The following is a 144,179-nucleotide window of genomic DNA, read 5'->3' on the forward strand; positions in this document are numbered from 1 at the left end:
ACGCTGTCAACAACTGTCGCCGTTTGAGAGGGCTCGGAGAATTGGGCTGTGTGAGGCTGGATTATCGCTAAGGACTGTCGCTGCACGTGTTGGCCGACAGGCATCTACGGCACAACGTGTATCGCAGCAGTGGTCAAATGAAGGTCCCCCACACTCGTAGACCTGGCACAGGCCCAGCGCGACAGACAACTGTGAGAGAGGATCGCCGCATCATTCGGATTCACGGATGGAACCCCATGCAACAGCAGCGCAAATTCGAGCAGCTGTGGCACCCCACGTTACTCAACAAACAGTTGGTAATCGCCTGCGTGCAGCTGGCTTACCAGCTCGTGTCCCTGCAGAAGGTGTTCCATTGACCCCACAACAGCGACGTGTAAGGCTGGCCTGGTGTCGAGAAAGATCGACGTGGGTCGACGAATGGCTTAGGGTCGTCTTTAGTGATGAATCGCGCTTCTGTCTTGCCCGCAGTGATCGCCGGAACACCAAGCATTATGGTCTGGGGAGCTATTGGCTTTAATGTGAAATCACAATTAGTGCTTGTTGAGGGCACTGACTGCTCGACAGTACGTTGATAGGGTACTCAATCCAGTGGTTGTCCCTATGGCGGCGAACATTCCTAATGGGATGTTTCAGCAGGACAATGCCCGCGTTTACACTGAACGCATCTCCAGAGAAGCTCTCCACATCACAACCTTAGAATGGCCCGCCAGACCCCCGACCTCAGTCCTTTGAACATGTGTGGGACATGATGGGTCGACAACTGGCCAACCGTCCTCAGCCACCCACAACTCTGGAACAACTGACCCGTGCAGTGCAGCAAGCATGGGCCACAATTCCTCAGGAAGCGATCCAGGGCCTTATTGACTCCATACCTCGACGAATTCATCAAAGTATTGCAGCTCGTGGTAGGCACATCCTGTATTAATTGTTGTCCAAACTTGCAGTCAGAGGGACCTGAAAGTGTAATCATCGAATCACAACCGACCATTCGTCCTGCATGTTCAATTGCAGCAATGTAGCACCACTCCTTCTGGGTGTTGTAATTTCCATTTTCTTTACTGTAGAACAAGTCAAGCCTTTCACTTAGTTGCTTACGTACTCCAGAAGATTACAGAGGACGGAAGGTGCATCACTGAAGCTGAATGCCGTTTTGCTCAGGAGAAAATGGCTTTTATGCAGAAGAGGACATTACCAGTCAACTTAGTTTTCACCTCCGAAAGAGATTGCCGCAAGCGTTTGCATGGACAGTTGCACTGTATTTATGTGAAACGTGGACACATTGAAATAAAACGAACCATCTTGAAGCCTTGCGATGTGGTGCTATAGTAAGATTATAAATGGGATGTGGAGAGATACGATGTCAAACACCAGCGTTCTAGACACTGTGAACCGACGGAGATCAATCCTTCGCACCATCCTTAACCGTCGTCTTGCATGGTGGGGTCACACAATGCGCCATTCCAATTTAATGGAAACTGTGCCAGAAGGCTTCATTGAAGGGAATCATCCACGAGAGGAATACCTAGAAATATATTCCTCTTCTTCTTTCCTCTCCCGTTCTTCAGCTGATATTTTCAGTGTCCTCTTTTCTTGTCCCCGCACTGGTGCTTCTCTATCCTATTCTTGTACCTGTCTGTCATTGAGCTCTGGCATATTGGTTGGTGTATATTTATTTTCCCAGTTCTCTGTCCTACGTTGATCCCCATCACAGTCCAGTCCTTCCGGAGATCAACAACCCACTTAATTCCAGTCTTTTCTCTCGTCTACCAGTTTTCTCCCATACTCTTCTAGACATTCTCTCCATATCCATCCTGATCACATGTCCAGTAAATCTTGCTCTTTTAAGTCTTATTTCTTCCGAGATCGTCCTCATGTTCCGGTACATTTCGTTCTTTGATCTTCGTTCCCATCTTTCGCCTCTTTTCTGTCCCAGTATCTTTCTCAGATTTTTTTCTTTTTTCAGTTTCTCTGCCCCATCCCTTTCTAGTGTCATCGTCTTGGCCGCGTACAGTACCGCTTTCCTCACTGTTCCATTGTAGTGCCTGGGCTTTGTCTGTTGATATGTTTCTTTTATTGTACACTTCTCTGGTCGCAAGATAGGTAGTCCTAATCTTTTTCACCCTCTCTTTTATCCCATCGCTGCTCCTGTTCATTTCTGTTACATATTCTCCAAGGTACTTAAACTTTTCTACCTTCTACACGGTGCGTTCTGATGTTCTCCAATAATAAAATTTTGTTGCAGCCAATGACCATTAAAATATGTTTACATGACTACTTACGTGAAACAGAATTTGGTTAGTCCCAACTGTCTTTTAATACACGTCACAACATGATATATGACGCAAGTCTTCTCGCACAGTACACATATACATTCCTTTCTCGGGGTGTGAAAAGTTTTGTTAGCAAACACGCGGTGATGAAAACCGTGTGTTTCTAATCTAGTCGCTATGTGCCTGAGCTCATAGTTTGCCTTCACCCGATCCGTACTCGTCATAACCTCTTTGGTGTAAAATGTTTCCCATATATCTCCCTTCTTAGTTCGCAGCTCTGGTTGAATGCATCTGTACATGGCAATGTTATTAGTTTGTGATTTAGTTCTTCTGTATAGAAGAGTTTTCTTATCATCTCGAAACATAGTCTTGAAGGAGTAAATTTGGACAAACATGCATTTTACACTTTCAATGTCTCGAATATTTCTTTTAGTGAGATGTTCCCATATCAATTCTAGTCCGTACGTCATTATCGGGGATATTTTTGCATGGAGCAAATTCATAGCGACTTCAGCCAAAAGTTTGCGTAAGATCAAGATGTCATTCATTCCTGATACGGCCGCAGCCACTCTAACCTTGATGTGTCTGGTATAAGTAGTTCCTGATGACTGTAATGTATTGCCCAAATATTTAAAGTTGGTTACGATTGGCATAGTTTCTCCTCCGTTCTGATAGTAAATTCTCTCTGTTTTTTTAAATGCTAATTGTTCGCGGCGTCGTTGCCCCTACTTGCACCATATGTGAGGAACCTGCGTGTATTATGTACATGGCGGAAATGTAAAGTGTTGAATGTGAGGAAAGGAACGTTAAGGACGACAAAAACACCCAGTCCCCAGGCCAGGGATATTAATCACGACCCGGCCGGGAATCGAACCTGGGGCCGCCGGGTGACAGGCAGACACGTTGCCCCCTACACCGCGGGGCCGGACAATTCTCTCTGTTAATGTTGTTCTGCCTCCCTTGCGTAAGATAATCTGTACCGTCTTCTGTCGATTAACTCTGAATTTATTGTCCTCTGCCCAAATGTTCAGCTTCTTGAAAGCAGCCTGTAGTTTTTCGTTCTTTTTTGATACGAGTACCATGTCATCTGCATACATGTATATGTGTACCTCGTCGCGTTCGACCTTTATATAGGGTATTAGGTCTGAGACCGCTATATTGAAGACTACGGGGTTTATTGGATTGCCCTGCAGTACTCAGTTCATCTGCGTTATGGGGTTCGAGAGAGACGTTATCCTTTACAGTGATGTAATTATAAGCAAGACTGGTCCTAAAGATGTTCGTTAAAGGATTCATATATCCTATTATGTTTCCCAGTTTCTTCAGTAGCTTTTCCCTGTCCACTAGGTCGAACGCTTTGTTGTAGTCTACAAAGATCGCGTAAAGTTTCCCTTTTGGATGTCTGAGGGCATCCGCTCTGTCGTCAATCAGATTTATCGCATTCATTGTAGATCTCCCTCGTCGAAAGCCTAATTGCTCTTCCGGTAAGGCGTGGTCTACCTCTTCTATCAGTCTCGTTGTTAGTAACCTGGTAACCGTTAGCTCAGTGGTTAGAGCGTCGTGCTGATGTTTTCCAACCACCGAGTCTTAGTATTTTGGTAGGCGATCCGAAGTCCTACCCTTCTGGCTATCTTGTTCATGTTGAGTTGTTTCTTTGCATTTTCTTCCGTCTCGCTTACTATGTCGTCCGCAAAGGCTAGGCAGTCCACCTGTGCTCTGTTATCCTTCTTGTCCCCTGCATGTGTCTTTGGTATTGCCATCTTTTAATTTGTTGTCCTCCATTGTCTGATGACTTCATCCAGTGCTACGCTAAATAACATCGGTGACAGCCCGTCTCCCTGTTTGACCCCGGTCTTGATCTCAAACTCTTCTGATGGTGCACTCTTGAATCTCGCCCTTGCCTTTATGTCTCTCAGTATTTATCATTCTCGTGTGGTGCCATCTAGTCCTCAGTTCTCCAGAATCCTCCCAGTGTCTGTTTATGGAGTCGTATGCCTTCTTGAAGTCTACGAAGGTTACTACCGTCTTCTTATTCTTCAAGGTCCTGTGCTCTATCAGTTGTTTCAGAGTAAATATCTGTTCTATGCACCCTCGTCCTTTCCTAAAACCCGCTTGGTTATCTCCTATTGTGATGTCTAGCTGTTGTTCTACTCTTTTCAGGAGGAGTCTGGACACCACCTTACAGCCCACTTCTAGTAGCGATATCCCTTTGTAGTTGTTTGCGACCTCTTGTCCCCCTTTTTTGTGTATCGATACTATGATTGTATTCTTCCATCCTTCCGGTAATTTCTTGGTCCTCCAGATCTGCGTAATGTTGTCTATTGTCTCCCCATTTTATCACCTCCGTCGGCATTCCGTCGCCTTGTTATTCTTCAGGACCCTTATGGCTTCTGCAACCTCATCTCTCGTCGTAGGTCGTGGCCTTTCTCTTCTGAGTCCGGTCCGAGTTCCAGTCCCTCTCCAGCTGGCTCGCAATTCAGTAGGTCGTGAAAGTACTCGGCAAATATTCTACTGTTCTCCTTCACACTTATGGCCAACTTACCTTTCTTGTCTCTTATGAACAGCTCTCAGCCCTTGTATCTTACCAGTCTTTTTTTAACTTTTCAAAAAAGTCTCTGGTGTTATTTTCAATCTCGTCCAGTTCCTGTTTCATCCTCTGTCTTCTGGTCCAACTTCTTGTTCCGGCTACTGCCTTCCTTCAAAGATCTCCCATTTTCCAAGGTTTTTCTTGCTGTTCCAGTCTCTCCAGACATTTCTTCTGTTCTCTACTGCTTTCTTACAATCCTCGAGTTTCACCATCAGTGCTTCTTCTTCTTCTTTGCTTCTTTCCCCTTCAACCCAGACATTTTCCCCCATGTTCGCCTTTATGTCTTCCCATTCAGACTGTGTTTTGATCCCCTCCTCGTACTTCTCCTTGTTGCGTCTTAGTTTGTCTCGGTCGATCTTGTTATTCCCCGTTCCTCTATCCGTCTGTGGCTGTCTACCCCTGTTCGGTAACCATCGGCACTTTATTTCTGTAAGGTGGTGACCTGACTCCACCCATGTGTTTTTCCTGACCTTGGTGTTCATGATCTCTTTAGTGTTCGTCCGACTTATCGCAATATGATCAATCTGGAATTCCCCTAAACTTTTCCACGGGCTTGCCAAAGTCTTTTTCTTGTTTGGTTTGGCCCTGCAGTATGTTGTCATCGGTTTCAATTTGTGTTCACGACACAGTTCGATTAATCTTTCCCCATTTTTATTTGTCCTCCTCTGAGCTGAATACTCTCCTAATACTCCCTTATGTTAGTTCTCTCTTCCGACCTGCGCATTATGATCACCTGTGACTATCATTACCTGTTTGGTATCCTTCTCAGGGTATAGTTCCTCCCAGAAGTTGTTCACTGCTTTCGGATCCTCCCTGTTCTTGCCATTGGTCGGTGCCTGGCCGTTCACTATCCTGTACTTTTTGTTCGCTGCTCGGAAAGTCAGCGTTGATATCCTTTCCGACCTGTTCTTTACCTCAACTATGTCATCCTCGTATCTCTTGTCAAATATGAACCCTGTACCGAAGCATGTAGGTGCGTGCCTCTCTCTTCCCATTCTGATCCCTGGTTTTCCTCTCAGCACTATGAAGCCTTCTGACTCCACTGTTATATTATTGTCATTCTTTAGCAAATTATCAGTGCCCATTTTATACAAGCTAAATAACAGCTGTATTTTAGGCAGCTAAAATTACACTTTTTCCAGCCTAAGCAGTGAAAAAAGACGAAATAATTATCTTCGCTGCATTTAATATTTTTCAAATACATACATCTGATTGGTCTTTGTCTTCACCAACGCACTGCAATAATAGGCTGATGAACATCGGTCTGAAGTGTGCATAATTGACATGGTTTACTTGCATTCGCTTGTCACCCCTGATTAAATACTTCGGTTAGGGATATTCCCAGAAAACAGAATGGTGGAACTTCACTTAGTTAAAACTTCATTGTTAACACATGCTCGATGTCTGGGGAACACATGAACTGCATCTCATCTACCGAAAGAAAGTACACTTGACAGAACTTTTAAAAGAAATGGATAATATAATCTGTACTTCCTTGGAGTTACTGTATTTACAAGGTTCTGAAAAAAATGTTCGCTCCAGTCTGACGTTGGTATAACTAGTTCTGGTATGACACGATACATTACTAATTTCTATTTGAACGAATTAGTTCATTATTTCTAGCTTTGCTTGTCCCTTAAGTAGGCTGGACACAAGGAGTGATTGGAAGTGATCTTCCCCCACTAACGTTTAAAGCGTAGAGAAGGGAGAGTAGGCAGTGAGGTAGTGGACCATAGACCCGCAGCCAGGGTGACAAGATGTCCCCCCCCCCACTTTTTTTTTTCGGACAGGTCTTTCATTTTAATCTTCTGTCCCGGGTCCGGGAAGAATTTTCAATAATTCCAAGATCTACATTTTGAGAAATTAGGCTCGATTTTATTATCATTTTGCCTTTGCTGGCAGAACCTAGTGTTTACAGTGCACAATGTCTTCTGGTATGGGCTAGAGTAATTTTGTTACTTTCATTGACCAGTCTCATTCTCATCCTTGGCTTTGACAATATGAAAGTGACTGAGGTATGAGCGATGCTAGTAATGGCATCCTTATGCAGCTAGTCCCTGTTATGAATGGTGTGAAGATATCACTCATAGGGTTAGTTGGTGCATGCAATTCAGTGAGCTTGGCAGACTGATATGTAATAGCAACTTCTGGCTCGGTAAGGAAAGCAGCGGGAAACTACCTCACACCTCATTTCCCTAGTACGCCTCTTCAGTGACGCCTAGGCCATCTATGACAGCTGATGGCGGAGCTGTTGAGGATCCAGCCAGCTTTAGGGCTGAAGACTTAACATACATTATTATCATTTCCATATTTCTGTCATATCTACTGCAAGTCTTCTTAAGATAACCTTGGATTCACATAGGTCCTACTACCGTAAGATGAAATAGCATTAATATTTTTGCCGGAAAATTCGGAGTTACTGTATTTACAAGGTTCTGAAATAAAATGTTCGCATCCGTCTGACGTTGATATAACTGGTTCTGGTATCACGCGATAAACATTGATAATTTCTATTCGTACAAATTAGTTCATTATTTTTAGTTTTGCTTGGTCTGCAAGAAGGCTTAATTATAATATTTAAGTTTATCTTGAATATTCATTGATTGATTATAGTCAATACGGGATTAGTATTACTTGAAATGAGGCTGTTAAAGCTTACATTGCCTGTGAGTAGTACCATAATGTGTGGAATCCCGCGAGTCTACGCTACTCTTGATTTGTACCGCAACATGACAAATACCATGTTCTACTTTCCTAGCGGTAAGTACCATTGTGAGGGGCGGCTGACTTGGATTTTGGACTTCTTTCGTATCATCGATTCAGTATTGTGCTAGAAAAGCAGTCCCTTGGTCAGTAATACTAATGTTCTACACCAGCTTCTGTGCATGTGAGGCACTGTGGGTCCCGTCCGTCCGTCCGTCCATCCATCCATCCTCCTCACGTTTTGAATCGTGGTCAGTGGATGTTTTTGGACTTTTAATTTGTCATTTCATTTCGTACCATTAGGGGCCGATGACCTAGATGTTAGGCCCCTTTAAACAAGCATCATCATCTATTCTGCGTTAAAAGCAATCAATACCTGTATATTTTTCTTCGAATCGGGTCTACATGTTCACAAAAATAAACAAGTGTTTCAATAATTTACCTTTATTGGTTATAGAAACGTGTTTTATCGCCGGACAGATGAAGCACTAAATTTCTTGCGGATTTCTTCCATATTTTATGATTTGTGCTTATTTACCTAAGTTTCGCCTTATTGGCTTCTACGTTTCAGCATTCTTCAAGTTATCACACATACACGAGATGCACACTTACCTCAGTAGAAGTGAGTCCTTCTCCGCACATTGGGGCCAATAATAAGGAATAAAATTATATCCATTACCACACAGAACTTTACCATCACGGCCCCGATCTGACTTTAAATTCTGAAGCATTTACATTTTATTATACTATCTAAGGAATGCTTATTAAGTTTCAACAAATCTTTCACCAAGAGATACAAATCAAGTGTGCTATTTACAACAAATATTTTAAGATTTTATAAGCAAAACTGGTATTTTCCAAAAACATCAACAAGAGAAATATGGACAATTTAACTGTTTTATCTGTCTTATGACTTACAATTTTAACAAAATTTCGAAAATCTTATTTTAAATGTCAAAAATTTTAAGTTGTCTTTCCAATTTTAATATTTATTTCTGATATATTTACGTTAACTTATTATAAGCTGATGATGTCCCTTAGGGGACGAAACATGTACTAGATATAATAAATTATATATTGTATTGAATAGGCGGACCGCTTAATTATAATATTTAAGTTTATCTTGAATATTCATTGATTGATTAGCACATGTATTACAGACCTATGCTGTTTCGCACATTGCGGCGCCATTTATAGGCAACGCAAACCTATGGTGTTCATCACATAAGGGTACTAACCACAGGGACTCTTACTATTCTGCGGTGTTCCTCATAAAGTGGGTACTAATCATAGGCAAGCCAGAACCATGGGTTCCCTCATCCCATGGTGTCGCTCATATAGTGCTACTAATCACAGGTAATGTAAAAACCGTCGCGCTCTCGTTTGCTACTAATCACAAACCTATTTGGTACCCAACATAGTGGTACTACGCGCAAGTAAAAGCGACCCATGGTGTTCCCCGCGTGGTGGTACTAATCACAAGTAGTTTCATGGTTCTAATTTGATCATCCCTTGGTCGCCCCTTACGACAGGCAGGGGATACCGTGAGTGAATTCTTCGTCTGCGTCCCCCACCCACATGGGTTGTGTGTTTGGTCCGCGAGAGGTATTTTTCCCCCTCAAGTCCGCCGGCAAGCCGGTTAGGACCCCCCCCTATCCACCACCTGGGACGCGCCACGTGGGAGTACCACCTCTCCCCCTGCTTACGCCAGCATAGTAGGTTCGTGGTACGCTGAATAATTAATTTCTTTATTAAAATCCAATTTCAAGTACTGGTTTTGTCCTCCTTATCAGAACAATATTGTTGATTGCATCATGCAATATTATATGCCATACTTTTAAGAACGAGTGAAAGTATAAGTTTTCAGCTCATTTTACACACACACGACCGCGGTAGCGCATCTACCGGTTTGGCGTTTTGAAACAATTCTATCGTGAGCTTAAAATGTAGGCTATTTACAACTGGATTATCGACGGTTGCTATCAGGAACTGCAAGGTCCGACTCCTTGGCTGAATGTTCAACTGTGCTTTCTATCCACCCTGCCCACCGACTTAGACCTGGCAGATTTTTCCATTCCCAAAATTGAAATTCTGTCTGAAAGGACGACGATTTTCAGTCAACTGAATAAATCAAACTGAAATTGCAGGCGGTTTTTAACATTTTTCTGCTGACAACTAATCAGATATAAAAGAAATGTCAATGCAGTTTTTTAAAAGAATAAATTGCAGTCAAAATCAAATCCACAGCATGTTTCCAGTCGTTTAACCGGGTCAGGAATGGAACGAATGAATGAAGCTCCCGTCCAGCGACGAGGATAGGAATTGTGCCGACTGCCGAAGCCTGTCGCACTCCTCTGGGGCAATGATTAATGAGAGATGGAATGATATTGAAGAGTATTTCTGGAATGAAAGATGACAGGGAAAACCGCAGTACCCGGAGAAAAACCTGTCCCGCCTCGCTCTGTCCAGCACAAATCTCACATAGAGTGACCGGGATTTGAACCACGGAACCCAGTGGTGAGAGGCTGACGCGCTGCCGCCTGAGCCACGGAGGCTCACAAACTACAGTATATTAAACAATTTCGGGGATATTGGCACTATCAAAAAGTAGTGGGATGGTTTAAGTAACGAGATGCCATCCCGCCCCATCTCAAGCATTGTAATGGTGGATGTCGGTTTGGCTAAGGTACATTGTTATATTTTTGCAGTTCAACCGTAGCGTGTACATTATTCAAGAAACATAAGTCTCAAGATGGAAGAGCTGAGGAGTGAAATAGTGTTAGAGTAGAAGTGTTTGAACAAAGATAAGAGGAACATGGACTTGATCTTCTATACCGTGTAATATCCCACGTTACTCAATGTTAAGTGTGGGTGTGTATGACCGATATCAGCCTTATCTTGCAGCTATTCACTTTTCGCATGTTGTATTGCCAAAGAATATCTACCTGTCAGTCTTAGGTTAATGGCACCATTTCCAATGAAATGAGTCTTGATTAGAAAATTGAGAGGAGAGGGCATAATGCAAGGATTCTATTCCAGAATATATTTTCTAATGCAAGATAATCCGCTCTCATGTGAAAGAACAGTGGAATGGCGATGGTCTCTCCATGACGTGTCTTATCTGTCATTGCCCTTCATAAGGCAAATGAGAACTGTAATATTCTCGAGGACAGAGCGACCTTCGGTACACATAATTCAGATTAGGATTAAAAGAGGTGCTAGGGTTGACGGCGATTGTTGTTTTTAGAGACAAAGGAACTCAATTAACAGGTCCTCACAATGTTAACTGAACACGGAAAAGGAGGAAGAGCTCCGACCACTCAAAGAATGAGTTCTTGTGAAAGAACAGAACGTACTATGGAACCAGGAAAGGCTTGATCAAGGGAGGTTAGACAGAAAGAAGAGGACTGGGCGACAAACAATTTCACTTTTTTTATTTTACAAGTTGTTTTACGTTGCACGGGCGACACAGATAGGTCTTCTGGTGACGATGGGGTAGGAAAGGGCTAGGAATGGGAAGGGAACGGCCGTGGCCTAAATTAAGATACAGCCTCAGCATTTGCCTGCTGTAAAATGAGGAAACCACGGAAAACCATCTTCAGGGCAGCCGACAGGGGGTTCGAACCCACTAACTCCCGAATACCGGATACTGGCCGCACTTAAGCGACTGCAGCTACCGAGCTCGGTAACCATTTCACTAGGTGCTGTGTAGGCCTCCCAATTGTTGACGGGTTATTTATTGGTAACTGCAGCAATAATGCAGGACTGCAGACGAGAAACAATTTGTCAGTCAGTGTAATATTGTTGTTGTAAGTCGCCACACCATTAAAAAAGGATTAGTTCGTTACCATGACGACTGAACATCATTTCCACGTCAGTCTATCTATCGCATGGCTTTTAGTGCCGGGTGCGTCCAAGGACATGTTCGGCTCGCCTGGTGCAGGTCTATGCGACATCCATAGGCGACCTGCACGTCTGGATGTTTGATGATGATGATGATGTAGGGAGAGGGTGGAACCCGGAGCCGGCACACAGCCTACTGCTGTCGAATAGTACCAAAGGGTCTGCTCAAAGCTTTACGTCTCCATCCGACGAACGAATCACCATCAACAGCGTCATATTCTCTCACTCCATTGAACACTGCGGAGAGGTTTGGAATTTAATCCACGCTTTTGGCACACAATCTAGTTATTAGAATTTGTATACCACCTCCTCCCCTACCCTGCTGGCCAACATTCTGATGATGTACGGGACTCGAACCGGCTAACCACGGTGTCAGATAATTTAGACTTCAACGCCTTAACGATCATGGCCACCGGGCTTACACGTCAGTGACGTTCGTCGTTGACAGACTTTGCAATACAAATCTACATATCCCCATTATTGTAGTTCGCACCGTAAAAATGTATAGGACATAATTGATTAGACATGAGATTTTCAATAATTTTTGCTATGCATACTTTTTGATGATGATATTTGCTTTACGTCCCACTAACTACTCTTTTACGGTTTTCGGAGACGCCGAGGTGCCGGAATTTTGTCCCGCAGGAGTTCTTTTACGTGCCAGTAAATCTACCGACACGAGGCTGACGTATTTGAGCACCTTCAAATACCACCGGACTGAGCCAGGATCGAACCTGCCAAGTTGGGGTCAGAAGCCCAGCGCCTCAACCGCCTGAGCCACTCAGCCCGGCATGCATACTTTTTAGTACCGTACTCTAGATTTAAATGGTTCAATGATGGATTAGCGATTCTCCAGCACTTATCAGTCCGCCGACCCAGTTTCCCGCTGGGATTGGGTACCCGAACCTTTCACTGAGACCAAGAGGAAGGCCACCGGAGTCCCAGGAAGATTGCTAGAGTTCACTGACAGGCAACTGCAGGAAACTGCTTATAAATAAGTATTTGCACTTAAGACTTCAAGAACCCTCACCACTGTGGTGGAATTGGCTGATGATCATACTTTTTGGACGGTTCTATACATAATAATCATCAAAAAATAATACACATATTTTTTAAAAATAGCTGTCTCAAGTAGGATAAACATATTGAGGTAATTATGGTCTTGAAATGGAGGAAAGAAGGGTGTAAAAAAAACCCACTACTAGTAGTCACTGCCTAACCTTGAGCAGCTGATGTAACCATTACTATGAATAGTGCATGTGCACTGTGTAACCACGCCAGTATGATGTGGACCGCTCAGCAGAAAGCTCATGGGGGACATTTATCTGGATATGCTGAAGATGGTTGTTCTCTCTCAGATGCAACAATTTGAACAAGCAATCGGTATCCATATTATTATAATACACGATGGAGTGCCACCGCTTTTCAAAGCAAATATGCTCAACGCACTGAATACTTAAGTTTCCGAAAGGCTGGATTGATAGAGGTGTCCCTACTCCCCCGCCGTCTAGAAGCCTCAACCTAACTCCAATGAACTACTACTTCTTATTCTTCCTCTCCTTCTGGGGATACATTAAGAACATTGTTTATGGTGATAAACTGATAATACATGTGACTTAGTCATCTCAAACAAAGGATCATTGCTAGCATCACATCTGTCACTCCAGACATGCTCCAGCATATGAGGTAAGAAGATGAATATCAATTCAATGTCAGCCATGGCACTAATGGGGCAAATATAGAAATTTTTAAGGTATGTAAAAAATCTCCCATATTTCCTCATCAGTTTAAAACCATAATTGTCTCAATATATTTATCATGCTTGAAACATAATTGTTTAAAATATGGGTATTCTTTCTCAATGGTACTGTTATAATAATTGTGAATATCTCTTTTATTATTCATCACATGGCAAAAACATCAGAAAGTATATTTTATATACTAACTTTTATTATGTACGTTTTTTCCAGCAATTTGACATTTCTTGTTTGGACAAACCACCGCATACTAATCACATAATGTACAGCCTAGTGCACACCCTGGCTACACCTGAACCTATATACAGAGTTTTGAGAAATATTCTTCAACCATTTTCCTGTTATGTAGGCCAAACAAACAAAAATTGAAATGGACTTGCTTTCTACTTTTGTAAGTCATCCGAGAGAAATACGAAGTTTGAGACAAAATTTTAAAGTGTACAGACAAAATAATAATACTTTTACAGGGTATGTCTAAACTCTGGGATTGGATAGCTAACCTTCTTTTAAAACTTTTTGTTAAGGAACCCATTGGCTGAAATGCTTCGTTTCAGAGCAACAGAGATTTATGTCATTACATGGTTTGATTTTGCAAGAAGAGATTATAGTAATTATTTGCATGTACATTGAATAAATCACTGTTACAGCTATATACTGACCTAAACTTACAGAAAAAAAAAAAATTAAGGAAACAGGAAAATTATGTGCTCGCTTCACTGTTAAACTAGTAATATGGATCCATTACTTAAGTCTCATAACTATAAGTGCTGGAACACACAGACAAGCAGTACACCGACATACTCTGTTGTACCCTTTTAAACATGTTAAGCATATCCCTGATTTCAGCTGCTGCAAAATCTTCAGAGTCAACAGGTGTTTCACAAATCACAGACTTCATGAGGGCCCATGAAAAGAAATCAAGTGCGGTTAGGTCAGGTGAGCACACGAGCCAGACAACGGGCCCACTAAGACCTACCTACCTACCTTCCTACCTACCTACCTACCTACCTACCTACCTACCTTCCTACCTACCTACCTACCGATCGCTGAATTGAACTGTCAGATGCACTTCATTCCAAAAATAAGCTATCATTCCGTCGTACTGAAACCACATTCCTTGTCTGATATTAAGAGGAAGCAGGTGCAGCAGCTGAAGCAGAAGTTCTTGAAAAAGTAACAAGTATTGAAGATGAGCTGTTGTGACAAAAGGTGTGGCCTCACAAGGAAGTCATTCACAATCCCTGCTGACATACCGACACCAAAACTCATTTCATATGATCGCTCAAGCCTGGCATACAGTTTTCTAAAACACAAATATGTAAATTATGGGAATTTAAATAAGCAAACCCTCACATCTGAAGCATTTTTCACACCTTAAACAACAATAAATTAGAGTACAGTTCCAATGTATGGGACTCTAACCAGGATTACTTGATTCAAGAACTGGAAAAGATAGAAAGGAAACCAGCACAATTTGTTCTGGGCGATTTCTGACAAAAGAGTAGTGTTACAAAAATTACAAACTTCAGGTTGGGAAGACTAGAGAGTAAAGAGATGAGCTGGTTGACTAAGTGGGATGTTCTGAGCCATCAGTGGAGAGATGGCCTGGAATGACGTACATAGACAAATAAGCTTGAGTGGAGTTTTTAGTAAAGTAGGAAAGATCATAATATCAAGTTTGAATTCAAGAGGACAAATTGGGACAAACAATTTATAAGAGTGGGGACTGGAGTAGTTTACCAAGGGAGATGTTCGATAAATACCAAACTTCTTTGAAATTATTTAAGAAAAGAATAGGTAAATAACTGATACGGAGCAATTGGAAATTAGAAATGGGAAGGGGGGAGGGCACACAAATTTATAGACAGCAAAAGGTAAAGTGTGGGTTGGCTCATCTGGGGGACGGTAAGTTTTTGATGCATTCTGAGCAAATTTTGACAAAGAAGTAATGCTTGACAGTCTACCAACAGTGTGGTAATAGGTTTTTGAGATTTTTTTGCTATTGTCTTTACGTCGCACCGACACAGGTAGATCTTATGGCGACGATGGGACAGGAAAGGGCTAGGACTGGGAAGGAAGCGGCCGTGGCCTTAATTAAGGTACAGCCCCAGCATTTGCCTGGTGTGAAAATGGGAAACCACGGAAAACCATCTTCAGGGTTGCCGACAGTGGGATTCGAACCTACTATCTCCCGAATACTGGATACTGCCCGCAGTTAAGCGACTGCAGCTATCGAGCTCGGTTTTTGAGATTTTGATTCAATATTATACAATCAAACTTTCACCAAAGGAACAATTACACATGTATTAGAATTAAATACAAGTTCAGTCTGATTATACAATAAATCATCATTTCGTGTCTGACTACGCAGTAACAAAGTAAGACACTAGATAGAACTACACAAGCACATTAACTTAGCGGGACTGCCGGACTGACGAATGCGTGCAGCAAGCGGGTGAACCCTGACTCGGTGTCCCCTGCTACCCCTCCTCATGGCACAGGCTAAGTCTCCAGTACTTGCTGTGGCGCTGTACAAATCGATTAGCTGTGATTAATAACATTTTGGGCATATTTCTGCTAAGTATTTTTGTTTATAATTCAAGAAATTAAAGGAAAGAATTAGCTAATTAGACAACAGGGCTGATGTAAATCACATTTTTTACATTTCTATAATTATTTGGTTCAAACACAAAATACAAAACTGGTGTCACAATGGATAGTCACCTGATTTAGTATTAACACTATTAACAAAGATTGGAGGGTCCACCTATTCAGTACCATAAATTATGTGTCATAATTATTTATTACATTACGTATTAGGGACTATTCAAGTAGAACGCAGCCCAGAAGGCGGTTTCGTTGCGCAGAGAGAGACAGAAGTATGAGGTGCGGTGATGCCAATGTGGCTACTCATAACAGCATGTATGTGTAAACATTTTTTCATCCAGTTATATCTTTAATTCCGAAGCGATGACCTATAATTTTTTCGGGCTTAAAAGTTTCGTGAAAGTCCAAATTAATTTTTAACATCAAACCCCGCGAAAGTGTTGAGGAAAATTTTCGAGATATTAAGGAAGGGAAATATAAGGTGAGAGAAATTAAAGGTGAAGGGCAGAGAGCATAACAACATGAATGTGTGAACATTTCTTCATCCAATTATATCTTGAATTCCAAAGCGATGACCTATATGTTTTGTGGGTTTAAACGTTTTCTAAAAGTCCAAATTAATTTTAAATATCAAACCCCGCGAAGGTGTTGAGGAAAATTTTCGAGATATTAAGGAAAGTAAAAATAAGGTGAGGGAAATTAAAGGCGAAGGGCAGACAGAATAACAGCACGAATGTGTAAACATTTTTTCATCCAGTTATATCTTGAATTCCAAAGCGATGACCTATATGTTTTGTGGGCTTAAAAGTTTCGTGAAAGTCCAAATTAATTTTTAACATCAAACCCCGCGAAAGTGTCGAGGAAAATTTTCAAGATATTAACGAAGGTAAATGGATGGTCCAGTTTCAATGCCGTAGGATATTCGCCATTTTTATACATATCAAATATTGTTGTACGCAGAACATTTTTATTGAAATCATCGAGGACCGTCACTGGCTTCTTCCTCTAAGGGTTCTTCTCTGGCGACCTGAACACCGCATTATTTTTATATCCGAAGCTTGTTTTATCCTCTGTACTGTTTGCAGGCCGATACCACACGCGAGTGATGTCTTCTTTTGAAGCGTGGCAACATGGCGTTCCTCGCCTTCTCCGCCTATGAACGCCTGCTGCTGCATGCTTACCAAATGCAAATACATTTTAATACTATTTCCCTCGCCTGTCGACGGAATACTTGTCTTTTTGCTCTTCCTGGATCTATCGTACACATGCAAATAGTTCCCTAAATTCGTTGATTATGATATTTACAAATAAAACTCTAAACATTCACTCGTGACCCACACAAACAGGCACATCTTACTGAAATGATTCTATTGGCTCAGCGGAAAACACGTCATACTATAAAGCGTGCGAATGTTACTGCGCAACCCTCTTCAAACCGACTTCCGGGCTGCGTTCTACTCTAGTCGCGGCCACCAAATTAGGCGGGTCAGAGGAATTACGCTGTTGCCAAGGTTATGTAGCAACTGGCGAAGAAATGTCTAACTGAACACATCATTTCGGAGCGCGAGGCAAGTTGTTCTCTCTCAAGCTCCTGATGTTACTTCATATAATGTTTCAAAACAAATTATACGACAAGCTTCAGAAAGGAATGCTGATTTCAGTGGTATAACTATTTTCCATATAAACCACTTCAAATAACTATTAAAAATTAAATCTTGAACGAGTAAATTTAAATCCGTTGAATCATGTATTGAAAATTTCAGTAAGCGGCCAAGTTTTTATTTCTTCAGCCAATACAATTTTGTCTGCGGGAAAAATGTAAAAAACTGCCTGACTTATATTTTTTATCTGAAACATATTTCCGTGAGTTTTGTAGTTTTCCTGAAAAATGGCCTGGAAAGCGATCATGTAAATGTCGCTGGCTGAGGCAGTTCGGGGCGCGCGCGCCAGCACAGGCTGCAGGACGCCGTAAATACTTTCGGAGTACATATTAATCCGTATCAGTTTTATTACATTATAACTTTAAATATTTGAATACTATATATGGTACTGAGTAATATGGAAAAAGAACTACTTTAAAGAATAGGTTAACATTAATTTACAATGAATTAAGAATCGGTTTCTGTCTTCATGGCAGTCTAAGATTTCTTAGTCACCTTCATCACTCATCTCACTATCTGTCGAGTCGTCATTTACACTGATGATGAATGGCTCCATTCTTTCATCCCTTACTATTTCCTTGGCCCAATCGTCTGTTTGAAGATTTTCCGCGCGATTGATGCACTTTTCCCAATCTGCAGAAGTCACACGGTCGATGGCTTCTGACGTGAATTTTTCTACGTCCTTTATTTTGAATATCTTGGTCCTCTCTGCCACTTCTCTCTTGACTTGAGCCCAAATCAATTCACATTCACTATCCATTTTAACTGCACTTACGATGCGAGCTCAACAGCTGCATGACTCGGGTAAGGTGGCCTGGAGCGGATAGGCTTCAACTAGACAGCACTGCATGATCAGCGTTGCCAATCCGTGCTCGGAGGTAAGCGACTCTCGACCATCTGTCGCTTTGCCGTTCCCATATCTGACAACAGCGCAGTTTTCCTCACCCACCTAATTTGGTGGCCGCGACAATAGTTTCAACCCTTCCACTGAGTCATCATCAGCTTCAATCACAATTGGAAAAGACCTGGTATGCAACTTAGAGTCATTAATATTTGATATATCATATTGGCATGTCTTGATTCACTGATATAACATGTTATGATCATACACCCTTGGTTGTGGCATCATACACAACCATTAATCCCACTCAAGGGAGATAGGGCCATCTTTCCTATCCTTCACTTGAGTAATTCTTGTCTGGCGCATCCATGTTGTGGGGGTGGGTGTCTTCCACATCAGTAGGCCGGTGTGAAGGAGAGCTAAGTCCAGGCAGGGGTCCAGTTTCACAGGGTATAACGTGGAACCCATGCCCAGGGTTACGGGTGAAGACCTTAACAGCGTCTTAGGCAGAGAAAGAGACCTTCTGCATGGCGAAGATAGTGGATAAGGCAACCCATCCTCTCTGGGGAAAATTAGAAGAGGAAACCATTGCCTTGTGGAGAAGAGGAATCTTCAAAGGCTAAGGGAGTAAACCCCGAAAGAAAATCCTCAGATGCGTTAGGCTTAGTAGGTCAGCAGATTAGTAAATTTGTACTTGTTTTCAAATACAATACAAGCCTCCGATGGAAGTTTAAAAATGGAAATGGAATTGACAAGTCTCTGACTACAGTTGCACAGCATGATGGTAATGCTGATGTTCGTGCAAGTGTTAGATCAGAGAACAAAACCCGATTTGGAACAATAAACATTTTAACATTGAATGGGAAGGAAAATGAATTGATTGACCTAATGGAGAGACAAAAACTCTATATTCTGGGTTTAAGTGAAGTAAAATGGAAAGGAAAATGAAGAAACTAAGAAAGAGGTACACCTTGTACTGAATGGGTAACAATAAAGAGAAAAGAAATGGAGTGGGATTTGTAGTGAATCAGAATGTTGAACCAATAGCTGAAGTTGAGTATGTAAATGAAAGAATTATTAATAATGCACATACATGTAAACAAGGAACTACTGAAGATAGTACAGGTGTATGCTCCACAGACAGGACGTAACGTGGAAGAAAAAGAAGAGTTCCTCAATGAACTGGAAACACACATTGTTGGAGAAGGGATCATGATAATGGGAGGTCTGAATGCTCATGTAGGAACTGATAGAATGGGGTATGAGAATGTTCTTGGTCTGCATGGGTATGGTGACAGAACTGAAGATGGAGAGAAACTGTTGGACTTTTGTATCAGAAATAACCTGATAATAAAGAACACATGGTTTATGAAGAGGAATAGCCATAAGATCAGCCAATATAGTTGGGTTGGACAGCATGGAACACCCGTCGATTTTATAATAACAGACCGAGAATGCAGAAGATACGTCATGAATACGAAGATATGAAAGTACGGAAGGTGATCATAGATTATTAATTGTGGAATTAAAACAAGTAAAAATCCCTAAAATTATATTCAAGAAATCAAAGAATAAAAGAATGGCATTCCAAGATTGTATAAAAAGGAAGTTGCCTAACATGGAAATACAAAGTGTAGAAGAAGTGTGGGACAATTTAAGACAGATATTTGTGGAAGCAGCAATTGAGGTATGCAGGAAAATAAAAGCAAAGGGTAAGGGAAAGGAGACACGCTGGTGAACAGACAAAATAAAAAGAGAAATAAAAGAAAGGAACAAGGTGAAGAAAGAAATGGATAAGGAAAAGCAAAAAACGTATCAGAGGGATGAGAATAAGATAGAAAGGTTACATGTGGAATACAAAAGATTGAAACTACAAGTAAAGAGGAGTATCAAGAAAGAAAAGAAGAAATGTTGGGGAGAGTTTAGCAGCAAAATTGAGCAAGATAGTCAAGGAAATCAGAAACTATTATACAGAGTAATAAAATCGAAAAGAATAAATCAAGAAAAAATCAAGGCATTAGAAAGAGAAGATGGATCCATAGTACATGATGAAAAGGGTCTTCAGAAGGTGATGGCAAAATATTTTGAAAAACTTCATGAGGATGACTGCTCAGAGGAAGAAGGAGATAAAAAAAAGGAAATAATACACGGAGAAAAAGAAGAGAACCTGATAACATGGTTGGAAATTGAAAGGGCAGTGGAAGCAATGACCACAGGTAAAGCAAGTGGAAAAGACGAATTCAATGCAGATATGATTGAGACAGCAGGAAGCATTGGACTACAGTGGCTATACAGAGCCCTCAATGCCATATGGAAAGATGAAAGGATATCTGAAGATTGGCAACAAGGAAGCATTGTACCACTGTTCAAAAAAAGAAATAGGAAGAAATGTGACAATAATAGAGGTATAAACCTATTATCACATGGGCTAAAAATAATGGAGAAAGTCATAGACAAAAGACTGAGGGGTATAATACGAGGTGTGTTCAAAAAAAAAGACCGAACTTTGTAAATTGCGCGCAAACCGCAACATTGAGCGAGGTGTGACTGTGGCGGCGCCTAGCGGCAACTTCTGACAACAGACCGCTGCTTTCCGCATTCCATTGCCTGCATTATCAGTTGAGTTAGAGCCTCTGAAGTGATTGCGTGTGTCACATGTTCGTCGAATTCTATAATGAAACAGCTTGAGGAACAACGCGTGTGCGTGAAGTTCTGCTTCAAAGTTGGGAAAACGTTTGTGGAAACACTGGAGATGAGACGTGGGTGTACGGTTACGGTGTCGAAACCAAAAGGCAATCATCACAGTGGGTGGGGAAAGGTTCTCCTCGACTGAAAAAAGCACGAATGAGTCGTTCAAACATCAAGGTGATGCTGATTGTGTTTTTTGATTGGAAAGGTATTGTCCATCACGAGTTTGTACCCCGAGGCCAGACAGTGAACAAAGAACTGTACCAGAATGTTTTAACGCATTTGAGAGATGCTGTGCGCAGGAAGAGGCCTGAACTGTGGGAAAACAAATCCTGGATGTTGCACCATGACAATGCGCCAGCAAATTCCTGTTGTGCCCCATCCACCCTATTCTCCCGACTTGGCTCCAGCAGACTTTTTCTTATTCCCCAAATTGAAAACCACCTTGAAAGGACATCGTTTCCAAGACATTGAAGAGATCAAGGAGAATGCGACGAGGCAACTTCGCGCCATCAAAAAAAGTGAATTCCAGGAAGCATTCCAAAAGTGGAAGAAACGTTGGCAACACGCTGTTGATAGTGCAGGGGACTATTTTGAAGGGGACAGTCTGTGAAATGACGTAAGCTACATAATAAAGTTTTTCTAGCCACAGTTCGGTCTTTTTTTGAACACACCTCGTACAAACACAGTTAGAGGAAGAACAATATGGCTTTAGACCAAATAGATCAACAACAGACTTGGTATTTACAGTGCGAACGATAATGGAAAAACATCTGGAAAGGAGCAAGGAAATCATCTTAGTATTTTTGGATTTGGAAAAAGCTTATGATACAATTAAGAGAAAACATGTATGGGAATGCCTACTGGAAAGGAATGTACCAAACTCATTAACAAGATAAAAATGTTGTATCATGAGAGTACAAGCCAGGTACAAGTGGGGAGTGGTGACAAACATTTTATACAAAAAAAAAAGTCTCAAGCAAGGAAGTGCACTGTCACCATTATTGTTTGTTGTATTGATGGATGAAATCGTAAAACATGTAAAACAGAATAACAGTAGTGATGAAGTGAATGTTTTGGTATTTGCAGATGATGTGGTGATTTGGGGAAAGGGAGAAAAGGATGAACAAAGGAGACTGGACATTTGGAATGAAAATCTGAAGGAGTTTGGAATGGTAATTAGTAAAAAGAAAACTGTAGTCATGCACTGTGGAAAAGAGAAAAAGAGAAGCCAAGTGAACACAGACAAAACAGTTAGAGAATGTAGAACAGTTTACTTATCTGGGTAGCATTATTAATGGAAGTAACGAAATTAGCACTGAAATTAATAATAGACTAAGTAAGGGTACAACATTTTATCAAGTCAGAGAGCTTTTATGGGATGAAAAAGTACCCAAGAGAACAAAATTAACATTATATAAACAGTATTTCATACCAATTGTGACATACAGACTAGAAACACTGATAACAAATAAGAGACAAGATAGTAAGATCCAAGCAGTAATGAAATTTTTAATAACAGTTGACAAGAAGAGATAGAATTCAAAATATTAAAATCAGAGAAGAGCTAAATATAGAACCATTAGTAAAGAAGATACAGAGAGCAAGACTGAGATGATTCAGACATGTAAAAAGAATGGGAAAGGAACGGGTAGCAAGAAGGAAATTGGAAAGAGAAGTTAAGGGAAAGAGACCAGTTGGAAGACTGAGAAGAAGGTGGATGGATCAGATCTGGAAGGACATTAGAGAAGCTGGATTGGATGCGGCAGAAGTAACGGAGCATGAGAAGTGGAAGGACAGAAAGGAGTGGAGGAGGCTTGTTAACGATACCCGGGTGACTGGAGTGGGACATTGATGATGATCATACACCAGCCCATTTAAACTAATATCACTTGCACGTATGAATCACTTATATCAATGTTCGAGGTGGGCTTGTGCTAACATTTTCATTTCAACATAACTACTACATCCTGTATCTGCTCTAATCTGCTTGTCATATTCATACCTTGGTTCACCCCTACTATTCTTACCACCTACACTTCCCTAAAAAAGCAACTGTATAAGACCTGGGTGTCTTAAGATGTGCCCTATCATTCTATCTCTTATTTTGGTCAAATATAGCCAAATCAATCTCCTCTCACCAATTCTATTCAGTATCTCTTCATTCGTGATTCTATCTACCCATCTCACCTTCGGCATTTTTCTGTAACACGCTTCTATTCTCCTTCTTTCTGAGCTCGTTATCATCCATGTTTCACTTTAATACAATGCCACGCTCCAGATGAAAGTCTTAAAAAACATCTTTCTAATTATTATATAAATGTTCGAGGTGGGCTTGTGCTAGTCTGCATTTTATGTCCTGCTTACTTCTGTCATCATTAGTTATTTTACTACCCAAGTAACAATAGTCATATACAGTACTTCCTTTAAGACTTAATTTCCTAATCTAATATTTCCTGCATCACCTGACTTTGTTCGACCGCACTACATTACTTTTGTTTTGGACTTACTTATTTTCATCTTGTAATCCTTCCCCAAGACTCTGTCCATACCATTCAGCAATTTCTCCAGATCTTTTGCAGAGTCAGATAAGATAACAGTATCATCAGCAAATCTCAGGGTTTTGATTTCCTCTCCTTGAACTTGGATACCCTTTCCAAATTCCTCTTTGATTTCCTTTATTGGCTGTTCTATGTAAACACTGAAAAGGAGAGGGGACAAACTGCAGCCTTGCCTCACTCCTTTCTGAATTGCTGCCTCTTTTTCAAAGCCCTTGATTCTTATCACTGCAGACTGATTTGTGTATGGATTGTAGATAATTCTCCTTTCTCGGTATCGGATCCCTATCACCTTCAGAATCTCAAACAGCTTGGTCCAATCAACATTATCGAATGTCTTTTCTAGATCTATGAACGCTATTGTACGGGGTCTTGTCTTTCTTAATTTGGTTCTCTAAGATCAGACGTAAAGTCAGGATTGCTTCACATGTTCCCACATTTCCTCTGAAGCCAAAGTGATCTTCTCCCAACTCAGCTTCAACTTGTCTTTCCATTCTTCTGTAAATAATATGTGTTAAAATCTTACAGGCGTGAGATACTAAACTAATGGTGCGGTAGTTTTCACGCTTGTCAGCACCGGCCTTCTTGGGAATAGGTACAACAACATTCTGCTGAAAATCAGATGGCACCTTTCCTGTATCATACATCTTACACACTAAACGGAACAACCTCTCCATGCTGGCTTCTCCTGAGGGTATGTCAATTCCTGGTACCTTCTTCCTACTTAGGTCTCTCAAAGCTCTGACGAATTCAGACCTCAAAATTGGGTCTCTCATGTCATCAGCATCAACAGCCTCTTCTTTGTTCCAGAACACTATCATCTACTTGATATATGATTTAAATATTACACATTTAAGACAACACAATAACATTAAAAATATAATCTTTCAATATATGACTTTTATAATGTCCTTTGGTGTGGCTCAACCTTCCTCCAGGATAGGTGTAGTTGGAAAATATGAGAAATATATAATAAGATTCAAGCATGGTTTTGATATATATGTATTTTAGCCAATAATGCATTTAAAACATACTATATATGAACTTGTTATCCCTTGGTGTAGTTCAATTTTCTTTTTGAAAGGTCTATTTTTAATGCATTATTGAGTTATATTATCCCCTGTAATACTTATATATGAAAACTATGTTTGAACCTTATTATATATTTCTCATATTGTGTAACTAGTGCACCTATTCAGGAGGAAGGTTGAGCCACACCAAAGGACATTATAAAAGCCATATACTGAAATACTTTTTTAAAATATGCTATTGTGTTGTCTTAAATGTGTAATATTTAAATCATATATTAAGAACATAGTATTTTTTCACAACAACAAGGGATTCATATGAGTAAGTGACAGTAGTTTAAATGGACTTGTGTATGATCATAACATGTTTTATCAATAAAATAAAGACATGCCAATGTGATATATCAAATATTGAAGACTGTAAGTTGTATATGATGTATTTTCAAATTGTGATTGAGGCTGATGATGGACCAGTGGAAGGGTCGAAACTAATCCCTAATACATAATGATTAAATAATTATAAAAAACAATTAACGGGATTGAATAAGTGGACCTCAATGAAATTAATTTCACATGATCACCTGACTTAGTAGCATGGAACTTTTCAAGATAAGGTGATAACTATTCCTACAGAATTCTCCAACAACTAATGTTGAATTTGTGAGCATTAGCTCCAGTACTCACCCAAGGATTGTTCTCTACATACACACCATGGTTTCCTCAACGTCAGGAGTTCGCACAGACTGCCACCGTCTTTGACGCTCTGCTTGTCTATCTAATGAGGCTAATTCACGTAGTCTGCAATAAATGCTGGCAAATGTACTGTAGTGAGGAACCCTTCTGTTCAGAAATCGTTGCTGGTAAAGCCTGTGATTTATCTCATCCTGTAAGCATACCTGCCCACTTTACAAAACCAAAAATCAGGAGATTTTGATATGAAAATCTGGAGAAATCAAATTGGTCAAAACTGCTTATTTCACACGTCTTGCAAAATACAGGAGTACTATGGCATATATTGTAACACTTATTGTCTCAAAACCTGACTGTTGCTATACAAGACTACAAGGCTAAAAATTACACATCTCTATTCTCTCACAGGAAGAATGTGAGTGAGATGATCGGTCTCTGATAACCTTTCGAAAACTCATGCTACACATGTGAATCAGTCAAGCACTTAAATGCATTACTTAGCAAATGCATAGATTAGTATATTGCATGACGCGCCCGCATGATTATGCGAAGTACAATGCAATTTTTATCAAGTAATAAATTAAAATTTGTCAGAATTGTCTCCAACCGGCTCCTAAAATCTCTAGAAAAGTAATTAGTCACTATCTGTGAAATTCTGTCACTAAATTACTAAAAAAGACTCCAAATCTAGTGACCAGTCTCTAGAATCGACTAGAATGCATGTGAATGAAAACAAACATAGCATGCGATATACAGGTTTCGATAAACAGCACATTTGCACGCATTTTTCATATTAATAAACGTCGATATTTCACTTTAAAGCGGCTAATGAGCGAAGGACTTCCAGCCACTGACGTACAAAGCTGAAATGGCGGGATTTGAAAACAAATGTTTGAAGTTCGCCAAACAAATAAGCTAAAATCTGGAGAAATAATAGAATAATCGGGAGTCTCCCGCCTAAATGGGGAAAGTTGGCAGGTATGCTGCTGTAAGGCATTATTACTGGACCTTTATGTTTTCTTATGTACAGGGTGATTAGAAATGATTCAGCGGGTTTTGGATGAATGTATTTCAGAAAGTATTACATACAAAATAGCGTTGTATGAAAAAGCACATTTTCAAGTTTCTTTCAAATCATTACAAATGTTGTATGTATCCTCCTCTAGTTACTCAACACACATCTATCTCATAGTCACGTTCGAGCATGTCCCTGTCAATATTCATCAGCGCAGCAGTGATATGATCCTAGAGTTCAGCCAATGTTGTCGGCAAAGGTGGTACGTAAACAATGTCCTTCACATATCCTCAAAGAAAAAGTCACAAATTGTAAGGTTAGAAGACACTGGGGGACACCTGAAGAGTGCCAAATCATCTGGAGCACATCGCCCAATCCACTGATTTGGAAGTTCCACATTCAGATGGCGATGCACTTTTCTATGCCAAAGAGTCGGAGCTCTGTCTTATTGGAATATGAAGTTTGGGTTTGTCATTTACCAGTTTTGGAAACTACCAGTCTTGCAACATGTGTAGGTATGTTGAACCCATCAGTGTTCCCAGGGAAAAAGTAGGGCCTGTAAACATCGCTCTGTGAAACAGCACAGAAGACCTTTGGAGAATCTCTTTCATTCTCCACTGTAACATGGGGATTTACCGTGCCCCATACGTGGACATTGTGATGATTCATTTTTCCATTTAAGTGGAACGTCACCTCATCACTGAACACGAGTCAGGAGGCAAATTTGTCATCTTCCATTACCTCCTGGAAGCGTTTACAAAATTATTGTCTGATGGTGTGGTCGTTTGGCTGTAAACATTGCAGCACCTGTAGGCAATACGGTTTCTGATGTAATCACTCACGCACAATCTTCCACACAGATGACTGAGGAATGCCCAGTTCGCGACTTGAACGACAAGTTGATTTATTTGGGCTAAGAAGGAATGCCTCTCGGACACTCTTCACTCTTTCAACTGAAACATCTGGTTGTCTGGAGTTTTTTCCTTTACAGAGGCAACCTGTGTCTTTGAACTGTCAATATCACCGCAGAATGCTTTGGTGCATTAGTGGCTGCATGCTGTGCTGTCTTTGGAATGCATGCTGCACAGTACTGACAGATTCAGTCTTCTCATATTGCAACACACAAAATGCTTTTTGTTGATTAGTCACCATTTTGAAAATTGGTATCACTCTGCTATCTGGTGAATCAGAATGAAACCTGCAATGATATAAACAAAACTTTAAAATAAGCTCTTTCGATTGGTTATTAGTACAAACGGGTGGACAGTATATATTTGAAGCCATAAGACTCAAAACCCGATGAACCACATTTAATCACCCTGTATATAAATTATATGAGTAAAAAACCGGAATCACAGATAAGGCTTTTTTGCGGATGAGATTATAGTGTACAGCATAGTAAGTAAGTAATAGGATTGTGAGCAACTACAAAAAAGACCTTAACTATAGTGCGAGGTGGACAGCAGACAATGGTATGTTGGTAAATGGGATGAAAAGTAATTTTGTAAGTTTCACCAAGATGAAAGGTCCTCTCAGTTTTAATTACTCTGCTGATGGAGTTGAAGTAGTTCGTGGGGATCACTCTAAGTACCTGGATGTTGAAATGAAATAGCGTACGACTTTTAGTGCCGGGGGGTATCCAAATACTTCGGCTCGCCAGGTGCAGGTCTTTTTATATGACGCCCGTAGGCGACCTGTGTGTCGTGAAGAGGATGAAATTACGATGAAGACGACACATACATCCAGCCCTCATGCCAGCGGAATTAACCAATTTACCAAAACTCTCAACCCTGCCAGGAATCAAACCCAGGACTCCTGTGACCAAAGGCCAGCATGCTAACCATTTAGCCATGGAGCCGGACTACCTAGGTAGGTGTTAATATAAGAAAGATCTTCTTTGGGGTAATCATATTAACCAGGTTATAAGTGGTTATGATGGCATTTAGTGGTTGTAGTATGGATTTAAAAGAGAAGGTGTACAAGTCACTGGTAACACCCAAGTTAGATTGTTAGATTAAGGTTCCAGTGTTTAGGACTCACATCAGGATTATGGGTGATTTCCAACAAAAGGGTAATGTTAAGAAAACGTCACAAATTTTAGGTGGTGCTGGAGGTGATAATTACTGTTTTAAGAGAAGTACAACTAGGAAACCATCCTCTGTATTACACTTATCAGAGAGAAAATGCGCAAAGGGGTCCGAAACTTTGAAAAATGAAGGTATCGGCCTGAGAAAGACAAGGGCCACGAAGGGCATGAAAATGAAAGACTCCCTAGGATTTGTAAACCTAATACTAATACCAATATAATGGTCCGTTATTGGACATTATAAATTTTCCAGCTAACTCATTCTTGGTTGCCTGCGTTTCGCCCTCGTGTGCTAAGTTGGGCTCATCAGTTGGTACTTAGCACACCTACCAAGACGCAAGGCTAGTGCATACCATGGAGGCCACTGCATAGACTACTTGAAGCCACCACCAGTGCCAATGAAGTATGAGAGACTATGTCTCACTTCCAAAAATTGATGCCTGCCTGGCCATCAGATGATATAGATGTTGAACCCCATACGGTAACAAAGGCTTTTCAGTCTGTCAAACACACAGCAAAGACTGAAAAGCGTTTGTTACATTTAACTAAGTCAACACTGGAAAACATGGCTTCATTCTTAACAAAAAATGATTCCCATAGGGAACCTGAAATATTTGTCCTGAATGAGTAAATAACGGACCATTATATTGGTATTATAAATTTACTCAATCAGGACAAATATTTCATGTTCCCTATGGGAATCAACATCTATATCATCTGATGGCCACACAAGCATCAATTTTTGGAAGTGAGACATAGTCTCTCACAGTGCATTGGCACTGCTGGTGGCTTCAAGTAGCCTATGCAGTGGCCTCCATGGTATGCACTAGTCTTGAGTCTTGGTAGGTGTGCTAAGTACCAACTGATGAGCCCAACTTAGCACATGAGGGCAAAACGCAGGCAACCAAGAATGAGTTAGCTGAAAAATTTATAATGTCCAATAACGGACTATTATATTGGTATTATAAATTTACTCATTCAGGACAAATATTTCATGTTTCCTATGGGAATCAACACCTAAACCTAATACTGTCGGGATCGGAAAATAACAAGAGTTGACCAAGGAAGGTCGGATAGGATAGATGAAAGCGAGGAGCCTGGCACAAATGGAAGCAATGTCAGGACTCGGCTCAAGGCCCTGTGGTCACCAATCCCCGCTCCAAAGTTCAGAGCCCCCAGGGTCCCTTTTAGTCGTCTCTTACGACATGCAGGGGATACCGTGGGTGTTATTCTACCGCTCCCACCCACAGGGGGGATGCAAATTTTGGGCTGGGAAGACTTGGGAGTAAGGAGACAAGCTGCTCAATTAAGAGATATGTTCTAAGCCGTCAGTGGATAGATGGCGTGGAATGAAATGCATAGACAAATAAGCTTGAATGGAGTTCCTAAAAGAAGGAAGGATCATGCATGTATGTTCAGTCCTCAGTCTGAAGGCTGGTTGGATCATCAACAGGTCCACCATTAGCTGTCATAGATGGATGGCCTAGGCATCACTGAAGAGGCATACTAAGGAAATGAGGAGTGAGGTAGTATCTCGTTGCTTTCCTCACTGAGCAAGTCGCTATTACATATCAGTCTGCCAAGCACACTGAAATACATGCACCAACTGACCCTATGAGCAACATTTTCACACCATTCGTGGCAGGGACTGGCTGCATAAGGAATGGCATTACTAGCATTGCTCATACCTCACTCACTTTCATATTGTTCAAGTCAAGGATAAGACTGAGATAGGTCAATGAAAATAACAAAACTACTCCAGCCCATACCAGAAGACATAGTGCACTATAAACATTAGTTTCGCCAGAATAATATGAAGATAAAGTTGAAATTCAAGAGGACAAATTGGGACAAATATTCACTTATATGAAGAGGAATTAGAGATTGAAATAACCTGTCAAGGTAAATAATTAATAACATTCCAAGTTCTTTGAAATCATTTAAAAAAGACTAGGTAAACAACTGATAGGGAATTTGCCACCTAATCAATTGGCCTATGTGCAGATCAATAATGACTGATGAAACAGATGACATTCCCCACTGCAAGTAGTTGTAGTGGTAGTGATTATTGTTTAAAGAGGAAGTACAACTGGGCAACCATCCTCTATATAACACTAATAAGAAAGAGAAAAGGGCCCTGGGAAGCGACCTAGGGAGAGTCTCTGTGATCATCTTTTTTTTTTTCTAGGGGCTTTACGTTGCACCGACACTGTGATCATCTTGAGACTCTGGCTAAATGGGGGTGCGATGCGATTATAAGAACTCACCAAGAGAGTTCTCTCAGCCTCTCACACCTCAATTCTTCCATTTCTACCTACACGCAGTGCCCCCGTTAAGCCGAGCAACCCAGTGGAAGGTTGGGTATCCAATCCCAGCGGGAAACTGGGTCGGTGAGCAGACAGGAATGGTGGGTCAGTGGAAGGCAATGGGAAACCACCACTGTTTATTTTCTCAAGACAACCTCATCGCTTTACTCAATCTCAAATTAGATTCCGGAGTACGTCCCCCAGTCGGATCTCTGGGAAGGACAAGGTTGAGAGGAGCTTCGGCATATGAAGATTTATCTAAACCATCCTTACGAGTCGTCAGAAGAATAGCAACCTGGAATGTACAAGGTCTCTTGCAGACGGGAAAACTTCACATCATTGAAAGAGAAATGAAACTTCATGATCTGGACATACTTGGACTTAGTGAGACACATTGGAGAGGCTGTGGCCATTTTATGACTCAAACAAATAATACAGTATATTTTTTGGAAGTGAGGATATGAGCCGTAATGGTGTCGCTGTAATAATTCCAAAGAATCTTAACAATGTTGTTATGGGTTATGAACCCATCTGTGATAGAATCATCTGTATTAAGATTAAAGCTTCTCCTTGGATTTCAACATCTACACTACTATTGATTGAAGAAAGAAGAACATTGAAGAAACGTGGTATACAAACTGCAGAAGATGAGGAAACATATAAAGAACTTAGCCGAAAAATACAGCGTAATTGTAGAATTGACAAAACACAGTATCTTACCAATATTTGTAATGAAATAGACCACCATCACAAGCTAAATGAAACACACGACCCTTACAAGAAGATAAATAGCATCACCCAAGAGTTCAAACCACGTACATGGGTGATTGAAGACGCACAGGGAAATGTAATTGGTGACAAGAAAGAAGCAATATCCAGGTGGAAACAACACTGCGAAACCTTATACTGCAAAGGTAATAGCATAAGAGAAGAGAACAAATGGATGGAATGTGACATAGAGCCTGCTATCCTATTTAGTGAAATTGAGAACGCCATCAAACATTTGAAAAACAGCCCCAGGCATAGACGGTATTACTGGAGAAATGCTGAAAGTAATGGGAGAAGAAGGCCTCCATGCTTTACATTCAATATGTAATAAAGTGTGGAAAACTGGAGAATGGCCTAATGACTGGACTACATCTGTTCTCATCCCCCTTCACAAAAAAGGGTCAGTTAGGGACTGTTCTAATTACTGCACCATAGCATTAATATCACATGCTAGCAAAATCCTGCTGTACATAATGAATCAACGACTAAAAACTTTCTTGCAATCTCAGATTTCTGCTGAACAAGCAGGTTTTGTGGCAGGTAAAGGTACACGAGAGTCAATAACAAACATGAGGCAGATAACTGAAAAATGCCACGAGTTCTGTGTCCCTGCCTATATTTGTTTCCTCGATTATAAAAAGGCCTTCGACTGTGTCAATTGGGACAAGTTGTGGGAAGTGCTCAATGAATGTGGAGTCCCAAAACACTTAACATCATTATTGAAAGGTCTTTATAATAGTCATAATGCAACCATAAGGGTGGATGGTGAATGCTCAGAATTTTTCAATGTGACAAATGGAGTCAGAGAAGGTTGCATATTGTCACCCCAACTCTACAATATCTATGCAGAGTATGTAATGAGAAGAGCACTGGACAGCTGGGATAATGGAATTTCAATCGGTGGTAGGAAACTAAACAATTTATGCTTCGCTGATGATACTACACTCATTGCAGGAAGTGGACAAGAGCTTGATGAATCGCTCTCTAGAGTGACAATCATTAGTTCGGATTTTGGTCTAGAAATTAACATTAAAAAGACCAAACTAATGGTTATCAACCGACAAAGTCAAATCCCAATCCAAATAACAGGATGCCTGAAAGATCTGGAGTTGGTGAATGATTGTGTATATCTGGGCTCCATAATCAGTAACACGGGAAATTGTGATAAAGAAACAAAACGACGGATTGTCCTAAGTTAAACTCACAAAGATCTGGCAGAACCGGGCATTATCCAAAACAGCGAAAATAAGATTGGTGGAATCACTGGTGTTCTCTGTTTTCCTGTATGGTTGTGAGACCTGGACTGTGAAGGCTAGTGACAAGAACCGAATGGATGCCTTTGAAATGTGGTGTTGGCGGAGCATGCTCCGTATACCATGGACAGAAAGTAGAACAAATGCCTCCATTATAGAAGAACTGAGCATCACCAAACGTTTATCTTCCCGCGTTAGTGAAAGTTACCTCCAGTTCCTGGGACACATTTTGAGGAGAGGAGACAATTTAGAAAAGACCATTCTGCAAGGCAAAATTGAAGGCACCAGACCAAAAGACAGAACAACAAGTAGATGGTTAGACCAAGCAAAGAAGATCACCGGTCTACCTCTTCACAATATCTTAAGAAGAACTGAAGACCACTCAGGATGGAAAAATCTCGTTAAGGATGCAGTTACTAATAAAGTGAAGAAATGAGGTCACGACGCTCAGCAATGAGTAAACCGATTGATGATGAATGATGATGAATGATGATGAGAGAGAAAAAAAATGGAAGGGATCCTACATTTCAAAAATGAAGATATCAGCCAAACAAAGACAAGGGCAGTGAAGGGCATGAAAATGAAACACTCCCTAGGCCTCAAATGCTCTAATACCTGACGCAACACTTCCACACGCCAATTCATTTCATTTCACTGTTTTATGAGGAAGTACAACTGGGCAACCATTCTCTATTGACACAGACTTCAAGGCAGTCTACAGTCCAGGGTAGTACACACACAGTACTCAATCCCAGTCCAACTCCTCAATTCCAACAGTGACTCACTGTTTTCAGCTAGCCTCCTTTCCATATCCTGATTGTGGAGGACTAGAATATTCGGGGGGGGTCAGCTAGAGACAGATCGACATTAATCAGAAATGACGGTAACAGCCAAGTAACAGAAAATCCCAAGACTTATGTAATATTATTTACTCGATATATTGTATTGAAAAGGTGGACCATTGTCAATTTATTTCTTAGACTGACAAATTTTACAGAAAATGAAGCAATTCTTACCTCATTGTTAATAGTTACTACACAACATACCTCTTCATGGCCCCAAGTACCATACCTAATAGTCTTTAGTTTTTTGTCGAGCAGAACGAGATTAACTGCTAGAAAAAATATTGACATTTTGCAAAGACCTAAGACCTACTGCACTTCATGAGAATAAACCATGCTAAACATCAAGATCCCTTAAAAGTTGTCTTGTTTCCCATGGCTTTAAATATAATTCTAACACAAATGATACATTTTAAGGAAGTACATTTTATTCAACATTTAAATTCACATCCAAAGAAGTTTTTAGTCCTTTAAATACATGAAATATTTAATGCAACATTATGTCAACTTACTGAAAAGAGAAATAATAATTAACTATCCTTAATTCTTATAGTGCCAGGCAGCCGACCTATCGGCGATGTGAGCAGCTGCTAAAAATGCCAGGGGGGGGGGGGGGGGGGGCGATCTGTCGCCCACGGTTTTATTTTGCCTGTATCTTAAATTCCTGCAGCATGATGGCAGCATAAGTAATATTGCCACAAAGATTGAAGTTTTTACTCTCTGGAAATATTGATAACATGTTATATCAATATCAGTGTTTATAAAAGCTTTCTTCTGACACAATGCAAGTTTCGCGCGTGGTAGCCCTGCACTCTGCTGCTTCACATCATTTGCTTGTTATCTCGTATGTTTATACATTTGTTCATTTACCTCCAATAGTGTAAAGATGGATAAGTATATGAAAGATGATAAAATATGCAAAGTTTTAACATTAAGTGATACATTAGAGAATAATTTATCGACTGACAAGTTTTCGAAGTAAAGAAGAAATTATTGTGTATTTAACCTGCGTGCGTAATTTTGTAAAAATTCGTCATTTTCAAAAAGTACTATCAAGAATTGTATAAAACTTTAGTTTCTTGTTCAAAATTAGCTGAATATTCTCACAATGGTATCATACTCAGGACGAAAATACACTATAAACATACAAATTAGGTCAAATTTGGAACTTAAGATTTTAAAAAAATAATCAAAACTTCATACACTTTTAAATGAAGAAAATTAAACTCTCTTGCAATTATAGTCACGCTCACATGTTCTCTATTCACCTGTGTGCAATGGAAAAAAGAACAGATTTACCTCCAAAAATATAGTAAGAAAATGTTTTTCCTTAGTGTATGCATTTTCATTAAAATTGTCTTGGCATTCTTAGAGCAACCACTATATTACAGCCAGGCATCATAAGGGTTAATAGTTCATGTTTGGACCAAAACTCGTTAAGGCACAAGATTATGGATTTACATTTCCAAATAAAACATTCTAAAATGTTAAGCCAAGAGGATTCCACAAATCTATAAAACAGAGCTGAAAATCAGTTGCAACAATATAAACACAACATACTTGTTATGAACTTTATCAAATAGACAGATTGAGTGATAGCCCACATCATCAAGAGAGTAAACAACTTTTTTTTATCACCAACAAAATGATATACAGTAAGTGTATTAACTATACGGTGGGTAATAAATAAAGCAATGATTGAAACCACATTACTGTTTAGAAGTCTTCCCTGTCTACATGATCACACAATTGTGAAACTTAATGTTCATCCAACAGAATGGCCAGATGCTGAGCCAAGGATACTGACATCAACAGGGGAGTCTCGGTCGTACGACACCTCCATGTCCAACTCCTCATCATCTTCATCATCGTGGCTGTCACTATCATCGTCATTATCATCTTCTTCTTCATCATCTTCTTCCTCCTCATCTAAATGCTGTAACACACAATGAAAATGAACTCTGAGTAATGTGTAACAAAAGATATACAAGTTTACTGATTAATGCAGTAAAAAACAATGTGTTTGGAAGACATACAGCCACCTTATTAGAAACAGCTATCCTCTGGTGAACCTCACATAGCCTTCAAAATAGTCTAAATTCATCTAGGAACTAGTAGTACCCATACACTTCCCTACAAGAAAAAATCTAAATGAATTAATAAAAAAAAAGAAGATTAACGTGAATTACCAATGGAATTCAATGCGTTACTTAATATTATTAATAAACGGGTGGACCAGATAGATCGTGTTCTCAAATTAAAGGGCCAGTACCAAGCGAGTGGCTGCGCTGGTTGGATCACATAACTGTCAACTTGCATTCGGGAGGTAGCGAGTTAGAACCACACTATCAGCAGCACTGAAGATGGTTTTCCGTGATTTCCCATTTTCATACCAGACAAATGCTGCAGTGTACCTTGATTTAGGTCACAGTTGCTTCCTTCCCGCTCCTAGCCCTTTCCTATCCCATCATTGCCATAAGACCTATGTGTCACTGCGACGTAAAGAAAATTATAATAAAGAGCCAGTATAATTTCTGCATGATATGTAGTATATGTAAATTATCTCTCAACTATGTATGTACGGCCAACACTTGTCCCGTTTGTCTGTGGGGTTGTGTATGAAGCGAGATGAATCTTTGTAGCGAGTGTTTACAACCGAATGTCCTTCCTGACGTCAACCTCCTCAGAGGAGTTAATTAGATGAGATGAATCATGTGATAGGTAATAGTAAAGAGGAAGAGGATGAAACTTGGTGCCGGCACATAGCATACTCCTGTTAATATAGATGTTGATTCCCATGGGGAACCTGAAATATTTGTCCCGAATAAGTAAATTTATAACACCAATATAATTGGTCCGTTATTGAACATTATAAATGTTCCAGCTAACTCATTACTGGTTGCCAGCATGGGAATCAACATCTATATCATCTAATGGCCAGGCAGGCATTAATTTTTGAAAATGGGACAAAGTCTCTCATAGTGCATTGGCACTGATGGTGGCTCCAAGTAGCCTACGCAGTGGCCTCCACAGTATGCACTAGCCATGCATCTTGGTAGGTGAGCTATTTACGAAGTGATGAGCCCAACTTAGCACACTGGGGTGAAACGCTGGCAACCAAGAATGAGTTAGCTGGAAAATTTATTATGTCCAATAACGGACCAATTATATTGGTATTAGCATACTCCTGTTGAATAGCAACAAGGGGTCTGCTCAAGGCTTAACGTCTCCATCTGATGGAGAAATCACCATCAACAGCGTCATATGCTCTCACTGCACATAAATACTATGGAGAGGTTTGGAATTTAATCTAGGCTTTTGGCACGGAATCTGGTGATTAAAAATTGTATGCCACCATCTCTCTTGCCCTGCCAGACAACAATCTGATTGTGAATATTTTTTCCGTCCACAGGACTCGAACTGGCAAACCAGTGTTAGACCATACAAACTTGATGCTGTACTGATCAAGGTCACCAGGTGGGCTATTTCTTAACTTAGATTATATATTTAATATTTAGGGCGCCCAGAAGCAAAACCCACCAAGTCCATCGAAAATTAAAAATGAGATGAAGTTGTTTTTATACAAACTTGCATGCGGGCAATTCAATGGCGCCAATATTTTCTTTCAAAAGTGGCTATATCCCTATGAAAATGGTGGACAAAAATTAGGATTCATTTCAAAATCCACTAGATCCAATTGAACTTCCGCCATTGTTAGTTTCAAAACCCACCAAGTCGCTTTCAGCCAGTCAGCACATAGAATTGCATTATCCAGGATTCCTTCATACAGCCATCAGCTCTGTTGTGTTTTGTACTATGTGGTTAAGTGTTCGTTAAACATCAATACGTTTAATTTCTACTTGCATAATATTCAGTGGAATAATGGATACAATGAGCAGTGATTTACAAAAGTGTTCTCCAAGCAAAGCTCTTGTGAAAACAGCAAATAAGGAGAAAAGGAAAAGAGAAATGGAACAAAAAGAAAGGTACTATGTGTGGTTGAGGTTATATTTACATGTAATATAACATTATGTACAGTACTACATTGTTGTGATAATTATACCACACACCTAATCCAATAAATTCTAAAATAAGTACATACATACATACATACTTACATACATACATTATAGATTGTTATGCCTTTCAGCGTTCAGTCTGCAAGCCTTTGTGAATTTACTAAACGTCGCCACAATCCTCGATTTGCAACTGGTGTTAGTTCTATACCTCTTATCTTTAAATCATTAGAAACTGAGTCTAACCATCGTCGTCTTTGTCTACCTCTCCTTCTCTTACCCTCTATAACAGAGCCCATTATTCTCCTAGGTAACCTATCCTCCTCCATTCGCCTCACATGACCCCACCACCGAAGCCGGTTTATGTGTACAGCTTCATCCATCGAGTTCATTTCTAAATTAGCCTTTATCACTTCATTCCAAGTACCCTCCTGTCATTGTTCCCATCTGTTTGTATCAGCAATAATTCTCGCTTCTTTCATGTCTGTTACTTCTAACTTATGAATAAGATATCCTGAGTCCACCCAGCTTTCGCTCCCGTAAAGCAAAGTTGATCTGAAAACAGACAAATGTAAAGATAGTTTCGTCCAGGAACTCACTTCCTTCTTACAAAACACTGTTGATCGCAACTGCGAGCTCACTGCATTAGCTTTACGACACCTTGATTCAATCCCACTTACTATATTACCATCCTGGGAGAACACACAACCTAAATACTAGAAATTATCGATGTGTTCTAGCTTTGCATCACCAATCTGACATTCAATTCTGTTGAATTTCTTACCTACTGACATCAATTTAGTCTTCGAGAGGCTAATTTTCATACCATACTCCTTGCACCTATTTTCAAGTTCCAAGATATTAGACTGCAGGCTTTTGGCACAATCTGCCATTAAGACCAAGTCGTCAGCATAGGCCAGACTGCTTACTACATTTCCACCTAACTGAATCCCTCCCTGCCATTTTATACCTTTGAGCAGATGATCCATGTAAACTACGAACAGCAAAGGCGAAAGATTACAATAGGTGGAAACAATTACCCTCACTTCTTAATTAACCTTGTCTAACCCCTGTAAGTACCCTGAACCAAGAACTCATTCTACCATCACTTCTCACTGAAACCCAATTGTCAACATAAATGCCTTTGATTGATTTTAATAATCTACCTTTAATTCCATCAGTATAGTGAACACCTTTTCCCTCGGTACCCTGTCATATGCTTTCTCTAGATCTACGAAACAAACACAACTGCCTATTCCTCTCGTAGCATTTTTCAATTACCTGGCACATACTGAAAATCTGATCCCAACACCTTCTCTGTGGTCTGAAACCACACTGGTTTTCAACCAACTTCCTCTGAACGACTGATCGCACCCTCCCTTCCAAGATGCCAGTGAATACTTTGCCTGGTATACTAATCAATGAGATACCTCGATAGTTGTTACAATCTTTCCTGTTCCCTTGCTTATAGATAGGTGCAATTACTGCTTTTGTCCAATCTGAAGGTACCTTACCAACACTGCATGCTAATCTTACTACTCTATGAAGCCATTTCATCCCTGCCTTCCCACTATACTTCACCATTTAAGGTCTAATTTCATCTATTCCTGCTTCTTTATGACAATGGAGTTTATTTACCATCCTTTCCACTTCCTCAAGTGTAATTTTACCAACATCATTTTCCTCCTCCCCATGGGCTTGGCTGTTCGCAACACCTCCAGGATGATTTCCTTTTACATTGAGAAGATGTTCAAAATATTACCTCCACCTTTCCAGTGATTCTCTGGGATCTATTATGAGTTCACCTGAATTACTCAAAACACTGTTCATTTCCTTTTTCCCTCCCTTCCTAAGATTCTTTATTACTGTCCAGAAAGGTTTCCCTGCTGCTTGACCTAGCCTTTTCAGGTTATTACCAAAATCTTCCCATGACTTCTTTTTGGATTCAACAACTATTTGTTTCGCTCTGTTTCTTTCATCTACGTACAAATCCCTGTCTCCCTCGTCCGTTGTTTGGAGCCATTTCTCATAAGCCTTCTTTTTACGTTTACAAGCTGCTCTCACTTCATCATTCCACCAAGATGTTCACCTTTTCCCATCTTTACACACAGTCGTTCCTAGGCATTCCGTTGCTGTTTCTACTACAGCATCCCTGTATGCCACCCATTCTCTTTCTATATCCTGAGCCTGCTTACTGTCCACTGTTCAAAACTTCTCACTAATCATATCCATGTACTTCTGTCTAATTTCCTCGTCCTGGAGATTTTCTACCCTTATTTATTTGCAGACAGATTTCACTTTCTCTACCCTAGGCCTAGAGATACTTAGTTCACTACAGATCAGATAGTGGTCTGTATCATCGAAAGATCCCTGGAGAACTCTTATATTCCTAACAGATTTCCTGAATTCGAAGTCAGTTAAGATATATCTATTATGGATCTGGTACCCCTAGCCTCCCATGTGTAGCAGTGAATAGCCTTATGCTTGAAGAATGTATTCATAACTGCTATTAAATGAAACCGAATACATCAATAAAACAGAAACTTTTTTCACTAACAACAAATTTAAGGTAATTGAGAAAGACCCCACCCTAAAAATTCAAAAGAATTTGAAAGGGATACTGAAGCAAAGCTCCTTCCTTTTTAACGACCAAGATATTCAAAAACTCATTAATATGAATCCAGGACTTCCTAAAGCAAGAGCTATGCCTAAATTACATAAAAAGGATGCACCTATGAGACCTATAATTAATTTTCGGAGAAGCCCCACATACAAAATATCCCAATTTATTCATAGGTTCTTAACTCATAACTACGTATTTTATACCAAATCTTCGATAAAAAACTCCAAAGAGTTCTGCATTGCTATTAAAGATTTCAAGTTAACTTCATCTCATGTAACAAGTTCCTTCGACATCAAGGACATGTACACGAACATTCCTATTAAGAACACCATTGAGATTATAAAGTCGAATTTATTAATTCACAAACGTATCAGTATACCTGAAATAGAAAACTTCATTACTATCTTGGAATTCGTTTTGAACCACAATTTCTTCTCTTTTAATAATAAAATATATCAGCAAGATGGACTTCCAATGGGAGCGCCGGCTTCTGGAATTTTAGCTAACATTTACCTCGACTTTTTGGAACACACTCAGATAGTAGGTCACATTAAAGGACTCGATCTCTGGCTTCGATATGTTGATGATACCTATGCCATAATTAACAAGGAAATAGTATCCTTAATACTTTGAATAATTTAGACCCAAACATAAAATTTACAGCTGAAGAAGAAGAGAAAGGCATACTCAATTTTCTGGATATCCAAACAATTCGTAAAGACAACCATTTCCAATTTAAAATATACAGGAAACCCACTTTTACCCCGACTACAATCAAAAGTGATTCTTTACATCCTATCTCGCAAAAGAAATCAGCTTATTATAGTTTCATCAACAGAGTCTTTGAAATTCCGCTAACAGAAACAGACAGAAAAAAGGAACTTTCTTTCATTCGTCAACAGGCTCTACATAATGGTTTCAGTTTGAAATTCATCAATAAAATCATCACTAAATGCAAATACCAACAACAAATTAAACTTAAACAGCATTCAGAAAAAGAAAAAGGATATGTAAAATTCACCTTTAATAACCCGAAGATTTACGAAATCACCAACTTATTCAAGAAACACAATACCAAGGTAGCCTTCTCTACAAACAACAACACGAAACATAGATTCTTTAGTCATAATAAAGCTAATAAACTTAAAGATGACGAATTCCAGGAATCGGGTATTTATAAGCTGACTTGTGCTCAATGTAAAAAAACTTACGTGGGACAATCTGGAAGGAACTTCTCAATTAGATATCAAGAACACGTCAATGCTGAAAGATACAAAAGATTCTCTGCCATGGGATCCCATATGAAAGAGTCCAACCACAAATTCACCAATATAAAACAGGACCTTCAAATTATCTGTATGATTAATAAAGGTAATCTTATGAACAACCTAGAAAACATCCACATCGTTCTTGATAAATTGGAAAACGGTGAAGAGAATCTCAACCAAAACAACGAGCATAAAAACATCTTATATGAGAATATTAGCAAATACTTAAAATGGGTAGACATGAAACAGACTAGACGAACAAGAGATATAATCAAACACGACATCGCAGAAGCACAGCCAAATCTCCCTCCTCCCTCACATGTTATCTTAGATGACGATAAAACTCTACTTCCCTTCTCTCCAGAGCTTTTCATGAACTGTCAAACCGTATCACATCGTTACTTCACCAGGTCGCGCTCAAAGTCAGACCCTCTAGACAGCATAGAATAAACATCTTTTCCAAACAAGAACGAGAGGCAAGATGACCTATTCTGATGACCTCCATTTTTATCAAAGGAGTCTCCAAAGAACTTTTATTTGTGCTTATTGTCATAATGTTTTTCTTTCCAGTTCTTTATTTATACAGCTGAAGAGGACCACTAAGTGGTCGAAACATGTCCTGTAAGTTTTAATTTTATTCAATTTGCCTGAGGCATTAATAAAGTATCGATTAGGTGGTTATTTATACTTACTTCTTGATTAAACATCGATACGGTCATGAAATGGACAACTTGTAATACAGTGTTGTAGTGTTAAGTGACTTCTCTTGCCCACTGAATTTCTGAAAATAGTACAGTATTTAAAACTTAACAGGCGTTCGATGATAACAGCTAGCCTCTACATGGCGGGGAAGTTTCATCATGAGTGAGGACATAGATATTTACTATCCAAGTTTAAAGTACAACAACAATGTAAATGTATCTACCAAATAATCTAACCAATGTTATACCCGGTAATCATGATTGGATTGTTGGTGAGTTTATCACATAATTTAAAACCCAAGCCACCACACGCCACACCTTATCCACCTTATTCTTCTTGCAGGTGCGAACTGTGTACCACAAGTGGATCTGGCCCTGTTTTATGGCCAGATGCTCTTCCTGACATCAACCCTATATGGAGAGACGTAATCACTTTGCATGTTTCTGTGGTGGTTGGTAGTGTGATATATTGTCTGAATATGAAGAGGAAAGTGTTGGGACAGCACAAACACCCAGTCCCCGGGTCAGAAGAAATAATCAGACGCAATTAAAATCCCCGACCCTGCCGGGAATCAAACCCGGGACCCTCTGAACTGAAAGCCTCAACGCTGACCATTCAGCCAATGAGTCGGACAGTTTATCCGTCTTAACTCTGTATTATATTAGAAATGTTTCTAAAGTGCCTCTTAAAATTTAACAGTAAACATTGTAATTCATTACGGACATTAGAAAAATTATTTAAGGTTGTAGGCCTAGCTCTTTACTGTATTCGATCAAAATACATAAACTGCATTGAACATAAATAACTTATTTCTTACAACGTAAATTGAAAATGACGTTCAAACTCGGGTGTTGCCACAGTGATCGACAATGACTGGGAGAACTTCGCCCAACCTTCAAGACTTGTGATGTAACCACGTCATAATTGTGAATAGCATACACACATCGTCTGTCCACCTGCTTACAGTGCTGTGTGCCCGCGGTACGAAATGCCCAGTGTGAGCACCTCTGGTATAGAGCATAGAGATACAGGCATATTAAGAATTCGCTGAAATTAGGTAGAAGTGAAGACGCGAGACTAACATTATTCCTCGTTCATCCCTAGTATGCGCGACAGGATTGAGATTCAGAACTCATCTGACCACTGCAGCAAAGAAAGAAGATGGGACATATATAAGTTTATTTACGTTTGGACACTGATGTGTCCTATATTTGGAAGAAGCATGGAATTCTAAACAGAGTTCTTTTTTTTTAAAGCAAAAACTGAAATTGAGGTTTTGCCCTAAAAATTATCCCATTTCTTGGGGCACATGGCAATATATATATATTTCTGTGTGCAGCCATTTTTAAATGTCCTACAGAAGTATTTAAAAATTCCTTTGAAAAGCCACGCTCATTTCCTCGATTAATATTTTCAGAATTTCACTGTATTTCGTATTTCTGCTTTCGAATTTCCAGCTATTCCTGGCATACTGGTCTGTGTTGTCATCTGTGGATAGTTTCCATAGTTATGGACACAGAGGAACATTAGAAATAGTCAAATAAACCTGTTTCCCGTTACGAACGACAAATCATGTCGAACAGAAAATAACCACCACACTTGCTTTGTATTTTTGTTTACGTTTGCTGAGGAATATTTTAAGCTTCAAAATTCAGCTTGGGTTCAGCGTGTTAAGATTTACTAATAATTCTTAACTGGAGCTAATGCCTTAACACTTGTATGTGATGTGGTTTAGCACAATGGAAAATAAAAATAATTTTCAATGAAAACTATTCTAGTCTTTCAACATTTGAAGATCGATTATTACTGCTAGGGTATCATTTTTTTAATCTTTAAGGACTTAATAAGTAGAGTAGAATGTTGCTGAGGAGAGAAAAAGGGCCAATGACGAAGAAATATGTGGTGGTGGGAAGTTCTGATGCAGCTACTGTAATTTTACACAATTTGCTCTTTTCTCAAAACTCTTATTTTTCAGTACTCAAAATGTTGTTAGGGCAGCAGTTTTTGCTTGCCTTCAAACTTGGCATGTTACGCTACCATGTGAGATCCATAAAATTTGGTATCCATTTCGAAATAAAAAAAAAAAAAAAAAAAAAGATATCTGATATCTTGAGTCAAAGTCCGGCTCCATGGTTCAATGGTTAGCGTGCTGGCCTTTGGTCACAGGGGTCCCGGGTTCGATTCCCGGTAGGGTCAGGAATTTTAAACATCATTGGTTAATTTCATTGGCATGGGGGCTGTGTGTACGTGTTGTCTTCATCATTTCATCCTCATCACGATGTGCAGGTCGCCTACGGGAGTCAAATCGAAAGACCTGCACCTGGCAAGCCGAACATGTCCTCGGATACTCCCGGCACTAAAAGCCATACGCCATTCCATTTCATTTCATTTCTTGAGTCAAATATGAAAATTTGAGAATTTCTAAAAAGAATGCAGAAGGCTGAGAGAAAAAAGTACACTAATAACACCAACAATGTAATTGTTCAAATAATAATGCCAATAATTACTTGCGTACCCCAAAGAACACAAAAATGTTTCAAAGTAAAAACTCAAAAAATAGTTTGCAAAGGATGCTTTGAAATTATTCAAATTATTTTTATAAAATGTGTTGTAAATGCCAAAATGTTTCAAATTTTATAATAATCTTAACTTTGACAACGAAAATGAACTCACAAAATATTGTACATATTGGATAAAAACTGCAAAACTTACAAAATTCAGTAGGAACTTCATCCCCCCCCCCAACCTTTCTCTGAATGAGTTTAAATTATTCATCCTGACTGTTTGCTAGCTAATGAAGGCATATCAGCAAAGTGCAAAGCGTTAATCTTTGCCATTAACTGAAACACATCTATCTAGAGCTTTTGCCATGATACAACCCTATCTAACTCCACATTCTTGGTGGAACTCCTTTGTTAGAGTCTGAAACACACACACTCATCCTGTAGTTTCTTTATACAATTCAACTATCAGCAATATGAGCTGATTTGGCACAGCCACTGATTGCTCTTTAACAGTTACAATAGATGATGCCACTACACTTTGTCAAAGGCTTTTCAAAAGTCAATAAAACTAATGTATGAGGGAGAAGAAAAATTCCCTGAATTCTCTTTCAACCGTCACAGGTTCAGCAGGTGTTCTCAAGTACATCTTCCCTTTATGAATCTTGCTTGTTTGGGTGTTATTTCCAATGGCAAATAGTATTTCAGTCTCTCATTAATAACATGGAGTATTACCTTACGACAAGTATGTGAAATGAGAGTAGTTGTCCTATTCATGGTGATTTCCTTTTTTTGTAGATGGAGATGGTAGTGCATTTTGTCCAGTCCTTGGGCAATTTTCTGGTGTGCCATATTTCATCGCAGAGGAGATGTAGAAGTTTTAGTCCAATGTCTTTTGTAGCATACAGTATCTTTTTAGTAATTAGATCTGGGCCAAGTGACTTTTTTCTTTTAGTTTCTCCATTGCTGCCTGGATTTCAATCTAAAGAATCACCGTGATCTTCGTATTCATGTTGTTGGTCTACTTTATACAGGTTTTGACTCTTGACAGTGTCTTCCATACTTCTACCATTTCATCCACGTTTGTTTTCAAGTTCCCATTGCAATCTTCAACAGCCCATGTTTTTTTTTTTACCTACATTCCTTTGCACCGAGCGAGCTGGCCATGCAGTTAGCACTGTGCAGCTGAGAGCTTGCATTTGGGAGAATGTGGGTTTGAACCCCACTGTCAGCAGCCCTAATAATAATAATAATAATAATAATAATAATAATAATAATAATAATAATAATAATCGTATGGCCTCAGCTACCGTTTGCAGACATTTCGATTTGATGCCATCTGGCTGTCTGCTCGTCAATTTCGACGTTCCGGTTTACTCTGTCTGCCATCTAGCGGACCTAGAGTAAACCGGATCTCTCTTGGGCGTCTATGGCTGGGATTTAATTAATTTTGTCGGGTAAATACCAAATGTATCACCAGAGATCTTTTACATGCCGACATCGTACTACATGGAGTGTCGAATGGATTTTTTTTTCCGTCCTTCAAAAATCCGACTACCTCTGCCGGGTTTGAACCCGCTATCTTGGGATCCGGAGGCCGACACTCTACCACGGATCCACAGAGGCAGCCCTGAAGATGGTTTTCTATTTTCACACCAAGCAAATGCTGTGGCTGTACCTTAACTATGGCCACGGACATTTCCTTCCCACTCCTAGCCCTTTCCTATCCCAACATCACCATAAGACCTATCTATCTGTGTCAGTGTGATGTAAAGCAAACTAAAACGAAGTACTTAAAAAACCCTTGCAATGAATTTAATTTTCCTAGAGAGATCTCTTGGCTGGTTTTTCTGTTCATGTGTTTAACGTTTTGTTTATCCTCTGTGTGTACATTCTACACAGCAAGCTGTCGCCTAGTCTCAAACACTTGCAGTGTCTCATCTGATATCCACAACTTTTGTTTTGTTTGGATTGTTCGATCATTTTCAGATGTTTGTAATGCTGGCTGGATTTATTCTTTGCATTGTTCTTGCATCTGTCTGTTTGTGAAAGCTGTATCAATTATGCCACACTGGTTTTTTTTGTGGTGGGGACTCTACTGATAGTGGTAGCAGATGGTTAGGTAGTATTCTTGCCGGAAAAAAATCAGTGTCAGAAAGTTGGTATGTCTGTCGGCAGTTGCCATATTGAGTCTTGCTTTCCCTTTTGACAAGCTCTGAGCCTGCCACTTTGTTGTTCTTGAGCTGTTGAAGGGCTACTTCAACCTACTGAGGTTAAGGGAGTTCAGATAAATGGTTTTGTATAAGCTTTTGAGGAACTGTAGCAAAGATGTTCTCATCAACGTGCCACCTCTAAATCACAAAGAGTTTATTCCTCGAGTTGATGGGTTAAAGGTAGTTTCAGTCAAGGCATACTGGTAAAGTCAGAAGGCAGAAGCCACTAAGTTTAATTCTCCAAAAATATAATTGAAGTTATAAGATATTATTTCCTTTTTCCTATTTTAGTTGTCTCTACATAGGAAACAACATTAAAACAAAAATTACAGATATATATAACATGCTGAAACATAAAAATCTTATAAAATTTAGCACTTTGTTTGTTTAGCACTGGAGTACCATCTATCTTCTGCAGCAACCGAGTCTAAATCATGGACAGTGGGTTAATAATTAGACCTTTTATAAAAGGGTAGGAAATCTTGCCTTTTCTCCATGCCAGTGATCTGACTGCTCTAGTACATCAAACAAAACAATATGAAACTAATAATAATTGTCGACTTTGCTGAACATTGCCAAACAGACCGGGGCAGTAGCAGGAAACTGCAGATGATATTATTATTATTATTATTATTATTATTAAACATTGAACTCATGAAAATGACCACAAACATTAAAGCACTTCTAAATGCTGGAAACAGAAACAAGATTTCTAATATTAGAACACAGTATAAGAAACATAAACTACTAAGACACCACTGTCGTCCACTGTTGCCATTCGTGAAGAGCCATCATTATCATCTAAAGGCTATGCTTTGTCGATACAACCAATCCTGTCTGTCATCAGCCATCCTCTTTACTGTGATATACTTCTTATTTTTCTTTGTATATCAGTCAGGTAGGATTTCCATGGTCTGCCTCTTCCCTTCTCCCCTAGTACCTTGCCCTCTATGATATTCTTGACCATGGTGAGTCTCAGGATATGTCCTATAAATTTTCCTCACTTCTATGTCTCTTACGTATAACTTCCAACACACTACAACTCCCCGTAATACCTGTTTATTAGCTTTTCTTTCTGTCTACCGGGTTCTTGTCCTCTCTTCCTCCATATCCACATTTCTGCTGTTTTGAGATGATTCTGATCTACTTTTCCTAGTGTCCTAGTTGCACTTCCATGCAGCAGAGTACACCACATGAATTACTTCTTACTCAGGAAAGCATGTTTCCAAAGCTATTCTTCTCTTCACTTACTCCATAGATCTCTCATCTTCTGCGATCATGCTCCCCAAGCAGTAGATATATTCTTGTTCAACTGTCGTAATGTCAACTGTGATATCTGTTTTCACTGCTTTTTTTTTTTTTCCCTCAATTTTCTTTACAACTTAAGTCTTGGTCTTTTTTTTTTTTTTTTTTTACCTTTAATTTTCATTTGCTAAGGAACATACACATCAGATTCAGCATTCTGTTCATTTCTATCTCAGATCATCTGCAAACCCAATGCATCATAACACAGGCTTACTAACTGTGAAATGAGGTTGTCCTTCACATTCGACACAGTAGGTTGACACTTTTACTTGATTTTGTGCTATAGTTTGAGAATTTTTTTTTTCGGTAGCAGCCTTTACAATATTTTGGAATTTTGTCAACTTGACCCTCATGTTTCCTGAAATAATGTGAATGCAATTACTTTCTTTTCCTTTGTGGCTCTACATTTTCACTTTGAGCTTTAGGATTTGGATGTAGCAATTCTTCTATTATTTTTTTCTTTGCAATCTGTTAATAATGTTATTCATTTTTATGTCCCACTAACTACTTTTATGGTTTTTGGAGACGCCAAGCTTCTGGAATTTTGCCGTGTAGGAAGTCCTTAACGTGCTGGTAAATCTACTGACATGTTTCAGTACCATCAAATACCACCACACTGAGCCAGTATTGAACCTCCCAAGCAGGGCTCAGAGCAAGAGTTCTACCACCTGACCTACTCAGCCCAACTGAAATCCGTTACGCTAATAGAAGATCCAGTGACTATTTTGCAGATAATGGGTGCATTCACAATAGCTGCACCAAAAATGATTTCAATAGCTATCTTTCAAAACCACTTCAGTGTCCTTCTGAGCACAGTATTATAGCTATTTGATCAGAAAGATCAACTGGGCTTTTTCCACTGTTGCTTTCAACAACTGCAAGATATTTTTCTACTGAACCGGATCGCCTGCTTACTATCACTTAGTGGTCGCATGTTTCACTGATTGCATCATAATGTCACGCTTATCTTTCCACTTTAGAATACACACTGCAATAATTTTCCTTGGCAATTATTTTACCTTTATTTAGTTTTTTTAAAAACAACCACCTTCATATTTTCCCTTTTGTTGGCTCTAAGTTTTCCTAACAAGTGTGTTTTGTTGTTGAAAAGTTTTTTGGCTAGTTCAAGACAGGTAATACAAAGGCAGATCAAATAAAACAGGAATTTGAATGTACTGCTGCTGTTAGTAATAATTCTAAGGCGGGGCTTTGCCGGGATGTTGGTGGGGGTGTCTGCGCATGCGAACGACATTGGAGAGCTGGGCTGCTTCGGAATGCCATGAGTGAGCAAGAGGTGCACACGTCTGTTGCGCAACGCATCATTATTAAATTTCTCCCAAGAGGACACCAAACCTTCCAAAATTTTGAGACGGTTCCACGCACAGTTTGGGGAAGAAACATGTCGTGTGTCTTTGCGCTCCTCGCTCTGCGCTGCCTGCTCCGCGCACGCAACAGCCTGGATTGTTCTCGACTCTACGAGACGTCTGCACTGCGCTTGCCTGTTACATGAGCCAGCTATATAAAGGCGCTGCCTTCCAGCCACAGGCGAGGACTTGCCAGTGCCCAGCACCAGATTACGCCGAATGTCGAACACGGGGGCTATCCCTCTTAAAAAGGTGTCTCAAATAGGTGGACTGATTCTGAGTGTTTGAGGTTTCACCTCGGGTTACTGCCTCCACTCCCGTTTCCCGCAGCCACGTCGAGCCCGATGACAGTATTCCCTCAGTCCCACCTAGGCTCAAAAACATCAATTAGTATTCTACTAATTATGCATTTCAATGTCAGTTCCTGACAAGTTACAGAAACAACTAATATTCTATTAGTGCAAGCTTTCGCTTCTGATTACACTTGTGACGGTATAGAGCAGATAGTTTTCAACTATCAAGAACTCTAGCTTTTCAATGGACTTCGCATCAAGATAGATTCATGTATATATGTATATAAAGTGTACATTTTTTGGAACTTCAGTCTTCAAGCAACGTTAACTGTTTATAATTTTCATACTGCTTCGAGGAAAGTTTTATATGAATGTATGTATATATGTTATTAAGACTATCTGAAGCAATAAAATATAGTTGTGTTCCTGTATACCTGTTCTTGTATACAACACAACTCTTTCGCAGACTCAAGTGTACGAGTGTAGCAGGAAGAGAAGCTGTGGAAAATGAACCTTATGAAAAGAGACCACAGACGAGCATCACTACCGACAACATTGTTGCCGACCGGGCGAGTTGGCCGTGCGGTTAGGAACGCGCGGCTATGAAGCATCCGGGAGATAGTGGGTTCGAATCCCACTGTCGGCAGCCCTGAAGATGGTTTTCCGTGGTTTCCCATTTTCACACCAGGCTTTACCTTAATTAAGGCCACGGCCGCTTCCTTCCAATTCCTTGGCCTTTCCTATCCCATCGTCGCCGTAAGACCTATCTGTGTCGGTGCAACGTCAAGCCACTAGCAAAAAACACTGTTGCCATTTGTGACATTATTGGTGAAGATCGGCGAATAAAAATTTTGCAAATTGTTTTAGCCGTAGGAATAAGTTATGGAAGTGTTTAAACCATCATCCAAGATGAACCGCATTTCAGAAAATGATCTGCCAGGTGGATTCTTAGTCTCCTCAATCAGGAAGAAAAAACTTTACAACAGGAAGTTTGTCAGAGACTCCTGCGTCGCTACCAGGAGGAAGGAGAGGATTTCTTGCATCGATATTGTGACTTGTCGTGAAACTTGGGTGCATCATTACACCATAGAGTCAAAGCAAGCAAGCATGGAGTGGCAGCGAAGAGATGAAGCAGGTCCAGTCAATGCCAAAACATGCCCATCTGCTGGAAAGGTGCTTGCAACCATTTTCTGGGATTCCATAGGCATTTTGCTGGTGGATTTTCTTCACGAACAAAGGACAATTAATGCAGCCTATTACTATCGCCTTATGGATGAAGCAAAAGCTGCGTATCGCAACAAGCGACGCCGACAACCGATCCAAAACGTCATTTTTCTCCATGACAATACAAGTCCGCATACTGCCACTTTAACATGGGAAAACTGGAGGAAATTCGCTGGACATCTCTCGAACACCCTCCGTACAGTCCAGATTTATCGCCCTGCGACTACCATTTGTTTGGACCACTCAAACAAGACCTAGAGTTCGTGCGCAACTGGCTCCGCACACATCTCTCTTCTTTCTATCAGGACGGCATCAAAAACTTGCCAATCCGATGGAGAAAATGTGTATCGAAAGCAGGACACTATGTAGAAAAGTGATCTCTACATGTGCATTTTTTTTTGTTGATGCAGTACATTTTTTAAAAAATTCCCATTTATATTTGATCCGCCCTCATAATTGTCAGTAATAACCATCCTTCCATTATTCAGTTTTTCCGATCATTTCATAAAATGCTCAGAGGAACAGAGCAGCTCCAGGAATCTTGATCTCTCACTGCATAAATCTTCATGTTTGAAGTGTACCCATTACTTCAACATAGTTTGAATAGCTTGGTTCCGTTTTTGTGGGTCTTCTGTGGCATGTATTGTTTTAAAATTAGGTGACCCCTGAATGGTAGGCTACTAATGATTCATTGATGCAGAATTCAAGGCCAGATGTGTACATATTTTGAAATTTCTCAGTCAGAATGTCAGCAAATGGTTCTACTTTGTGTTAAGTGATCACTTTTAGGACAAAGATCATTATCAATGAAATTCCAGAACTTCAGGAACATTTCAAGCCTATTTCTACTGACAATTTTAGCAACAAAACACAAACTGAGAGTAGGAACTCTTAAACATAACTCTGACAGGCAAGAGTGAAGAAGTGGTAGATAGGATGGAAAGAAGGAAGATTCATATACTTTTTTTTTTTTTTTTTGCTAGGGGCTTTACGTTGCACCGACACAGATAGGTCTTATGGCGACGATGGGATAGGAAAGGGCTAGGAGTTGGAAGGAAGCGGCCGTGGCCTTAATTAAGGTACAGCCCCAGCATTTGTCTGGTGTGAAAATGGGAAACCACGGAAAACCATCTTCAGGGCTGCCGATAGTGGGATTCGAACCTACTATCTCCCGGATGCAAGCTCACAGCCGCGCGCCTCTACGCACACGGCCAACTCGCCCGGTGATTCATATACTGGGATTGAGCAAGACAAAATGGAAAGGGACAAATTCAAAATTATTAAGGGGAAGTTACAAACTGTACTGGCGCGGCAACAGAAAGGAAGTACGAAATGGAGTAATTTGATACTCCAGAAAGATATCACACATGTCACAGATGTTACCTTTGTAAATGACAGAATAATGAAAGCCAGAGTAAACTTAGAGAAGAATAGTTTTAGAATAGTCCAAGTGTATGTCCCTCAGCAAGGATACAGTGATGATGAGAAAAGAGTTCCTGGATGAATTGGAAGATCAAATACAAGACGACAGTGTCATGATAATTGGGGATCTGATGTCCATGTTGGGGCCAATAGATCTGGGCATGAATTGGTGATGGGCCCTTTTGGATTTGGAACAAGAAATGTAGAGGGCGAACATATTCTACATACATTGGGAGGTTCAATACTAGCTCAGTCTGGTGGTATTTGAAGGTGCTGAAATATAAGATTAATAGATACTAGCTGATGTACCCGTGCTTCGCTACAGGATTCTCAGAAAGACTGACTTTGTGGTTTTCCTAACTGAATTGAACATAGGTCATTACAAAAACGTCAGTAGGAATGTAGCGATTGAAAGCAATGTTATCATATAAAATACTCGATCAAATGAAAAACCGCACACTTTCTCACTTTCAACGAACAGTACTACGGTGCCGATCTAAGAGTCCAAAGTTCCAGAGCTGGAATAACCAGGTCGCAGACTGCCGTGAACACTCCTCTGTCATTATTCCGTTAAATATGCACACTACTCATTCCAATCAGTACCTCAGAGTAGGGATTGAATAGCTCGAATACTATGATGAACCAGTGTGTTACGTACCAGATATATCAGAAAATGTATGAACCCGAGGAATGGCATGCTAAAGAAGAAAGTTATCTTACACCCCAGCTACTTCCCGCCATTATACAGGCAGGCTGTTACAGTCGGTACGACCAGGCGAGTTGGCCATGTGGTTAGGGGCGCGCAGCTGTGAGCTTGCATCCGGGAGATAGTGGATTCGACCCCCACTGCCGGCAACCCTGAAGATGGTATTCCGTGGTTTCCCATTTTCACACCAGTCACACCAGGCTGTACCTTAAAGCCAAGGCCGCTTCCTTCACACCACTATTCATTTCCTATTCCATCGTCGCCATAAGACTTACCTGTGTCGGTGCGACGTCAAGCAAATTTAAAAAATTGGTACGCTGCAGTAATCCTATCTATCGGGGATGAGAGGAAACAGAAGACAAAAAGCACATCACAACAAACAATGGTCAATGTAATGTCATTGTTGATAAAGTTTATGGGTTTCTATATTGCAGGCCTTCACATTAGTTTTCTTTCGACTCTGTGATATTAGGGTGTCTTACAAAATTATTGATATCATAGACTGTAGTTCCTTATTCTCAGACTTTACATACCGATTTTCACTAAATTCTGTTTACCCATTTTCTCGTGACTCGGCGCTGATATGGACCTAGTAACAAAAATCCAAATACATGAATATCTCTGATTATATGAGGTACGGCAACAATGTATAAGACATAAGTGATCGGAAATTTAATAACTTCTTACATAGCTACTACTAACTTACGACACTGTACAGACAAAACTCTTATTTTATATATATAGATTCAGGCCATCCCCTAAACTACCATTTCACTCAGCGTGATTAAAATAATTTATAGCCTAGATTTAGCGGTTCATCACCCGACTTTACATTCCGATTTTCATTAAATTCTCTTCAGCCGTTTTCTCGTGATGCGTGTACAGACAGACAGAAATTACGGAAAAGTAAAAAATGCATTTTCTTGTTACTGTAGACATGACCGATACAGAAATACCATTCTTTTCAAATTCTGAGCAATGTACTGACAAAACTCTTCTTTTATATATATAGATTACATTTCAGGCCTTCCCCTAAACTACCATTTCACTCAGTGCGAATAACATTATTGATAGCCTAGATTATAGCGACCTATTCTCCAACTTTGCATACCAATTTTCGTGAAGATACGACCACTAATAAAATAAATATTTGACAATTAAATTTTGGGCCTTCCCCTAAAATACCATTTTTCTCAGCGTGTATAGCCTATATTGTAGCAAATTATTTCCCATCTTTGTCTAGCGATTTTCATTAAGACATGACCACTAATAAAATAAATATTTGAGAATTAAATTTCAGGCCTTCCCCTAAACTACCATTTCACTCAGCGTGATTAAAATAATTTATAGCCTAGATTGTAGCGGTTCATCACCCGACTTTACATTCCGATTTTCATTAAATTCTCTTCAGCCGTTTTCTCGTGATGCATGTACATACATACATACAGACAGACAGACAGAAATTACGGGAAAGTAAAAAATGTATTTTCTTGTTACTGTGGACATGACCGATACAGAAATACCATTCTTTTCAAATTCTGAGCAATGTACAGACAAAACTCTTATTTTATATATATAGATGGCTGGGATGGGAAATCAAAGACAGTTATTGATTATGTGATAACTGATAAATTAATTGGAGAAAATGTGAGGGATACGAAAGTTTATCCCACGTGAAAGCTTGGATGGCAACCACAGACTTCTAGTAGTGGATCTAAATTGCATACTTATAGCTACACCTGCAGTAGAGAGATTAAAAAATGGAAACTGAAAAAAGAAGAAATCAAGAAGGATCTTCAAAATTTTATAGTGACTAAATTGCCAAAATATGAAACAGGTAGTGTTGATGAAGAGTGGAATGCATTTAGAACAATAGTTAACTGTGCTATAGAAGTGTGTGGTAAAACAAACGGTAAAGTCAAGGAGAAAGAAACAAGTTGGTGGGATGACAGAACAAAGCATACAATTCAAGAAAGAAACACGGCAAAGAAAAACAAAGGTGTTGAGAAACATAATCAGGCTCGAGGAATTGTGCCAAAGGATGGTGAAAAAATAGCAAGACTGGAACAGGAATATAGGAATAAGAAACTCCAGGTAAAAAAATAGTGAAAGAAGAAAAGGTGAAGAGCTGGGAACTGTTCACCCAAAGAATTGAGGAAGATAGCAAAGGAAATCATTAAATGTTATACGGATTAATGAAAAGTAAAACAAACATCAAATAGGGAAGAAATTAAAGCTATTGAAACAGAGGACGAGATCATTATCAGAGATGGTAAGATTCAGAGAAGAGATGAAGAGCTATTTTGAAAAACTACTGAATGAGGAGTGTGAACAAGAACAAGTTACCAAAGTCACTAATGAATTACAGAAGGAACAATCTCCAGTTACTTGGAGAGAGACAGAAAATGCCCTGAAGAAAATGAAAAGTGGAAAGTCAGCCGGAGCAGATGAACTAACAGCAGACATGATTAAGGCAGCTGGAATCCCTGGAATACAGTGGCTACATCAAACACTGGGAGTTATATGGAAAGAGAAAAAGTTGCCAGGTGACTGGAAAAAAGCAAGGTCTGTCTAGGGAGGTCAAGTCACGAATGCTACTTATGGAGCCGCCATATTGGGTCTTTAAGCGAGCGGAACCAAAGGCAAGTGTATTCGAATTTAGAGGATTTCGGTACCGTACATTGAAATAAAAACAAAATACCAACTATTTTTCATAAATAATTTAACTGGGCATCTACTGGTCATGTATATATAACTGTATAACACTTAAATGATATGAATACATTCACAGCTATTTGAATAGGAAAATAATTAACAGAGCCTGATTTTTTTTTTTTTTTTTTTTTTTTTTTTGAAACAAGAATCAACAGAAAAGCTCATGATCTTCTCTTTTACTTCCTTACAACTTGGTCTTACCGTGTTTCTTATTAATATTATCTGTCAAATACGTAATCTTATTGACAGAAACATAGAAATCTGTACAGTACCTGTGTCATATTATGATTGCCGGTACATGAAATACTGAACTTGAAGTACTGTAATTCAAGTACTAAAAGATAGTTGTAATAAATTACCTTCAGCGTTTTCTTTATTGAGAAAGTAATTACTGATACTGCGTTTCTAAAAGGTTACCCCAGTATGCTGACAAACACTGAATGCCTCTTGAGTTGAGTGCATTAAATTATGTATGGTAACTCTTGTTATCCATTCATGTGGTATTTCTTTGGGTTGTAAGGCAAAAATTTTCTGCACATATGCAACAAGAGTGATGTTCATAGCTACTCTTAACTTGTTTATTGATAACCCATGCAGTTATATAGTACAAAGTGGTGGTTACAAAGTGGTGGTGGTGATTATTGTTTTAAGAGAAAGTACAACTGGACAACCATCCTCTATAAACACTAATCAGAAGAAAACAAATGGAAGGGGTCCAACACTTCGAAAAATGAAGGTATCGGCAAAAGAAAGATGAAGACCACAAAGTGCGTGGAAATGAAAAACTTCCTAGGCCTCGAATGCGCTAATGCCGTCGCGGTCGGAAAAGAACAAGTGTTGAACAGGGGAGGTCGGATGGGCTAGAATAGTGAAAGCAATGTCAAAACTCAGCTAAGGGCCTCGTGGTCACAACCCAAAATAGATTTCCCCCCGTGGGTGGGGGCAATAGAACAACACCCACGGTATCTCCTGCCTGTCATAAGAGGCGACTGAAAGGGGCGTCAGGAGATCCTAACTAGGGAGCGTGGGTTGGCGACCACGGGGCTCTTAGCTGAGTCCTAATATTCATGCATACAATAATAATAATAATAATAATAATAATAATAATAATAATAATAATAATAATAATAATAATAATAATAATGGTTAAGAAAATTAACTCATTGGTAGATACGATTCCATAAGAAATAGAAATTCAGTCACTATCAAGCTGAGTTAACATAGGTTAGTCAATTTAAGGGATTACATTAGCATTTTATGTTAGGCTACGGTACGTTAAATTAGCCTACAGTAGTTGGTTAGTGCGAGTGTAGTGATCTTTAAGTATTTGTCCAGCCATATAATGTACTCTATTGAGCATTTAAGATGAATGAAATTTAGCTGTAATTAATAACTACAGTACAGTATAAGACTGCTATTATCAATAAAATTTTGTAATGATGACAAGCTGGACATAAATTGTTGGTTTGAAATGATAGGCCTATTGTTTGTTGTGATTGTAATTGGTAAATGAACAGGAACAAGCATTTCAAATATCTGTGAAACATTTCCACGTTGCATGTAGTGTTAAGAAAAGGAAAAGGAATGGAATGAAATGACGTATGGCTTTTAGTGCCGGGAGCGTCTGAGGACAAGTTCGGCTCGCCAGGTGCAGGTCTTTTGATTTGACACCCGTAGGCGCGATGAGGATGAAATGATGATGAAGACGGCACATACACTCAGCCCCCGTGCCAGCGAAATTGACTAATTATGGTTAAAATTCCTGAACCTGCCGGGAATTGAATCCGAGACCCCTGTGACCAAAGGTCAGCACGCTAACCACTTAGCCATGGAGCCGGACACATGAAAAGAAAATGTTCATAAACATCAGTACTACTATTACACATTTCCTGTTACTTGTCTTGCTTGTTTTGAAAGACAATTCTCTTTCTTTGGGAGGTTTCCTATTATACGTCAAAGACTTGGGTGGATTAGGGACGTTGAAAATTGCTGGGATGGAATTCCACTTGAGTAGTTTCCGTCCATCTGCCCTCTTTACTTCAAATTGTGATTCTTCAAAATGATGCTAGAAGAAAATACATAATAAGAAATATAAAACATCGTTCACATAAACATACTATTCTTCAGGAATAATACGAATGTATAACTTCACTAACCTCGCACAAGACGGAATTACCTGTAGGTTGCCGTTTGTCACGCCTAGATTTTTGTACCCACTGAGCTCTCCTTTGCTTATCTCTCGGGAAACGAAACACTCTAATTCCGTCAGAGGTCTTACTTTGGCAATTTAGTGTGGCGCAGTATCCCATTTTCCTTCAAAATACAAGTAATAACACACGTCATTACATCGGGCACGCCCACATAACAACGATATTTGAGACCCAATATGGCCGCCACCGCAAAGGATTGTGGTAGCGTGACCAGACCTCCCTAGACAGACCTTGGAAAAATGGAAATAGAAGGAAGTGCACCAATTATAGAGACATTACTCTTTTGTCACACTGCCATAAGAGATAATGGAGAAGATCGTGGAACAGAGACTGAGAGAAATAATGGAAGATTAATTTGAAGAGGAACAACATGGATTTAGAAGAAATAGATGAACCACAGACCTAAGTTTTTCACTCAAGCAGCTAATTAAAAATATTTGGAAAAAAGGGAAGGACTTGATGATGGTGTTTTTGGATTTGGAAAAAACATATGACAGGGTGGAGAGAGGAAAAATATGGGAATGTTTAGAAAACATCCCAGAAGCAAGTAGTGTGCAAGTAGGAGATGGAAGATCTCAGTTGTTTAAAAGAAGGGGTGTCCAACAGGGGAGTTCTCTTTCCCCATTGCTCTTCATTTCACTCATGGATTACTATTATAAAGTAACTTAAAGGAATAGATAAGGAAGCTCTTAATGCATTTGTTTTTGCTGATGCTGATGATGATGCCATTTGGGGAGAAACAGAGAGATGTTCAGAGGAGACTGGATCTTTAGAACACCAAGTTTAAAGAATATAAATTAACTGTGAGCAACAGAAAAACAGTGGTAATGAAAGTTAGCATGACAAATATACCTTGTAACCTCGCCCTCGAGGGAGAGAAGACTGAATGTGTGAATACCTTTAAATATCTGGGGAGTACAATATCAAATGACGGAAGTGCCAAGAATGAAGTGTTGAGGAGGGTGCAAAAAGGATCCAACTTCTTCCATTAACTACGTAACATAGTATGGGACAAGGGAGTTCCTCAGAGGGCTAAACAGACCCTGTTTAACTCTTTTCCGCCCATAGTGCCCGACTGTTCACTTTGCCTTCCGATCCTTAGCGCCCGGCTGCATTATATGTACACGTGTGCGACATATGCGAAAGGTTTTTTTTTTTTGCAGTGAATTGTTTATAAAGCATTTATGAACATGCAGTACAATCTACAAGGCTTAGGAAATAAAAGGAGAGCGATAATCTGTCTTGAAGTTGTCTAGGCAATGGTCTTGAACTTCCGCAAGTGCAGGTCAGCCGTTTCATTCATAAACATGTCGGGATTGAATACTGCAGATATTGAATATAAGTGAAAAAATGACACAGAATCGTTGAGTAGGGGTGGAGGTAAACTTTTAGTGAGTAAATAACATAATAAAGATAATTTTAGTAATAACAGTGATATAAGTGAAAACGGATATCGAGTTATTGGACCTAATAGCGATGCGGTGGCAGTTCGGGTAACACAAACATTTTGTTTTGTTACTCCGAATGATTATATGGATGATGTTGACCCTGTCCATAATTTTGAAAGAGTATTATGAGAAATAGATTATTTTTTTACAAATGTTAGGAGGAGACTATTTATTCAATGACATAACCAATTGCGTATATATCAATGCAGCAATTAAAACAGGCGCATTCCAGTAAAATAGATACAGAATGGGAAGGCACTTGCTCAGAGGAAATAAAAGCTGATATACTTTGTCACCATTCCACTTCCAGAATTACATGATTATTGGTTTAGGGGGATTCAGACAACATGAGAATGTGACAAATACAGCCTACCTCAGTGTTTAGCAGTACCTTGGAGATTTGAACCAACAACCTTATGACTCAATGAATAGAGAATTGGATGCAATGGTATGTTTTCTAATATTATTGAAAATGTGAATACATTGTGATCAATAATTTTTATAATATTTAAATTTTTTTTGAAACAATGTGCTCTGCTTCAATGTTTCCTAAATAATAGGTTGAAACCTGGGGAAAACTAGAGTGAAAATGTGGACGGGAAAGGGTTAAGACTTATCTCCTGCCCATCATGACGTACAGTCTGGAGAGTTGCATCATATATAAAAGAGGAGTAATTGAACTGCAAGCTGTTGAAATGAAGTTCCTTAGATCAGCTGTACAGAGAAAACAAGAAAGGACAGAATTACGAGGCGTGGTTTTTTAAAGTAAGTATTGTGAAGCGTCTGTCCTCACAAATCTTCGTTTGAACTGAAGCCACTAAATGCTAAATGCTTTAAAATAACTACACAACAAAAGAAGATTTTCAAACACCACATTTATTTGCAGATTCTTCATTCTTTACTCCATATTTCAACATAGCTGCCAAGTTTGTTTAAACACTTATCATACCTTACAACTAAGTTCTGAGTACCCTGGGACAGGGTCTGTTTGGCCTTCACCTTTAGAGGCGAATGTGTGTGTGTCTCCATTCTATGCTCTGTTGCTTCGATTCGGGCGTAATATGTGAAACCCATGTTTCGTCTCCTGTTACGATCTGACTCAACATGTCTTCAGCTTCTTCGGTATAACAAGTCAAAAACATCATCGAACACTCAAATCATTTCTTTTTGTGGTCCTCCGTTAGGAGTTTAGGGACCCAACGGGAACACAGTTTCCTCAAGTTTAGGTTTTCGGAAACAATTTTGTAAAGCACCGGCCTAGACACATCAGGAAACGCGTTTGAGAGAGTTGTTCCCATCTGTCTTCATGAATCTCCACTTCAACTGAAGCCACTAAATCATTAGCGATCAGAGATGGGCAACCGGAGCGGGCCTCATCATGGACGTTGTCGCGGCCATCTTTATGCACTTTGCCTTCACTCATAGCATTAGCACCGTACACTTAACAAATATGTCGGTGAATGTCTGCAGCAGACAGGTTCCTTGCGACAAAAACCATATCAATGACTGAACCTCGCATGGGGCAAGCGAGTCAATAATCTTGAACATTTGAGCAAGCACAGAAGAGAACCATACAGGTTAGTAACAGAGCCGCAACTGAGCATCGTTGTTACCGAGGCATGCCAGCACACGACGCACGCGCAAACTACTAGTGTCTACAACAACAAAACGGCCTTTACTTAAAAAACACTCCTCGTAGTAATGATCAGATACGAAGAGACCTGCAGGTCAACCTGACAATGGAAGGAAGGCTATGTGTTGCAAGGCTGAAGTGGCTAGGACACGTTAAGCTGATGAAGATGACTCGAACACCAAGGAAGTGTTTTGAAAAGATTGTTCCGGGACGAAGACTAATTGGACACCCTACAGAAAGGTGGTTAGATCAGATAAGAGAAGAACTATAGAAGAGAGGAGAAACATGGGATGCCCTAGAGGGAAAAGCAGCATATCACAATCGTAATAAATGGAGGCATATTGTTTTTAAACATCCTACCCGGCCCACTGGAAGGAATTCATGATGATGATGATGAATTTCAGAAACAATATTGTCCTTGTAAAGATTTCTTTTGCTCCAATAATGGTGCAAACCTGACATATTAACTAAACCCATATAACCAACTATACCTTTAAAATATCTATATATATAAAATAACTTGTCCTGACTGACTGACTGACTGATTCATCATCGCCGAGCCAAAACTACTGGACATAAAGAAATGAAATTTTGGGGATATATTCATATTAAGATGTAGGTGCTCGCTAAGAGAAGATTTTTGGATATTCCGTCGCTAAGGGGGTGAAAAGGGGGGTGAAATTTTAAAATTAGTGTATCTATATCTCAAAACTTTAAAAGTTTACAGATGTAAAAATTGGTATTTAGAATCTTCCTTAAAAATAAGGAAACACGTATTTTTTTTGTTTTCAGAAATACCCAACAGGAGGGGTGAAAAAGGGTGAAAATGGGGAAAAATGGGTTGAATGCCTTTAATCAGGATACCGGTACTTATATCTCAGAAACTGAAGATATTACAGACCTGAAAATTGGTACTTTTGATCTCCTTTAAAAATAAAGAAACACGTATTTTTTTGTTTTTGGAAAATCCAATTAATGAGATGGTGAAAAGGGGGTGAACTTTAAAATGAGTGAATCTATATCTCCAAACTTTTAAAGTTTGCAGATGTAAAAATTGGTATTTAGAATCTTCATTAAAAATAAAGAAACACGTATTTTTTGTTTTCGGAAAATCGCAATAGGAGGAGTGAAAAGGGGTGAAAAAGGGGTTGAATGCCTTTAATAAGGCTACTTATATCTCAGAAACTGAAGATATTACAGACCTGAAAATTGGTGTTTGCGATCTCCTTTAAAAATAAAGAAACACGAATATTTTTGTTTGTGGAAAATCCAATTAAGGGGGGTGAAAAGGGGGGTAATATTTTAAAATGAGTGTATCTATATCTCAAAACTTTTAAAGGTTATAGATGTGAAAATTGGTATTTTAATCTCCTTTAAAAATAAAGAAACACGTATATTTTGTTTTCGGAAAATCCTAATAGGAAGGGTGGAAAAGGTTGAAAAATGGGTCGAATGCCTTTCATGAGTCTACAGTACTTATATTTCAGAACCTGAAGATATTACAGACCTGAAAATTGGTGTTTGGGATCTTTAAAAATAAAGAAACACTTATATTTTTGTTTGTGGAAAATCCAATTAATGGGGGGGGGGGAGGGGGTGTGAAAAGGGGGTGATTTTTTAAAATGAGTGTATCTATATCTCAAAACTTTTAAAGTTTATAGATGAAAAAATTGGTATTTAGAATCTCCTTTAATAATAAAGAAACACATATTATTTTGTTTTCGGAAAATCCCAATAGGAAGGGTGGAAAAGGGTGAATAATGGGTTGAATGCCTTTATTGGGGCTACTTATATTTCAGAACCTGAAGATATTACAGACCTGAACATTTGTATTTTGGATCTACTTTAAAAGTAAAGAAACACGTATTTTTCGTTTTTTGAAAATCCAAATAATGGGGGGTGAAAAGGGGGGTGATTTTTTTAAAATGAGTGTGTCTACAACTTAAAACTTTAAAATTTACAGATGTAAAAATTGGTAGTTAGAATCTCCTCTAAAAATAAAGGAACACGTATTTTTTTGTTTCCTGTAAATCCTAATAGGAGGGGTGTAAAAGGGTGAAAAATGGGTTGAATGCCTTTAATGAGGATACATATATCTCAGAAACGAAGGATATTACAGAACTGAAAATTTGTATATGGGATCTCCTTTAAAAATAAAGAAACGCGTATTTTAGTTTTTGGAAAATCCAATTAATGGCGGTTAAACAGGAGTGACAAATTGGGGTGAATTTTTTGAAAGACTATATCTACAGATTATCTTGGAAACGTAAAATGTTACAGACGTAAATAGTGGGTGTTTGGAGTCTCCTGTAAATGTAAAGAAACAGAGGTGATTTGTTTTTGGAAACTCCAATTAAGGGGAACTCAAAAGGGGTGAAATTTTAAAATGAGAATTTTTACAGTATATCTAAAAAAACTTACTTTTTATCTCTATTAAACATAAAGAAACGTGTATTTTTAGTTTTCGGAAATACCACTTGGGAGGAGGGGGGGTTAAAGTGACTGAAAATGGTGTTGAATTCTTTTAATTAGGCTACTGATATCTCAAAAATGAAGATGTTACAAACGTGAAATTTGATATTTGCAATCTGCTTTAAAAGTAAAGAAACGCGTATTCTCGGAAAATCCAATGAAGGGTTGGGGGGGGGGGATGAAAGAATTGAAAAATTAATTGACTTAATTGTATGAGAATACATACATCTAATAAAAACTAAAGTTGTTACAGACGTGAAAATTCGTATTTGGATCTCCTTTAAAAAAAAAAGAAAAACGCGTTTTGGGGGGAAACTATCTTGGAGGGCGGGAGTGTAAAGGAGTTGAATTCCTTTCATGAGGACACATAAATCAAAAACTGAAGAAGTTAGAGTCGTGATAAATGGTATTTAGAAGATCCTTTACTATTAAAGAAACAAGTATTTTTTGCGGGAAAATTCACTTAGGGGGGCGGGGGGGAGGGGAGTAGTGTGAAATGAAGTGAATAATGTAAATTATTTTTATGGGGATACTTATATCTCAAGACTGAAGGTAATAGACGTGAACATTGGTGTTTGGAATCTCCCTTAAACATATAGAAACAAGCCTTCATTTAATTTTTTTTTGGGGGGGGGGAGTGGTAAATAAACTTAACGGCGGTAGGGTGTAGAAGGAGGTGAGACCAATTGATTTTACTGTTATTAATGTACTTATAAGGATCCTCCGTTGCTCAGGCAGCAGCGCGCCGGCCTCTCACAGCTGGGTTCCGTGGTTCAAATCCCGGTCACTCCATGTGATATTCGTGCTGGACAAAATGGAGGCGGGACAGGTTTTTCTCCGGATACTTCAGTTTTCCCTGTCATCAGCCATTCCAGAAACAAATAATAATAATAATAATAATAATAATAATAATAATAATAATAATAATAATAATAATAATAATAATAATCCGTGCCCGGTCAGCTTGCGTGGGGGTCTAGCTCTGAACTGAGTAGGAGTTAGGCATAACTCTATGTAAGACACTGGGGTGGGGGCCCTCAACCCCGACACGGCGCGTCCCAATGGCTGATCGGGAAAGTTCCTGTAGATATGCAGGACAGGTGCGAATAAGGCATAGCCAAATAAGCACCCGCGGATCAACTGAGGGAACAAGGAAAATGGTCAACGGCCTCGACGGCATAAGAGGATTCATCCCGATGGCGGAGAGGGCGGAAGAACTGACTGAAATCCACTTCGCGTCTGACTTGCAGCAAGCGGCAAAGTGGTCAGCGTCTGTTCACCAGAGGTGCGGCTGGAAATGTATGTTCTGGAACTATCCACTCCAGTCCTATGAAACTGGACTACGGTCCAATACTTGGATAATCAAGTACCATGAGGCGTGGCAGAAAACAAATTTGTACCCCAGGTGGTAACCAATCCACTGCTGACATTAGCAGCACAACCAGACTATTGGATTCTGGGGAGTCTGGCTGGACACGCAAACAGAGGGAGTCGGAGACCTCTTGCCAACTTCGCCCAAACAGCAAAACATTTTTTTGGAACACTGAACATAAATTCTCTCTTGCGGGCGGGGAAGTTGTACGAACTAGAGCAAACCCTAAATGATCAAAAAACAGAAATACTGGCACTCCAAGAAACGAGGCTGACTGACGAACACGCAATGGATTTCGGGAATTACAGACTCTTCAAAAGTAAAACAGACAAACGGATTCTCAAAAACACACCCCATTTAGGAGTTGCATTTGCAGTCAAGAAGAGCATACTTAACTCAGTAATAGGTGTGAAATGTGTAAACAATAGGCTAATGACAATCACCCTAAAGTGTGCAAACAAATCATACACACTGATCAATGCACATATGCCAGTCAATGAAGACAATAAAACAGATCGCGAGAAGGTAGACAAATCCTGGGAAATACTAGAAGGAACAGCATCAAAAATTCCTCAAAACCACGTCAAAATTCTGTTAGGAGATTTCAACGCTCAGCTAGGCAAGGAAAGGAAATACAGGAAAACAGTTGGAAAATTCCCAGCACATAAATGGACGAACCAAAATGGACGGAGATTAGTCGAATTCTGCAGGGCATTCAACCTTAAAGTCATGTCGACTCACTTCAGGAAGAAACCTTCTAAACAAATGACATGGAGATCACCCAACTCCCTCCTGGGCGAGTTTCAAATTGACCACGTGGCAATTTCGTACCCAAACCACAGAGAAATTATGAATGTCCAAGTAAGGAAGGGTGCAAACATAGACTCAGACCACTATCTGACAAGAGTCAAACTACAGTTGATACCCCAAAGGTTCAGAAGAAGGAAGCAAATAATTCCGAAATTTGATACCAGTCAGATCCAGCCATCTCTCACCGAAGAATTAGAGAAAAAGCAGTCCAACAATTGGCAGCAACTCAAGACCAAACTAATTTAAACAGCACAAACACTGATTCCTCTGCAGAAAAGAAAAAAACACCCTTGGTGGAACGCAGACTGTGAACAAGCCATCCAATCCCGGCAGAATGCATACAATAAGTGGAACAGCAAAAAGACCGATAAGAATCACAAAATATTTTTGGCAGTCAGGGAAGAGGCAGCGAAATTAATCCGACAAACCAAAAGGAAATTCGAGAAAGATCAACTACTGGAAATTGAAAAGGACTTCGAAAAAAACCACACACGAAATTTCTACAAGAACTTCAAAACAAAGCTAACAGGGTATCAGCCACAAAACCTTTGCTTTAAGAAAGTAAATGGGCAATTTGCATTGAACAATCAAGAAAACTGCACCAAACTTGCAAGGTATTTTGAAGAACTGCTTAACTGCCCAGAGCCAACACAAAGATTTCCACCGCAGGAACCTGACTTCACAAACCCAAATTCAGTACCACCGGATGAAGAAGAAATTACCAGACAGATAAAACGACTTAAAATGAATAAAGCTGCAGGTGAGGATGGGATCATAGCAGAAATTCTCAAATCAGCAGGCCCAAATACTATAAAAGAATTCACCGGTATCATCCAAGAGATTTGGGAAACAGAACAAATTCCAGAAGATTGGAAAAGTGCACTAATTCATCCTTTACATAAGAAAGGAGACAGAACAGATGTAAATAACTACAGAGGAATCTCATTGGTATCTGTTGCCTACAAAATTTTATCTCAGTGCCTTCTCGATAGAGCCCAACAGCAACTAGAACCAAAAACTGGAGAATATCAAGCAGGTTTGTTCATGTCCAGAGCAAATTTTGAACCTAAAGTTAATCCTAAGGCATCAGAGAATTTGTAGCAAAAATGTAGTTTGTACTTTTGTTGATTTCAAAAAGGCCTATGATTCAGTTGATCGTCAATCACTGTTTCAGATATTAAAAGAACAGGGTCTAGACCGGAAAACACTCGCAATTGTAAAAGAGACATTGACAGATACAAAATCTACGGTTAAATTCTTGGGGGAAATCTCAGACCCTTTTCCGATCAAAACAGGAGTAAGACAGGGAGATGGGCTCTCTCCACTACTCTTCAACTGCGTCCTTGAAAAGGTAATACAGGAATGGCGCAAACAGAAGTCTGCCCTCAAGATTGACCAACCAATCACTCTTGGTAGGGGCAAATTAGCAGTAGACTGCCTGGCATTTGCGGACGATCTGGCAATCTTAACTCGTGACGTTTCATCAGCCATAAACCAGATCGAACTCCTGAAAGAAACAGCGGAAAAAATCGGCCTCCAAATATCGTTTGAAAAAACTGAATACTTGACCTGCAGCAAAGAAGCCCCTAAATTCATGGAGACAAAATATGGCAAAATAAAACGGGTCCGGCAATTCAAATATCTCGGTGAAATAATTCAGGAGAATGGAATGGAAACAAAAGCCAATGAAGTTAGATGCCAAAAAATGGAAACTGCGTATAGACTCACCCAAAATATCTATAACAAAAAGTGTCTCTCCAAGCATGCTAAACTAAGACACTATTATACAGTTATTAAACCAGAATGCCTCTATGGATCAGAGACACTAATTTTGAACAGGAAAACTGATCTAGAAAATATTCAGAAAAAGGAACGCAAGATCATTAGAAAAATTTTAGGCCCAAAACTCGTAGATAAACAGTACCACCTTAGAGGGAAACAGGAAATCAAACAATTTTCTAACATTCACAGCGACATCAGAAAACGCAGATTAAGATTCTTTGGACATATAAAAAGGATGAACCCAGATAGACTTACCAAGCAAATAGTTGAATTTTATGAAAACCGAAGTAAAGCTAAAACGGACACAATAAAATGGATTGGCGAAATTAAAACAGATCTCAAACTGGCAGGAATTACACCTGAAGACATCCAAAGCCGGGTTATCTTCAGAACCAAAGTTCATAAGTGGCAAGTTGACCAAGAGGAAAAACCAAAGAAGAAGACCGGAACAACATGGTCTCAAGAGAGAAAAGAAGCACACAGCAAACGAATGAAGGAAGTGTGGGCACAAAGAAAGGCAAATGCCTGTCTCTAAGTACTTTGCGTAGTCCTAATGGGCTCATTCGCAATATATATATATATAATAATAATGTTCCGGACCGTCATCAAATGTGCGGACCGCGCTGGAAACGGCTACTGGACGGGTAATGACTAAGAATGCAGTCCGACCGCCGGTTCAGTGCCGCCAAGGCACCCAATATAACAGCACGCCGGATCTCCTGAAGGATTTTATCCATATTAAAAATGATTATAGGAAAAGATGGCAAAGATTTACGTACCCAACTGACCGGGAGGAATACCTGAGCCTAGCCCGGGAAGTACGAACTCGATTGCTGGAAAGGAAGATTGAAAAATGGGAGGAAACGTGCCGTAAAATAAGAAAAAACGAGTCAGATCGGGAATTTTGGTGGATTCTCGCAGAAAACGAGTCAGATTGCGAATTTCGGCGGATTATATATCTAAAACAATAAGCATTCAATTATAAATTTCAGTATAATACCGTAGCGAAGCACGGGTATCTTGCTAGTATATATATATATATATATATACACATACTTGTCTGCAGGTTGCCACAAATGTAATTGTGGTGAACCAGTAAAACGCTGTGTTGCATAAATATTAGTCTTATCTACCATTAGGTCAAGAATATTATCATCTACGAAATCAAATAAATCACATGGTCTTCCTTCAGGCAAAAGGGTGCCTACTGTTGACTGAACACCAGGTTGACCAGTGAATTCAAAATGTAAATAATTCCCTTATGGATTCAACCAACTAACATTAGAAACTTATATTGATCCTATCAGAGCTTGACTGTCTATCATCATAGTAAGGTCTTCCACAGAATCAGCAGAAGAAAATAGATCTTCCTTCCCATCCTCTGATTCGGAAGAATCTAGGTAGAAGTAGAACTTGTTAGAAATGAATACACTCTTAAGTCAATGTTGATTTATATTTCTGCAGTAGTTGCGAACACCCTTACCTGGTAACATTTTCTTTACCATTTCAGCTATTCTCTTGGAATACTCAGACATTCTTATAATCACAACAGCACTAAATACCATCCAAATAAATGCTACCCTACAACAATGTTCACACAAAAGTGTGCGATTAAAAGAACAACAATGATCTTATATCAGCACAGATGCTGTCTTGCCAACTGTTGAAGCATGAATGACCTGAAATATCTAAAAGAAAGTATTTTCTATAAATGTGAGGGAAATTTGCCCGGAACACTACGTGGGTATAAACCTCATTTTAGGTCCGTATTGAAAATTTAACAGTTCAACAATGATAAAGGTGTTGTAATTTATTCCACCAATTCAATACTTATATTATCACGTATAGTTGTTACATAATTAAATTCTTAGTTACATGGAACATGTTTCGCCCTCAATTAAGGGCATCTTCAGCCTAAATACAATAATCAAAAATACAACTAAATTAAAAGGGGACGTTAAATACAATCATCAAAAATACAACTAAAATAAAAAGTGGAAGTTAAAAGTTTAGTCTGTTCTTAAAATTCAGAACAATAAAATTGTAAAAAATGATAAAATAAAAAGATGCTAATGGAAAACTGTCTTATGATTAAACTATAATCTTGTCAGAGACTAAAACTTCTATTAAAATTCGAATTAAAACAGTTCATATAAAATATTGGAAAATCAAAGTGGTAGTAATAAAAAGCCAACGACTCAGTGTAATTTTTCATATGTTGGACAGACTGGGAGAAATTTTATGACAAGATACATGGAACATGTTAACGCGGAAAAACATAGGAAATACTCAGCGATGAGTTTGCATATGAGGGAGACTGGCCACAGATTTGAATCCATAGAGAAAGACTTAACGATAATTAGAAACATACAAAAAGGAAGAATGCTGAATGAATTAGAAAGTTTATACATCTATTTAGATCAGACGTACAATAAGCAAAAGAATCTCAATGAAACCACGGACAATAAAAGTATGTTACATGAATTAATGCCGAAATTATTAAAGTCAGTTAGTTCGAATAAATTTAGGATACCTAATATATTTAATTCTTCAAACCCTAATACTCCTCCCATACCTACAGATATTAGGCCTACTTCCAGCAATGCAGTTGACTCCGCCCCTTTGTCAGCCTCGTCACATTTGACTCCACCCATCCTCTCCTCCCTTCCGCACTCCCCTATTCCTTCCCCTCCGAGTTCGCTACCGCCTCTGCAGCACAGTTATAACACCAGACTTAGAGCCAACAGACGGGCAGCAACCAACTCAACAGTAGTTAAGAAATAACAACTTCCACTTACACGTAAGTCCTCATCTGTTTCAAAATTATGTAAGACTGAATTCTCTCCTTACGTTCAATTTCTTATTTCTTCTTTTCCTTTTCTTACAGAAAACTTATTTCTGCATCTGTTGACATTTTCTGGCAAGGATTCAGCCATTTTATTACCTACCGGTGCTAACGGCCTCTTACAATTTTTCAATAGATGCTTCTGCCTTACTTACTACGAATTTCATCAACGGCCTTGAAAAGATTGTATTCATGACAATCAAGTTTATGCTTGTGTACACGCCCTCATGTCGTTGGCTTTTTATTACTACCACTTTGATTTTCCAATATTTTATATGAACTGTTTTAATTCGAATTTTAATAGAAGTTTTAGTCTCTGACAAGATTATAGTTTAATCATAAGACAGTTTTCCATTAGCATCTTTTTATTTTATCATTTTTTACAATTTTATTGTTCTGAATTTTAAGAACAGACTAAACTTTTAACTTCCACTTTTTATTTTAGTTGTATTTTTGATGATTGTATTTAACGTCCCCTTTTAATTTAGTTGTATTTTTGATTATTGTATTTAGGCTGAAGATGCCCTTAATTGAGGGCGAAACATGTCCCATGTAACTAAGAATTTAATTATGTAACAACTATACGTGATAATATAAGTATTGAATTGGTGGAATAAATTACAACACCTTTATCATTGTTGAACACTACGTGGGACCGCTGATCCCAGCGGAATATTTTTTATGATAGGACCAGAGCAGTCCTTAATGTTTTTCATTTCATTTATAACATTAAGAGATTAATACAAAAAAATGCACAGTCCAACGGGAAGGTTTAAAAAAAATGTTTGTCACTCAACATGTTAAACCTCAAAACAAAATTAATGCAACAGAAAGAAACTTCCAAGCCACTCTCTTTGACAAATATTAAAAGGTTGCAAGATTCTGTAGTTACTTACCTCTAAGGCAGTTTTTCCAATAGGAAGCACATCAGAATCTTCTTGAGCAATGCTATTCAACTGAAATGTAGAAAGAATAAATGATTACAATTTAAATAATTCAACACACAAAACTTCATTTTCATTTGTCATATAGACCTGAACAATACAAAGGAAGAAAGAGAATTGTTAAAAGAAATACAGTCGAACCTGCCCTAACGGACACCCTTATTCAGCAGACACCTCCCTATACGGAAATTTTCCTTGGAACCGATTTTATTTTACATAAGACAAGTGTTAAATTGGCCTCATTTAAGCGGACACCTCGAACTCCGGACATCGCCATTTGTCCCGTCCACTTGACTTAAGCGGACACTTTACACGTTGCAGGACAATTTATTACGCCGGACCACATGCCATCCTTTCTTTTAAAACCATTCTTCAGACATAGGGAAATCCCTTTTGAGTGTTTGTACTATTTCTAGTGCGAGGGGAGAGAGTGTACATCGGAATGCAGTTCTACCTATTGATGTACAGGCCTATTCCGAGAATTCTAATTGCCCAGAAATGCTGCCAGAGACTGTTGACTCTCAAGTTACCTGGGGATTTTTGTCCCTTCTTGCATCATTCTATTCATAACTCGGATTGTCGCTGATAAGGTCGAGCTCAGGTAGTCAACTTGAGAAGGAAAAGACAGTACAGGCGCTAATTAGTGAGACAGAAATACCGTAACATTTGAGTTGTCTGTTAAACATGAATAACAAGGGACGATCGTGTTTGGATCTCCAGGCAAGAAAAAAATGTGATTATAGAAAGTGACAAGGGAATTTCAGTGAGAAAGCTTGCCGAAAAATTCAACTGCAGGAAAACTCAAATAAACACTATTGTGAAGAATAGAACTGAAATTTTAAAGGAGTGGGAGGAAAGTAGAACACTATGGAACTATAAAACAGACTTTATTCCGATTTGAGAATATCACAGTTAAGAAAACATGTGCTAAATTTACACAGACGAAGCTTCACGATTACTTCACGAAGCTGAAATGTTTGTAAATGATGTAAAATCACTTATAATAACTCTCTATGAATTACTAACACAGAAATGACTTAGAATAATAAATATAAAGATATGTATGCTTATATTTAAGATGGATGTCCTTTGCCATTAAAATGTTCGATTATTTTTACAACTTGTTTTAGCGGACACCTCTCGTAACGGACATTTTTCCTCGGAACCGATGGTGTCCGCAGAAGGGAGGTTCGACTGTAGAAAGTAAGAAAATTATATTTTTTGGACATATCATTACTAATATTTTTTTTTAAATTTACTTTGCATTGCAGCAACACACATAGGTCTTGTGGCGATGAAGGGATAGGAAAGGGCTAGGAGCGGAAAGGAAGCACCCGTGGCCTTAACTGAGGTACAGCCCCAGAATTTGCTTAGTGTGAAAATGGGAAGCCACGGAAAATCATGTTTACGGCTACCGGCAGTGCGATTCGAACCTATCTCCCGAATGCAAGATGACAGCTACGTACCACAAACCACACGGCCACTCGCTAGATACTAATATTTTTACAGGCAAAATGTTAGGGAAGAAAAGGAGAAAGTGATCTAGGAAAAAGTAACTGGAGGACATCAGAAGAAGAATGGGATGTGAAAATTACATCAAGATAAAATAAACTGTAGAAGACAGAGAAGAACTGTTGTAGCCACAAGGAGTAGCCTTTAAAACAGAAGACAGAGAAGAACTGTTGTAGCCACAAGGAGTAGCCTTTAAAACATGGATGACTGAATGAAAATGAATATAGATGCAAAGAGTACAGTAGTTTTGATTTTTTTTTTATGTGCACGAACACAGTAGGGTAATGGTTCATGTAATGAGTTCATCAAGTTATGCTCATGTCCATAAACTATGGGCAATGCCCGAGTGGCCAAGAAAGTGATTTAGAGTGTCCGTATTCCAGTTATTGTAGGATAAGAATGTACATCTTGAATATACACATAGTCATAGCTCTCCTTGTGCTCTGGCAGTTAAAACTACAATTTACAAGCAAAAAAAAGGAAATTTGCAACACCTGCAATCTTGCCAATTGGCGACATTGGTTAGTGTTGTTTTATGAGGCCAAACAACAGGATTATCAACCATTTTTCATATTTTCATATTTTCAAAATTATAAACTATTAAGCAAATCAAATTAGAATGAATGTTCCCTATGAATAGACACTTGAAATTCAGAACATCAGAGGATCAGCAGTTTGCCATTCGCTAAAACGAGACCAAATAATGTTTCCAGTAAAGTATGCATTGTGTTCTTCACTTGGCACTTTATTTCCCCACATTGTCTCTATAGCAATTGAGTCATTTATCTAACCGTGGGACAGTTGGGCTGAGTAGCTCGTGGTAAGACTGCTGGCGTTCAGAGTGCAACTCGCAGGTTCGATCCTGGTTCTGTCTGTTTGTATTCGAAGGTGCTCGAATATGTCAGCCTCGTGTTTTGGATTTACTGGCGTGTAAAAGAGCTCATGCTGGACAAAATTCTGGCACCTTGGCATCTCTGAAATCTATAAAATTTTAGTTAATGGGACATAAAACCAATAACAACATTATTAACCCTGGGACAAGTTTATCGATGCCACTTTCATAAAATGTGGTGTTCTACACACTGAGCCAGTGTTCACTGCTGTTCTGGCATCATCATCATTGTGATGGAACCTGTGATATAAGCACTTGGTGACAAGGTGGAACCTCGATAAACACTCATTGGAAAGTATACTGATAAGTGTTCTTGTATATTCTTTGACAACAAATAATTAAAGTAATCACGTAAAAATACGGTGTTTCTGTTGTGTTTTCTCTTTCACGCCTGCATGACATAATGGAAAAGTAGTTCAAAGCAGAGTTTCAACCGAGTGAAATCAGTAAACTTCACGACTTGGAAGAAAATATGTAAATACAGTTCTGTGTACATTGCCAACACCTACCTACATCTCACGTACAGATGAGCCAAACATTATTACTGTTTGCATTAGACCATGCATATAACTGTTTGATTTCAAGGATTATAGCTGCAAAATTCAGTGGAACTGGTTGTTTGTATTCAGTTTTCCTTATTCTAATATGTTATGTTTGCTTGCTGCCATGTTAGTAATCCTTTCTCCAAGCATCGACCAATAGCGTTACTTTCAGATGCACTGCCTTTAGATGCACGCATCTACACTGTAAAGAGCTTCATGATAATAACACTGCCAATTCAACGGTAATTTGAGAGTACATGTCTAAACTAATTCACAGAAATGAGCACTAGGAACGTTGATGTCACTGGAAGCAATTCCAAAACACAGCTACATAATTTAAAATGTAGGAGGAAACAGGAAAGAACTAATAACACGTGGTTTGCAGCTGAAGTTAACAAGTTCAATGACTTGACCACATTCTCCGACTATGAATATTACAAAGATAGACTTCAGTATTCCTTGGCCCAACTGACCCAACTCGACGAGGAAATCCACGACCTCCTGGATGACAGTGCATACGACAATGACATAGACGTTTGTGAAGAATACACTGAGACTGCAAAGCACGCAATCTAGAAGGCATTGCACGGAATAGTAAACATCGTAGCTACTTCGCCCGCAAACATAAATCTTTCAGAAACCTCAACTGGCACCACGCAGACGTGAAAGGAAAGCACAACAGAAACACCATGTTTTCTAAGAATATACAAGAACACTTATCAGCATACTTTCCAATGAGTGTTTATTGATGTTCCACCTTGTCACAGAGTATTTATATCACAGGTTCCATCACAATCATCATCATCATCACTTTAAAACCTGTCTCCCCAAGATGTTCTTTCAAAGCTGGAAAGAGATGAAAATCACTTCTCTGCTGTGTCAACTATTGTGGGTCTGTCACTCAACACAGTCAACTGTTGTCACTATCCTGCTTCCAAATTTGGAGTACTATTTCATCATACTCTGACGACTTGCCACATTTTTACCATAGACTTCCACCGAATGACTATGAATTTTTGCAGGTAGCACATTCCTTCATTGAGAAATCAAATAACAGTACAAACTTCCTGCTTGAACGACGGCTCCAGTTGACCCTCCATCTTTAACTGGCTTTTGTTACCAAGGTGGTAGTGCACGGTGCTACCCCTCATAAATTTGACTTCTTCAATCCCGTACAATGTTAGTTCCAAGCCTTACACACAACAGGCTGAGAATCTATGCACTAAGGCAGCCATTCCCAAACTGTGGTCAGCGATGATAATCCAAGGGGTCCGCAATAATAATGTAAATTGTATGTATTTAAAGAGTAAAAATGTATTCTGCACACACAATTGTGTTCACCTACACACAGTATACCACGTAATTCTTAATTTGGCCGATACATGGGCGGCGATTATTACAAGGCAGTGTAAGTAATGTAATTATGAGACACTTGGAATTGCTAGTATCAACACTCAAACCAGATTTTCCACCTGAGAAATACCTACTTTGAGAATGAACAAGAACTGCCCACCCTTGAGGAAGATCAACTAGCCAAAGTATCTTGGCAGAAAGTGAAAAATAAATTTAAATATTGTATGGGTGGAGAATCAGGTGGAGTGGCATGTTTACATCCAGGAAGTTTCATGAATCTATCACACCTCCACGTCTCTGATCGACATTTGGGTCCATGACACCCCCCTACAATTTTTAGAAAGGAAATACTGAGTAGAATGCCTTTCATGACAACATTTGCCTTTGCTGGCAGGACTAGTGTTTACAGTGCACAATGTCTTCTGGTATGGGCTAGAGTAATTTTGTTACTTTCATTGATCTGTCTCTGTCTTATACTTGGCTTTGACAATATGAAAGTGACTAAGGTATGAGTGATGCTAGTAATACCATTCCTTCTGCAGCCAGTCCCTGCTATGAATGATGTGAAAATGTTGCTCATAGGGCCAGTTGGTGCATGCATTTCAGTGGGCTTGGCAGACTGATATGTAATAGCAACTTCTGGCTCGGCGAGGAAAGCAACGGGAAACTACCTCACTCCTTTCCCCAGTACGCCTCTTCAGTGATGCCTAGGCCATCTATGACAGCTGATGGTGGAGCTGTTGAGGATCCAACCAGCCTTAGGGTTGAAGACTGAACATACATACATACATGACAACATAACTGTGTGATTATACTTTTTCTGTTCTCACACAAATGTAAACGAAGTACAGAAACAGAGCTAATGTAGGGGCTGATCATCGGTTCGAGTGACTACGACAGGAAAACAGCATCATCTGTCTCAATGATCCAACAACCACAAGTGAAATTTTTCAAGCAAGTTTCCAGATCCAGACTGTTGTAATTATTAGCTAAGTGTCACACTGTTTTATAATTTCTTTGCATTTATAAAGTATATGTAAATGGAGTTCAATTAAACTTTCAAACAAAGTAAATATTAGTCCTTGCTTGTTGTTTAAAGGGGCCTAACATCAAAGGTCACCGGCCCAAATATTAGTCCAAAATTATACAGATAAAATCAAACATGGTATCATTACAAAATTCTTTTTCGTTTACTGAATGCAGTATTATGTTCTATGACTAAGCGGTTCTTGGACATGCATGCAATATGCTCGGGGGACCTCGGAGACAAAAAGTTTGGGAAACCTTCACTAGGACGTTCTCTTTCCTCGAGAAGTAAGAATGTGTAGGTCTCAGAATACTTATTGTCAACCTGTCTAAATCTATGGCATGAATCCATGAAGGCTGCAGAGGAAACATTCTTTTGTCAGGGAGCATAAGAAGATAACTGCTAATCCTAATGAGCAGGATTTTTTAAAAGACAATGTATCTCCCTGCGGTTTGAATTCTACATTTTTAAAAAGTAGGTCTCATAGTTATGATCACAGTATCAACAACAACAAAAATCCAAACCCCACAGCACACCAGCCACAAAGATCTGTGGCCTACCAAGTGACTGCTGCTCAGCCTGAAAGCTTGCAGATTATGAGGTGTTGTGTGGTCAGTGCGACGAATCTCTTGACCGTTATTCTTGACTTTCTAGACTGGGGCCGCTATCTCACATAGCTCCTCAACTGTAACCATACAGGGTGAGTGAACCTCGAATCAGCCCTCTGATCCAAGTAAAAATCCAACCTGGTTGGTAATCGAACCCAGGGCCTCCTAGTAAAAGGCAGGCACACTACCCCTAAACCGCAGGGCCAGCTCACAGTATCAACAGTCATGTAAAATTGAGGAGTTAGATGCAATAACAGCAAGTTAAGTTTCCGCCAGTTCTTTGGTTGGAGAATATGTCGGCGAGTGGAAGGGAAAGATCTGTGAACAGTAGGATACGTCCAGAACCATTCAGTGCATTAATAGCATCACAATTAGTAAAAGACTGGGTATCAGCACTTCGACCGATGTTTCTAAGAATGCCGCCTGCTAAAGGCAATGATACAGGATTTCGAGCTGTCCACTGCACAGGACCATTTCACCCCATCCAATGGTCCAGAAATGTCTGGTCGGTTTTTTTTTTTTTTTTTTCTAGTTGCTTTACGTCGTACCGACACAGATAGATCTTATGGCGACAATGGGACAGGAAAGGCCTGGAATGGGAAGGAAGCGGCCGTGGCCTTAATTAAGGTACAGCCCCAGCATTTGCCTGGTGTGAAAATGGGAAACCAAATAAAACCATCTTCAGGGCTGCCAACAGTGGGGTTCAAACCCACAATCTCCCGGATGCAAGCTCACAGTTGTGCGCACCTAACTGCACAGCCAACTCGCCCGGATATGTGTGGTCTAAAACCTTGCACATGGTTGAGAAATGTGAGGGGGCGCACCATCATGTAACAAACCACATATCTATGTATATTCTGGTAACATATCCATGAGAAATTTCAAGTAATTTTCTCCTTTCAAACAGTATGGGAGTACAAAAGGACCAATAATTATGTACCCTTATTCGTACCAATACATTTAAGGAGAACCGCTCTTGAAAGTGCCTCTGGACAACAAGGTGGGGTTTTTCTATGCTTCAGGTATGAGTGTTATGAAAATTCATCTCATGTGAAACAAGATTCATCTGTGGCAAAAATTTTGGAAAGGAAATCCGGCTGTTGCCATTTCTTATTCAGAAACAGCTGACAGAATCGCTCCCTGTGGAGAAAATTGTTTTTCGAACGTGCTGAGCATGTACATGGTATGGATACAATGGCTTTTCCCTAAGTGTTCGATGTACAACATAACGAGACACACCATGTTCATAGGCTATTCCTCCTTCCCAGGTCAATTTCAACCAAGTCTAACATGTCTTCCTAAGCCATAAGTACATGTTGTTGATATGAATGACCCCTTCCCTCAAATATAGGCTGCAGCTGTCACTGTTTCGAAGTCTCTAAAGAACATCAGCAAAAGCCTGATAACTTGGATGTCTTTGGTTGGGAAAATGTTCTGGACAAATGCGCCCTGCCCTTATTTCATCCTGCCTTACCATAAATTGAAATCATATCACACATTTCATAATTTGATAAAGCCACTTCGCCTGAACTCAGAGCAAGTACCTGCCTGCAAGTCGCAATACAATGACCTCGAGAAACATTGACCTAGAACACTGCACAACCTTGGAGGGAAGAGCGGCCTGGGGAAATCACAGCTGTGTTGATGTTCTGTTTAGCACAGTGCTTCTCAAAACCAGCGGCCGCTGTTTTATGATTTATTTTCTCCTACCCTAATTTAAGTAGGTGTAAAATTTTTGACGATATTTGCTTACAATACAATCTTCCACCACCAGTTCAAATGATGTACCTTATTTCAATTACACTCTGCAGAGAGAGAAACAGTATAAAAGTTCACAATTACCGGGCGAGTTGACCGTGCGGTTAGAGGCGCGCGGCTGTGAGCTTGCATCCGGGAGATAGTGGGTTCGAATCCCACTGTCGGTAGCCCTGAAGATGGTTTTCTGTGGTTTCCCATTTTCACACCAGGCAAGAAGCTGTACCTTAATTAAGGCCATGGCCGCTTCCTTCCAACTCCTAGGCCTTTTCTATCCCATTGTCGCCATAAAAACCTGAGTCAGTGTGACGTAAAGCCACTAGAAAAAAAAGTTCACAATTAAATGATACTATTTTTTAAGTAGGAAGTGTTTTCAAATTGAATTTTATCTTTGAAATCCTGCTTTTTCAGCCTTCTGAGCTCAATATGACAGGTTTAAACTCGGCTCAGTTCGGTAGTATTTGAAGGTGCTAAAACATGCCATCCTAGTGTTGGTAGCTTTATCGGCAGGTACAAAAAACTACTGCAGGTCAAAATATTGACACCGCGGTACCCCCAAAAGCCGTAAAGTAGTCGGTGGGATATAAAATTGATAACATTATTATCAGGGGCGTATTCTCCTTGTATACAAGGTATTCATTGCATGCATTATAATAGTGCAAAGAAATGTCTGAACTACGATTTGAGGTTGTTTCAAGTCAAGTATTAATTTCATCTCTCAGAAGTTCAAACGTTCCGTGCAACTGCGCTAGTTCTGTTGCTGGTGTAATCTCGCCATCTAATCCACCGTAGAAAGAAAGAGAGAGAAAATGGAGAAGTTAAGGGCGTAACGCAATCAATCTTAAAATTGCATTTGGTGGCAAGCATAGTTCTGAAACCCTCCAAATGATGTTGCTGAAATTGAAATTTGGTCACCATCCACATACTACCCTATGCCATCTGTTAACAACTTTGAGAAAGTCGGTATGTCCAAGCTTACAGTGAGCGGGAACCACGGATTACCCCCTAGCGAGAACCCAACGTGACGAAAGTGACCAATGTCATTAGAGTGATTTACCTCCAGTGCTTGAATAGTGGCTGACTAGCGAGTTCGTTCATCGTGTGTTTTATTAGTGAATTCACTCATTGTGTGTTGATTCTGTGCTTTTCCTTGTGTCAATGTTTTATATATTAATGATGGATGAGTCTAAAACAGTCCAACTCTGTGGTGTAGTGGTTAGTGTGATTAGCTGCCATCCCTAGAGGCCCAGGTTCGATTCCCGGCTCTGCCACAAAATTTGAAAATTGGTACGAGGGCTGGAATTGGTCCCACTCATCCTCGAGAGGTCAACAGTGTAGAGAGGGAGTGGGTGAGATTCCTACCTCTGCCACCCTCGAAGTGGTTTTCCTTGGTTTCCCACTCTTCCTCCAGGCAAATACCGGGATGGTACCTAACTTAAGGCCACGGCCGCTTCCTTCCCTCTTCCAATCTTCCCATCCTCCCACACGGCCACTGTTCAGCATAGGAAGTGATGCCACCTAGGAGAGGTACTGATCCTCCCTCCCAGTTGTATCCCCGACCCAAAGCCTCATACTCCAGGACACTATCTTTGAGGCAGTAGAGATGGGATCTCTCGCAGAGTCCAAGGGAAAATCCAAACCTGGAGGTAAACGGATTAAGAAAGAAAGAAAAAGTGTTTGAATCTGTTTAAAAAGCCATTTACAACCAGTTCGTTTGGTGAAAATTTAAAATTAAAAACAGAAAACGAGAATTGTGTTCGCACGTTCAATTCAGAAACTTACACTAAAACTGTTTGGCTGTGCGACTCTGTCACTAAACAAATTATTCTGTTGGCCTTGCTTATTGTTTGTCACTGAAAATTCCCCTTGGAACAGCAAGAAACATGGTTATGCTGATCTAAACATTCTGCACACTGCTACTGCGAGGCACAAATTCTCATATCCACGCATGGATATCCTTAGGTACCTTTGGTAAAACTAAGATAGATTTGCAGTTGGATAAGCAGAAGCAGGAAAATCTTCTAAGGTGCAATGAAGCCGTTAAGAAAACTAGGGAAATTCTGAAACGGCTGACTGCAGTGACGCTTTTTAGGAAAGCAAGAGTGCGATGAAAAATTTGACAGTCACTTCACAATAGCGAGTGTATTTACTGAACTTTCTCCACTCATACATAACGATTTATTTCAAATCATCTTCACCAGAATGATCACTGAAATAAAGATCCATTCGGGAAGCTAAATTCGTAGGAATTATGATCGATGTCCCACTCCAGTCACCCGAGTGTGGTTAACAAGCCTCCTCCACTCCTTTCTGTCCTTCCACTTTTCCTGCTCCATTACTTCCGCCACATCCAATCCAGCTTCTCTAATGGCCTTCCAAATCTGATCCATCCACCTTCTTATCGGTCTTCCAACTGGTCTCTTTCCCTTAACTTCTCTTTCCAATTCCCTTCTTGCTACCCGTTCCTTTCCAATTCTTTTTACATGTCCGAACCATCTCAGTCTTGCTTTCTGTATGTTCTGTGCTAACGGTTCTATATTTAACTCTTCTCTCATTTTAATATCTTGAATTCTATCACTTGTCTTTTTAACACGTTTGCGGCAGCTCAGATAACGGCAACCATTACAGTGGTACCATAATACTTTTTTTTGTTTAAAGTTCATTTCTGTGTCCTTATGCATTTTAGATTATTATTTTAATTATTTCAATATTATTTATGTGCATACGAGCCATGACGCACGCGCTGCGTCAGCGGGACAACCGATGAGCTTTTCGCCTTCGGTACCGTTTGACGCATCATGTGCGTCATGACTGGTAATGCAGTGGAACGAGGAGAATAATGTTTTGTAGGATTGCAGAACTTCTTTACAACAGAAAAATAAGTTTTTGAACATATCACAAAAAAATACTGTGCAGTAGAATCTTATTATTGTTGTGTGAATAATGTAAACTTACATTACTCCATAAGCTGTATAATGTAACTAGTCAATACAGTGTGCTACAACAAACACAGGGAGGCATGCCATTGTTTGTGGTCAATTATTTCTATCTCTCGTGGAATTCCACATTTCTCAAGGAACAAGCCTGGCTGTCCTGGACACTCCTGCAGTAGAACATGCTGTCCCTGTGCCTACTCTCTTCATATCACTGTTCGCACCGTTTCTTCAGTCTATGTCCATTCTCCTTAGCTGCACATTTACTGGCAAAATGAGTCCCTGTATAGGCAGTATGAGAGATTTTGGGAGCCTACGAAACGATGGCCTGTAGTCAGCTGGTAATAACTCCTCAATTACCGCCAGTCAAAAGTCGTAGAGTGATACCTTCTTTACAGAGAACTTGTTATACAGCATGTAGGAATTGTATATCATATCATTTCAACCACATGAATTCCTAGTTTTCGATACCACTTCATTGTTTTTCTTATGAAAGGATAGCAGGAAATCATTTGGTTGTGGCAATCTGTGCCTGACGTATGTCTATTATACTCCACTATCGCTTTAGGCTTCAGTTTTTTGGCCACTCTCTTGTTGCTGACCTCCGCGCTTAACCCGCCACTTTTCCACGGCTATGCCATTAGCATAAGAGCAGACAACTTCGCCAACTTTTAGTTTGCTCTCAACTACGCTGGCTGGTGTTTCTTTGAGCATACCAATAGAATATGTCCCATTACTGAGAAGAGTAGCAGATAAAGAATAGCTATTATAGAAATTGTCCATATAGAGTGCATGTCCTAAATTTAGCCGGCCTTGCATAAGATGGAGCATTACATTTGCAGCATGGCCTTTCCGACCTAAGTCGTCTGTTATCCCGGTGTGGAAAGTAAAATTTATAACCGTTGCATCCAGCTCTGTGAGCATATAGAGCTTGATGCCGTATTTATCTCTCTTATTTTTTATGTATTGACGAAACATCAGCCTACCATGTCACAACATCATGGATTCGTCAATACACAGCTCCCTCTCAGGTTCATAAACCTCTTTCATTTTATCATTGAAGTACTCGATCATTGGTCATAATTTATACAAACGGTCTGGTGGTTTTGTATCTCCCTCAGCTGGGTTTCTTGCAAAATGGAGGCACTTCAGTAGAAGTAGAAATCTATTTCTATTCATGTAGTTCCTAAAATATGGAATGCTGAATAACCTGTGTGTTTTCCAGTAATCCCTAATATGAGACACTTGCACATCCATGTGAAACATAAGTCCTAAAAATACATGGAACTCATCCAAGGTGACATCGTACCAGTCCGTAATCCTTGACTTTTCAGTGACATTTCCTCGCAAAAATAACTCTTCCGCAAATGCTTTACATTCAGTGACAATGTTATTCAGCAAGTTGTCATCTGCAAGCAAGCGAAAATAATCAATAGGTTTTGCGTCACTTGGCAGTGGAACCTTCATTCCCGGCCGACCAATAAAGTTTATTTGTTTCATTGAGGACGAATCTGAACTCCAGGAAATGACCCCTGAAATATTACCCATGTTATTTGGCAGGAAATTTGGAGATGAGATATTACTTACGTCTTCCCCATCTTCTGTAATGTGAGAATTGGGAGTAGACGCTCGACACACACATCCGTGATTAAAATTCTCACTCAAGTGCCTAGTCACTTTTCACACTGTCATTGCTATCAATGCTGTCATTGTCACTAGCGTTCAGGAGAGCTTCCAGACTATCATTAATTGCAAATCGCCTGTTTATCCCGCTAAGACGGGGTTTCTTCCGGTGAGAAAGTTCTGAAACTTCACTGTTCTCTCTTGACATCGCAGAAATGTATGCCGACTTGTAATGGCTACAGAGATTGTAACTAACAATTAATCTGATGCCCAGATGGCGCATATGTTTAATAAAACCTTAACAATGCACAGATAAGAGGTCTGTTTGTTTACTTACATATTGGCGGAAATACGAGCTTTAATATATGGTGCGGAGTGTGACACACAAGTCGTCATCGGCACTGAGTGAAAGTGGAGTCATGACGCACGTGTCGTCTTCGGCCGTGAATGTGTTAACTGATGTTCTTAAAAATTTCGTTTCTACTGGGTACTTTGTCATCACATAAAAGCTCTCTGACTTGATGATAAAATGTTGTACCTTTACTTAGTCTGTTATTAATTTTAGGGTTGATTTCATTACTTCCATTAATAATGCTACCCAGATATGTAAACTGTTCTACATTCTCTAACCGTTCTCTGTTTATGTTCACTTGGCTTGTCCAGTCTCCTTTGTACTTCCTTTTTCCCCTTTCCCCAAATTACCACATCATCTGCAAATACCAAAGCATTCACTTCATCACTACTGATACTCTGTTTTACATGTTTTATGATTTCATCCATCAATATAATAAACAATAATGGTGACAGTGCACTTCCTTGCTTGAGACCTTTTTTTTGTATAAAATGTTTCAGAGTCACCACTCCCCACTTGTACACTGCTTTTACTCTCATGATACAACATTTTTATCTTGTTAATTAATGATTTTGGTACATTCCTATTCAGTAGGCATTCCCATACATATTTTCTCTTAACTGTATCATAAGCTTTTTCCAAATCCAAAAATACGAAGATGATTTCCTTGTTCCTTTCCAGATGTTTTTCCATTACTGTTCGCACTGTAATTTCAAGTCTATTGTTGGTCTATTCGGTCTAAAGCCATATTGTCCTAGAGGAAGGACTGTGTTTCTATTATATCCCTCAGTTTTTTGTCTATGACTATTATTTTTTAGCCCATGTGATAACAGGGTTATACCTCTGGAGTGGGACATTGATGATGATGATGATGATGATGATATGATCAATTAGACTTCTGATGTTTTGGACTTTTCACAGTTGTCTACCATCCTCAGATATGTTCATAAGGGTGATGTTGAAAGGATTTGTTGGTTTCTATCATGTGAGTTTTGATAGAACAGCAAATGCATTGGTGAGACTTGCAATTAAGTGTCTGGATCAATTTGAGTGCTGTAATAAATTAGTTGTGCAGAATTTTGATGGAGTGGCAGTGCTTGCAGGTCAGCTGAATGGTGTGCAACTAACCTGCTGGACAGTACCCTCAAGAAAAGGATTCCTAAGCTAGCTCCAACAAGGTGGGAACTATTCCAGCCAAATTAGTACAGACCATAGTGGAATATCGTGCTCGTCTCCAAGAGCTTCACGAAAGTATTTTGGAGGAACCTGGAATAACATTACAATCGATGAGGCAAGCGGAACTCTTGCAAAGTTAACGGAATTTCAGTTCGATTTTCTTCTGAATATTTTAAATGAAATGTTTTCATTGACTGATGTTATAACATCCTTCAATCTAAGACCCCAGACATTGCATTTTGCACCAGAGAAGTGAATTAAGTTTCTAATGAATCAATAATGCAAAACAGTGGATTTGCTAATGTCTGGAACAGAAGAAAAATTTGATCCCCCCAGGAAAAAGGAAGAAACTTCATTTTCAGTTAAACATGAGTATAAGAGGGTTTACCTGAAATATTTTATATTATTCTAGCACAATTAAAATATCGCTTCTTTTCATTAGATTTGTCCTTACCTGAAAGGCTTGATTGTAAGAAAATTTTAATTTTTTCTGGTAATTTTCCTGAAGAGCAATTCAGTAAATTGGAAAATATTTTGATATAGTACGACTTAAATCCGAATTGAGGGCAATGTTTACTCCGAAACACTTCAAAGATAAGACTGTGGCTCAAATCCAGAAATTCCTATTGACAAGTGGTCTTCCCGAGCTTTGTTAAGTCAGAGTCGTCTCTCTATTAGGAATGATGTCTATAGAAAAGGATCTTCTTGCAGAGATGAAATCATGTGACGACTTCTGCAGCAACATCACCAAGGAATTCTGCAAAGAGAATCGCAGCATCGAGTTCACATACATGTAATTAGGGTGAATATAATCGGAATTCATTTAATACATTGTGCTACTGCATGGTTACTAGTTGCACACCTCGGTGGAGTATTCAGGATACACCATTGATTATTATTATTACTACTCTGTTCCCAATCGCCAATTTCTTTAATTAGGGCCGAAGGACAGATTCCTACACAGTAATGTTTTAATTTCGATGAAAAGACCAAATCAGTCACGAGCAAGTGGTAATAAGAAAAAGGGTATAATGACACTAGAGCCAGTATACGAGAAATTACTCAACAGGCATTTCACTGAAATGTGTGTTCCAGTTGAACAGTTAAAAAGACAAATTTGGAGAATGAAATAACAATTGTTCAAAATCTCATCAACTGCAAAAGACAGCTCTTACTTTTGTGTATAATCATCATTTCCCCTTGCTGGGTCGAGGTATTTATGGCACTTCTCCATCTCCCTGTTTCCTTCCACAATCTTGTCCCAGTCTAAATTTCATCTTCTTATGCCTCTCTTAACTGGTTCAATCCACCTTAATCTCGCCCTCTTGCCCTAGCATTTTGCCTCCAGCATCTGTTTTGGAATTCTATTCTCCTCCATCCTCTTTACATGTCCAAACTACCTTAGTTTATTTTTTTCAACTCTCTCATTTAGCTTCCCTATCCCAACTTCCTTCCTTATATCTTTATAACTCACTCTGTCTTTCCTATAATACTTCTCAGGAATTTCATCTCACTGGCTTGAATTCTTAAACACTGGTATTATTATCCCTTTTTCTAGTCTCCTGGTACACATTTGTGTTTCCACACACACTTTAGTAGTCAGTACAACCGTTGCACCACACTGATTTCATCCATTCCTTGTACTGCTAACTCCACCTCCAGAAATTGTTATGTCTTCCTTTGTTGTTGAGCCCTCACACTGTACTGCTTGTATCTCCCCTGTACAGTTGTTCACATTCAATAGCTTATCAAAATACTCCTTCCACCTTCTCTATATCTCTTCTGGGTGTGTTAACAATTCCCCATCTTCCTTTTTCACCAGCTCTGTGGTAACTCTTTCTGTCCTCTTACTTGTTGTAAGTCCATACAGCATCCTTTTACTGCCACTTACATCCACTTCCATTTTATGTGTAAATTCTTCCCAACTCTTCTTCTCCTACCACCTTCTTACATCTCCGTTTGCTGTTGAGATACTTCCTTTTGCTTTCTTCTGTTTGATCTCTGTTCCATTCTCGCCAGGCTGTCTTCTTTTCTTTCACTTTTTACTCACTTCCTCATTCAATCACTCCTGAAAATCTTCCTGTACAATTTCCATACTTTTATTTTGCTTTCTCATATCTCTTTTAGTTTTTCCATTTTTCCCAACTGTACTTTTGCCACTACAACTATATGGTCCCCATCAAATGCTTCTCCTGGTAAAGATGACACATCCATCAACTTTCTGCGATTTGTTCTTTCCACCAAAAAGTACTCAATTACTGATTTTGTTCTTCTGTCACCCCACCCATATCTCGTAATCTTCCTGCTGTTTTTCTTTGAAACCATGTATTCCCCACTGTAAGTCCATTCCTTTCACACAAGTCCACTAGTTCCTCTCCTTCAGGATTCCTTTTCCCATATCCATACGGTCCAATGACTTCTTACTTTCCTTGTCTCTTGTATCCGACTTGTGCATTCAGATCTCCCATAATAACCACTTCCACACCTGAAATCTCTCTTTCTACTTTCTCCAAGAACCCTTCAATATCTTCTTTCCTGTTTCCTGTCTGTAGTGCATACACCTGTATGAAGTCCATCACTTCATTCTTCATCTTTAGTCTAACCTTCATTATTCTGTCACTCACACATTCTACCACTTCAACATACTCATCCAATTGCTTCGAAATTAGTCCCACTCCGTTTATTGCCTCTTGGCCACCACTCCAGTATCATGTATATAATTTCCTCAATTTCTTTCTTCCGTTACCTATTTCACTTCACTCAGCCCCATCCTACTACTTCCTCTGCCTTTCCTGTCAGGGTCATAAGATTTACTATATCTTGATGATGATGATGATGATGATGATGATGATGATGATGATGCTTGTTGTTTAAAGGGGCCTAACATCTATTTCTATCTTAATGTTAATGGTTCATGGAGTGGGTTACTGTAGTCGCATCCTAGTTTGTGAACTATGGGCAACGGCTGAGTGGCCTAGTAAGTGGTACTGAGTGTCGGGATACCAGTTGCTAAGGAGTGGGCATCTCGGACATATTCTGAGCCATGGCCTTCCTTGTGCTCAGGCGGCTAGGGCTATACAATCCACCGGTGGTTCCTAATCCGTTAGAGGAGAGATCCTCGCTTGAACTATGTGTAAGTAGGGTAGCATCCTGCTTCATGAATTTACTGAGCTCAGAACATTTTAAGCAAGCCTCGGACCTATGGGAGTAACAGAGTCCCACTCCCATTTGACAGGCGAGAGACACCCTGGAAACAACTTGGCGAACAAAATGGAATTCGATGGTGAGCTATCAACATTAATGGGGCTTATGGAACAAAGAAAGTAGAATTGGCTGAGTCAGCAAAGAGGATGCATCTGGATGTGCTACGAGAAAGTGATATTCGGGTAAGGGGAGATAATGAGGAAGAGATTATAAAGTATACTCGACGGGTGTTAAAAAGGGAAGGGCAGAGTCTGCAATAGGGCTGTTCATCAGAAATGCTATTGTACGCAACACAGTTTCTGTCAGGTACGTAAAGATGTGGGTAGATTTGGCAGTTGGAGGAATTAGGAAGGGAATTGTCTCAGTGTATTCACCAAGTGAGGGTGTAGATGAGGATGAAGCTGACAAGTTTTATGAAGCATTCAGTGGCATCGTAGTCAGGGTCAACAGCAAGGATAGGATAGTGCCAATGGGCGATTTCAATGCGAGAGTTGGAAAAAGAACTGAAGGATATGAAAGGGTGAATGGTAAATGTGGTGAAGAAATGTAAGCTAATAGGAATGGGAAGCATCTGCTGGACTTCTGTGCTGGTAGGCTATAGGTTTAGCAGTCACAAATACATTCTTCAAGCATAAGGCTATTTACAGCTATACATATAGTACGCGCACTTTTTAGTGATAGATTTTTGTACTCGGTTGAGGAGAAGAAGGGAGCACTGCCGGTTCCGGTAGTACTGTCAACTGAATGAAAATGAAATCTGAATTGAATCGACAATATGATCGATTGATACGAATTTTCTAAACCTTTATAATCTTATGCCAACAACTGTATCACACAAAAGTAAACAACAACAGTATGAGTACTTAAAGTGTACGCCAGATGTCGCACAGCGATGATAAGCGATTCTTAGTTTGTGTTTCAAAGGTCGCCAATACGAATCTCAAAAGATAACCGACGTCGACCGATTCAGCACTAGGGTGTAAATCTTTTCTTTTTTTTTCTTTTTTTCTTTGCTATGGGCTTTACGTCGCACCGACACAGATAGGTCTTATGGCGACGATGGGATAGAAGAGGCCTAGGAGTTGGAAGGAAGTGGCCGTAGCCTTAATTAAGGTACAGCCCCAGCATTTGCCTGGTGTGAAAATGGGAAATTACGGAAAACCATTTTCAGGGCTGCCAATAGTGGGATTCGAACCTACTATCTCCCGGATGCAAGCCCACAGCCGCGCGCCTCTACGCGCATGGCCAACTCGCCCGGTAGGGTGTAAATCTATCGCTAAAAAGGGCGCAGATAATATATCTTAATTGACTTCAAATCTAGTGATGAACATATTTTTAAAATCATTATTATTAAAGGTTAGATGCAGTTTTTGAGATTTCAAAACGGAAAAAAAGTAGAATTTGTAACAATATTAGTGCTTGATTTTGTCTTCAGTTTCTCTCTAATTATGATTATAATGTGCATTTAATAATAAATAGGGTAACTATTAAAATACAAGGAGTATCAGAATAATTTTTAAGAATTCGTTAAATTTGTCCATGAGCTCTAATGCTTAATTTACTAATTTAAACAAACAATCTTACTTTAATTTGACCTTATATACAATTATCTCATTTAATCTGACAAGCATTTTGCCAATTTTGGTGAGTTTTCTGTCAGCTGTATAACACCCGTTACAATTCCTGTAACATCAGTTATATTCAAAATCGTGAAATAACAAGAAAAAAAACCAGTGATTATCCTTTTTTTTAAATTATATGTTTAGTTTTTCTAGTTTCTTTCTTCTGCAATAAAATTTGCAAGTTTCTACTGGCTGTCATCTCACAGAGTTTATTGATTTTCACCATGTAGGCCTATCTCAACAAGTGGGTTGCATTTGTGTAACACCTGTTACGGTATGGTTTTTTTTTTTTTAATACTGACATAAGTTTTATTTCAGAAAATAATAACCCATAGTACACATAAAAGTAAGAGATATCTTTTGCAACTGACGAGATTTTGATCAACACCCGTTACAATGGAATGCCTGAAAACCCAAAATGTCCTTTTCTTTAGTGAATCTGCTTAATTTGGTGGTAATCAGTTTTACTACTTCATTTTTACAAGTATTCTTCATTATGCAACGGCATCATTGACACTGTATATATAAATGTGATTATGGATATACAGTACATGCGATTATGCCATGCATGCCTTGTATTTGTGATAATAGATGCTATTAACCACTCTGTATATTGCATGCCTCTCTCTCAGCAATACCCCTTCAGAACACTGCTATGTTAATGTGTGACAGCTGACATGACAAGCGAAAGGAGATCATCTGGATTTGAAGGAAGCCTGTTTTCAATGGATGACACAGAAAGTAATATTATGATGTTGAAAAATATATTCTGTATTTGCAAGCCAAGTCCTTTTAAAAACTGATGATGTAAAATATTTAAAAAGTTCCCTTGTAGTCAGAACTGGGCAAAGTATTTCAACTGTATACGAGTTGACTAAGTTTGTAAGTACAGGAGATATTATAGGTAGAATTTTGTAAATTTATTAAGGATGAGCTGTGTGTTTAATAGAAAAAATTGTTAGCGTAAATTGTATAATATTGTATTATAGGAAAATGTTCTTCTCTTGTTAATTTAAAATTTAGTGCTTGACAATAATGTATTTTAGTGTACCATTTGCCACGGAGGTAGACACCTCATTTGCAAATAAAGAGATTTTGACTTGATTCATGTAAAGTCAGTTGATTGTAGTTTGGAGTTATTACAATTTGCAGCATACTTTTTTTTTTCTACACCAGGGAACAATGCAAATGTAGAAAGAATCTCAGCACAATGGACTGATAATAGGAACTGTTTCAAAGTAGAATCTGTGAAAATCCTATTAATGGTTCAATATAATCCAAAGGAATTTTACATGTGTATCTTTTCATAAGTATGTTATAGACATGCCAAAACTAATGAAGCCACCTGAATCTTCAATAAAGTCCCAGCAAATTAGTTTGTTTAAATTTTGTAAGAATTTACTGTATAATATAGAAATGGATAAATTTTGTTTATGTATGTGGAAGTTGCAACATATGTCTAAATTTAAACTCTCAAAGGAGGATTTTTGTGTCCCCCTTTTTTTTTCCCCTGCATTGTCCTCCTTTTTAAACAGTTCTGTCCTTTTTTACCTATTTTCATCTGGTCACCCTATTCCCGGCTCGGTCACAAATTTAAGACAGACTGGAACCAGTGTGCATGCAGCCTCAGGTAACATATAAATACTTGAGAAGGGAAGGGGTTGAAAATAGCACTTTCAGCCATCCTCCCTAAGTTTTAAAACTCTGGTATTGAAGTAGTATTTGTTATGCCATGTAATCAGGTAAAATCCCTCTCAGGCTATTGTATATCATTCAGATGTGACAGACTACATAATTCAATTTCAACTCCTTCAACACCTTGTAATGAATGAAGCCTTACATGATTTACACAAGTGTTAAAATGTAAAGATGTTTTTCTTCAGATACAATTATAAGAACTTAAATACGCCTAGACATTCGGGGTATTACCCATGTTTGATGTTCCTGTTCAAGCAAAGCCAAATCATTCTCGTCGTCGTACGGACGATCAATGCTAAACCACAAAGGATCTGTCACTTTGGGGGTCAAACTGGGGTGTAGCGGTACTGGCATGTCGACAGTATGTGCACTTTCACGCAAATACACTTCTCTCTACTCTTGTAATCTTATTTCACAAGAAACATAATCCAGCGAACATAAAAATCACCTGGCCTCGTTACGTTTGCCTCGTAAAAATACACATCAGCCGCGCCGCGCTTGCAAGTTATACAAGGGTCGCCAACTGATGAAAATAAAAATATCAAAACTGTTTTAAAAACGTAGTTAAAAGTGGCTAAAATTCCAGACTTAAATGCTTAAAAAAAGGCCGCATGAACTCACCTATTTATTGAATAATATGGTCTCCTCAACTATATTCTTCAACAGCACAGACTTTAAATAAATAATAATAAAAGTACAGTAAGTGTTTGTCTGTCTGTGCGCGATGCCCAGCAAAATTTATAACACGCAGAGATCTGAAATTTTGAACATAGATAGATGGAAGGGGTTCCGAATGCACCTAGAAGCCGGAATTTTCATTTTCGCTTTCGTTTGTTAGTTATGAACGAAAAACCATCGGAAAAAGTGTATTGGGATATGACAAACCAACATGCTGTCACCGAGATTAACCAACTAGCAGGTGAGATTGGGTGGTGGATTTAATGACATGACGAACGCACGCATTATGTGCCGTAAAACGCATCCTGAAATCTGGTTATGAACAAAGGATCAGCGAAATAGTGATAGGAATGTTTTGCGTCCACTGCTGGTAAATAACAGTAATAAAAGGACTGAAAAGGTGCTCCGTTACTCGTGTCGAGAAAATTCTGAAATGTTTATGTACCATGCAGCAGTGGGATGATCCTAATATATTTACTGTAACTGGTAAGATTTTATATATTTTACATTTCTATATCTTAAGCCAAGCTCAAATGTGAAATGTAAGTTTCTGTATGTGCATTATCTTTTCAGTTAGTTACATGTTAAGAATTATTTTTCATTTTATATTGGCTTTACGGCCGAACTCTCATTTGAACAATTTGGAGTCATCTGGAGTACCCTCAAAATCTTGGAGTGGACGATTGTGGCAAGTATTTCTTTCTCAGGAATGTGAATCCTTCCCTCTACAATGAACACGACTCTGAAACTGATGACGAATATTACTGAAGCCACCATCGTGACTGGGCATGCCGCGGGCGAAGTAGTATTCCTTGCATTGTAAGTCTATTGAGTAGGAAGCCATTTTCGGTCCGCGACACGAGGAAGCCACTCTCATGACTGGACATGCCTCGAGCGAAGTAATATTAATTCCCCGGATTCACATAATTCCTTCGGATATATCGATTCAATTTAGAAGACTGCAGTTCCCCCGTTTGTTTGAGTTTCGCTATGTGCATCAACAAGGCACAAAGACAATCGCTTAAAGTTGTAGGACTCCATCTTCGAAATCGGTGCTTTTGACACTCTCATCTGTACGAGGATAGTTCCAGAGTTCGAAAGGCAAACACAATACAGTATACATCTTACCTCCAAATGGAAGGACATTAATAAAGTTTATTCCGAAGCTCTATAAGGAAACAATATACTTTGCGTTATATAACATGGTCTTTTACATTGTTTTAATATTATTTGCATATAAGATGTAAGGCTTTTCAGGCGTTTGCTCTATTAACCAGCGTTTCGTCTTAGGTCTGACACATCCCACTCTAACTGCATACGGGAGATAAATCTCCACAATGGAATTAATGCCCGCCTAGCAATTCCGAATGGAAAATTGTAAATTCCCTAGGGAATTAGATATTTTTCACCAATAGAGCATGTCAAAAACATATCAGATTTAAGGCTTTTCAGGCGTTTGCTCTATTAACAGCGTTTCGTCTTAGGTCTGACACTAGAATCGTCAGAGTGGGATGTGTCAGACCCTACCCACTGACACCAGATGTATGCAGGTTTGCGTGCGTGCGAAAAGTTTTCATTCCCACCCTGAAGGGGTGGGGCGGGCCAGCTGAAGGGTTACGCCCTCCCTCTGGCCGAGAGCTTGGGCGGGGAGAAGGAGATGTGTGGAAATTGGGAGTTGGGAAAAGGCGATGTGAAGAATGCTGAATGGAAAAGGAAAGGCTTCGTGGCTAAGGGGGCTTGAATATTATGGTGAGTTTTTATTGTTTCCATTAAATTAAAATACAGAGATGCAATATGTATGATGCAGAACGTAGATATAGCCTATGATTTATGAGAGTGGGCTAGGGAAAAGGTGTAAGGCGAAGGTATTGTAGACTGAGGAGAAGTTGGTGAGGTAAGTAAGAAGAAGGCGGAGCAGATCAGGGGTTGGTGGAGCGGGAGAGGAATAGGGTGGCAGGGGTGGGACAGTAGGTGATCGAAGATGTGGACGAGGTGAGATAGGAGGAGGGTCAGGCCGGGGACGACTGCGAGGTGTGTTAGGACGGTGCAGGGGTCGTGGGGGAGAATGCGAAGGTTCCACACGATGATGGCGACCATAGATGTGAATTCGGAAGCGATGAGGCGCTGGACGGCGTCTGAAGTGGGTAGTTGAATGCGCACCAGGAAAGTAGGTCCGTCTGAGTTATAGATGCGGAAGGCGCGCTCTACAGGGATGTCTGCCTGGCGGAGGTCGTGGGCAAGAACGGCAGGCGCTATGCTGGGATCGATCCCTCGGGTGACGCAGCTGTAGATAGATGGTGGTGAGTGCTGAGGTAGGAGTACCACGTTCTCCGGAGAAGCGACGGTATGTCCCTCGGCAGATGGCTGCGTAGAAGGAGGGTGAGATGTTTGAGCAGCGATGGGAGAGAGGGGGAGAGAAGCTTGCGAGAGGAGGAAAGGATGAGACATAGAGAAGCAGAGGTATGAGCGACAGTGGTGGTGGTGGTGGTGGTAGTCATAGTAGTGGTGGTAACAGATACGATACAAGGAGTAGTAAGGGAAGCTGGAGTAGATACGGTGGTGGTAGTAGGCGGAGGGGAAGGGCAGGAAGACACTGGTAACTGGGAGGTGGGGACTGGGGAAGCGTAATGTCAGCACTAGCAGCCAGTTCTTCGTCTGCTTCAATCTCAGCTTGGATGTGAGCCGGTGTAGAAACCACGGAATAGAGGCGGTGATGGATGAGAGCGCCGTTTTTTTGGACTGAGAGACAGGCAGCGGCAGATGTGTAGTAGAGAAGGACCTCTGGTGCTGGATCGGTGCCGTGGTAGAGGCGGTGAACAAAGTAGACACCGGTCGAGAGAAGGGCTTCACAGATGTCCTCTTCCGGGATATCGAGATCAATGTCCTGGATGATGCAAGTGGATAACATTGCTGGGGAAGGCCCTCAACGTACTTAGGGACAGCCAATTATGCTATTTGGCCCGGCGAGGTGAGATGTATAGTTGAGGCGTCACCCCGGCCGCACAAAAATACAGGATATGTGAGAGAATATCTGAGTCCACTTAAATTGAGACTTCGACGAATGTCCAGAAGCCTTTCCTCCGCAGGTGAGCTATATCTATCAAAAGCTTTCATTCCCCACCCTGAAGGGGTGGGGCGGGTCACCTAGAGGGTGTCGCCCTCCCTCTGGCCAAGAGATGCGGGCGGGTTGGGGGGATGTGATGGAAGAAGGAGGTGGATAAAGAATGTGAAGAGGTAAGAGATGGGAGAGGAATTGTGCCTGAGCCTGGGTATTACACAATTGCTTTACGTCATAAGTACATGATACATAAATACATATATGATTTACAAAATGGTGTGAGGGATAAGGTGATGTGTAAGGGGGAACGATGAAGCTTAGAATGAAGTGCCGGGGTAAAGGTGCAAGGTAAGGAGATGGAGGTTGGCTGTCAAGTGATTAAGAGAGGCGAGGAGAAGACGAAGGAGTTCAACCGTTGGGAGGGTTGAGGGATGAAACCAGTTGGAGGAAGGGGAGGACACACTGGTGGAAATGGGTAAACAGGAGGAGGGTTCGGCCGGGGTCGGCGACGAGGAGAGGTAAATTGGGTCGGAGGTTGGGGAGGCGAACGGGAGGGCTCCACACGATGGTGACGTCCATACAGCTGGATCCCATGAGTGATGAGTCGGTTCACGTCTTCGAGCGTCGGCAGGTAGAGGCGAACTAAAAACGTTGGACCATCAGCGCTGTGTATCCGAGGTGAGTAGCGATGTCGTCAGTAGGAATGCTTGGGTCCACACCGCAAGCAACACAGCTGTAGTTATTAGTGCGGTTGGGCGACGGTGGTGGTGTTGGTGGATTTGCCATGTTTGTTGAAGTCCCGGTGTTTGTTCACTCGGCAGGTGGCTGGAGGTTATACATTGAGGTCTTGGTTGATCAGTGGTGGGAGGGTTGGGGCGTGTAGACATCATAAGGGGTAAAGGATGGGATAGAGTTGTAGTGGTAGTAGGGAGGGTTGGGGAGGTGGATGCAGACAGAGGTGGTGGTGATGGTGGTGGTGGTGGTGGTGGTGATGGTGGTGGTGGTAGTAGTTGTGGTGGTAACAGGGTTGGTATGACTAGGGAACAACGGTGGCGATGGAGGAGGGTAAGGTTAAGACGGGCGAAGCAGTTGTAACAGGCGTAGCAGGTTTATCTTCTGGCAGCTGGGCTAATATATATATGATGGAGTAGAAGTCACTCGGTGTCGGCAGCCATGGATGAGCGCTCCGGTTGCTTGGAGGCGATTGCGGTCGTCTTCAAAGGCGAAATACAGAAGGTCAGCAGTAGATGGGTCGGAGCCATCATAGACCCGTGAGGCACTATGGACGCCGGTCCCACGGAGGGCGGTCTGGATGTCGTCGTTGAAGAGAGCAAGGTTGACTTCTTCGATGATACACGTATACATGGTGGGAGGCCGACTTCCAACGAGGTGGCAGGCCGTTATGCGTGTTTGGGATCGGCGGGGTGAAATAGTAGAGGTGCGGAATCACCCGGCCGAACAAAAAGAGACCTTGCGTGGAGAAGCGATGGTAGGTGAGCAAAATCAATCAATCAAAAGAGTTATTTCATTCCCTCACCTCATACGAGGAGGGACGGGCCATCGGCTCAACTAAGGAGCTCTTCGGCCGTAGAAAGGAAAGAATCCGTGGAGAAGAGAAACGTAGGGGGTATGTGTCGTACATACCAGAGAAAGGAGTGACGTAGTGAACTGGCGTAAGGAGACCAGGACAACAAGCCGGGACCCCGGGGAGACCCGCAAGGCACCCCGCACAGGCAAAACCCCCGCGAACACGAGAGGGAATGGAGAGGAGAAATTTATTTATAGCAACGTATCTCGGGCGCGCATTCCGAAAGAGACAATGTTACATAGAATGACAGAGAGTTACAGAATTACATTACATATATTGTACTGGTACAATGAGTGGGGTCGGTAGAAGGTTGGAGGAAGGAGTAGGGTAGTATGGAGTGAGGAAGTAATAGAGGGTTGTGGTCATGTTAGTGATGGAAGTAGCGAGTAAACGAAGAAGGTCGAAGATCGGGAGGGGCGGTAGGAAAAGGTTGGGTTGTGGAGCGGGGACGTCAATAGGTGGCGGTGGTGGGGTGGGTGGCGGGACTGGAGGGGTCGAGGAGAGGCGGTGTTAGGAGAAGAACGACCATGACGGGGCGGGGAGCGGGAATGTTCCACTCTGTAAGACCTTCCGCGGAGACGGACGCCAGTGGTGATCAGCCGGTCGACGTCGGTGGCAGGCGAGAGTTGAAGGCGGACCATGAATGTTGGGCCGTGATCGTTGAAGATCCGGAACAATCGACGGGCCGGGACACCTTCCAGTTGAAGTTCATGGAGGATATCTTGCTCCCTTTCTTCTGGGCAACATGTTGTCCCTTATATGTTGAGGAACGGGGTTTTGTGTTGCCCTTCGAGGCATGATCAAAAGATGAAAGTTGTCTTTCCAACCGTTCTTGTGCCAATGATCTTCAAATACTATCATGAGACCCAATTAGGGGGGCATGTAGACATTTTCAGAAGCAGGGAAAAATCAGAAAGAAGTTCATTTGGAAGAGTATGGACGGTGAAATCTGAGGAATGGTTAAATATTGTCCATCTTGCTTGCTTGGTAAGCCCGCCTTGTCTACTAAGCTAGGGCTATTGTCTTCGCATCAGGCATCTCGCCCCATGGAGCGTTTATACATAGACTACGTCGGACCCTTCCCCCAATCAAAGGGGAACGGGAATAAATTCATTCTTGTATGTGTAGACGGCTTCACCAGATTTCATAGTTGTTTCCGACTAAACTGGCCACCGCTCAGTCTACAATTTCTTGTCTTAATACTATCTTTCTTTCTTTTCGTCCCTGTCCACATATAGTTGCTGATAATGCAAAGGCTTTCAGATCTTATTCCGAAAATTCTGTTTCGATCTGTAAATATCCCATGTAACAACATCCTTTTATTACCCTCAACCATCTCTGGTTGAGCGGGTCAATCGTAATTTTTGATCTGCGTTGATCGCTTTTCATCATGAAGATCATTCCAGGTGGGATACTTCTCTCCACTGGTTACCTTTTGCTTTAAATTCGTCTGTTCATGTGTCACACAAGTCCACCCCTGTCTCTCTCATGTTCAAATTTGTTCCCAATAAGTCCCTGTCTAATCTTTGGTCACTCAATGATATACTACCTGAGATAATAAATCCTGATAATATCAGAGACCTGTGGTAGAAGTCTAGAAGTAATCTTAAGGCTTCTCATGAAAAGATTAGAGAGAGATAAGATCGTGAACGGAGGCCCAACAATTTAAAGTTTGGAGATCAAGTTATGGTTAGGAATTTCCTACCTGCAGGCAAGCTTGCCCCCAAATTTAATGGGCCATGCATTATTTTGGACTTCTTAACTCCGGGCACACTTTTGGTCAGCAACCCAGCCACTGAGAGGATATTTCGAGTACACATTTTGCAGATAAAAGCGGTATAATCTTTTGTTTTGCAGTGTGGGCCACTAAGTCATGGCAGCAAGGAATAAGTTATATTTCTTTCGGTTGCAGTTCAGTAAACAAATTGATTTTAGTCAAGTCGTAAGGTATATGGGGAGGCCTTCCGCCCCGCCCATATCCATTTAAGGGCATTATTTTAATTATATACTGAACCCTGTACAACCTTCCCTCTGGTAAGATTTACATTATTCCGTCACCTGGCAGCCATTATCTTATCCCCTGCCTCCAACACCAAGCCTGCAATCACACACTCATCATCTATACAGCCCGCCTCATCTGAAACCGAAGCGTAGAAAAATACACAACTCTCACTGTCCACAAAAACAATCTCTGTCGCCAAGTAAATTACTGTTTCAGTGCCCTCTCTGACATCGACAACCGAGTCGTAACATCTGGCGAGCGATGCTGGCATGGTGTAAGAGCCCACTCTGCTCTGGCCCAGTCTACTTCATAACGGCGTGCTGGAGTACAATCCTTTCCGGCGAGGGCTGAGGTGCGGTAATTCAACCGCCTACACAACTTGGTGCAGTATCAATATATCTGGTCTGCGACGACCATCACCATGGTAGCGGTGGTGGTGGTGATTGTTGTTTTAAGAGGAAGTACAACTAGGCAACCATCCTCTATTAAACACTAATCAGAGGGAAAAGTAGAAGGGATCCGACACTTCGAAAAATGAAGATATCGGTCAAAGAAAGACAAGGGCCACGAAGGGCGTGAAAATGAAAGACTCGTAAACCTAATAGCGTCGGGGTCGGAAAGAACAAGAGTTGACCAAGGGAGGTCGGATAGCATAGATGAAAGTGAGGAGCCTGGCACAAGTAAGTGGAAGCAATGACAGGACTCAGCTAATGGCCCCGTGGTCGCCAACCCACGCTCCAAAGTTCAGAGCCCCTGGGGCCACCATGGTAGCGGGAGAGGTGTATCTGAGCGTACTTGGGTGTTCGAAGGACGCCACCCTGGTATCAGCGACGGCGGCTGATCTTGCCGTCAAATTTGAACCTTACATCCCAGACTTCTACGACTTTAGGAAGACTTCAAGATTGGTTTTGACTTAAAATTTTCTACTAAAGGCACTTTTACAAGTAAATGTCTGAATTTTTTGTTTTTCCTAACAAACAAATTTCAGTTTTCCACAGTGAGGAGAGACTTTAAGGAGGGATGTCTGTACCGCCAGGGTACACCCACCCCGTTCATTCAAATGAAGCGCCTTCAAAAACGCCCTCTATATAAATAAAAATGAATCCCTAAATGTGTTGCTAAGCGCAAAACTCGGGAACCGCTGGACCAATTCAGCTAATTCTTTTTTCAAATATTCGTTGAAGTCCGAGTAAGGATTTTACGAAGAGAAAAATTGGAAGAAATGGCAGAAAAAACGCAAAAGCCCAATTTCTCTTTTTTCCATTCAAACTTCGTCTCTCTTTCCTTCTCCCACGTTGTTTGCGCTTAGCGCTGTCCTCTAATCCAGCGCATTTGCCACTCATGTCCGTAAATCTGAATGTTATCAATTAAAATGGGTGAAAATCGGATTATATACAAAATTTCAAGCCGCATTTGATGCCGTTTACAAAAAAAAAAAAAACCGGTTTACAAAATAATTGAGTGTAAAAATGTTAAAATAATGGAATGTTACCTCAAATGCAAAATCTTCATTGCATGAAACTTATCATGTCATAACTCCTATTTTATATTCCTTATATTTGTAATTTTTTCACTGCTGGTAAAGGAACATTTCATCTTGATGTAGATAAGTTTGTTTTAAAATTTAAATGATAAGAACATGCACTGTTTGTGTTTCCTTTTAGTCATGTTCAGAGATTTTTATGTGCAGACACGAAAAAGTCAGTCGCTGGCCAACTTCTTTGCTATTGGATTTGCATAGGTAGTCAATGTGGGGCAAATGGTCTTCGGATATGGAAGTTATTTTTAAAACAAACCCCAAGTTCTTATCCCGCTTAGTTCTCAGTTTGTGACAGGAAGAACGTCTCCTTGGGTTTTGGTTTCGCGCGTGACTCGGTAGCTGGCGTCTCGCTGACTCGACTGCCGGTACAGATCTCCCAAACATACGCTCCAGACAGTCGCATGCAGTGTCGTGTTTTGTCATTGTTGGAGACCTTTTTCTACCCTGACTGTTTTTAAATCATCGCTTCTCAACAAACAAGTTCATCGATTTCTTTGGTTGATTGATTTATTTTGTGTGTGCTTCCATACACAGTATACTCATTTCAAGACTCATGCCGCCTATAAAACGCGGGCGGAGAAACTTCGGTCGAAGAACTCGAAATGCTACAAGCCAAGCTAATTTTTAGTCTAATCGAACTGCACAAAAACGTAAAGTGCGGAATGAAACTGAAAGGAATCGAATATCACAAACCCGTGCAGCGCGTCGTTCAGCTAATAATCTTGCAAGTTTTAATCGAGCTGCTGTCAGTTACGATGTTTCAATTGACTACAGTGCCTATCAATGCATTACTATTGGATCTATGAACTCAGTTTGCCAATATTGTAAGGCATTCAAATAACAAAAATGAAGCCGCTGGGTTGTGTTGCGCAAATGGCAAAGTGAAATTAGTACCATTGATTCCACTCATTGGTTTCAGGAACAGGAACAGATTCCATACATTTCCTTACAAATATCCAAAAATATAACAACTGATTTCAAATGACTTCATTTGGGGCAACAAATGTACTTCGGGGCAATTTTATGAAATCTTTCAAGGTAACACATAACAAGCAGACTTATCCCCCATATTGCTTTGTTTACCTTATTTTATAGTTTTTGTGACAAAAATAAACCTGTCCTTCTTAATTTACAGATACAAGGCCAAATATATCACAGAGCAGTACGGACTGAATTTGAGTTCGTTCCATTATCATTTATTTTTGACAGAACAACGTCTGTCGGGTCAGCTAGTCTTCAATATAAACTTGCAACAAGTTGTGCAAGTTGTTGGACTTTTCTTCCCAGTTGTCTCTACCAAAAGAAGGTATGTCGCGCCCTCTAGTGTGTAGAGGAACTATTAAAATTCTAAAGTAATTTGTTATTTTAAGGTTTCCTAAACTGATTTGATTTGTCGCTGTGTTTTGTGTATCAGATTTGTCACCACTTCGAACTCTTTCCGCCAACTTCAAAATTAACCAATAAGAAATTTTGTATGTGTATTTAACCACCAATCAGCGTTTTCTTATACATAATTATCCAATAGAAATTGCGGGTGTGTCGGGCCTTAGCCCAGATCTCTCTAGATCCTTCCTCTCGGGTATAAAAGTTGGTACCTTTTCGAGCCACCTTGTCTTCTTGATCGTCCAGTTTAGTGAGTGTGTGCTAATAGCGGAGGCAAGGGCGCCTCACCCTTCATCGAACAGTCCAGCGCAGTAAGGTAATGGCATCCGTTTAATAACTAGGTGATAGCCTCTGAAAGCTAGCTCGAGGCGAAGGTTTCCTGTCTTTAAGTATGTAACCTTTAATTTCCAATCTTCAAAAATGTAAACTTCATCTTCAAATGTAAATCTCAAAACTAGTTTAGAAACATAACCGAAATTCGGGAATAGAGAGTGCGACACCCTCTCGAGTTCCCTGTCAACTTGTATTTGAGGTGACAATGTTTTTGAAACCGTTTTCTATCCGTAGCCTTGTAACTTAAATTTTCTCCATCTAGTCACCTCAGTAGAATAGGATTAGCCTCTGCAACTTCGGGCCAGAAGCCCAACTATGATTTCAAACTTGTGTGTAAATGTCAAGGAGTGCAAATGTCCGCATTCGCATCATTTTGTTTTTTGGGCCACTAACTATAACCTTTGTTTTTTCTTCTTTCCACCAAGGCCCGGTAGAATGAGTATTCGATATTCTTGTAAAATTCTCTATGTTAAGTGGTTATACTGTTGATAGTTTAAGACAGAGAATTCTGCTTGTATTATGAAATGTAGGTTGTGTCTCGAGAGGCCTGGAAAATGTAAATTTCAGTGAGGAAAGATACTCTGGTGGTTGAATGTGGCCTCGATAAGGCAGTAATGGTATTAGGTTCGGAGCTCAGTCTCCTAGACAATTCATAGAGCATAGATGCTCTTTCGATTGTTGTAGAGGTGTTAATATACTCTTAAATGAAATTGGGAGACCTGTCTCCTTGACTATTGCGTGTATCGAGCAATGGTGCTCGAGTAACCTTTGTAAAATTGGGAGGTTTAAGCTCAGATGATTAATTGGCAAATTTTATTGATTTTCTGATTCATCCTACTTTGTGTTTAAACTAGTGTACCTGAAATCTTGTTCCGTCGCTGAGTGATTTTTTTGTTAATATTTTTCATTTGAAAAAAGAGGAGAAAAGAAATATACCTTTTTATTTGAAAGCTTTTAATTAATCTTTTGATTGCAGTAGATAGATCCATTCATACCTGCACCTTATTTCACCTCTCACCACCACGGAATCTCCGTAACAACCACAATTCCAAATGCAAAGCGAGTTCAGTTAATACACAGACGGAATTTAAGATGACGCATCCCAGTCATGATGTAACTGGAATCGAATCATACGTGATGTGTTGTCACATGCCCCCTCCCCCCGCCGTCATTTTCTTCATATTAATCACGGCCATTCATTTGCCATTTTTTTACATTTTAATTATTTTTATTCACAGTCAATATCATGCATATGCATAGGCCTACACCACAGACATATAGATTAAGTCTGGCAATGTGCAGCAGGGTTCTGAAGCGGGAAGCGTGCGGCCGCCGCCATCTTTCGTCACTACACTACCCCAATGCACAAAGGTAAAAATAGTAGCCGAAGTGAGAATATTAGAGAGGAGACAATTAAAAGAATTGAAGCATATCGAAATAATAACACTAAAAATGGCGTATGGTTTTAGTTCCGGGAGTGTCCGAGGACATGTTTGGCTCGTCAGTTGCAGTTCTTTTCACTTGACAGCTGTAGGCTACCTGCGTATCGTGATGAGAATGAAATGATGATGAAGACGACACATAAACCCAGCCCCCTTGCCAGCGAAATTAAGCAATTATGGTTAAAATTCCCGACCCTGCCGGGAACCGTACCTGGGACCTCTCTGACCAAAGGCCAGAAAACTAACCATTCAGCCGTGGAATCGAATATAATAATAACAATAACAATGATTAATTAGACCTATTAGGTACTTTATTTTACTGTTAAGAAAGACTGGGATATATATTTACCAATTCTTAAAACTAACCAACCTGTTTTAGACCAATTTTTGGTCAAATCTGTTTCTATTCAACTCTCTTACAGCATGATTGACACGTATTTTTAGGTTTGTTTGTTTGTTGGGTATGAGGTGAGATGAATCTGCCATGGCGATTGTTTATGACGGGATACCATTCCTGACGTCAACCTCATCAGAGGAATTAATGAGATGAAATGTATAACGTGATATATAACACTAGGAAGGGAGTGGGTGAAATCCCGGTGCCGGCACATAGCCTAATCCTGCCGAATAACAAAAATGTGTCCGCTCAATGCTTAACGAGCCCGTCCGACGGACGAATCACCATCAACAGCGTGATATGCCCTCAGACCATATGAGTATTGCGGAGAGGCTTGGAATTTAACTCTCTTGTTGCCAGGCGGTAGTGCGAGCACCCGCCTTTAAATTGCAGAAGCCGATCCGGTCGGCCTTTAAAAATCCAGTCGAAAATTGTTCACTTCAAACCATACTGCCAACACTGTTTAAAATCCCGATAATGAATGACACTTAAATTTTTCTTGCAATTTGTTATTTGTTATTGATGTGATGTACGGAGACTTCATATTTTTAGGGCAGAACGGTAAGTCATTATGAGAAGTGTGTAACTCTTTAGGATAATGTAACTAGACTTCAACGACATACACATTAGTACCTTCATCGCCTATGGTGTGCAGCTGTTAATCGTCACTCTCGCACTGCGCTGACCAGCGGAAGCTATTTAATAGTAGATGCTGACTCATTGCCCCCCCCCCATGCTGCATGTTAGCATCAAGATAAACAATATATTGAGATTGTTGACTAGAGTCTAAATTCGGCATGTACTTATTATTTGGCTTAGAATAGCGCCCACAACAATGACTTAATCCACCTCGAATAGATAATATTATGATGTGCCCCATAGCGATATCAGTTAGTAGTTCTAAACTCACTTGCATGTATTTTAACATGGCATCCCAACTTAACCCAGGCGCTGAAAAATACCGGCATGGGTCAAGGCTGTATTTTTTCTTGTATACTGTTACGGTCTTTGTACTTGATAGTGTCTTTGCTTACTATCAACTTGCTAGAAATAGCGTTGTAATTGAGATTTGCTTTTAAGAAAGTGCCCTTGATCGGGACACTAGACAACAAGATATCAAAGTACCCAGAACTGACAGTACACAACCGCGCAGAGTGCCGAGAAGCGTGCAGCATGAGAATATAACAGTTCAATACATCGTGTCAACGTTACCGTAAACAGTGCAATTTAGAGCTCTATACATGTGCATAAACAAGTTAAAGGGCCGCTACCCAAGAGAATTGCCGTAGTAGGTACCAGTGAAAACAGAAGTAATAGGGGAAAGGAACTCGTGAAAGAGAATTTTGGAAAACAAGTTTGGAAATAACAAATATATTATACCAATCTCAAAGGGATAACAAATTATATTTACATCAGAACAAATAGTATGAACCAGCATATGGCGTAACAAAAAGCGTTAAGTTCGATTTTAAGACACGTAGGTGATACAAATTTTAATTACATCGTCATAATCGAATTCCTAAGCACCAATGACTACAATCTTTGGACATATGTTCCGACACTGCAATTAGGGGAAAAAGAAAAAGAATTGGGGGGGAAACCCATAGATTCTGAAATCAGTTTCTTTGCATTATATTACACAATACGCTAGAAGGGAGGTACATCAAATGAAGTTTCAGGCTCCTGCCAGTAGAATACAAAGTTGCAAGATAAGCTCACAAATTGATACAATATTTACAATGTGACATTGTAATGTAGCCTCATGCCAAACAATTCAAGAGATTCAGAATTGAAATAAACCAATCTCCAGTTTCAGGGACTGATCCTTTTGGTAGATTAGAAAGAAAAAAAGGAATTCTAACAAATGATCCCAGAAGGGATTAAAACACACACACATGCGCAGAAGCGATAATAAAATAGAAGCTAACCGATGAACATACAAATTAAATTAGCAGACCACATCTTTTGAGCAAGCGCCATTATTACGCAAAATTAACAGATTGATGGGATAAGGAAAGAAATAAAAATAGATAGAAGATAAAGGATAGAATAAGGAAATAAGAAACGGAGGTATGGGATAGGATAAGAATCAAGCCGCCAAGTCCCCAGCACTAACAGACGCGATGCAAAAGTTCATCACAAAAATAAGGAATGTTTATGGACTAGAATATTAGATCAGCTGTCCAGTACAACATTTACACCACATTTTAGGAATATGAATGTCCAAAAGGCAGAACATTTGCGCTGCATGAATACTCAGATGTATCCTGAAGGGAGCAAAGTTCAATTTTCGTTACTACGGCGAAGCCCAAGTATAGGAAGGTAGAGCACGTTAAATGATAGAAAGAAACAGTGTCTGCTCATCCTTGACAGAAGTCCAGTACGAAGTTTACAAGTAAAATGGACACGGTCCAGCCGTGTGGAGAGTTCCAGCTCCCACTGTCTTCAACAAGGTTATACCACAACTGACCTGCCGAATGAACGACACAAGGCCATATATATATATGCCAGCGGGGTAGATCGAGAACATACTATAGGCGTGACGTCAGAGTGGATGCGCCATACAGGCAAGCAGTGACAGCAGTAATACAAGCAGCCGGGAAGCAGACAGTTCGTAACCGCAGACGGAGAAAAGAGCACCAATTCGAAGGGGAGATTTTTTTTTTGTAAGGTAAGCACAAACAGCTCGCAACAATACACAGCGAAAATTTTCTCAAACATCAGCTAACAAAAGTACATCCCTCTTTAAATATTAGTAAGAGTATTCGCCTAGCGTTTGAATGTGGAATTGCTCCCAGATACGTTGTGCATGTAAATAGTCTTCATCACTAATTTCAGCTGAATTCAGCGAGCTGTAAAATGATTGTTTTATTGATAATGACCGTTTTCCGAGACGTTCTACGCAGTTTATATATTCATAACAGAATATGACTTTAAAACGAATTAAATTAAACTGGTTTTTTTCAGAAAACCACGTCATATTTCAGGTAAATTGTTCTGGTTGCCAATTATTTGAAATTATTTTTTTGCTAGGGGCTTTACGTCGCACCGACACAGATAGGTCTTATGGCGACGATGGGATAGGAAAGGCCTAGGATTTGGAAGGAAGCGGCCGTGGCCTTAATTAAGGTACAGCCCCAGCATTTTCCTGGTGTGAAAATGGGAAACCACGGAAAACCATCTTCAGGGCTGCCGATAGTGGGATTCGAACCTACTATCTCCCGGATGCAAGCTCACAGCCGCGCGCCTCTACGCGCACGGCCAACTCGCCCGGTACTTGAAATTATATTAAGGCTACTCGTCATAAAGCGAAACGAGTCAAGAAATCTCAATGTTATAATATGTTTATCATCAACTTTTATGAATTTCGTAAAAGTAATATACCGCTCTTTGTCCTGAGGGATTAGATCAATTTTTCATCTGAAGCACCAAATTATCTGATAATAAAATTGAGTCGTAACCAGATAAGTTATGCAGAATTACAGGAATGAATTTAGGACTTCTGTACTTTAGATTGCAGCTATTATGCACTGGGCATCTCTACATGCCAGTTAAATGGACATGATCGAAAAGTTTAGGGTCATTTTCTGAAAATACATCATCACAAATAGTACATTTTATAGCACGTTCTTGTTCTTGTAACTGAATTTCAGTCAGTGGTTTCATGGGAATGTTAGTATTTAGAACACGGCTAAGACGTGCTGCATCTCTTTCAAGTCTTTCTGAAAATAGTTTAGCAGCATCAGAGTCTCTACACAGCCCTAAATTATTAATCGTATTATCATAACTACACTTGTTATAATACGCAAAATTATACGGGACATTCGTGTGTGTAGTATTAGTAAAATAGATGTCTGGATTGGGCATGCATTTTTAAAATGGTTTCAGGATTGCTTCAAAGTCTGCGTAGATGACAAAAGGCACCCACAGCTGCTTGTCATAATTTCTCAGTTTTAAAAACATTTTTGTCTGTATTAGGTATCGCCGTACATACATGATTGCAGTCATTTTTAGAATGGTTTGTTAACTGGTTTTCGGTTCTAAAATACTGCAAGCATCCATCACATAGCCACTTTTTTCCATCATGTATTGACAACTGGCTACTAACAAGTCTACTCAATTTTTTTATCCATAAAATTGATTATTCTCACTATTTTATACATAGAGTAAGTTAACATGTATGCCTTTCTTATTACTTATATAATACAGAGGTTCTACCATAGACTTTTGTCTACGCCATACACATTAATACTAACATTATTTAGTTGTTCAAAGTGCTTAATATCTTTTAACTGCATAGATAATCATATACCTTCTAAATTTAGTTGTGTTGAATAATGAGGATACAATGATGTCCTTTTGGCTACGTGTGATATTTCCGTGTGTAAAGCTGATATAACGGCCCATGAAAAACACGCATCATCATTGTTTTCGACATTTACAACAGCTTTTTTTCATGCTTAATCCCTGTCGGTAGCTCGATGTACGAATATCCTCGCAAGGGTTTCCACTTATTGTTATTAATCTCTAAGTATAAAATTTCAACTAAAGCCCACCTTGATTTCTTCTCTTGAAACTCTTCACTTTTAGCTAAAATAGCGTTTCAGATATCGTTATAAATATTAGTAAAATCAGTTGAATCACTTACAAATATATGCTTAGTATTAAATGAATTAATATCCGTTATTTCACTTTCATCTGTGCTCTTTATATACAACACAAAAAATTCAAAATTCACTTCAAATATATTATGATCAGGCAATGATTTGTTACGTAGCTGTTGCACACACGGTTTAACGCAATCAAAGAAGGTTTTCGGTGCTTTGGAACCTCTCACTAATACGAATTCTGCAACTCAAAATCCTACTTCTGATTGCACTGTCAGTTACTTCGATGTTAGCTGCAGTTCTACGAGCATTGTTTTTATGCGCACTACTTCTTAAGTGGCCATGAAAATGTGAATATTGTACTTTAGTGTTACAGTGTTCGCAGTGTATAGTTTGAAGTTCTTCACTACATTCTACTTCATTTTCCCCAGGTTTTTCTTACTACAGCTTTCTTCATATACATCAGCATTCAGCCGCTTTCTTCGCATAGCCTAAGGGCTATAGACGCAAGTAGATGACTGAGCCTGCTGATGTACTTCTACCACGTGAAACTGGTACTCTTCTACATTAGCAAACTATTCCCCGCAAAGTTCACATAAGACAGATGTAAAGCTAGGATGTTTTACTTTAATATGCTATGTGCGGCAATTCTGCCTTTTAAGCCTAGCCTGATACTGCCCGCAAGGGAAGGTAGACTGTGATCAGCATCTATAGGCCTGGCAAGACGGGCATGTGTTAAATACCACTTAGTGCATATATTACACTTAAATCTCATAGACGTTAAGGTATGCACTTCAGCTAACTGCTGCAGCTTGTTGAATTCCTGAAAAAATAAATTAAATGATTGCTCACAGACTACACCATGAAAGACATATTTAATAATACTCGAACACTTTATATTCTTTTTCATACCTAAGAAAGTAGAAGCACCTTTGCAGATACCATTGGGTTAGTACGTTACCGCTGTTAAAAATGTGACAACTTCAGCTAACTCGTTAACTCACGCCGTTTATTTGGATGTGCTTCGGTCAAGAAGAAATGAAATTTCAATCAATAAAGTTCAGATAAGGTAACAGTTTGAAGTTAGTAGAGAACAACAATTCACCAATAGAGATAAGACGTAAGAGTAAAAAGTAAAGCAGAGTTGCCATCTTAAGTTTAAAAACCAAGAGCTGACCAATAAAGGTCGGACAGAGTTGCGAGTTTGAAGTTAGAAGGGAACAACAATTCATCAATAGAGATCAGGCGTAAGAGTAAATGGCAAAACATAGATGCAAAGTTATAATTAGAAGAAAAAAGTTGACCAATAAAGGTGAGACATAATTGAGAACATAAAGTTGCAAACCACCAACAATTTATCAATACCGGTAGAGATTAAATGTAAGAGTAAAGGGTCACATAGTTGCAAACTTGGAATTAGAGGAAAAACAAAAGTTGACCAATAAAGGTCACACATAGTTGCGAGTTTGAAGATACAAAAGACCAACTATTTCTCAATAGAGATTAAATGTAAGAGTAATGAGTCACATATAGTTGCAAAGTTAAAATAGGAAGAAACCGAGTGTTGACCAGACATTGTTGCGAGTTTGAAGTTACAGAAGAACAACAATTCATCAATAGCGATTAAACGTGTTTGTCCAATCCTTGTCCCGTTTCTCTACGGGGTCCGGTACGAGGTGAGGTGAGATGAATCTGTCACGGCGGATTTTTAAGACCGGATGCCTTTCCTGACATCAATATCATCTGAGGAGTTACTAAGATGAAATGAATGACGTGATATGTGATACTAGGAAGGGAGAGGGTGAAACCCGGTGCCGCCCGTAGCCTACTCCAGTCGATTAGCACCAAGGGGTCTGCTCAAGGCTAAACGTCCCCATCCCATCCGATGGACGAATCACCATCAACAGCGTCATATGCCCTCACTCCATATGCGCTCTGCGGAGCGGTTTGGAATTTAATCCAGGCTTTTGGCACGCAATCTAGTGATTAGAAATTGTATACCACCACCTCCCCTACCCTACCGGCCAACATTGTGAAGGTGAAAGTTTTTCGACCAACGGGACTCGAACCGGCTAGCCTTGTTGTCAGACCGTGGTTAGACTTCAACGCCTTAACAATCATGGCCACCAGGAAGGCAGAGATTAAACGTGAGAGTAAATAATAGAAAATAGTTGGAAAATTTAAAATAGGAAGAAACCAAGTGTTGACCAATAAAAAGTCGGACATTGTTGCTTAGTTTCAAGTTACAAAAGAACAAATATTCATCAATGTAGGGTTTAAACGTAAGAGTAAATAATCAGAAATAGTTGAAAAGTTAAAACAGGAAGAAACAAAGAGTTGCTCAATATAGGTCAGACACAGTTGCTAGGTTAAAGTCACAACGTGAAGTACAATTCATCAACAGAGATTAGTGGTAAGAGTGAAGAGTCCGTCGTAGTCGCAATGTTAAAAACGTAAAGTATGATTCAGTAATAATAAGAAGAACGAACCTTATAGAGCATTCTCGCCGATCTTCCTGATGAGTAATAATGATGAATAATAACAGACACGCTGTTAATAGCTCCCCACTTTAAATAGCAATCCAAAGTTCAAATGTATGCATATTTTTTCCACGCGCAGGCCGGACAATAACATGTATGAACACCTGCACAAAAAGCTATATTTGCCATTTTTTTAATAACATTTCTGATGGTTCCTGCGGGCATCTAGCTTGCGAGGTCCGAAGGATGTAGTAACATGAAACTGCCTGTTTGCTTGTCAGCATTATTACGAGCCTTCTAGTTAGAAACTTTCACGCAGTAAAAACGTGGCTGATAAAAACTTTGGATCAGGTGTAGCACCTTGCTTAAGTGAATATTACGGAAATAATCTGCGTGCAGTTGTAAGGTTAATCTAGACTGATTTAAATATTCTATATTTTGTAATTCCCGACTGTCCGGGATTTTATTCTTCATTGGGTAATTCTGATAAGACGCGAACACCCGCAGGGCTAAATTCCTGCACCAGCCTATTTTTTCGTATTGGGTATGCATGATGACTATTCAGTACGAAGGTTGATTGGATCCTCTAAATTATTATTATTATTATTATTATTATTATTATTATTATTATTATTATTATTATTATTATTATTATTATTATTATTATTATTATTATTATTATTGTGTGTGTTCGGCTCTCAATAGTTGAATTGCTGAGCTTACAGTAGCTCAGACGGTTAAGGTGCTAAACTTCTAACACCCATTTGGTGGGTATTAGCTATCTCTTGGACACCAGTTAAAACTACATTGAGGATTGCTGCGGTAATTTTCTCTATTTTGAGTATATTTTACCGTCACGTAAAAGAACTCCCGCGGGGCTAAATTCCGGCACCAGACTATTTTTACGTTTTAGGTATGCATGTTTGGTATTCAGTACGAAAGTGTGTTGAATACACTAAATTATTATTATTATTATTATTATTATTATTATTATTATTATTATTATTATTATTATTATTATTATTATTATTATTATTATTATTATTATTATATAATTCGCTGGGGCCATCAAGGACCACGTTAAGTCTTGTTGCATTTGACACTAAACTTGGCCTTCTTCAGAGCCCAAATTTCCCTCATTCTTTGTGAGTGGGCCTGCTTACTCTCCTCTGTCCAAGGGGCACCGTGTCTTCTCTTCGGTTGCTCGTCTCGGTTTAGCCCGTTCGTCAATATTTTCTTGCGGAAGAGATCTCTGTTAAGGGCGTCTTCAGCTGAGATATGTAGCATTTCCAGGTCTTCTTTGGTATTTCTAAACCAGGGAATTGTGGTTTTGGGGTTTGAATCAAAAAAGTGAAAGATTTCTTTAGTTAACTTTCTTCCGTCCATTCTTTTCAGATGACCGTAAAATCGTGCCCGTCTTTTTCTGATTGTGTCGGTAATTTTCTCTATTTTGCTGTAGATTTCCTTGTTGGATCTCTTTTGATGGATTCCATTTCTGTACTTTGATCCCAAGATTCCTCTCACAATTTTGCGTTCTCTTTCCTCCAGTTCTTCAAGGAGTCCTTTGTTGGCATTTAGAGACAGGGTTTCGGCTGCATATAGAACTACTGGCTTCAGAACTGTTTCATAGTGACGTATCTTGGTGTTTTGGGAAAGGTATTTTTTGTTGTAGATTGTGCGGGATGTTTGGTAGGCTATTTCCAGTTTGCGTACTCGCTCCTGAAGTGCTTCTTTGTCCAGTCCATTTATCATGATGATCTCACCCAGGTATTTGAATTTGTCTACTCGGGTGATGTCCCCGTATTTTGTATGGAGTTTTGGTGGAGCCTCTTTGCTGTTAGTCATTACTTCTGTTTTCTCAAACGATATCTGCAAACCAGTTTGTTCGGCAATTTCCTTTAAAATTTCAACTTGAGCTCTAGCGGTTTCTATGTCGTTTGAGAGAATAGCAATATCATCGGCAAATGCTAAGCAGTCTGTTGCGATCCCTTTGGATTTGGTTCCTATTCTCAATGGACTGTAGTTGGTTTTCTGTAATCTCACCCGCCAGGTTCTGATGATCTTTTCAAGAACACAGTTGAAGAGTATCGGGGATAGCCCATCACCTTGTCGGACTCCTGTTTTGATGTCAAAGGAATGCGAGAGACATCCGTGGAACTTCACCTTGGATTTTGTATCGGTCAGGGTGTCTCTAATTAATGCCAGCAGTTTCAAATCAACTCCAAATTCATTTAAGATATTTAGCAGGACTTCCCGGTCAATGGAGTCGTACGCTTTCTTAAAGTCCACAAAGACAGACACATACTGCTTGGACCTTAGTGTACAATATCTGATTATCGTTTTGAGATTTTGGATCTGTTCAGCTGTTGAGCGACCTTTTCTGAACCCTCCTTGGTATTCACCTATTTGATGTTCGACTTGTGCTTCCAAACGCTCCAGGATGGCAAGTGATAGCATTTTGTAAGTCACGGGTAGCAAAGATATTCCTCTGTAGTTGTTGATGTTCTTCATGCTGCCTTTTTTGTGTAATGGATGGATCAAAGCTATTTTCCAATCTTCGGGTAGGGTCTCCTTGTTCCAAATTTCTTTTATTTGCTTTTGCAAGATATCAAGTGATTCCTCTGGGGCATATTTCCATAGTTCTGCTACTACTGAGTCTTCCCCCGGCGCTTTGTTATTTTTGAGACGGGCAATGTAGCGCTTGATTTCATCTCTGTCGGGTGGTCTGGTATCTGGGTACCTGAGTAAGGGTTCCTTGGTCTCAATGGCGCTTTGCGATTTAGAGCAATTAAGTAAATTCTTGAAGTAATCTCCCAGAGTGATGCAATTTTCTTCATTTGACGTCGCCAGTGTGCCGTCCTTTCGCTCAAAGCATAGAGATGGTGGTTTATAGCCAGTGAATTTGCGTTTGAAGGCTCTGTAGCACTCTCTGCTTTCATTCTTCCTAAAGTTTTGTTCTATCTTTTCAATGAGAGATTTTTCGTATTTACGTTTCTCAGTTCTGAACACCCTAGCTGCTTGGGCACGTTGGGTTTTGTAGGTTTCCCAGTCATTGTCTGATTTTGTAGAGTAGTACTGTTTCCACGCATTGAGTCTTTCTTGGAGAACTGATTCGCAGGTACCATTCCACCAGGCATGCTTTTTGCTTCTCTTGATTTCTGCAACGTCTTTGGCGGCCTCAACAAGGAGACTTTTGGCGTTGTTAAAGTCACAGTCATTCGGTCTAGCCTTCTCCTGGAACTCCTCGACCCTTTGCCGAAGTTTATCATTGTCGAAGCGTGTGATCTGTTTGGTTGTCTTCCTTGTGTTTGCGGGAATTGGTTTGAATTTGATAAGAGACATATAATGATCTGAGGCCACATTGATGCTTTTCCTTACCTTGACATTCATAATCTCAGGGCTGTTTCTCCTGGAGATTGCAACATGATCAATTTGGAACTCTCCGAGAGCTTGGACGGGAGAACGCCAAGTCATTTGCTTTCTGGGTAGATGTCGAAAGTGGGTCGACATGACCTGCAGGTTGTGATTTTCGCAAATGGACACCAGTCTTTTGCCGTTGGGATTGGTTCTTTTGTGAGCAGGGTAATTCCCTATAACTTTCTTGTACTTCTGTTCACGACCTAGTTGGGCATTGAAGTCGCCCAAAAGAAGCTTGACATGGTGTTTGGGGATTTTGTTTAATTTTTCATCCAGTAGGTCCCAGAAATGATCAACTTCGTCTGAATCAGACTTGTTCTTATCGTTTGTAGGAGCATGTGCGTTAACTAGGGCGTAGGTTTTGTTCGCGCATTTAATTGTGAGTATAGAAAATCTGTCATTCACAGGTTCGAAATTTGCAACCGATTTAAGGATCTTGGTTCTAACAGCAAACGCGGTTCCAAGCATCACAGCTCCATTGAGGATTCCTCTTTGCGCTTTGCTCTTGAAAAATCGGTAGCCTTCGGATTCAAAAATCTCTTCATCTGGGTACCTTTTTTCCTGTAGGGCTATTATGGATATCTGATTTTCGTGAAAAGCTTTGGTGAGGGTCTTCAGCTTGCCAGTTTGTGTAAGTGAATTTATGTTGAAAGTTGCTAGAAAGGTTTTAGATTTTGGCCTGAGTTTTTGACTCTTCGGGGTACACCGAGACGCTCCGACTCGTCTCTTGCATGATGTCGAGTCTCCCCCAGAATCCGAACGAGACTCGTGCGCCGTGGCGTTCACGACGAGGGATTTATCCGAAGACTAGCTGATGTACCCGTGCTTCGCTACGGGATTCTCAGAAAGACTGACTTTGTGGTTTTTCTAACCTGAAATCAACATAGGTCATTACAAAAACGTAAGTATGAATATAGCGATTAAAAGCAATGCTATCATATAAAATACTCGATCAAATGGAAAGCCGCACGTTTTATCACTTTTAACGAACAGAGCTGCGGTTAGATTGCGGTGCCAAACTAATAGTCCAAAGTTCTAGAGCTGGGATGACCAGGCCACAGACTGCCATGAACACTCATCTGCCATTATTCCGCTAAATATGCACACTGTTCATTCCAATCAGTGCCTCAGAGTAGGGATTGAATAGCCCGAATGCTATGATGATCCAGTGTGTTACGTACTACCAGTTGTATCAGAAAATTTATAAACCAGGGGAATGGCATGCTAAAGAAGAAAGTTATCTAACTCTCCAGCTACTTCCCATCAATATTCAGACAGGCTGTTACACTCTGTACGACTGGGCGAGTTTACCGTGTGGTTAGCGGTGCGCAGCTGTGAGCTTGCATCCGAGAGATAGTGGATTCGAACCCCATTGTCGGCAGCGCTGAAGATGGTATTCCGTAGTTTCCCACTTTCACACCAGTCAAATGCTGGGCCTGTACCTTAATTAAGGCCTAAGGCACTCCTAGCCCTTTCCTATCCCATCGTCGCCATAAAACCTATCTATGTCGGTGTAACGTAAATCAAATAAAAATACTCTGTACGCAGCAGTAATCCTATCTACCGGAGATGAGGGGCAACAGAAGACACAAAGCACATCACGACAAACAATGGTCAATGTAATGTTATTGTTGATCAATGTTATGAGCTTTCTATATTGTAGACCTTCACATTCAGTTTTCTTTCGACTCTGTGATTTGTAAACCATAAATTGTAGTTTCTTATTCTCCGACTTTACATACCGATTTTCATTAAATGCTGTTTACCCATTTTCTCGTTACTCGGCGCTGATATGGACTTAGTAACAAAAATCCAAATTCATGAATATCTTTGTGATCATAGCCAGTACGGTAACGATGTATAAGACATGAATAATAGGAAATTTGATACTATATAACCTTAGTTATGTAGCATTCATCGATTACACCTCTAATAAGAAATATTTCAGAATTACATTTTAGGCCTTCCCCTAAATTACCATTTCACTCAGCGTGAATAAAATAGTTTACAGCGTTGACTATAGCGACTTATTTCCTGATTTTGCATACCGATTTTCATCAAGATAGGACTACTAATAACAACAATATTTGAGAATTAAATTTTAGGCCTTCCACTAAACTACCATTTTTCTCAGCGTGAATACAATTATTGATAGCCTAGATTATAGCAACTTATTCCCCAACTTTTCATACCCATTTTGTTTAAAATACGACCACTAATAACATAATAGTTGAGAATTCAATTTTAGGCCTTCCCCTAAACTACCATTTCACTCAGCGTGAGCAAAATGATTTATAGTCTAGATGGTAGAGGCTCATCCCCCGACTTCACATACCGATTTTCATTAAATTCTCTTCAACCGTTTTCTCGTGATGCGTGTACATACATACAGACAGACAGACAGACAGACAGACAGACAGACAGACAGACAGAAATTACGGAAAAGTAAAAAGTGCACTTTCTTGTTACTATGGACATGACCGATACAGAAATACCATTATTTTCAAATTCTGAGCAATGTACAGACAAAACTCTTATTTTATATATATAGATTTACCCCCTGGGGTATGTTTCATGAAATGTTGTGCCATCATGCTTTTTGACTTGCCTTTGCTTTGGACGGGTACCCATCCTTTTACAACTAGGGTTGTTAGCCCTAGAGGTTGCCTCAAGATGTTTTCTGGCTTCTGGTCATTTACCAGTCTTCGCCGTAACCCTGGCAAGGGACCATTTTTTTTCACGGTGGTATTTTATTTCCCTACTACCCTCTGACTCTGCTGGTGGCAGAGCCAGCGAGCTTCCCCAATTCCAATGGGACGCGCCCGATGAAGGTAACCGGTAAATCCCCACACGGGTATTATTATTATTATTATTATTATTATTATTATTATTATTATTATTATTATTATTATTATTATTGTTATTTTGTGTGTGTGTGTGTGTGTGTGTGTGTGTGTGTGTGTGTGTGTTCGGCACTTAATAGTTGAATTGGGCTGAGTACTAAGACGGTTTTAAGTCTTAGCCTTTTAACCCCAACCTGGCATGTTCAATTCTGGCTCACTCTGATAGTATTGAAAGGTGTTCAAAAACGTCAGCCTCGTGCCGGTAGATTACTATCGCGTAAAAGAACACTTGCAGGACTAAATTCAGGCACGTCAGCGTCTTCGAAAAACTGTTCAGTGGGAAATTAATTACCGAGCTGAGTAGCTCAGACGGTTATTCAGCATGAAAGCAGGTTGGTTCTTCGATATTATTATTATTATTACTTGTGAACGTTTCAAACGTTTTCGGTGTAGTTAGTAAGACGTAAAGCGAGTATTATTATTATTATTATTATTATTATTATTATTATTATTATTATTATTATTATTATTATTATTATTATTATTATTATTATTATTATTATTATTATTATTATATTCTAGATTTTGTAATTCCGAAGATTTAATTATTTATTAGGTAATTCTAATAAGACGCGAACTCCTGTAGGGATAAATTCCGGCATCACATATTTTCTTATTGGGTACGCATGTTGAGTATTCAGTACGAAGGTGGGTTGTATCCTGCAAATTTTATATTATTATTATTATTATTATTATTATTATTATTATTATTATTATTATTATTATTATTATTGTTGTTGTTGTTGTTGTTGTACCGGGGGGTTCAACTCAACGCCGCGCTTTCAAAATTAGCGCCTAAAGGAACTCTTCTATCAATCAAAAGTGAAACTAATAACGCAACCAGTTGGAACTATAATCAGAAGATGCTCCACTGAAATATTAAGCAATTTTGTTATTGTTCAGTTTCCTAAACTGACTGAATTTCTCCTTGTTTTGTTTTCATATACATCAAGAAGTTTGGACATTTTCCCACAGATTACACTACTAAAAACTATGATCATGCACCCTGGTACAAGGTGAAAGAACTTAATTTAAAGAAGTTTCATATTCCTAGGTTTTCCATAACTGATCTAGGTTCATTTGTTTTTGGGTTGGCAAAACTTCCTTTTTCTTTCCGCCGGTTTTAAATCGGGCCAATCAAAAATTTATGTAATTAATTTTCAACCTACCACAGGCTACTTGTTCGATTCTGCGTGTAACTTTCAGATTAACCAATTAAATTGATAGGGTGTGGCTGGTTTAGTCTTGAATGATCTCGAACCTTCCCTGAGGGTTTATAAACTGCGCCTTTTCACGTTTCTTAACCAATGATCGACGTCTATCTGAGTGTGTGTGTTTAAGCAGGAGGCGGACCGCCTTTTTCGTCGGCAGCAGAATATCTATAACGCAATGTCCACATAACTTTACTCTTTTTTGCTACCTCCGCAAATTAATCCAAGGGGAAGGTCCGAATCTTTAACCATGTAACCTACTTTTCTAAAATGTAATTTTCTTCCGGCTAATATAAAAGTTCATAAACTCTTTAACTGGGGAATAGAGAGTGAAGCCCCCTCTCGAGATCCCCTTCATCTTGGTTTGAGGTGACTCCGTTTTGTAACGGTTTTATTCCTGTACTGTGTTAAAGTGATTTCCATGCACGCCACTTCAAGTAGCTTGGGATTAGCCCCTGTTTCATCGGCCGAGGGCCCTGTAGGTTTTAATTTTCATTATCTGGGAGTGCAGTGTACGCCTCCTTTCAGTTTGTGTTTCCGGCCGTTTACTTAACCTGTTCTTTTTCGCAAAAGCCCTGTAGGTTGGGTACGAGATACCCCGGTATCAATTTGTAAGTTGGGCCATGGAAGGCTAGGGAGTGTTAGAATTGTGTGTAAGGTTGCCTTAAGCGGGCGGTTAAAATTGGATGAATGTTGGAGAGCCTGTTGGCTCTTTTTCCAAGTTTTGAATATTATAAAGAGTGCCTCTGGAATGAGATATTATATTTAGGGAGCAAGTGCTCTTGATTTAGGGGATTTCTGCCCCTGACTAAATGGTTCCTAAATTTTAACTTAAATGGTGTAAACTGGGTCCGGTATCTCTGGAATTGTAAAACTACGTGCTTGACGCCCATAATTGAAAAGTTCACTAATCTTGTATTTTCCTAATCTTCTTTTGTAAGATGTTCCTGTCTCGCTGACTAACTTTACAAACATATCAATCTGCATTTTACTTGAAAAATCTGAATATCTGCATTTAAAATGGAAATTATGAAAATAAACATTCATTAAATAAAATACACACTCGTCGAACCTGGTACTCACACTTACTAGTTACCTGCTTACTTACACATACGTTATTTGAAGGGCGCCAGCTGCCACTCAGTGCAGCAATAATACAATGAGATTCTTGACTATCTCTAGGGTGTGGGGTAATAAGCTTACTTTTGACAACATACCATATAAGTTCTGGGAAAAGGAGATTGGCGTTCGGTTTCCCCATTAATTTTGAGGTCAAGATATTTTACTTTCATTGAAATAAAACTATGAATTCGTTTGATAGAACAATATATATTCTTTAAATAATATATCAAAAAATAGTGAGTCTTGTTGCGATAAAACAGATGAGAATGTGAAATTATGACATTGCAACTGAAAGAAACTAGGCATGAATTTGAATTCTTCTTGACCGGACATTCAACAATTTATACGAAATATTTCCCTCACTTATTCACTTGACTGTACCTTCAACACTTTAGTGTAATTACGACGTATTCCTTTGATCTGGTGTTTACTGTAGATGTGTCACGCCTAACTTGGTGATACATCCTTGTGACTGCTTCTTCTCCATCTCATCTGACTTCTTTGTAAGTCAATATGGTATTACCTCTTGGTAGGTCCTGGGTTGCCCTCTCTGACTTCATGGTAAGTCCTTGCGTCCGTGTCTTCCACTAAGTGACGGACCAACCATTTGGTCTCACTCTCTCAATGACCAATAATTCATGGCTCACTGAGTCTTCACCATCTCTCGTTCACACTCGTTCACTGACCAACTAAGGCCTCTTGATCTAGTAGACTTCTTCACTGTACTGCATCCGTATAACTAATGACTGACGCTACAATATGCACCCACCTTATATAGACGTTGGTTGACACCGCTACGTAATCTCCAGAAATAACCATGACATACTCCCACAACGCGGCAAATATTACATACAGTGGTGAAATAGCCCGGAGGCTCTCTGAGTCCGTGAGCGCATTGCTAAATAAATACGATGACATAGCCATGGCGCGGCGATGACTTGGCAGAATCGCCACTAATCTTGCACAATGTCCCAACGTCACACCCAATCTCTGATATATACAACAATTCTCACTGTACAGGTATTGAGTGTTATACTACACATACGTACATATGCATACATCTAAGTACAATCTTGCAAGCAACAGGCAATTGCAAAATCGAATTAAATAAGACTGATAATTACAATAATAGTAACAATATCACAGATAACATAATAATACGGAAATAATAATAATAATAATAATAATAATAATAATAATAATAATAATAATAATAATAATAATAATAATAATAATAATAATAATAATAATAATCATAATCATAATCATAATAATCATACAATAATAAAAATACAGATATCATCTTGTAACGGGATTTGAACCGTTACACTTTCAAGATTGCTTTTGTACATGCGAGCACAGAAATGGTGTCCGGGTATAAACAAAGCATGGTATACCCCCACCTCCACGCTTAACGCATTGCTGCAGGTAGACAGCCGCTACAAGACTGTTGTGATTGAAATGGGCACAGTGGTGGATGTATAGCAATACACACACTGTGCCTTCAGCACTACCCGTTCACTCTCTCCCCCCTTTCTCGGTACTGGAGTGGCCTTCGGCACTACCCCTTCACTCCCTCGCCACCTTTCAGTACTGGAGTGGGGCAGTGTTGATTGTTTACGTCGGGACTCCATTTCTGTGCTTGCATGTACCTGACATATTGTTATTTGTTGAGTTGTCGTCTTTTTGAAGAAATATAACCTTTTGATATTATAGTTGGACCCATTCACCCCGGCAATTTCTTTAACCTCTTTCTGCTTCACGGGTATCCCCGTAACAATTATATTATTATTATTATTATTATTATTATTATTATTATTATTATTATTATTATTATTATTATTATTATTATTATTATTATTACTGCATTACGTTAACTCCTCCGGGACTTAATTCTAGCACCAGATTAATTTTCTTATTAGGTGTGCATGTTGATTATTCAGTGCGACGCTGGATTCGATCCGCCAAATTATTATTGTATATTCTAGATTTTGTAATTCCAGACTGGGTCGGGGATTTTATTGTTTATTGGATAATTCTGATAAATAGCGAACTCCTGCGGGACTAAATTCCGGCACCACATTATTTTTTCTTATTCTGCATGTATGTTTGATTATCAGTACGAAGGTAGGTTAGATATTCTAAAATTATTATTAGGGTGCGTGATTGTGCGTAAGTCGCGAACTTGTGGAAACAATGAACATTGTATTCCCTGTCTCAGCTTATGTTACTTCCAAGTCTAGTCAACTTGCTCGTGCAGTCACTTTTTGCTGATATGTGCATAGTAAGCTAAATACAAAAACAATGTACTTGGTATTTCATGTCTCAGCAAGTACTTGCAAGACTAATCAACTTGCCCGTGCAGTCTTCTTCTTTTTTTTTTTTTTTTTTTTTTTGCGTAAATGCATTTTCTGTCACAACTTCTCTTTAGCAGCATTCTCACTCCGTACTAACAGTTTACATTTAGTCTTCAGGGAAAGAAAAGCTTTTTTTTCTTCTTAAACACTTAAGATCTTTAGTTCTAAGTCCAAGTAAGCTCCAGGTTCGAATCCTAGTCGAGGGTGAGGATTTTTAATTTCCCGCATCTCAAACGATAAGTGTTTCGAATTAAACAATAGCACTTGAAATATGTGTATATCCAAGTGAGCTCCCGGTTCCAAACACAATACGGTCGGTGATTTTTTGCTAATTTCTTGTAGCGCTAAAACTTTTAACGTACAGTACAATCACGCTAGTTTGATGCCCACGTAGAGGAATCGCTGGTTCAATTCCTAGTCAGGCCGGCGAATTCTTGTAGCTCGAATTTTGGGTGTTTTGAATTTAACGCACAATTATTTACTTAGCATGATACTAAGCAGTCAAAGGGAAGAGTCTTGGGTTCCGTCCCCTGTCATGTGTAGCGCGATTTTTTTTCGGTTCAGAACACAAAGTTTTAATTTCTAAGTGATGTCAACAATATTGTATCTCTAGAGTTCAAATCTGTAAGCACGAAATATTAAAATAAAAAATTCAGTGTTCCAAACACTTAAAACCAATAGAATAGAATAGAACACCTCTTCATTGCCCATCCTAGTATACACCATCGCCTTACAGTTAATAAACACAGAGCGAAACAAAAACAAACAATATCTATTTTATCTCCCTTAAAACTACTTAACTAAAAAAACCAATCAAAACCCCAAGGCACTACAGCACTTGAAGGGTCTTGGCCTCCCAAGCGACCGCCGCTCAGCCCGAAGGCCTGCAGATTACGAGATGTCGTGTGATCAGCACGACGATTCCTCTCGGCCGTTATTCTTGGCTTTCTAGACCGGGGCCGCCATCTCACCGTCAGATAGCTCCTCAATTCTAATCACGTAGGCTGAGTGGACCTCGAACCAGCCCTCAGGTCCAGGTAAAAATCCCTGACCTGGCCGGGAATCGAACCCGGGGCCTCCGGGTAAGAGGCAGACACGCTACCCCTACACCACGGGACCGGCAAAACTACTTAACTACATACTCTAATTAGTTTAGTGGCACCCTGCACGGGCGGAATACCAGACACCATGCGCAGCACCAGCCTTCACTAAATCTACTGAGCTGCCTCTAACATGGGCGGATATCCTAACCGCATGATAAAGCACCCCCTAGATCAACTCTAACGTGCTAACTATTTATTCTACTACCTACAACTAATTAACAGAAAAACTGGCTGGTCGCGGTATCGCCCTGGTAAGGAAACACCCCGTCCAGGCCGTGATACCACTGCCAGCCACACACTGAGGGTCAGATGCCTGACCCACGTACACCTAGTTGGCAAAGTGATTACCTCCCATTCTTTGCGCGGCGAATCACATGAGGCGGAAACCAGACCATCCAGCGACCCGTCACGTTCTTATCTATTGTCCCGCCTGCTGAATCCGAGTCGCCTTTCTTACACATTTCCAGCACCCATCTTTGACTCTTCTGTTCCACCACGTGCGGACATGCTTATACTTTTCATCCTGGGATGGGTCAGTCCCACCCCACCCTTCCACGTATTATACCTCCCACTCACTATCCCATATCTTTAAATCTCTCTTTCACACTTACACCCTCCTTCATCTACCATATTTGTAACTTATCCTCTGCAGTTTACACACTGCTTGCTCATTTTCTTCCACTATGTCCTAGAGTTAATATTTAAAAACTTTAAACAACACCGAACTTGCCAACAATTCAACAGTTTCCTTATTCCTCACAGTTCTTCCATCTTATTTACGCCTCTTAGTCTAAAATCACTCACAAATCGCACATTTCTGTACATTACCAACTCAATTATTATACCTCTCAACTTACTTTCACCTATCTAATTTCTTTATAACAAGGTTTTCCTTCCTCACCCTTATCTAGCAATTACCTACACATCTCTTAATATAATCTTTTACCAATATTTACAGGCTTCTTCTTATTGTTTTTACAGTTTGTACAGTTTTTATTGTGTATATTCGTGTCCTTTGTAAGTATTTATATATCTTTCATTTTAGATTCATATCTGTTGTACATAGCTCAGATCGTTGTAATTCGGCGTTATGCTGTTGCTGATCCTGAATAAATAAATAAATAAATAAATAAATAAATAAATAAATAAATAAATAAATAAATAAATAAATAAATTATCTATAATACAACACATTTATCAACTCATCCTCATCCTTATCTAGCTATTACCAACTCTTCTCTTAATACAAATATCTACAATTTCTTCTTATTGTCACTAAATTCACTGCAACATAACACATTCGACAACATGTTATTCACCCCTATCTAGATATTACCTATTCTTCTCTTAAGACAATCTTCTACCAATAACTACAATTTTCTTTTTATAATACATTCTATTCCTGTATATACGGATCTCTTCTTATTATACCTACATTATATATAATCTAACAGTTTCGTCTACATCTTACTTCCCATTTCTCTGAAACACCATTCTACCTCTTATTCCCTTATTTTCTTTAAAAATCTAGCTCTAACCGCATTCAAATATTTTGATATGTTTGTTCTTCTTTCCCACTCTCTGTACAGCCATGATGTCATCTTATAACCCTTTTCTACTTTTAGTATCTCTTCCTTATTCAACACTGTATTTTTAATCTCCTCTAACGCACTACACTGGTTAAATATATGCAGGTCCGATCATCCCTCCCTACATAAAATTCATCTATCCTTATTTCCTCGAGCTACCCATCCTCCGTTTTTCGGAACTTCCATTACCCACCAGTATAAACCGCTTTTACCCCTTCTGCGAGTCTCTTTCGCTACATTCAATTATTAAACTCTGTCTTTCTATATCTGCCACTCTCCCTTTTACCCCTTTCCATACCCATTCTTTTCTCTCTCCCCTTCCCGCACACACTAGATCCCCTAACCCTAAATTTTGTAATTTATTTTTACACTTATTCACCCAATACCCTTCGTTCTCCATACTTTTCTGGAACCTATACACCTCCTGTATTAAATCCCCTCCCTTCCCTTCTTCCCATCTCATCCAATACTTCATCACCCTCTTAGCTATTGTAATTTCTGTCGATTCTTTACATACCAATCTAGCCCCCACATTTGCAGTACAGTCTGGAACCCCCATCATAATCTTACTAAATTTCGCCACCAATTGGTTTAGTTCCTTCCTACCGAGCTCGATAGCTGCAGTCACTCAAGTGCCACCAGTATCCAGTCTTCGGAAGACGGTAGGTTCGAACCCCACTGTCGGCAGCCCTGAAAATGGTTTTCCGCGGTTTCCAATTTTTACACCAGGCAAATGCTAGGGCTGTACCTTAATTAAAACCACGGCCGTTCCTTCCAAATCCTAGCCCTTCCCTGTCCCATCGTCGCCATAAGACCTATCTGTGTCGGTGCGACGTAAAGCGACTAGCAAAAAAAGTTCCTTCCTACCCACCTCCAATCACCAAACTTCTACTCCATATAACATTTTTTTCTTTTAACCAGTGATTGGAACACCATTCTCTGAACTTTATACTTTATGTACCGGGTGGTACACCTCTATGCCGCACATTTAAAGCTTCCGCCTTAAAGTATTCCTCTACAGGAGAAACAGTGAACTTGAAACTGGACCTACTTCACCTTTCCTCTGAAGATGTAACTGTGTGAATTTCGACTTGTTTTTGTTTACTATTTATCAAGAAGTTTGGCATTCTCTCATAGAGCTCACTACAAAAACTACGATCATGTACCCTGGTGCGAAGTGAAGGAACCTTTTTGAAGAAATTTTGTACTCATAAGGTTTCTTCTTTACTAAATTTCGTTCATCCTTTTGTGGGTTGGCAATATTTAGCTTTTCCTTCCGCCAGTTTTGAAGTTAGCCAATCAATAATTTCTGTAATTAATTTTCAGCCAATCCCGTATTTCTTCTTCGATTTTGTGTGTAACTGTTTAATGTAGCCAATAAAAAACTGGAGGGTGTGTTTTGATTATTCATGAAAGGTCTTGAACTTTCCCCGAGGGTTTATAAACTGCGGATTTTCTCGTCTCTCGGCCACTCGATCAACATCTACCTAAGTGCTTGGACGTAAAGTAGGAGGCGGGAAGTGCCTCTTTCATCGGGCAGCAGGTCTTCAGCAAGGTAATGGCCGTTTAACATATTTATTTCTTGCTAGCTCAGCAGTTTAACCCGCGGGAAAGGTCCAAACCTTTTACAATGTAACCTACCGTTCTAAAAATGTAATTTTCTGCCGCCTTATGTAAAAACTTCAAAAATCTGCAACTGTAATTCGGGGATAGAGTGATTTACCTTCTAGAGCTCCCCTTCATACTGGTTTGAGGTGACTACGTTTTGTAACTGATTTATTTCTTTTCTGTAATGTCTTAATTTTTTCTTATACGAGTCACCTCCATAGTTTGAGAATAGCCTCTGTGTCATCGGCCTAGTGCCTTTCAGGTTTTAAGAAGCTACATAGAGGAGTGCAAGAGTTCGCCACTTTTCATTTTCGGGCCATTTATTTCCTGTTATTTCTTCTACACGAAGGCCCTGTAGCCTGAGTACGAGATACCCCTGTTTCATTTTTGTAAGTTGTGCCTTTATGGTAATTTACTGCGAAGTATGGTATTGCCTTGAATAGGCTCGAAAAACTGAGAGCGTGTCTGCAATTTTCTAGTGTTGTTTGGATGCCTCTGGGAGGCTTGACATTGCAAATTGGGAACATGTTCTCCATGTTCTTAGGGGATTTCTGCCCTTGAAACAAATTTGGGTTTTGAGCTAGGAACTCAAAAAGTGTAAAATTAAGGGCTTGTAGCCGAAGTGTGTTAAAGATTTAAAATCTTGAATTTTTTCCTAAATCTTGTTTTTAATTTGCTGTGTAAATATTATCTCACGAAGTGAGAATTTGTTAACTTGTTGCTTTTCGAAAACATAACCTTCCATTTCAGTTTAAATTCTTTCTTGACAGAGTAGTTTGACCCATCCACCCCGGCACCTTCTTTCACTTCTGCTGATCCACAAACCATGGTAACTGGTAGCAGAGCGTGGTTGAATGGGTCCCAAATAATCCTCTTTTAACAGCTAAACATTAGCTTCGATTTTTACTCTAACAATTTTCTCAGTCGCTGGAATTTTCTAAATTTGAAAATCCTTGTCATCATGTCCGGCCCTCGCGATGTCCTCCATCCCGGCTATTTGCGCAAGGAGGAATTCATTTACGAATTAGGTATTAGAAATGTTCAATCTGGAGGCACGTTTGCGGCAGATACTACTAAGCTCAAAGAATCATTAGGATTGCCAATTAGTATCTCAACCTTGGGAGAGAAAATATTGTTGAGGCTCTCTCCACTATCACTGACAATACTACTGAGCTAGCATCTGTAGTTAGTTTTTTTAAGTAAGTGATCCATCTCCAAATCAACTTAAAAGAGTACAGTCTAGATTGTACCATTTTTACAATAGGGTGAGTGATCTATTGTCTCTTACGTTAAACGACGTTCAAGGGAATAAGGCTAGTGCTCTTGTTGAACACTTTTCTAAAATATCCAGTAAGGTTAGTCAATTGTTAACTGGGGCAGCGTCTCCCAAAACCGACCAGTCCGCTGTGGTAAACATAAATAATGAGGAGGATTCCTCCAAGGCGAAGAAAGTAGAAAATCTGTGGCTACTCAGCAGACGTCTGCCCCATTAGGAAATGAGTCTGATCGACGTACCTCAATTTCTTTTTGAATAATGCTGTCTCTGAAGCCTCTTCACCCCCTAGGCCATTACCTGTTATGTCACTGGGCTGTAGTAGTTTGCCTCATCCTTTGGGTATGTCACTTAGGGGAATTTCTAAATTTTCGGTCAATTCTACTAGCGATGTCATTTCATTTTTACGATTTTTATTTGAGTTTCAGTATCACGCTCTTGTGTTTTCGCTTTCCCCTTCTTAAATTCTTCAGATTATTTACCCTTACTCTATTGGTGCCTTTTCAGACAAAATAGTCAGAGCCATAGCGGAACAATCCTCTATAGAAGACTTCCACGTCTATCTGCTAGCTAATTTCATTCCGGCTCGAGCTAGGTCATCTCTAATTCAAAAGTATTATTACCGAGTACAGCGACTGGATGAAAATCTTGCCGACTTCATCCAAGACATTAAGTTCTACACTAGGGCATTTGCTCTTCATTTCCCTGAAGATCAAATTGTGCAGGTCATTGTGGAAGGCATTCCCCACACTACAGGTCATACTTGTGTTTTCCGTCGCGCCCGCAAACTTTTGCTGAGTTAGAGGCTATGGCTGTCTGAGCCGAAGGAGGTAGGTATGCTGACACATTACGGGTCGCTAAGGAACCCCCTCCGTCCTCGATTAATTTTCGGCCTCCACCTCGCCGAACCTTCACAACCCGCAAATGTTATGCTTGTGGGTCGCCAGATCATCTTCGGAACAAATCTCCATTGATTAAATCCAGTGGGACAAAGAACGGAGCAGGGTCATCCCAAGGCTGTTTTAAATGTGTCTCGTTTTCTCATATTGCCAAGAATTGCCCGAGTGCTAAGAGCACCCCCTCCTGTTCCACCAACGTAAATAATCAAAAGTGGCTAGTGGCATCGCCTCAGTCGGCGTGCTCAACTTCTTCAGGCTAAGCCCCTGTTAAACCCGATGAAAGCTCAGGGAAAAGTCAGGGCTCTTCTAATTTATATTTCGAAGGTCCCTAAGAATGCCTTAGGATTGCAGCGGAGACCCCGCACTCGTTCCCTTTCTCAAAATTGAGTTGAATAATGAACCGATTACTGCTTTATTAGATTCTAGGAGTGTGTGTTCCATTATTTCGGAGGAATGGTACTCTAAATTAAAGACTGTCTGTAAATTTTCTGATTATTGTTCGTCTTCGGTTCAATACGTTTCGCCTAACTCTTCTCCATTAGAAATGTTAGGTTTTATCTTCACCAAAATTAGAATTGCTTAATTTACTTGGAAAGTTAAACTGTTTGTGGCTAAGCATTTGTCTTGCCCCATTATACTTGGAGCGGATTTCATGTCTTTTACTGGTCTAGTGCTCGACATTCAGAGCAAGTCGTGCACTTTCAAATTTGCTAGTAATTTCAAAATCCCTTTACTAAAATGTATTTCTGTGTCATGTTCCTCTCTTTCGCCTACCCAGGATGAGATGTTGTTAGACCTTAGACATCTACCTGAGGAGCAGGCTGAGAGTATTCGTAAGTTGTGTCAGTCGTTTCCAGAAGTTTTCTCCGATACTCTTGCTGCTACTGACCTTATTGAATACAAGATTGAGGTTACTGATTCGATCCCAGTTAGGTTTCCTCCTTATAGGCTTTCTCCTCCTAAAATGAAGGCTCTTTAGGAGATCATCGATCAAATGCTGAAAGATGGTATAATTCGGCTCTCTCAGTCGGCATATTCTTCGCCTATTTTCTTGGTTCCGAAACCCCAAGGTGGCTTTAGGCCTGTGATTGGCTATAGGACTTTAAATCGGAAGGTGGTGTTACAATCTGTGCCTCTTCCCGACCTTCACTCTTGTTTCTCATGGTTTCGGAAAGCTAAGTTCTTCACCATCTTAGACTTTAATCAGGCGTATAATCAGATCCCTCTAGGCGAAGAATCCAAACACCTGACAGCTTCTGCCACGGATTGGAACTTGTATGAGTACAACCGCGTGACTTTCGGGCTCCCCACGGGAGCAGCTGTGCTTACGAGACTGCTAGATAGGTTCTTCCCCGACATCAAATTCGAGTACTTATACCATTATCTTGATGATGTCGTATTTTCTGAGACCTTTGAAGAATATCTAGATCATCTGAAAGAGTTGCTAATTAAGGAAATCGACCGAATAGAATGGCCAGACTGACTGATTTTAGTTTTCATACAAGTCATTTTCTGACTTATACTCGTTTTCCTTGGCAGCTTAGATACCGTATGAAATCAAGTCAGTGTCCTTTCAGCAGTGGCGGCTCGTTTGGGAGGCGCTAAGGCGCGCGTCTCCCACGGGGTTCCGTTAAATTAGGGAATTTTAATCTTAAATGTTAACAAAGGAAATATTTTACTATTATTATCTAGGGCGCGAGTTGTACTGTACTGCGGCCCGATGTGCTGCTAGCCCTGCACAGGAGGGCGCTCTCTCATAGCGGACCAAATGCTCCGAGTCTCGCTCGACTGGCCTTGAGGGAGCCAATCAGAGGCATGGTAGAGATGTGCTGTTCTAACGGAGATTTCGGCGGGATTCTGCCGCGGCCCATCGTTGCAGCCAACCTACCCGAAACATTGCTGATTTGATTTATATTTAATAGGGGTCAGTTTGTGCCATTTCTCTCCTAAAACTAGGAACTATTTTACTGAGGCACTTACCTGAGTTGAAATGTGCCGGTATATATTTAAATTAGTCTTGTAATTTTTAGGATTATTAACTAACGAAACGAGTAACGACTGTAACTACTGTCTCCTCGCACTTGACTCATGTTGGCCATACTCACTGGAGAGCGCGATGTTTAGTTTTGTGTTGATGAATGATCTCGTGAAGTGACCGTGTTAAGGTGAAATTAGGAGAAAGGTTGTGATTTATATGTAGGCGTAGTGTGATGTTTGCACTTTGTATAGTATGATTACCGTCGAACATATTAAAGAACTAACGTTTTCTTCTCTTTCTATCGAAAAGAAAGTCGAACTGAAGGAGTGTGGTAGGCCGACACCAGACTTCTCGTAGAAAAAACCGGAGAGCAAGGAAAATGAAAATAGGGCTTTTCAAAGGCAAATTAATTCTCCTGACGTATATAACAAGAACGCGCGGATATGTGGAAGTGATATCTCAGAAACATTTTCTGCATTCCTTGCCTGCTATTCTCCCGTTCTAGGAAAGGAGATAAATGGATCACCACAGCGGTAATATCAATAGTACCATGGACTCTGAAATGCTTGGTAAAGTCAATGTCGTGTCTTTTTTGAGTGATCACTACAGTGAAACTATTCGTAAACATAATTCGATCGTGGACAAGAACAGAAATGTGTTAATGATAATAATAATAATAACAATAATAATAATAATAATTGAGCCATGAATTTGATTTCCCCTCTCAATTTATTCTATTCATTATGTCTATTTTCATGTTTACTGATTATTTTATGCAGAACTATGGTATTTTGTCCCCTTGTATAATTCCCTCGGGCAAAATGAAATTATGTTCCTAAACTATGGCCCTAGGGTAAAGGAGCTTTCCGCCCTAGGAGCGATCTGCCCTATGCTTTCTCCCCTTGCTTCCCTCCCTTACCCCTGCGGATGCGCCGTGCTCTCTTCACGCCGCCTGCGCGAGTCGCCTTGCGCGATTGCCTCGCTTGGCGAGGTCGGGCGGACTCGCTGTGAGCAGCTGTTCACTTGGTGCCTGGCTCTCTTTCTATCTCGAGCACCGCACGACTCCGTCGAACCCAGGACCGCTTGGGGTATGGGAGGTAAGCGTCTGACTCTTCATTGAACTTGTGGATGATGGGAGGACATTTGTTTTCTTCTAAGCCCCTTGATGGGCGCTAAAGATTGGTTTAAGGCTTTTTTAAAAGGCCAAGTTGTTTAAAACCTAGCAAGTGTATATTAGCAAGTTCTCGGTGAACCATGCGTTCTGATTCCTGCAGTTTAGAGCATGTTTTCGAAAGTTTGTACCTCCTTGGTAGGTGTAAGAAATGATGTGGGGCAGAGCATTTGCTCTTTTAAGAAACATTTGAAACCATTGAATGGTCGCTAGGGGTACCTTGTGCTCCCCCTTCTTGAGTCACTTGAAGTGGCGTATTATTGATGATATATGTAAACAGAATTATTTATTGTTTTCGAGTCCACTGTATGTTAAATGGTGAACAGGGCTGGTTCCCTGTGAATTGTACGAGACACGTGTCAATGTAAACCTCAGGGATGTTAGTTTTTGAAACATTTAACATTTTTCCTATTCTCTTCGATGTTTGTTTTCCTTGCTTAATAAATTTTGTTATACTGTTTTCCGGCCGGTATCCCTGTTTTGTCCTCTGGGTAGGTTCCATTCTTACATAGTCCAGATCCTAAGAGGGCCGAACCTTCTTATGGTTAGCCATAGTTAATTTACGGAACAAATCTGGTAGCAGAGCGTGGTTGGATCTGGACTTGTTGAGTTTGGCCGGGGAATTTTGGCTCGTAGCGTTCCTTCCGTTTTCAGGATTTCTTTAGTTATCGTGTGCCTTGTATTTTTAGCACCATGTCCATTCGAGACATACCTTATCCGGGTTCCCTGCGGAAGGAGGAGCTTTTGTATGAACTTGGGTTACGTAACCTTGAGTCAAAAGGCACCGTCAAGGCTGATGAACTTTTGTTACGAAATAATTTAAATAGACCGATTACTGTGCCTCGTTATACCGAAGGTGAGGTCGCTAGTGCGCTGTCCCTTATCCAGGCGAACCTATCCAATATTGCATCTGTGATGGATTTTCTGGAGAATGACCTGGCGTCTCCTCGTCAACTTAAGAGACTACAGGGTAGATTAAATCATTATTGTCAACGAGTGGAAGATCTCCTTACCTTGGAATTGAAGGAAGAAATATCGGGTCAGGTTCTCGAATTAAAGGACACATCAGCTGACCTTTTAGAGAAAGTGGAGGCCTGGTTAGCTGGGCTATCCATTAAAACAAAGCCCGCTCTTCCCCCACCTGCCCAGGTAGAAGGTGAGTTGAATCAACAAACTCGTAGTGGCGAGCTTGACGAGGAGAGAGCTTCGCTTCCACCGCAGCAGTCTGTTCATTTAAATGCTCCTTCTGATTGTCGCCCGTTGAATCAACAGTCAACTGTGCCATCTTTGAGCTCACCCTTTTCGAATATGCCTCACCCTTTGAATATGATGTTGAAAAGTGCCCCTCGTTACTCAGTAAACTCGGCAAGCGATGTGGTTTCCTTTCTTCGATTTCTGGTTGAATTTTTGGATCATTCCGTAGTCTTTGGGTTAACGCATGCTCAAATTCTACATATTATTTATCCATTTACGGTTGGGGTTTTGTCAAATAAAATCGTAAACGCTATTTCGAGCCAATCTTCACTACATCAGTTTCATGCTCATTTATTGCCTCAGTTCATTCCTCCTAGGGCTCTTCATTTGTTAGTCCAGAAATTTTATTTCAGAGTGCAGCGCCTGGATGAGCCTCTATCGGAGTTTATTTCGGATATTAAGTTTTATGCCAAGGTTTTTGCGCTGAATTTCACTGAAGAGCAAATTGTGGCTACAATTGTGGAGGGCATTTCTCCATTATATCGTTCATGTTTATGCTTCGCGTCCCAGCCTCGTAATTTTGACGAGTTGGAAGCGATGGTTGTGTCCGCGGAGGGTTTTCGGCATGCTGATTCACTTCGAGTTGAGAGTACTTCTTCCTTGCCCTGTGATAATTCTGGCTCTTCGTTGGTTGATAAACCTGCCCCATTAAAAAGATGTTTTGGTTGCGGGGCTTCCGATCATCTTCGACATAAGTGCCCTGCTCGTTCTACTAGCGCACAGGTGTCGGGTGCCAGTTCGGGCACCAGGGTTCAGTCTAGGCCTTCTAATGTTGTATGTTTCAGTTGTGGGGTTCCTGGTCATGTGGCGCGGCAGTGTTCGCGTAAGCCAAATGTTAGCTGACTAGATAGGGAAGCGAGAAGCGTTGGCCTCCACGATCTATCGCCTGTAGAACCATGATATTCTCGTCTTTCTTCCGGCGAATATTCTCCTGGGTGCTCTGATCAGTGTTTAGCCATATCTACCGAGGTCAAAGGTTTAGCCCCTTCGTCAAGGTAGAGATAAATAATGAACCGGTATCGGCTCTTTTGGATTCGGAAAGCGTAGTCTCATTTATTAGTCAGAAGTGGTTTGCTTTCAATAGTTCTGTTTGTAAATTTTCCGACGTTTTGCCTGTTTCTTTGTCGTTTGTTGCCGCGAATTCTTCGAGAGTTGAAGTTTCCGGCGTGGTAAAGTGCAAAATTCGACTGTCTAATTTTTCCTGGAAATTTCCCCTTTATGTAACTAAAAATTTGCCATATCCTATAATCCTCGGCTCTAATTTTTTTGCGCATACTGGGCTCCCGTTGGATATGCAGGAGGGCTCCTGCTGGTTTAAATTTTGTAATGGTACAAAGATATCCTTACTTATGTTTAATTCTGTTTCTTCATCTCTTGTCTCACCTCCTCAAGACCAAATGGCATTAGACATTAGTTATTTGCCTGAGGATCAAGCTAAATGTATTAGGGAAATATGTGATGCCTTCCCGGACGTTTTTACCGAAGAATTGGGGATGACGAATCTTTTGGAGTACAAGATCGAGGTCACGGACTCGGTTCCGGTTAGGTCACCGCCCTATCGCTTGGCTCCTCCCAAAATGCAAGCGTTAAAGGAGATAGTTAATCACATGTTGGATCAGGGCATTATTCGCCCGTCGACTTCTGCCTACTCCTCCCCCATCTTCCTTGTCCCGAAGCCTCAAGGTGGTTATCGGCCTGTGCTGGACTATAGAGTCTTGAATAAGAAAGTCGTATTGCAGTCAGTTCCTCTCCCTGATCTGCATTCTTGCTTCTCGTGGTTCAAGAAGGCTAGATATTTTACTGTTTTAAATTTAAATCAGGCGTACTACCAGATTCCGTTAGCTGAAGAGTCTCGTCATTTGACAGCCTTCGCTACGGACTGGAATCTTTACGAATTTTGCCGTTTGCCCTTTGGCATTTCCACTGGCGCTGCCGTCCTCACTAGGCTGCTTGATCAACTGTTTTCTGACATCAAGTTCAACTACCTTTATCACTATCTTGATGACGTCGTAATTTACTCCGAAACCTTCGAGGATCATCTCCGCCATTTGAGGGAAGTCTTCGCAAGGCTGGTCTTACGGTCAAACTTTCTAAGGTATCTTTTGCCAAGCCCCAAATGTCCTTCTTGGGACATATTGTGTCATCCAATGGCGTCTCTGTTGATCATTCTCGCACCCAGGCCATTCTCCAGTTCAAACCTCCTCTGGACGTTAAAGGTGTTGCTCGCTTTGTTGGGATGGTGAATTTTTTTCGTTTAATCATTCCAAATTTTGCCAATCGAGCCGGGCCTCTTAACACCCTCCGACGTAAAGGGGTCAAATTTGAATGGGGACCCTCCCAACAAGCTGCCTTTGATGATTTAAAATTGGCCATATCTAACGCTCCGGTGCTGGCTATGCCTGACTTTTCCAAGCCTTTCATTGTTCAGACCGATGCATCGGCGTCTGCCGTTGCGGCCGTCCTTTTGCAGGACTCGGAATTGGGGAGACGTCCCATTGCATATGCCTCTAGGACCTTGTCTTCTGTCGAAGCTAAGTATTCTGTATACGAGCTAGAAGGATTGGCGGTATTGTTCGCTTTAGAAAGGTTTCGTATTTACCTAGAGCATGTAAGGTTCGAACTCGAGACTGACAACCAGGCTTTGAGTTGGGTTTTAGGGAAACCTAGGAAAACTGGCCGTCTGGCCCTTTGGGCCATTAGGATCTCAGCTTTTCAGTTCAACGTACGTCATATCCGTGGTTCGGACAACGTAGTCGCCGATTCTCTCAGTCGCATGTTTTCGGATCAGCCTACTCAGGAGGGCGAATCGTCAAGTTCTGGGGTTCCCTTGTCATTACCCCTAGCGGGGGCTATCTTGTCTGATACCCCATTATTGTATCACGACGTTGCTAAGTTTCAAGTGGAAGACCCTATTTTGGGACCTATTGTTCAAGATCTTAAGGAAGGGAAAATTATTGATCCTTATGTGTTAAGGAATGGCGTTCTGTGTTGTCCCGCTCGTCACGATCATAAAATGAAGGTCGTTATTCCCTCAGTCCTGGTGCCTATGATTTTTAATTATTTTCAAGAAACTCCTCTCGGTGGCCACCTAGGATTATTTAAGACCAGGGAGAAGATTAGGGAAAATTTTATTTGGAAATGGTTGGACGCTGAAGTACGTGAACTTGTTAAAGCATGTAAAGTTTGTGCGCTCAGTAAGCCTTCTCCTAACATCCGTGTCGGCTTACTGTCTTCTAGCCAGGCTACCCTCCCTATGCAGCGTCTCTATATCGATTATGTAGGCCCTTTGCCGAAAACTAGGACTGATGGTAATAGGTTCGTTTTCGTTTGTGTGGATGGTTTTACCCGTTTTTCCTGGTTGATTCCGACGAGGTTAGCCACTTCTGAGACTACTATTAGATGTTTGAAGTCCATATTTTCGTCCTTTGGTCCTTGCCAGTACTTAGTCACCGACAACGCCAAGGCCTTTACATCGAACCTGTTTAATTAATTTTTTTTTCAGCTTGTCCATTTCTCATGTTACCACATCCCACTATTACCCTCAACCTTCTTACGCTGAGAGGGTTAACCGGAACTTGCGGTCTGCCCTCATTGCCTTTCACCACGATGATGTTTTGAGGTGGGACACGTCGTTGCCATGGCTTGCATTTGCTTTCAATTCTGCGGTACACGAGGCTCATAAATTTTCCCCTAATTCTCTCATGTTTTCTTTCGTTCCTAACTCTCCGCTCACCAACTTGTGGAATATAAATGAGTTATTGCCAGAAAAGATTGACCCCCCTAACATCAGGGCCATTTGGAGGAAGGCTAAACAAAATCTGAAGGTCTCGTATGAGAAGAAACGGGAGCGCTATGATAAGGGGCGCCGTCCTACCGATCTTGCCGTCGGGGACAGGGTGTTTGTTAAGAATTTTGTCCCGGGGGGAAGCTTGCTCCTCGCTTTCACGGGCCCTAGGAGATTATTGACTTCTTGACACCAGTCACCTTGTTGGTGGAAGATCTGGAGACGGAGAGAGTGTTCCGAGTCCATTTGTCCCAGGTTAAAGCTGCCGAGTGCTATCTGGGTTTTGTGGCATTTTGTTTGCTATGAGTGTTTTCTGTGTTATTCTTTTCCTTGTGTTTACCTTCCCTTCGGTTCCCTTGACACGTGTTCCGCCTAAGGGGGAGCTATTTTCCTCACATTTATTTGAAATTTTGGTAGTATGTTAAGCATTGTGTAAGTTCTCCCGGAATCCCCTTCCTCTTTCATCACTCCCATACCCCGGTCCGATGGTTCGAATCGCCTCTTGCCTGTTATCTCCCCGGTGCTGGGCATCAATTCGACACGTTTGCTGGCGCTTGATTTATTTTACAGTGTTTTCGAGTGACCATCTTCGCCCGTGCCTACATGGGAAGGGCCCCCTGTGTGGGCTGCTTTGGCGTGCCTCGTCTCCAGCTGCCGAGCCTTTCATCGTTTCTTCTTCTCGGACTAAGCACTGCCAGCCTACTTTTGACCTAGTGTGTGCAGGTTGCTACTGCCTTTCTCTCGTCATGTGGCGTGTTTCTGCCACAAGAACTGTCCATCTGCCTGAGAAGACATTTTTCGTCGTATTCGTGATGGTTTGTGAGGCTGGTCTGGTCTCGTTAATCTACTGAGACGTTACCTTGTGAAACTATTACTTGTCTACATCCCGGGATATTGTGACAAGAACTTTCGTCTATTGTACTGCAAGATATCTATTTATTAATCTTATTAATTGTAAGGCAAGATTTCTATTATATTATTACTCTCTGTGCAAGTGAATGAACTATATGGCAAGAATGTTTATGAAGGATAATTATTGGTCACCCTGGTTGGTGTTTAAAGGGGGGAGGTCTGAGCCATGAATTTGATTTCCCCTCTCAATTTATTCTATTCATTATGTCTATTTTCATGTTTACTGATTATTTTATGCAGAACTATGGTATTTTGTCCCCTTGTATAATTCCCTCGGGCAAAATGAAATTATGTTCCTAAACTATGGCCCTAGGGTAAAGGAGCTTTCCGCCCTAGGAGCGATCTGCCCTATGCTTTCTCCCCTTGCTTCCCTCCCTTACCCCTGCGGTTGCGCCGTGCTCTCTTCACGCCACCTGCGCGAGTCGCCTTGCGCGATTGCCTCGCTTGGCGAGGTCGGGCGGACTCGCTGTGAGCAGCTGTTCACTTGGTGCCTGGCTCTCTTTCTATCTCGAGCACCGCACGGCTCCGTCGAACCCAGGACCGCTTGGGGTATGGGAGGTAAGCGTCTGACTCTTCATTGAACTTGTGGATGATGGGAGGACATTTGTTTTCTTCTAAGCCCCTTGATGGGCGCTAAAGATTGGTTTAAGGCTTTTTTAAAAGGCCAAGTTGTTTAAAACCTAGCAAGTGTATATTAGCAAGTTCTCGGTGAACCATGCGTTCTGATTCCTGCAGTTTAGAGCATGTTTTCGAAAGTTTGTACCTCCTTGGTAGGTGTAAGAAATGATGTGGGGCAGAGCATTTGCTCTTTTAAGAAACATTTGAAACCATTGAATGGTCGCTAGGGGTACCTTGTGCTCCCCCTTCTTGAGTCACTTGAAGTGGCGTATTATTGATGATATATGTAAACAGAGTTATTTATTGTTTTCGAGTCCACTGTATGTTAAATGGTGAACAGGGCTGGTTCCCTGTGAATTGTACGAGACACGTGTCAATGTAAACCTCAGGGATGTTAGTTTTTGAAACATTTAACATTTTTCCTATTCTCTTCGATGTTTGTTTTCCTTGCTTAATAAATTTTGTTATACTGTTTTCCGGCCGGTATCACTGTTTTGTCCTCTGGGTATGTTCCATCCTTACATAGTCCAGATCCTATGAGGGCCGCACCTTCTTATGGTTAACCAGAGTTAATTTACGGAACAATAATAATAATAATAATAATAATTGTTACGGAGTTTTCCGTGGTAGTTAGAGGTGAAAGAAAGTGCTGGGGTGAACAGGTCTCAACTTACGAAATTAAAGTTAAGATAAAATTTAACAAGGTTATATTTTCTTTGCAAAATCAAGAAATAACAAGAATGACAGGTACATAGTAGCATAGCAACCAATGAAAAATGCACAATTACCGAGGTTACAGGATTTGGGCGTCGAGACCCAGACTTACGATCCTTGAGCAATAAGCCCAACTTTACCCGAATATACAAGATTCAACAAAAGGGGGAGAAAACTCCTATCATGCCCGGGAGCACTTACTCCCAATTACACAGTAAAGCCTCCTCGAGGCACACAGAAACAATTTTTTTTGGAAGTGCAACCCGCTCTCAAAGTTCCAGCCTATCAAAGGCCACACCAAACTCCACATTCAAGCTATCCTCCAAGGACATACACACAGAGGTAAAAAAATACCCAACCTACTGAGGCCTATTAAGTGAAGAAACAGGACAATTACATGGCCTCCAAAATACCAACTTGAGAGGAGGCGAAATGCACTCCAAATACACCTTATTAAAACCTACTTGGCACTAGGCCGCTAATGCAAGGGCTAATCCCATACTAAAGAGGTGACTTATATAAGAAAACGATTCACATTACATTAGAAGGGAAGAAACGGTTGTGAAAATAAGTTCACCTCAAAGCAATATGAGTGGGAGCTCGAGAGGGTTAAGCACTCTCTATCCCAATATGTAGTTACAGAGGCAGAATTTAAATCAAAAGTCTTTTACATTTCAGAGGAAAGTTACATGGTAAAAGGTTTCGAACCCGCCCCGAGGGTTAAACTGCTGAGCTGGCAAGAAAATAAGTTATAAAACGGCCATTACCTGGTGGTTGAACTGCTGCCCGAAGAAAGAGGTGCTTCCCGCCCCCTGCTACATAATTTACACAATGATAGGTGTTACTGAAGTGGCGCGGAGACCCGAAAATCAGCAGTTTATATACCCTCGCGGAACATTCGAGACCTTTCATGAATGAGAACACCCGCCCACAAGCCTTTTATTGGACGACCAAAAGATTACATGTCAGAACTGAAGAAGAAAACCAGGATTGGTGGAAAATTAATTACAGAAATTTATGATTGGCCAATTTCAAAACTGGCAGAAAGAAAGGGTTAACGTTGCCAACTTAAACAAAAGCTGAAAGAAATTTAATAAGGAACAAACTTATAAATACTAAATTTCTTCAAAAAAAAAAGGGTTCCCTCACTTCGCACTAGGGTGCACAATAGTAGTTCGTAAGTAGTGTCATCTAGAAGAGAATGTTCACACTTCTTGCTACAGAGAAAACAACAATGAATCGAAATTGACATAGTTCAGAACACTTCAAAATTTACAAGTAGGGACACCTTCTGAGAAACTTGAGAATTAACATGGTAGTTAAAGTTCAGGCTTCCTCCAGTAGAGGAGTTTCAACTGGCGCAAAGTTTGAATTAGCGGCGTGGAGGTGTACCACCCGGTACAATAATAATAGTAATTGCATATGCATTGCACCGTATAGTGTTCGTAGTGTGTATCTTGATAACATGGTTTGAAGAACTTGAGATATATTATGGAATTATGAAACTAACGCGCGCCCCCCACTGCTGATATCCACGAGCCGCCACTGCCTTTCAGTTATAGATTTTAATCCTTACCGGTACCCCCTTTTCAAATCTCTGACTGCAATGGTAAGCAGAGCAAGATATGACCAGTTTTGCTATATATCTTTCATATCGGTGTACTTCACTTATCACATCAGCGAAAATACGTGTTTTTTAATGTTTGTAATACATAAAAATGCATAGAAAAAAGCCTGGTTTGTCGACAATGAATCCTTGAAATACCCCCACTTACGCCGATGGCCCACGCAATTTACGATAGGTGCCCAACATCAGCTGATTTGTATCTTGGCGCCATGTTCTGCTGGTAGCGCCCCTTCTATCTATTTGTATGCTCGAAGCAGCCATCAGTAAACAATCTTTTTTCATCCACTATCCAAACCAATCGTGTTTCCTCCTGATTAGTCAATATTTGAGATCTGTAAATCCCCCCGCTGCACCTTTTTTTTTTTTTTATAGTCCTTGTCTTGTGGTTTAATGTACCTAAGATTTTGTTTACCGATCAAGTGGCTGCGTGGTTTGGATCACGTAGCTATCAGATTGCGTTCGGGAGATAGCGGATTCGAACCCCACTGTCGGCAACCTTGAATGTAGTTTTCCGTGATTTCTCATTTTCACACCGGGAAAATGCTGCAGCTGTACCTTAATTTAGGCCACAGTCGCTTCCTTCCCTCTACTAGTCCTCTCATATCCCATCGTCGCCATAAAACCTACCTGTGTCGTTGCGACGTAAAACCACCGCCGTCTCGATCCTCCTATAAGAGGATCGGGACGGATGTGTGTAAAACAGATTGTTGCGAGTGGAAAACAATTCAGTACATACCATATGCAATGAAACGGCGGGAATGACAGAAACCAGCGACCGTAGTGGCAAAAGTGAGCAACGCAACTGAATCGATTTTTTCTAGAAGAAACACGGTCTCTGTCAAGACCTTGTATAATCTAGCAGGCTGTGCTTGAACAAGACAGAAGAGGACTTCACCGTTAGTTTCTTTGCCTAGAGTTGCTATTTAGGTTGTTGGAAGCTATGTGCCTTGGCGCGTATCTTTGTGCTTTTTGGCATTCGCATTACCCTCCAGTTTTGTAATATGTCCACCGTGACAGGCACCTGTAATGTCTGACGCAAAACTTTCAAGACATTTCTCAGATTTTGACCTCTTTCTCAGGAACGCTAGAGAACGTTTCGATATACGTTGGCAATCAGAAATTAGGTCAAATGCTTGTATGAGTGATTTCCATCGAGTGAAGACGTTAGGTACTGGTTCGTTTGGACGTGTGCTACTGGTGAAGCACAAAAGTACACGCGTGCCCTACGCCATGAAGATAATGGAAAAGGGGCATATCGTAAAAATGAATCAAGTTAGACACACACTGACCGAAATTCGTGTACTTCATTCAATTAGGTTTGAATTCATCGTTGGAATGGAGCATTTCTTCAGAGATAATGTGTATATCTATCTAACCATGCCATATATAAATGGTGGTGAAATGTTCACACACTTACGACAGATGAGGAAATTTGACGAAACCTTGACAAGATTTTACGCCTCTCAGGTAGTGATGGCCTTTGAATATTTGCACTATCTTGGTTTAGTTTATCGCGATCTTAAACCAGAAAATATTCTATTAGATCAGGACGGATACATAAAACTAACAGACCTTGGCTTCTGTAAGTGGATTGGCGAATCAAGAACATACACGTTATGTGGAACGCCGGAATATCTAGCTCCCGAAGTTATTCTTACGAAAGGTTATAATAAGGCGGTGGACTGGTGGGCTCTCGGAGTCCTTATTTTTGAAATGGCTGCTGGATACCCGCCATTCTTTGCAAAAGATGCCATGCGTGTGTACGAGAAAATAGTAGCTGGACGAATCAATCCTCCATCACATTTTTCAAGAGATCTTCGTGACCTTTTACAAAACATGCTACAGGTTGATCTTTCGAAGAGGTATGGCAATTTAAAACATGGATCCAAGGATATTAAAGCACATGGATGGTTTAGGAATCTAGATTGGGATGGTGTTTTGTATCGAAAAATTAAACCTAGTTTTGTTCCTAAAGTAAAAGGTCAAGAAGATACAACGAACTTTGACTCATACGAAGAAACCGAATTGCGCTACGCGGAAGAGGATGAATACGACGATATATTTGATGAAAGTGCTTTTGGCTCTACAACAGGATTTGATGGTGGTGGCAATGGGAAAGAGTACTAAAAATTGCTTTCAGTTTGTTTATAGCCTTGTGTAAATAATATAAGCTAAGGTACTGTGTGGTATTTACATGGTTTAGAGAAATATATTTATTTATTTTGCAACATGTTTAGTGTAACCCAACTCCAAAGATACCGTACCGTACGACATCGTGCCCCTATGGGCCGGAGCAGTTGAATAACACTCACGATACCCACTGTCTGTCATAAGAGGTGACTGAAAGAGGAAACCCCAGAGGTTCTGAATGTGGCTGTATGGGTTGGCAATCAATGGTCCCCTAGATGAGTCAATGCTTCCCTGCAAGATACCGGTACGTTCCTCAGTTTCATCTTTCCTGTCCGACCTCTCTCGGTCAAATCTTGTCCACTTCCGACCGCAATTATATTAGGTTTCGATTTTCACACCTTTCATGGCCCTTCCTCTTTTGCTAATGCATCCATTCTTGGAAGAGTCAGACTTCTTCATTGTTCCTTTCTAATTTCTGTTAAGAGAGGATAATTGCCCTGTTTTACATCCTCCTAAAACTGTAATCACCACTGCTGCTCTCATTGCTAGATGAAAATATTAATGACAAATTCATGCATTGTCTTTCCTTTGAAGCTTTGGCATAGCTTCTGATGATTTGGTTAAAATGAATACCAGAACTGTTTAAAAGTCCTCTATCCATTGTTCAAATCTTCCCCATGTGGTTGTATTAAAACTACTTTTTTTTTTTTTTCAATTTGTTTTATATCGCACTGACACAGATAGGTCTCATGGCAACAAAGGGATAGGAAAGGACCAGGAGTGGGAAGGAAGTGACTGTGGCATAAGGTATAGCCCCAGAATTTGCCTGATGTGGAAACTGGAAACCACAGAAAACCATCTTCAGATCTGCCAACAGTGGAGTTCCAACCCCACCATCTTCCAAATGCAAGCTGATAGCTACGTGATCCAAACCATGTAGCCACGTGCTTGGTAAACAAAATCTTACATTTAAACCAGAAGACAAGTATTATCAATTAAAAGTGCAGTGGAGGGATTCACAGATTTAAAATTACTGACTGTGGCTCTAAAATGCCAATCAGCATGGTGAGCAACTATGTAGGTCTAGCTATGTAGTCATGCGAAGTCTGTCGTACAACCTGTGTGTTAGTGGTATTTGTAACTAATTGGGTTACAGACACGTCTGACATGGGCTCTCCAGCCACACTCCTTCCTTGTGCTTTGAGTGCATTGTTGGCTGGGTGTCGAGGGGAGAGGAGTAGGGAAAGGCTACCAGTATGGCTGCTCAACAGCA

At 40.1% G+C, this 144,179-nt stretch overlaps 1 protein-coding gene and 1 pseudogene across 2 annotated transcripts; one reads left to right on the plus strand and one right to left on the minus strand.

Moving 5' to 3' along the window:
- Positions 1-26,352: 26,352 nt before the first annotated feature.
- LOC136866490 (anaphase-promoting complex subunit 15B) lies at positions 26,353-92,227 on the minus strand. 2 transcript variants are annotated; one of them, XR_010859554.2, is made up of 4 exons: positions 91,960-92,227; positions 71,384-71,443; positions 35,277-35,499; positions 26,353-27,506 (listed from the first exon to the last, which is right to left on the minus strand). XR_010859554.2 is itself a non-coding variant. In XM_067143502.2 (4 exons), exons 1-4 carry the CDS (start codon positions 92,080-92,082, stop codon positions 27,495-27,497), a joined length of 324 nt encoding a protein of 107 aa, XP_066999603.1. In that variant the 5' UTR covers positions 92,083-92,227; the 3' UTR covers positions 26,353-27,494. The 2 variants fall into 2 exon arrangements, 1 of the variants encoding a protein (XP_066999603.1); XM_067143502.2 differs by having other exon boundaries at positions 35,371-35,499.
- Positions 92,228-141,802: 49,575 nt separating this feature from the next.
- LOC136866849 (cAMP-dependent protein kinase catalytic subunit beta pseudogene) lies at positions 141,803-142,903 on the plus strand (annotated as a pseudogene).
- The last annotated feature ends 1,276 nt before the right edge of the window (positions 142,904-144,179 follow it).

This window comes from Anabrus simplex, chromosome 3, assembly GCF_040414725.1.
Source record: "Anabrus simplex isolate iqAnaSimp1 chromosome 3, ASM4041472v1, whole genome shotgun sequence".
NCBI lineage: Eukaryota > Metazoa > Arthropoda > Insecta > Orthoptera > Tettigoniidae > Anabrus > Anabrus simplex.

Coding starts and splice junctions, on each gene's coding strand:
- LOC136866490 (XM_067143502.2), bottom strand. CDS start 92,082: ATGCCAGTACCGCTACACCCCAGTTTGACCCCCAAAGTGACAGATCCT. Junction 71,444..91,959: donor AACAGGAACATCAAACATGG/GTAATACCCCGA, acceptor TCTACATTTCAG/TTGAATAGCATTGCTCAAGA. Junction 35,500..71,383: donor TTGGAAAAACTGCCTTAGAG/GTAAGTAACTAC, acceptor TGTGTGTTACAG/CATTTAGATGAGGAGGAAGA.